Here is a 144,179-nt window from a genome sequence, read left to right as displayed (position 1 = left end):
AAAGTGTGATGAACCATATTTATCCCACAGAGTGCGCCATTCTGATAAATTGTCGCAGTTGCTCTTCTCTGCACCTTGCAGCATGTAGTTAGCCAAAAACTATAGCATCCATGACCTGAATACGGTGGTGTTTTTAGTTACCCTCTGCATGACTGCTCACTGAATTGGGCATGCTAAAAGTAAAGCCAGAACTAAAAGTCCTTATTTATATCTGTATTGGGTTCCTTCTTCCTACGTACCTTCAATCAAATCCTGAAAACGCAGGACTGATTGCAGGTAAGGCTTCATTCACACATAATTCCATGTTGGCACTGTTGGTCTGCAAAATGGGCCTGTATTGAAGACGATGTGTTGCTGTGGGGCACCTCTACAACTCCAAGGAGCGATGTAGCATGCTACAATTTATTTTCTGTGATGTTTTTTTTTTTTTGTATTTCAAATTTTTATTTTCAACAAAGAAAGTAAGGATACAGAAGGAAAAAAGGGTGACGAGGGTACAAAGAATCTGACCACAATGCAACATAACTACAATTAATGCACAATAACTCAACACATATATCCTGCATTTCCCAAACCCCCCTTGCCACCCTACAGAAGTAAACTATCTGTTTAGATAGTCAGAGGACAAACTACAAAAAAAAAAAAAAAAGTGCGATAAAAAGGAGAGAAAAAAAAAGAAAACAGAAAAGATTGAAAGATATGAGGGAAGAGGGGAGTCATCTCTCCCAGCTCTCCCCCCCCCGCAGCACGCCCCAGAGAACCAGATAATCTAAGAGCTCCCAACATCATTCCCATTCTGTTCGCCCATAACCCCTTTGTATCTGTATGATCCACAGAATTCGAGCCAGTAGAACCATGTTCTCCGGAATCTACCTGATTGTTCCGAAGAGGAATGAAGCAGTTCCTCCATCCTCCGAATGTCTTGTACCCGCTTCAACCATTGTCTAATCAATGGAGGCTCAGAGGACTGCCATTTCGCTGGAATACATGCCTTAGCCGCATTAAATAAGTGTCTCACCAACAACTTCTTATATGTCCTTATAGAGATGTCATGATGGTGCAATAGAATCCACGCCGGGTCATCTCCTAGGGTGAGTCCCGTAATCTCAAATATGACGTCTTGGACTTCTGACCAAAAGGGGCGAAGACATTCACAACCCCAAAATATGTGTAGTAGCGTACCTTCTTCCCTGCCGCATCTCCAACAGAGATGGGAAACATCCGGGAACATTTTGTGAAGCACATGTGGGACTCTGTACCAACGGGATAGTATTTTATAATTTATTTCTTGATAAGCATTACTAATAGATGCTTTATGTGAAAGGAGCATGATCTTCTCTTTCTGTTCTTGCGTTAGGGAGATCTGGAGATCTCTCCCATTTTGCGATAAACGGTGGCGTGAAATCTTCTGTAGGAGAAAACAGTAAACCATAATTTTTAGACAATGCTCGTTTCACATGTCCCGTCTGGGAACACAGCATTTAAAACTGGGTGAGTCTGCGATCATAAGTAGCAGGGGCAGGTATATGAGCCAAGTAGTGAGTTAGCTGTAAAGTCTGCCAATGCGAAGCCACGGGCAAGCCCTCGGGCCCGGATAGTTCCCTCTCGCGTAGCCAACCATCATCCCTACGAAAGTGACTAATTCTAAAATGGCCCTGTCGGAGCCAGTTCTTAAATGTCACTTCCGATAATCCTGGTCCAAACTCTGGCGTACCCAGGACCGGCGTGAGTGGCGAAGGGATCGATGAAACCCCTTCCCGTCTCCGCATATTTCTAAACACCTGTAGTGTTGGGTATATAGTAGGGTGATCTCTCAGGGATTTCCAATGAGTCATAGGCATCCATGGCAAACATTTCAATGGGAGATCGGTAAAGCCTTGTTCCACAGCTATCCAATCTTTAAAAGAAGCATAGCGGCACCGGTCAACTACTCTAGTCAAGTGTATGGCATGATAATATTGCTCTACATCAGGCAGCCCAACCCCTCCCCGACGCTTGGCGAGCACCAGAATTCTCCTCTGTAGTCTCGGAGGTTTATCAGCCCACACAAAGGAAGTGATGTACTGATATACAGTTTTAAAAAAGGACGGAGGTAATTTAATTGGCAATGCCTGCATCTGGTATAGAAATCTGGGTAAAACGTTCATCTTGATGATACTCACTCTCCCAAACCAAGAGATTGTCCCCTTTGTCCATCGAGCCAAATCATTCCTCAATGTTTGTAACAGAGGTAGGAAGTTTAGTTGAAATGTCCGCTCTATACCGGCCGGCAATTGGATACCCAGGTATCCGATCGAGTCACGCGCCCATCTAAAGGAAAAACTAGCACGTAAGGAACTCTCCAGGTCATGTGGAATATGTAACATCATCGCTTCCGACTTCTGAAAGTTGATTTTCAGGTTGGACAATAAGCCATACTCTCGAAATTCCTTCATGAGATTGGGCATAGAGATGTGAGGAGAGGTCACAAAAATTAGCAAATCATCTGCATAAGCCGCCACCTTGAAAGCTTTACCCTTCAAAGTTAAGCCACTCACGTTAACATTGCCTCTGATGATACACAAAAAACATTCCAGAGCTAAGGCGCAAAGCAGGGGCGAAAGGGGACATCCCTGTCTTGTACCGTTATGGATCATAAACGGGGAAGAGTAAGTACCATTCACCCTCACCGAAGCCGAAGGCGACGAATAGAGTGCCCCAACCCAGGAGCGCATGTTAGGTCCTAAACCCAGATGTTCCAGAATTTCAAATAAAAATGGCCACCCGACTCGATCAAAGGCCTTTTCCGCATCTGTGGATAAAATGACGGCAGGGCTCCTCTGTGAGTTGGCCCAATGGACAAGATTGAGAGCCTTAGTTGTATTATCTCTCGTTTCCCTAGACGGAATGAAGCCTGTTTGGTCTCTGTGGATTACAGTGGTCATCAATGGGGCTAGCCGATTCGCCAGTATTTTAGAAAACAATTTCAGGTCTACATTGAGCAGAGAAATCGGCCTATAACTAGCACAGGAAGAAGGATCTTTGCCATCCTTCGGAATAACCACTATGGTAGCCCTCAATGAATCTGAAGGAACTGAGCTGCCCGATGATATCGCATTAAGAGCCCCCAAAAAGCCATCTGCTAACTGATCCAAAAACATTTTATAGTAACCAACCATCAGTCCATCTGGGCCCGGGGCCCTACCCTTTTTTGTATCCAGCAGTGCCCCTGAAAGTTCGTCAAGAGTGATTGGGTGATCCAATGTGTTACATGCGTCATCAGGTAGTTGTGGGAAACCTGAGGAAGATATATATTCCTGTATAGCTACCTTAGTGGGAGGAGAATGAGGTGCTAATTGATATAGGGAGGAGTAGAACTCCCGAAAGGATCGGGCAATCTCCCTTGGAGAAGTTACCTTTACCCCTGTGTGGGAAGTAATATGAGGAACATATGCTGAAGCTCTCTGGGTTCTCAAAGCATTTGCCAGTGTTTTCCCCGGTTTATTTCCATACTCGTAAAATATTCTCCGGCACCTAACTAATGTGGCTTTAGCCTTAACTTCATAAAGTGCTCTAAGTTCTTCCCGAAGGGACAGCAAGACTCCCCTAGTTTCTGATGTCTGATACTGTTTATGTTTGACCTCTACTTCGCTAATCTAAGTTAACAGGTCACTAGTTTTTGCCACTCTCTCTCTCTTGAGCCGCGCCCCCCACTTGATGAAAAAACCTCTTATGTAGCATTTATGGGCTTCGCATAAGGTGAGCGGGTTTGCTACTGAGCCTGTATTGGTAGAAAAGTAAAGCTCCAGCTTGTGGCGAATTTCAGATTGAGCCTCAGGATGCTGAAGTAAAAACTCGTTAAGTTTCCACTGGCCTTGTGTCTGTGAGGTCGGAGCGAAAGAGAGAGAAATCGCAATTGGCGAATGATCTGACAAAGGAGATTAATGAATGTCCGCCCTCTCTACTCTATCCAGATGGAAGTGACTGATGAAAAAATAGTCTATTCTGGAAAACATATCATGAGTTGCTGAGTAATACGAGTAATCTCGAGTTCCCGGGTACAGAGTCCTCCATACGTCCACTAGTTGGTGGTCATGAATAATTTTTGTAATGATGCTGAGTTGAGAGTAAGGAAGATGAGAGGCACCCCTTGAGACATCCAGATGAGACATCCAGATGAGGTTCCATTGCTACATTAAAATCTCCTCCCACTACAATCATACCTTCCCCAAAAGACTGGAGCTGTTCAAGGTATGCAGCTATAGCAGCTGATTGTCCCGTGTTCGGTAAGTATAAATTAGCTAGTGTGACTACCTGTGAGAATAGAGTGCCCTTGACAAACAGAAATCTACCCTGAGGGTCAGCTTGAGAATCAATGAAGGTCCATGGTACATTTTGTGCAATGAGAATACTCACACCCCTAGATCTGGAGTCCTCTGAGCAACCATGATAGCAATATGGAAAGTGTCTATTGGAGAGCTTAGGTACCTTATCTTTCCTGAAGTGCGTTTCCTGGAGAAACGCCACCTGGGTTTTAAGTCTCCACAATTCAGCAAGAATCATGGAGCGCTCAGACCTCGGATGTTATAGGAGAGCATTTTCATGTCCGTGTTCATGGTTCCTGAGTGCTGCGAGGGGAGAAACCGAAGGGAGGGAAGAAGAAAAGGGAAAGAAAAGAAAACAAAGAGATAAATCGAAAACAGGTAAGTATATAGAGAAGAACAGGGAAATCTCTAAGGAAGGTTAAAGAAACCGAGGATACTCAGCCAGCGAGGTACCTCGGAGGGAATTCCTAAAGGGGAGAGTTAGTAAGGAATCCAAGGAAGTGGAGGCCACCGCCCGTGTAGTTATTTGTAAATAGTACACTTTCAGCGATCACAAACACCCACCCCAGAGTACCATCAAAAATCTACTAGGTAAATCGGATAGGTGATACTAATTCAAAACTTATAGCTATAAAGGTATAGCACTGACCCGTATGGATCCTAGACCAATCCCCCAGCCCTGGTTAGACCGCTCGTGCAAATAGGCCTATAAACTCCATAAGGAGCCCTACACTATGTACGAACCCTTGTAGCGACACTCGTGATAATATAAAGCCCCGCCACCCCTCCCCATGGAATACTTCAAATTCCCTTGCCCCCAAAGGGTGTTATGAAGCGCGATCCGCAACCTAGAGACATCATATCACTACTCAATGAGTCCCAACTAACAAGTCCTAACTAAACTGTTTGGAATAGTCTTGCGTATATCCCATCAAATGTCTACAAAAAGGCAAACCCCACCCTTGCCCCAAGCTCCGTATCTCTCAGACTCCGACGTAACCTGTGTAACAATATCAGAGGAATACACTGAAAAACACAGTTAAATCCCCCTCTCGATCACAAGGCCTGGAGCAAGTAGTACAATGAAATTGATATCCTTAACTTGTGAACTAAGCACCATTAAGCCCACATTATCCAGCTGTGTGTTGGTCTATCTCTTTTTCCTTAAACACAAGTGGCCCATCTCGTGACTCGTTCTAAAAGAAATATCTAACCACCAGAAAACATTTTTAGGAGACAATTACTCAGCACTTCAGTGTGGCTCAATTTATAAGGATACGTTATCTGACCATCTGGTCACCAGGTCAGGAAACCCTATATATGAACCAGGGTAAGCAGGGAGTCCAGTGTCATATGTAATCCTGACTCCACATCAAGGCAAGATTCTCACAGTTCCTGGGTTCCCGTCTATGGCAGTTGTTGCCTCGCCGGTCTGATGCGCTGCGGTCTGGGTTGAAGAGGCTCCATAGGGCGGGTCCTGCTGCATCTAGCTGGGTGATAACTCAAGGATGCTGCAATCCAGTCCGGAATGGCACTCGGGGGGACTTCCAGGAAATCAAAAAAGGCGGGTAAATCCTGTGGCGAATGTATAGCAATCACTGAGCCTTGTTTCTTGACAATAAGGTGGAACGGAAACCCCCACATATAAGTCGCCTCAGCCTCTCTGATGATATCCAGTAATGGCCGCATCACCCGTCTAATATGCAATGTACGAGCTGATAGATCAGGCAAGATATGAATTTCAGCCCCTCTAAATTTCACGTGGCCCATGGTGCGCATTTTACGCATTAAATTTTCCTTCACTGTAAAGTAGTGAATCCTACATACAATGTCCCGTGGACGATCCGGATCTGCAGACACCGGGCCCAACGCTCTGTGCACTCGATCCAATTCGATATGATTGCTCAGTGGATCCCCCAAAATACAGTTAAACAGCTCTATAACTATAGCGCGGAGATTATGACCCTCCTTATCTTCTGGTAATCCCCTGATACGGACATTATTGCGCCTGTTGCGGTTCTCTAGATCATCATGGTCAAGGGTCATAGCTTGTATTAATGTATGTTGTGAGCGCAGTTGGTCCTCCAAACTATCTAGTCTGTCGCCATGAGAAGATGTCTGTTGCTCAATGGCTGAGACCATAGAGCACATCTGCTCCACAGTGCGGTTCACCTCCTCCAAACACGTGCGCTGCATTTTCTCCATTCTATCCAACATGGTGTCAAAAAAGTTCTGTGACGGGAGATGCTTAAGGGCCTCCACCAGATCTAATCGAGTTAGTGGAGTTAATGGAGTCTCAGTGAAGGGCGGGGAGACAGGGCCCGGGGACCAGGAACCTCCATCATGGGATCTCTCTGGGCTTGGGCTGATAGCTGGGGCGTTCTCCAGAGGTTTAGGAGTAGACACACCTGATAGAGTGCTGGAACAAGCTGATGTCGTCGCTCCCGGTCGTTGAGGAGTTCCACATTGAGCTGCAGTCGCCATGTTGGCTTCTTCCTGCCTCTGTGAGATGCGTGGCCGTAGGAAGCAAGACAGTGAGGATGCAGGAATATTTTTGTCTGAGGTCTTCAAAGGCTTCCCTCGGGGCATAACGAGAGGTGGCGGGGTGTTTGCAAGTCGCTGTCAGCGTAAATGTCACAGATTAAGACACAGTCGGCGGGAGCTCCTAAGACTGCGTCCTTCTTCCTTACATGCCGAGACCACGCCCCTATTTTCTGTGTTTTACACTTTGAAATAAAGAATACACAGAGGTTCAGTACGGTCCATTAGCAGGCTATGGGCGCCATATTCAGAATTCTAGGTACTCCTAGCATCTTCATTTTGAATACACTAAGGACCTGGTTTACAATTTATAATATATTAATGTTATACAAATTAGATCTTGTCAAGAGGCACCATGCACAGGAAAATGAACCTTTGAACATTGTAAGACTGTGTTCACACATAGTGTAATTTCTGCAGATTTTCCATCCTGATTTGCGGGCAGAAAATATGCAACATATCACAATAGCAGCAAAGTTGATAAGATTTCACAAAACTCATCCACACGCTGCAGAAAATTGGAATGCAGAAATTGACCTTTTGTGCAGGTTTTTGTAATCTCCATCATGTCAAATTTGTTGCAGATCTTCCCCATTGAGTTCAGTGAGAAAGGGAAAATCGGCAACAAATGGCAAATTATGCATTTTTTTGCTGCAGAATAACTGCATTTTCGCAGCAAAAATTACAACTAAAAGGGAAAAAATATATACCATACTCACATCCTTTGGCACTTCCGAAGCATTGCATCCCTGCTCGCCGGGCTGGTCTGCGACAATTCGGCCTCCTGGGATGATGTTTTCTCCCATGTGACTGCTGCAGCCAATCACATGGGACGAGACATCATCCTGTTGTGATAGTATCTTTATAACACATTCCTCACTCATTTAATGTTGCATATATGAATTCACTATGTACCTTTTGGCAACCTTATATGTGTTGTTGCATTTTATTGGCACTACTTTTTTATAATATTGGTTCTCCTATAAATGTGTGGTCATGACATGAATCTGTTCACTTGAAAAAGGCTCCTGTGTTGAGCTGAAACGTCGTGTGTATATGGACCAATAAAGCACCTTTTTCTACCTTGCTTATACCTTAGAGTGCTGCCTGATTTTTGGATTCTACTACAGCAGGTCTGTTAGCCCTGACCTGGGCAGGTCGGCACCCACCTACGATTTACAAGGCTGTGCGGCTGACATTGTATTTGGACTTTTATATATATGGACGCCGCCATTGCGGTTTTATGATCTGACATCCCCAGGTGATATCCTTTTTAGATTTCACATTACCTTGATTACACGATTGTTCACATATGTGCTTATATCATAATATACACGTACTGGATGTATTATTCTGTTTGTGTATTCTGTAACACGTCTGTATTGCTATATTTTGTACACATGTATACTGACATATCACTAATGGAGGTATTTTGCACATTGTGTGTACATTTTCGATTATACCTATATTTGTATTTTGATTGCTGTCATTAATTTGTTAATCAGTGTTCTGATTTATACCACGGTTGTTTCACTTGTCATTTGCTTGAGAAAGGCTCTAGTGGATAGAGCTGAAACGTCGCACTTGGGGCTAATAAAGTACCCTCTTTTTTTCACTTTATCTATGGTGTGCTGCCTATTTTTGCATTGCTGTTGATATTGAGAGCTTGGTCGGCTCCCTGGGACCTGCACCCACATCTTCTTATTCACCGGTGCTGCTGGATTTTGTTTTTTTGTATATATATATATATATATATATATATATATATATACACTAGGATATATATATAATCCAAACAAAATGTCAGACACACAGCCTTTCCAATCGTATGTGGATGCCAGCCCGCCCAGGTCAGTGCTAACAGACCTGTTGTAGTAAGATCCAAAAATCAGGCAGCACTCCAAGATATAAGCAAAGTAGAAAAAGGTGCTTTATTGATCCATAGAACACACAATGTTTCAGCTCAACGCAGGAGCCTTTATGGTGCAACTTATTGGTGCAACTTCCTAAATACATTTTAATAAAATTTATTTTTACTTTTTGAGATACAGCTGCTTTGTTGTTCAGTGATGACGGGTTCTGCGTGTCTCTAACATGCGGTGTTTGCGTTCCAAAAGCAACACAACCATGACACGCAATTACCATCAACAAATCAGCTGTCCCAGCCCACAAAGCATATATATGACAGCGCGCTCTTTTCAAAACTCACCACAGCCAAGTCTAAGGACGCAGTTGTCGTCCGAAACGCGTAGGCCTAAGAGGACACCATCCCTCCACTTCGTACACACCCAGGACCTAATACTACTGGACTTCCTTTTAAATCTACATCATTAAACTTGGAAAACAGTCTTCCATTTTAACGCTATCCAGCGCTGGATCCTACCTCCGTTCCTTGTCTCTACAAAGCACTTGATACTTATGGACTATAAAAATGTGGTCTTTAAAAGGTTATCTCGGGACCATGGCAGCATGGGAGAGATATGTCTTTTAGAAGGCTGTGCTTCCAAATCTGGACACAGACAGGAGATAGCCTCTATGCAAGAACAGTATATGGGCACCTAGCTTTGTAGCGGCTATTTTTATTAGATTGAGGTGCTCCTACCCTAGGGTTCTCTATAAAAATTGGGTAAAACTAAACCTGTGACAAATAGTATTGGAGACTGGAGAAGAATGTAGAGCTCAAGAATCTTTCAAAACAAATCATTAAGGTTACTTATGAACCCTGAGATGGCTAAGGAATCCAATCACTTTACTACACAAGGAGTATATGTGGTTTATTTTTTTTATTCTCTGCTTTTCTTTCCTTATTAACATCTGCTAGCCCAATTGGGAAGGGGTCGTTGGTTTCAAAATGGGTAGCCACTTCCAAGTTACCAATGTTAATGGGACCTATTTCAAAACAGGCGTTAGGCTGCTCTCACACTGCAGTGTCCGTCTGCCATATGTGCTCAGCAGTCAAAGATATTTATAGGCCCCATTAAACCAAAGGAATCCAAAAGATTGTTCTGTTGTACACCATCTGGCTGATAGCTTTTTCTACTGTATGGAATAGGGAAGTCTGAGGCATCAAGTAAAAAATGCATGCCGCGCAGAATACGTTGACCATCATGTGCCTATATAGTGGCATCTGTCGAAGGTATACATCGGAAAATCCTTCCTATGTATATCTGATGGATACTGCAAACAGTGTGAAAGCAGCCTTAAGGATTCCTCTGAAAGACTTGTTCTGGCCACTTATTTTCTCTGTCCTGGTTTAGCCAAATGTATAGAAATTGTATGGTTGGTCAAAATTCAGGTGTTATGGTAAAATGATTTATCTAACATAAAATGTTTCAGAAAAATCATGACTTTGACACCAATGATCAATACTGCCACAGAAGAGGCATGTCAGTGACTAAATCAAAGCGGGGTCCCGTCCCTCTTTCCCTTAAAATGGCGCGATCAGCATTGATCGCTGCATTCGAAGGGTTAACGGCAGAGATCAGAGGTTTCTCTGGTCCCTGACACTAGAGAAGCCTGCAGCTGTGTATTACAGCCGTTGTGCTGCTCCTGATTTTACGGGCACACTTACTATGCCTGCGTGATCAGCAGGGCGAGTATTCTTGCCTGGTGCATGAAGGCCCTGCCGCTCATGATGAGCATAGTCCTCATTATATGGCAACCGTTTAAACTCATTGTTATACATAGCTTCTTATTGATCACCCTCTGATCTATGTGTCAGTATGTTTTCTTTTTAACCTTTATTCATAAACAAACTATAGGCTACAGTATATGGTGGTAAAAAAGGTTGATAAAAGTCAAATCATACAGAAAGTGAACAACCTAAAAGGGGTTGTCCTGGTTAGAAATTATTTTTTCAAATTCCCTTTTAGACCATTTCAAATTAATAGCGGGGAGTCACTTATTCGGAAGCTTCATCAATTAGCTGCAGAAGAGATGGAAACCAAAGAGTTACATGGACAGCCCCCATGGATTTCAGTGTCTACGTAATAATGCCTTAATTTCCTTGTGGTGCTTCAGGAAAAATTAACCCTTGCTTCTAGATTTCCCTGCTAATTATAGCTGATTGCTGGGGGTCCAATCAACAGGACACCCTTTGATCCTCTTAATTTCTGAGGTGCATTCAATTAAAAAGGGATTGTCCAAATTAGACAATCCCTTTAAAGAAGCACTCTGGCAAAAAAATAAAATAATTGCACATATCATGCTAACTCATCAGCAATATTCTAGTACTGTTATTTTATTTCTTCCCAGCTCCGTTACATCCATATATATTTTGAGCCCTTTCATTATTAGCAGCCTTGTCATGTGACCAAAGTCTGACCACAAAAATAGGCCATGCCCTTAGGTCTAGACAGAAGGAAATTTTTTCTTGTGTGGCTGACTTCCTGTGAACTACAGGATTACATTATCACCTATCAAATCAGTCCTGGCAGCTCTTAAACTTCCCACTTAGCTTCACCCTCCTTGTTTCTCTGATTGTCCCCTCATGCATACAGTGCTGCTGAAGAGATAAATCTTGCCGTATCTAATGGACCAGGAGTGCAGTGATATAATAGGTGAGTCCTTATAAAGATTAGCTGCAGAGTTTAAACTCCCCTGACTTACTCTATCTGTCTATACTATTTGTGAGTGCTGTGTGTAGAGAGTCCAGTGTATTTCTATGAGATGCTGCTCCTCCCTGCCTCCTGTGTAAAAACTGACACAGAGAAATCTATTGCAAGAAGGAAACAGGGAAAACAGTGTGAAGCTGCATCAAATAGGAATAGACCTCAACTCTGCAGAGTGAGTACAAAAGTTCTATGTCACTGACCTATCCCAAGCAGAAGGCAGGGAGAGCAGTGTGACACTGCATCACATAGAAATACACCTCAACTCTGCAGTGTGAGTACAAAAGTTCTATATCACTGATCTATCACAAGCAGGGGGAGGGATAGCAGTGTGAAGCTGCATCACATAGGAATAAACTGACACTCTGCAGTTAGGGGACAGAAGTTCTAGGTCACTGATCTATCACCTGCTGTACTTAGATAGGACTGAGAGCCGAGCAAGTGCAGTGTGATGAGACTCTGGCCCTTCTAGCTCTGCAAAGTTAGAAGCATAATGGAAAAGGTAGGCTGCATTAGGGGAGCCATACCAGAGGGGAAAAAGGAACCAAGATGGCAGACAATCCAAAAATGGCACATCAACTAAAACACGCATGCACAAGAGCCTCTATATTTTTATTTTATAGCCTATGCTGCACTATATAGGCAAAGTGACCTAATGAGAGGCATTTTGTCCACCACTTACAGCTGCACAAGCGCAATCAGCTGTCTGGGCAAAAAATGTAACTTTAATCTTACCGACTTATAAAGTTAAGGTAACATGCTATTTACGCCGCACAGTGAATGGTGTAAATTTAAAACACAAAAAACAATGGCTGAATTGCTATTTTTTTTCTATTTCCCCCAGAAAGACTTAATAAAAGTTAATTAACAAGCTATATCTACCCCAAAATGGTTGCAATTAAAAATACAGCTCATCCCGCAAAAACAAGCCCCGACACTGCTATGGTGATGGTAAAATAAACAGTAATGGCTCTCTGAATATGGCGCTGCAAAAACGAAAACATTTCTGCAGGTGTTAGGTCTTTTTCTATTTATTTGATTTGTGTAAAAAAACAAACAAAAAAAAACAGCTATACATCAATATTTACTGACATAAAAGGAAAACGAAAAAAATGTACAAGAGAAAGTGAGAGTTTTATTCAATGTTTACGTGTCTATAGATTTCTATTTTTACATTAAGGCCTCATGCACACGACCGTAAGGGTTTTTACTGTCAATACTGAAAATACAGATAGCAAATACAAATGCATATCCGTAGCTGTCTGCAATTGCAGAACCCCCCGTAGACTTCTATGGACCAGTCTGTGACGCAATTGCGGACAAGAATAGGACATGTTCTATATTTTGCGGATCATTTCTACGGCCTGGACACACATCCGTAACTATAGGTGTCCGTGACCTATAGAAATTAATGGCTCCGCAATTTCATCCGTAATTACCTTATCTGTAATTACGGATGAAAACTACGGTCGTGTGCATGGGGCCAGAGACATACTTGAGCTGTATGAGCTATACGAGCCTTAGATGCTTTGTATCCCATCACTGGGGATCATAATCCTATTCTCCAGAATCATTTTCCCTCTTGAGAACAGCCTAATTTACTGTAATCTTTTCCTTCTAATCTCGTTAACTTTAATTATATTTATTCATACTTCTCTAGCCTTTTCACTTTGGATATCATCCTCCTCATTAGTTTTCCCTGGGTGGTTTAACTTAAGTAGATTTTTGTAAGCTAACTATTTTACCATATCCATGCAAATCATATGCTAAATAATTTTAAATTGCAGGTTTTAATAAAAACAAATATATATAAAATTACTTTTGAACAACATTTTTCCTAACAGAATTCTTTCTCTTCTGCAATAAAAAGCAATATCTTAAATCTTTGGTACAGTAGAAGATTTTGATAATGATGAGCACATTAAGATGTGTAAAGTCATCTTTCAGCTACAGTTCGGGCATGACCAGACGTGGCGGAATTAGCTCTGGAATTCCGCTGCGGACAGTCCGCAGTGGAAATCCGCAGCGTACACGTTTCTCCATTGCCTTCCACAGCTTTTTAGCAGGGTTCGTTTACACGTTGCATATATGAATTCACTATGTACCTTTTGGCAACCTTATATGTGTTGTTGCATTTTATTGGCACTACTTTTTTATAATATTGGTTCTCCTATAAATGTGTGGTCATGACATGAATCTGTTCACTTGAAAAAGGCTCCTGTGTTGAGCTGAAACGTCGTGTGTATATGGACCAATAAAGCACCTTTTTCTACCTTGCTTATACCTTGGAGTGCTGCCTTATTTTTGGATTCTTATATATATATATATATATAGCACACAAGAAAATGGCGACAGCACACTGTGAACACTAATGCCACCTAAGCCACTAAATAGAAATGAATATGCATTACTGCTAAATCTACTTACAATAGGGATTTTCTTAGTGCACATTTTGATCAACTAGTGTGAGCCCACCTGCCATGAAAAGGCGACCTCTATGAGGTGGGAACCTACGCCGCACATACACCCAGGACTGGGGCTAAACCTACATATTCTTGGGGATGGTAGGAACCATCATTAAACTTCACTAATCAAAATCACCCTGGGCAGAATGGGAGTGCAAGAACAAAAATGGAGGAAGTCACTAACCCCACATATATGAATCACATAAACAACACAAAAATTTGAACGCCAACGCCATGACAATGCCTGAGCGGTTAGTATAAATGTTTTATTTTCTTTCCCTGCAGTATTTCTGCAGCGGACATTGCGCTCGAAGCACTGCGTTTTTTTTTTAGCGCAATTCCCTGTGGTTTCTAGGACGTATATGCTGTGTACTGGGGTTAGCTACGGTCAGTCCTGAATTTTGAGGTATTGAGTAAATTTAGGCTCTAGAAAGGACTTGTCTCTAGATGCACAAATATGAGAAAGAATGTTTTGGGAACAACGGCGCTCCTCCGAGACTATTTTGGGAATGGACGATGTCTTTGCCGGCTGCCACCCACTGCAGTCCCTCGGTGGATGAATCCTCCTTGCAGGGAACAAATGTGTGATAAAGAGATGAATAAAAGATGCAGTATAATATTGGAACGACTTTCCAATAAAGAGTACCTTGAAAAATACCTTACGGAACCCGTTTTTTTTACTTCAAAGCCTGGCGCCGGAACCACATAAGATACTGCATCTTTTACTTATCTCTTTGTCTCTAAATGGCCATCTTTTATGTACTAAATTTCCCTCTTGGGGTTCTCCTGAGAAGAAATACCTGATTTAAAAAACCCGATGCTGGTGAGCCAGTCAGATGATCCCTCTCGACCAATAATTTAGGGGGATGTGCTATTATGTATACAGCACATGCTTCCTGACAAGCGTGGTGCTTGAAACTATTGTGTCTGTAATTTACACAATACTGAGTATGATGGGGGCAGCACATTACATGCGCCCCTGATTTCTGCTCGGAGTGGCTCTTTAAAAAGATGGTGGACTAGGCCACATGAAGCAGAGACTACCACAGGATTGAAGAGGAGCCATCGACTGGATAAGAAGGGGGTAACCCTTTAAAATAAAGAACACGTGTTTTTGTGACAGATTAAGAAACTATAGTTGGTTGTTACAAGGATCTGTATATATTTGATTGCATGACTTCCCATAATATTTACTAGAAACGTATTAAAAAATAATTAGTACTTGAAAATCTAGAGTCTATTTTTATTTCCTGAATTAATCTTGTATTTGGAAACACCTACGGATATATTCAGTCACAGTAAAACATGTGGTTTCACACCAGAATTTATTTTTATGAGTCAGCACAGCAGAAATTATTGCAATGTGGTTTCTGATGCATGGCCTAGAGATATGTCATCAGCCAAAGACTACTTAAAAACTAATATATCACCGCAAACATATATCACATGGTTGAAAATATAATGTGTTATGTAACTTGCTAGCATTTATACTTCACCTGCCTGGGGTTCTAAGAATGCTGTTGGAAATTATGTGTTTTCCTGAAGGCAATTATTACATTAAGACAAGTAAAGTAAATCAAAATTTTGGATTTTCATTAATTTTACAAAAGTTAAAAAAAAAAAAAAAAAAAAAAAAAATGTTGGGTCTAAAGCTGGACATACATATCAGATAAATGTTAACTGCTATCAATGGGATTGGCCAACCATTAGACGCAAACCGAGTGTGCCTATATGCCTATAACTATGTCTATGTCTGCTGTAGGTGAAACAATTTTGCATGTCTGACATTTTGTTCCTTCTGAATATGTTTTTTCACCTGAAGATAAGCGCTTCCAGAATAGCCTGGGAGCAGCTTATCCCCCACCCTCTTTTAAAATAAACATACATGCTCAGCTGATGCAAGTGGCCAGCATAAAACGTGTAATCCTGGCTTTTGTAATGTTATATAAAAGGGCTGCTCAGCTTCATCTTTCAAGTTCTGCCCTCTTATACTTTATTGAAGATTCCTGGCCAACCTAACGTTACAGAGATAGTTTCTATATGATGGAAAAATCATAAACGTTGCATGGTACAATAAGGCTGGGTTCACACGACCTATTTTCAGACATAAACGAGGCGTATTATGCCTCGTTTTACGTCTGAAAATAGGGCTGCAATACGTCGGCAAACATCTGCCCATTCAGTTGAATTGGTTTGCCGACGTATTGTGCAGACGACCTGTAATTTATGCGTCGTGGTTTGACAGCTGTCAAACGACGATGCTTAAATTGACTGCCTCGGCAAAGAAGTGCAGGGCACTTCTTTGCAACGTAATTTGAGCTGTTCTTCATTGAACTCAATGAAGAGCAGCTCAAGATATACGAGCGTCACAGACGCCTCGTATATTACGAGGAGCTGCATTTACGGCTGAAACGAGGCAGCTGTTTTCTTCTGAAAACAGGCTGTCATTTCAGCCGTAAATCACAGCTAGCGCGTGAACATACCCTAATAATGCAGTCATAACACAAGTCCCATTTTAATCTAAATGATAAAGTACTACTAGACAAAAGTCTTTATCTTGTAACCTCCAGTATTTGCGTTCCAGATTTCTAATTTCTTTAGTTTCTTGGACAGGAAATAGCTGTCTGACATCAGCCAATTTATATCATTAAAAAAATTTCTGTCACCAACCAAAGGGTTTCCCCATTGCTCTTTTTCACTTCCAGAGATGTGACAAAACTTCAGTCTAGCTTGCCCATTGATTACAATGGGAAAACGGCGTTCTGTTCCGAGGGAGCGTTCTTCGCGGCGTTTGTTTTACACGTAAAAAAAACGGCCGCAAAAAAGAAGTGCAAGACACTTCTTGGGACGTTTTTGGAGCCGTTTTCTATAGACTCTATTGAAAATTGCTCCAAAAACTGAAGTAAAAAACGCTGCGAAAGACACCGCAAAAATCGCGAGTGGCTTCAAAAACTTCTGAAAATCAGGAGCTGTTTTCCCTTGAAAACAGCTCCGTATTTTGAGACGTTTTTAGTCTAGCGTGTGAACATACCCTGTTCACATATTACATAAAAACTGTGGATTTTCTTCAGCCTTTTACAGTAGCAACAGAGTGGATGAAGTTTGAACAAATCTCATCCACACGTTGCAGAAAAAATTAGCCAAAAAAAGTTCACAAATTTACCTGCGGTGTGGTTTTTTAATCCGAAATTTGTCAATTTAAACTTCGGAATCACTGCTTTTCTGTTGCCGGTTTTCCCCATTAAATTCAATGGGGACGTAAAGCCAGTAACAAATAGCAAATGTTGCAATTTTTGCAGAAGAAAAGCTGTGATTCCGTCGCAAAAATCACAAATCAGAAATAAAAAAATATTTTTGTGGTTTAAAAGGAATAAAAAGATGTATACTTACCACCCGGGTGTTGTCGTAGCGATGCTTTCTTCTGTTCTCCGTCCAGGCCGGCCTCCTGGGATGACATTTCATCCCATATGACTGCTGCAGCCATTCACATGCTATAGTGGTCACATGGGCTGCAGCGTCATTCCCAGGACTGCACGGACAACAGTGGAATGTGTCGCCATGACAACGGAGAATAGGGTAAGTATAAACTTTTTTTTCAACCATTGTTTTTCGCAGCGGCCATTCCGCCCAAAAAGCTGCATCCCAGTTTGGTGCAGTTTTTCCTGACAGAGTATGGCCTAAAGGTATAAGATCTTCTATTTCTACTTTTCATTATATATAATGGTTTAGGGTGATGGCAAAACCACAGTAGAAAGCACATGTAGGAACATTACGTTTTTGCCTAAGCCTTTATGGCATAGTAGTGGTGCAGCTTTGTCCAACACCACTACCATCTATTGTGCTCTAAATATGTTTTACAACTGCTCTCTAATATTTCACTTCACTGCTCTCTACTCCGCTACCTGGTATTTACATGTGAGCAGTCAATAAGTTTAAGGGGTTATCCCAGAATGTTCCATTTTTACAGAACCCCATGTATCCTCCAAAGTATCGAAAACATATTGTACCATGGCCTCAGAAACTTAATGTAATGACAGGGTAGGGAGACAGACAGGTGAGCCCTAATCTACCCGCCACTCAGTCCCTGCCTACTTGCACGACCCATCCTAGGCGACGGCGTACAACTGGGCGACGGTCCCTACGCTCAGTCGGTGCACGACAGACAAACAGACAAGGGTACACAGAAGCTAAGGGAAATGGGGCAGTTGCCCACGGCAACACCGTGAGCAACAAGAGTAGTGAACAAGCCGAGTCAAACCAGGAGTGTACGAGGTACCAAACGCAGAGCAGGAGCGTAGTCAGTAAAGCCAGGGTCAATATGAAGCAGAGGTCAATAGTAATAGCTGCAACAGCAGAGCCAGGAAACAAGAGAGAATCACAGGCAAAGACAAGAAGCAAATGAAGGTATAAATAGACCGAGGGCGGGAGCTAGCTCCGTCTGGCCAGGCTGTGATAGGTTCTCCCACTCCTCAGCCTACCAGCCTGAGTGGTAGCAGATCGAGTCACTCTATCAGACCTAGGAGCAGATGCAGACTGATTAACCACGGGCGTCGATACAGAAGCTGTGTCTGGCAGATTCTTTATACTTAATATGTATTTTCTTCCTTTTCTTTTGGCCTCCGGTTCCTCCATACAACTTGTTCCATTCAAAGTATAAACAGGGCGTTCCTGCTGAGTCTTTCACGTAACTACATCATGGCCTGAGGAAGACACTAGTTCAGTGTTGAAACGCGTAGCCATCTATTGTTCAATAAATAATTATTATATAATTATTATATATCTTCTATTTTTTCATTGACTTTCCACCACAACCACGCAGCAGCGCCCTATAGGATCCTCCTTTTTTCTTCCTTCGTTTGCTTCAATTAGCGGTGACCATTCGTTTTCACCGGTTTTGGATCCTGGCAGCAGCACAGTGGAGTTATATATTGCCTTTACCTACTACCACGTGGTGAGCATATTAACTACGTTCTACATTTATTTTTAGTCTGATTGACCTGCACTATGTGGCGCCGTGCCTTTTGCTTCTTTATTTACTTAAATGTTATAAGCAAATTTGATTTGTTTAGGTTAAAGTAGACGATGCAAAAGCGTAATGTAAAATCTGTAAGAGAGCCCCCTACCTACCATGAACCATTTATAATACCGGTGTCTAATTTGGTCCGCTCAAGCTCCAGGACCTAGGTGCAACTGTTACCTCTGCACCCCATAAAGCTACGCTGCTGATACTATGATTTCAAGGTTGTTTCTATGCCTTCCTCACGATTAATTGTGGTTTCTATGTATAAAAGTTTAGCATGGATATTTGACTACTAACTAAACAATTATGTAACCAGGAGCAAGCTATTAAGAGAACATAGAAATTCCATAAAATTGTTTCCATAGTTGGATAAAGCCAAAATGATCAAATGGCATGTATCTCTTAAATCTGTGTAATTCTCTTTAATGCAACATATATTCTTTCATAGGTCGGGGTGGGGGTACAAGAGCAGGTTGAAACATGAGATAATGAGGAAAGCAGAATAAATGCTTTATGTTTTAGTTTGTGTATTAGCAAATCTTGAAAGAGGGTAACAATAGATAAAAACTACAAATGCCACATATTTACAGCATTACTAAATTGATTCTTCAAGGCTTTACAAACTGCGTCACAGAACGGCAATGTGGATTAAAGAATTTTCAGCTATCAAGTGACTCTATCATTGTACATTAATGCTAGTAAATAAGGTAATATGTGATTATATCACCTCATGGATAAGCATTAACTTCACCAAGTACTGTATGTACATGAACAACTTGTAGTGTGTTAACAGACAGTTTTGGCAATGCCATTGTAAATAAGAACATCATGAAATAAAATGTCCGTAGCAGGAATTTGTTTACTTAGTTTGAGATAAAGTACTGTATAAACATGTGTTGAAAATAGAAGTTCTTTCTGTATTTTATAGAATTATTAAAATCATGACAATATTATATTATGAAATGTAATATGGATTTGGCCTTTTTAACAAATTATGAAGTTCATCATTAAATTTACATATACGTCTAATATAGAGGCTATTAAGATTAAAATTGGTGCAGTCTTCTTGTAGAACTGAGCACAATGCCTATACAGTATAATTTTAGAATATAAGTTGCCTATATTAAACATCCACATCATATGGCAGGGCTGGCCACAGTGTGACTCTGCAGCCATATGCCCTATATACAGAATTTATTGAAGCTGTCAAGGATTCCTGGCACTGTCCTTTAATACCATACTTGATAAAAGACATCAATCATTGTGCCCAATGGACTTCTACAGTTTCTGACAGTACAGATTGACACAAAAAGAGATAGCTACATTCGAAATGCTGCTGACTGGCTGATCAAATGTAAGTTTCTGTTAGAAGAGTGTTGTATTATAGGGGCACTCTGTCTGGCATATTTGTATGGGCACTGCTATAGCGGTATCTACTCTGTGTAGACTTTTTGATATTACTTTTCTTCCTGCACTACTGTATAAACATTTGCAGTTGTTAGGTGTCCCTAGTGTGCAGACTGTGAACACTACAATTTGGAAAAATGTAGGGGTCCTTGGGTCTAGTTCTAGAGGCACTGCTATTGTTAGGAAAACGCCTGTTTCCTTAAGATCACCATGACTACTGTTCTAGCTTCTTGGCAGTTCTGGTTTTACTTTGAGCCTATTTCTTTTCTCTGACCGTCTGCCTATCAGGTGTAGGGTTAGTATCTATACCTGACTTCCTCCACCTGTTCTTTGCTTCTGATTTTCCCTACTGCATGTGTTTTGATCAAGCTACTTACCTACACCCTTTATCTCTGACTTCTGGACTTCTTGGAAATTAACCTCGACGTGTTTTTGGATAACCCTTTGTTTACTGATTTTACTGATTTTGATTATCTGCTCCCGGCTGGTTCTGACCTCTGCTTTACCTGATATCCACTTGCTTACTGTTTTGGACATTCTGTTTACCCTCTGGCTGTCTGGATCGTGTTCAGGTTTGCCTGCATTGCACCTCTTATCCAAGACTGAACTCTGCTAAGACAACCTGGGTTCTTTGCAGCAAAAACCATCCTGCCCTGCGGTCGGCTCTGGCGAAACCTTAGAGTAGCCTTAGACTCTGTTGATCAGAGTTTTGACAGATTTTGAGGTTGTGGATTTATTTGCACACTTTCTCTCAGCAGTCTTCAGCAGCCTTTGGGTAAATGCTCAACTTGCAATTCCACAACAACTATATTGAGATTACAATCAGGATTGGTTTTGGATAGGTGAAGCTTACATTTGCTGTGTTTCTATACTTACATGATTGAGGCCATTAAATAGCAGCTAGTCCTTATTGTGGCTCCAGAAGTGCATTTACATGTCATATGGTGTCGCTGAAAAACATTAAACAACAGCTTAGCAACAGTTCAGGTGAAAGCTAATGCACGATAATAAACTTTTCCTATTCGAGACATTTTACAAATGCATGAGAAATATGAATGATAGTAGAGAATGTAAACTTTTTGTTTTTTCAATGTAGTTCCTGGTTAGTAAAGCAGAATATTTAACAGGCCTCTAATAATATTTTATATTCTATATTGTATGTGCTTTACTGTACACTGTATATACAAGTATTTAACCCTTGGACGTTTCGTGTTTTCAACAAATTGTTTTCTTCACTGGGAAGACTGCAGGGATAGCATTCTCCGAGGAGCATAACTGTAATCAGTCATCAACTTCCTCTTAAGACTTGGTACATACTTCCTGTTTTTGGTTTAGCAATGGTTTTAGGTATGCCTGATCTGAGGCATCTTCCTGCATGTAAATAATGAAGTGGAAGCGTGTCTTGGAGCTATTTGCACAATAAACTGCATAGGACAGAAATAAAATATAAGATCCGATGACTGGTCCATTTTAAGAAATATATTCAATAGCATTAATAACTCAATAAAATAGATCCCGGGTCATCAAAAAGCCTCTATTACTTGATCCCAATAAGTACAAGCCTAATTTACTGCTTATACAGTGCCCTCTATGTAACTTTAGAATGGTACTTAGCCAATTCAAGCTTCAAGTGTCCCTTTCTAGTGTCACTGTTCATAGAGAGGTTCATGGCACTTCTACGCATCTGTGATAAATGCAGCACTTCTATAGCTGTTAGTGTCTCAAATAATGACATGGATTTGAAAAGATATGAGATCAAAGTAATATCATACACAAAAACTTTGCAGTGTTTTTGTATTGCTGGGTCATTCTACAAGAATGCTTTTACTGAAGAACAAAACATGCTGAAAAAGCACTTTAGGCAACAAATAGTTTGTATTGAATTTACATGATTTTGTTTACAAATAAATGATTACAGTATATTATAAACACACAAGATCATGGAGTACAGTTCTTAACTGGGTGATATAATGCCAACAGTCTATACCTAAGAGAACCTAACCCTGTATTCAGATCATGCATATCCTGAAAATTAGAGATGAGCAAATTAATCCACCTTTTAAGGTTTTTATTGACTAGCATGCACTTGTAGGCGAAAAAAAAGTAAAAAAAAGAGATTGTGTGTAAGGGACTGCAGCATGAAAATAACTAGTGTGTCTCAGGAAGTTCTTCCGGTCACCCTGTATATTCCCATGCTGCAGAACACAGCGAGGGGCACTGGGCACAAGTGACTGCAACAGGTGAATTACATTGCTGTCATTGTTTTAATCACAACTCCCAAATTTGTCAACTGCCAAGAAACGAATTAAAGGGTTTATATATATACACTACCGTTCAAAAGTTTAGGGTCACTTAGAAATTTCCTTATTTTTGCAAGAAAAGCACAGTTTTTTTCAATGAAGATAACATACACTCTATACATTGTTAATGTGCTAAATGACTATTCTAGCTGCAAACGTCTGTTTTTTAATGCAATATCTACAAAGGTGTATAGAGGCCCATTTCCAGCAACCATCACTCCAGTGTTCTAATGGAACATTGTGTTTGCTAACTGTGTTATAAGGCTAATGGATGATTAGAAAACACTTGAAAACCCTTGTGCAATTATGTTAGCACCGCTGTAAACAGTTTTGCTGTTTAGAGGAGCTATAAAACTGACCTTCCTTTGAGCTAGTTGAGAATCTGGAGCATCCGGGATGCTGGCCTTCATGGCAGAGTGGCAAAGAAAAAGCCATATCTGAGACTGGCTAATAAAAATAAAAGATTAATATGGGCAAAAGCGCACAGACATTGGACAGAGGAAGATTGGAAAAAAGTGTTATGGACAGACGAATCGAAGTTTGAGGTGTTTGGATCACACAGAAGAACATTTGTGAGACGCAGAACAACTGAAAAGATGCTGGAAGAGTGCCTGATGCCATCTGTCAAGCATGGTGGAGGTAATGTGATGTTTTGGGGTTGCTTTGGTGCTGGTAAAGTGGGAGATTTGTACAAGGTAAAAGGGTTTTTGAATAAGGAAGGCTATCACTCCATTTTGCAACGCCATGCCATACCCTGTGGATAGCGCTTGATTGGAGCCAATTTCATCCTACAACAGGACAATGACACAAAGCACACCTCCAAATTATGCAAGAACTATTTAGGGAAGAAGCAGGCAGCTGATATTTTATCTGTAATGGAGTGGCCAGCGCAGTCACCAGATCTCAACCCCATAGAGCTGTTGTGGGAGCAGCTTGACCGTATGGTATGCAAGAAGTGCCCATCAAGCCAATCCAACTTGTAGAAGGGGCCTCTGGAAGCATGGGGTGAAATTTCTCCCGATTACCTCAGCAAATTAACAGCTAGAATGCCAAAGGTCTGCAATGCTGCAATTGCTGCAAATGGAGCATTCTTTGACGAAAGCAAAGTTTGAAGGAGAAAATTATTATTTCAAATAAAAATCATTATTTCTAAACTTGTCAATGTCTTGACTATATTTTCTAGTCATTCTGCAACTCATTTGATAAATATAAGTGTGAGTTTTCATGAAAAACACAAAATTGTCTGGGTGACCCCAAACTTTTGAACGGTGGTGTATATATATATATATATATATATATATATATATATATATATATATATATATTCAACAGAGTGAATTTTAATACACTCACTTATCACAACAGATGCTGGTAAAGCATGTGCTACCTTGTAGGTGCACATAATATTTAGGTATGCATGTGCTCCTGCTCTATAATGCAAATGTCTAATCAGCCAATTGTATAACAGCAACTCAATTAATAAAATAATGTGACATGAACAAGGGGCTAAGAAGTTGTTTAGACCAGACACACAGAAACCACACAGAATGGGGAACAAATGAGTGAAAAAACTGTAATGCTTGGTATAAGATGGGATGGTTTGTGTCTCAGAAACTGGTGACCCCCGAGGATTTTTACATATAAGAGTTTACAGTGCCAGTTCCGCTAGACTGGTTCAAGCTGACAGGAAGGTGACAGTAACTCAGAAAATTATACAGAGTATCTCTGATCACACAGTATGTTGACCCTTAAGTGGATACGCTTCATCAGGAGAAGACCACACCAATATTAGAAAGGTGTACCTAATAAAGTGGCCAGAGTCTATACAATTAGTATCCAGAAATAATAATATAAATATAGAAATGTATACATTTTCATATTGCCTCATGCACACGACCGTAGTGGTGTACATGGCCGTGATTGTCACCCGCAAAATACGGCCGTAATAAGACATATACTATTTCTTTGCGGTCCAGGCTCTTGGGCAATGCACGGACCGTGGAAACCACGGTCGTGTGCATGGGCCCATTGAAATTAATGGGGCCACAATTCACCCGCAGATTTGCAGGTTAATTGTGGCCGCAAAAATACGTTCATGTGCATGGTGCCTAAAGAATGTTTCTATTTTTATCCACAACTTAAAAAAGTGTTTGGCATTTTAGTTCCACAGTACAATTCTCCCTTAATTGGGAATAGCTCTATATTGATCATTTTATTTCCAGGAATCAATGGATTAGATCCTTTTCACATGACTGGAAAGAGATGACAGCATACAACCTCTGCAACTTATCTGCCAGTGAAAATAATATAAACGTATGTGTTGAAGGTCAGACACTGGGACACTAGTTGTCAGAATATATTGATAGTATGTGAAGGACACACAGTCTATAACATCCACAAACTTAAGAAAAAATGAAAGGTTGACTAATGCCTTCTTGAGGTATATAGACAGATATGTAGAGTCTAGCAATATGAAAATCCCAAAGGAATTTTAAGCCAGGCACCAATTAAACCAGACTGACGCTGCTTAGGGATTTAGATAAGAGTATTAAATATGTGAACTCACATGCATTCAATGCATTAGTAGACAATGCCAGAGGGGCCTACTGTAAATGTTCCAGGGCCTTTTGAAGAAAAAAGGTTAATAACTGAGTACATTTAAATACTTAAAAGATGATTTCAATCTTATTTTGTAGTGTTAGAGCATGAATAATCTGCTTTTAAATACAAATTTGTATAGTGACGTATATTTGGCTTCTTTAGCGTAACATAAATGCATTATATAAAATTTTCGCAAATCCGCTATTTTAGAAGTAATCACAGTTATATCACACTTCATACATGTGCAAAGAGAGGTCAAGGATCAGAAGCCTACATGTGTCTGTTCACGTGAATGCGAGTAAACCTAAGTTTAACCTTGGGAACAAATATTACCATTATGTATTGTATAGGCTTGCTTTACTTTTATTATTCAAAAATGTGCCAATGTGTAAAATGAGTTTGTTTAGTCCAGTGAGGGTCATTTTGTAGAACTGACTGCTAAAGGATTAGAGAAACAGATATCTAGGAATCTTTTCTACAATAGTGTCTATTATATCTACAGTATTGAATCAACTTCCGTTCTCTATCTACTATTTTGTTTCCAGAGTCACAAAGCCTGTTTGACTTTTAGATGCAACTTTACAGATTTTTATTCATTCATTTGTTAATCTGAAATGAAGAGCATGTAAATAGTGCAAAGTCTAATCTGTCACGTAGGGTTCGTGGACCCACTGGGCCGTACCACCTTGGCGGTATTGCAGCTGGCCAACAGGGCACAGGTCAGAGTCTATAGTTCATATAGGGTACCTGTGGCAGCACGGACAGTAGCAAGGCAGGCTTGGCTGGGACTAGGCAGCAGGTAGACGTCAGGCGTGAGGTAGCAGGACAGGTGTGGTATACAGCACAGCACAGCAACATCTCAACATGGTACTAGATCAGGATACAGGTTACAGAATACAGGAACAGGGAACACTGGGAGCAGGAAACACTAGGGGACCATTTGCAAGACAAACTTAGGATACGACAACAATGCTCAGGCGTGGGTGGAAGAGGCTGAGACCTTCTTATAGCCCAGGCAGCAATCAGCACAATCTCCCACATGCGTGCGCTCTGGCTTCTTTAGTCTGGACTGAGCTCGCGAGCGCACCCTGGTGGTCACTGTGGAACAGGACGGCTGTGTGTGCAAACATCTCTGGAGAGAAGGGCGTCGACTGGATGGAAGGAGTTCGTGGTCAGCGACCACGGGCATTACAGTATCTCCCCTCTTACGCCCCCTCCTCTTGGGACCAGAACGAGAGAGAAACCTCTTAATGAGGGTAGGAGCATTAAGATTCTCTTCTGGCTCCCAGGACCTCTCTTCTGGACCAAACCCCTTCAAATCTACAAAATAAAAGGTTCTTCCTCTTACTTTTTTAATGTCCAGGATCTCCTTAACCTCAAATGTGTCTGAAAGACCGCTGGAGGCAACCGCAGGGCTAGGAGTCTTAGTAAAGCGGTTCAGAACCACCGGCTTCAGGAGGGAGACATGGAAGGAGTTGGGGATCTTGAGGGTAGGAGGCAGCTGAAGCTTGTAGGCGACAGGGTTGATCTGCTGTAGTATCACGAAGGGTCCGAGGAACCTGGGAGCAAATTTGTACGACGGCACCCTCAGTCGAATATTCCTGGAGGACAGCCAGACCTTCGTGCCAGGAAGAAACTGAGGAGGCTCTCTTCTCCTTGTGTCCACCTTCCGTTTCATGCGGTCGACCGCCAGCAGGATGGAGGATCGAGTCTGCTGCCAGATCTGCAGAAAGTCCCTAAAAGCCGTGTCAGCAGCTGGTACCTCTGATGTATCAGGCACCGGCAGAGTAATTCGTGGGTGTTGGTCGTAGACAATGAAGAACGGTGTCTTCTGTGTGGACTCGCTGGTGTGATTGTTGTAAGAGAATTCAGCCCACAGAAGCCACTGCACCAGTCATTATGCTGCCTGGAGATGAAGTGGGTGAGTTGTTCTCCAAGATCTGATTGATCATTTCGACCTGACCATTGGACTGAGGATGGTAGGCCGAGGAAAAGTCCAACTTTACACCTAGGAGTCCGCAGAGGGCTCTCCAGAACTTCGAGGTGAACTAAGCCCCCGATCAGATACAATATACTGCGGTAATGCCGTGCAGGCGGAAGATGTTTTGGATGAACAGCTTGGCCAGTAGAGGAGCAGAAGGATAGAAGCTGACGTGAAGGCACTCTTCAGGCTATTGAATGCAGACGCTGCCTCAGGAGTCCACATCTTGGCGTTCATGCCCTTCTTAGTGAGGTCAGAGATAGGAGACGTCAGTGAGGAGAAGTTTGCAATAAACTGTCTGTAAAATTGGCGAATCCCAGAAAGCGCTGTATGGCCCCCAAGCTTCGAGGGCATGGCCATTCCAGAACGGACTTTACCTTTTCAGGATCCATCTTGAGACCTCTATTCGAGACAATGTAGCCGATGAAGGGCTGAGCATCCCTTTCAAACACGCACTTCTCCAATTTAGCATACAGACAATTCTCTCTTAACCGCAGCAAAACTTGACGGACATGTCTCTCATGAGTCACAGGATCTGGAGAAAAAACAAGACGTCATCAAGACAGACCACAACACAAGCATAGAGAAGGTCACGGAAAATGTAATTAACAAACTCCTGGAAGACCGCGGGAGCATTACACAGGCCGAAGGGCATTACTAGATACTCATAGTGTCCATCACGGGTGTTAAATGCAGTCTTCCATTCATTACCCTGGCCAATTCGGATTAGGTTGTAAGCCCCACGCAGGTCTTGTTTGGAAAAAATGTTGGCATCACGTATATGATCAAATAATTCAGAGATCAGCGGCAACAGATATTTATTCTTCACCGTGATTTGGTTGAGACCCCGGTAGTCAATACAAGGAAGCAGCTCCTGCCAGGAAGGAAGACTTCCATATGAAGCCCCTCTCCAAGTTCTCCTTAATATAGGCAGACATGGACAGAGTCTCTGGCAAGGAGAGAGTATATACCCTACCACGGGGAAGGGATGCACCAGGAATCAGCTTGATAGGACAGTCATACGCCCGGTGTGGGGGCAGTGTCTCCGCCTCTCTTTTGCTAAAGACGTCCGAAAATGCAGCATAATGACCAGGCAATCCTACCAATGATCGAGGCAGAGAAGGCTGGACCAAACTAATCTGCACCAGGCATCGGCTGTGATTCTCGGGGCCCCACTGGAGAACCTCTCCAGAGTTCCAGTCCAGGTCTGGGGCATGTAGTCGGAGCCAAGGCAGACCCAGCAGCACAGGCTCAACGGCCTTGGACAGGACATAAAACTGTAGAAGTTCGGAGTGGAGAGCCCCTACTTGGAGCCTCAGCAGCTTGGTCACAGCTATAACTGGGTCTGGCAGAGGTAGTCCATTTACTGATGCAACCATCAACGGTCTCTCCAGAGGGGTAGTAGGTAATTGGTGAAGGTCCACCAGGTCTCTACAAATTAAATTAGCAGTGGATCCAGAGTCCAAGTACGCAGAGACCTGATGCGTTTTCTCACCGGACACTATGGTCACAGGTATGGACAACTTAGACAGGAGTCCTTCTTTACCCAAGGTTGTCTCTCCTACCAACCCTAGGCTTTGGGGCTTTTGGGAACACAGACGCACAAGATGGCCTCCGAGGCCGAAATAAAGACAGAGTCCCAAAGTGCGTCTGAGTTGTCTCTCCTAGCTTACGTTGGTCCATCCTCACAGACTCCTGAGGAGGATTGGCATCTGAGGACGGCAGGGGTTGCTGCAAGGTTGGAGCCAGACTAGGAAGGCCTCCCTCCCGACTAACTTCTTGGAGCCGTTCTCGGAGCCTTCTATCAATCCGGGCAGCCAGGAGGATGAGGTCATCCAGGGTAGACGGCAGGTCTCGAGCGGCAAGTTCGTCTTTAATCTTAAGAGACAGTCCATGCCAGAATGTAGCCACCAGGGCCTCATTGTTCCACAACAGTTCTCCCGCCAGGTTGCGGAAGTGGATGGCGTACTCGCCCAGAGAGATGTCACCTTGGTGTAGGTTCAGCAAGGAAGCCGCAGCAGAGGAGACTCGTCCAGGCTCCTCAAACACCGAGCAAAATGTCCGGAGGAACCCCTGGAAGTCACGGGTCTCTGGTCCTTGTCTCTCCCAGATGATGAAAGCGACCCTTGCACCATCAGACGAAAATGCCCCTGAATACAGGCTGAAGTGGATCTGGCACTGATTCAAAAATCCACGACAGGAACCTGCGTCTCCATCATAGCGGTCTGGAAGTGGCAAAGAAAAACGAGGATCAACACTGCCTGGAGGTGTAGTAGGAGGATCGGCAGCTCGTGCCTCCTGCCGACGTGTGAGAATGTTCAAGGCCTGGAGGAGTTGGTCCTGTCGAGATCGGAGGTCTAGCATATCCGCCCACATCTCTTGTGACGTCGTCATGATCTTGGATCGACCAGCGGGCTCCATGGCCTGAGCGTTCTGTCACGTAGAGTTCGTGGACCCACAGGGCCATACCAGCTTGGTGGTATGGCAGCTGGCCAACAAGGCGCAGGTCAGAGTCCATAGTTCATATAGATGAATGAAGAAATGGAAAAAAGAGGGATGGATCTTTCGGAGGCACTGCTGCGTGGTTACGATCAGAGAAATAGCAGACAGGTTATTGTGAAATAAAATCTGTTTTATTCGAACAGTAGGTGGCCACCTACTGTTCGAATAAAACAGATTTTATTTCACAATAACCTGTCTGCTATTTCTCTGATCGTAACCACACGGCAGCGCCTCCGAAAGATCCATCCCTCTTTTTTCCATTTCTTCATTCATCTAGTCAAGCGGTTACCTTTATGGTAACCGGTCTGGATCTGGCAGCAGCACTTGTGGATTATCCTTGCGACCCAAACCTTTGTCCTTAGGGGAGCATGGTACATCTTCACTTTTTACCTGCTTAACCTATTGACCTGCACCATGTGGCGCCGTGTTTTTTGCTTTTATTTTCACTATAGTTCATATAGGGTACCTGTGGCATAATGGACAGTAGCAAGGCAGGCTTGGCTGGGACAAGGAAGCAGGTAGACGTCAGGCGTGGAGTAGCAGGACAGGTGTGGCATACAGCACAGCACGGCAACAGCTCAACATGGCACTAGATCAGGATACAGGTTACAGGAACAGGGAACACTGGGAGCAGGAAACACTAGGGGACCATTTGCAAGACAAACTTAGGATACGACAACAACGCTCAGGTGTGGGAGGAAGGGGCTGAGACCTTCTTATAGCCCAGGGGGCTCAGAGAGCAATCAGCACAATCTCCCACATGTGTGCGCTCTGGCTTCTTGAGTCTGGACTGAGCTTGCGAGCACACCTGGTGGTCACTGTTGAACAGGACGGCCGAATGTGCAAATATCTCTGGAGAGAAGGGCGTTGACTGGATGGAAGGAGTTCGTGGTCAGCGACCACGGACGTTACATAATCCAATGCAGGGCACAGTTTTTTGGTTCAGTCTTTACTAAAATCTACAATACAAACAATGCTCTGAGTAGACGTTACTAGATGTAATGGAGTCTGGTCTCTCCGATTTTATAATTTTTATATTCTTCCTGCTTTTGTGCGGATGGAGCTACGTAGAGATTTGTGGGGTAACTTACTTTAGAGATGAGATTATGCCAAAGTTTTGTACTAGACAAAATGAACAAAAATATTTAATTGGGAGAGTGTTTATTTTTACCCCTGTATGTGCCTTCAAATCACAGAGGGGGACAATGGGCAAACCAATTCAGTATATTTTAATTTATGTTGATTTACATATTAGGTAAAATATATATTTTCAAAATAAGAGCAAACTCAAAAGTTCCATTCTGTGAGCATAATACAATGGCTGAATTTAGAGGAGAGGTACCCTATATCAAAAATAGGGCTCCCTTCTAGTGCTGATATTTGACAGCATACCCCGTTCCCCCGAGACAGGCTGTGCACTTATATGTCTGCCCCTCAATTTCAAAAAAGGTTGGTCTGACGGCCGAGCCAGTTGCCTTGTCTCAAATTGACTAATTCTGTGAACCTATCGAGGAGTAGGGAACCCTGTACAGTTTCCTACTGGACACGGATAAAGGGTCAACCTGAGTTGGGCTCCGTCTTTATAGAACTGATAGTAGCAACAAGTGCTGTGTTTATGGCAGTGGTCTTAAACCTGTGACTCTCCAGCTGCTGTGGGACCTAAACTCCCAGCATGCCCTTACAGCGCTGTCAGGGTATGCTGGGAGTTATATTTTTTTTTTGCCTTGTATGTAGCATATATGCTGGCAATGCTCTTAGGATTTCTTTTATTGATCTTACATACACCAAAAGAGTGTACTTTTGGCATACCTTTTTAAAGAATAGTCGACTGGGCGTCATATGTTATTTTACATGAAGTCAAAGGGGGACATTTGCATCTGTATGACATACAGTGGCATATGTTCTGGGTATACAGCAGGAAATTTTTCTGGCATATATGTGGAATATAATTAAAAATCAAGATGTGAGAAGAGCAAGAAAGTACAGTAATGTTGCAAAAATAACATGAAACTTGATTTATGCTGCAACTAAATTACCTAAGAGCTTTATGCACAATGAATGAATATCTCTATAACAATAGCATCTCTTGTGCATCTTACGACGTGGTCCGTGTAAGCGAGCGCCGATCATTGAGACAGCTCATTGATTGGCGCTCGTTTGCTCCTTTCATAAGCAGCTAGTACTTACTCCGATCGCTCGTCCCCATACATTTCTATCATGTCAGCAGCACGTCTCCCTGTTTACACAGGAAGATTTTCTGCCGACAACAATAACGGTATGTTCACAAACTCGAAAACGTCTCAAAATACGGAGCTGTTTTCAAAGGAAAATAGCTCCTGATTTTCAGACATTTTTTAAGCCACTTGCGATTTTCGCAGCATTTTTCGCGGCGTCTTTTACGGCCGTTTTTTAAGCTTTTTTCGACAGAGTCAATGAAAAACGCCTCCAAAAACGTCCCAAGAAGTGACCTGCACTTCTTTTTCGCGGCTGATTTTTTTACGAGTAAAAAACACCGCGAAAAACGTTCCGTCGGAACAACGTCTGCGAAAAACGGCCGAAAATAGGTCGTGTGAGCATACCCTAATAGTTTCAGTATTAAAAATTATACGATCAGCTATTTGCTTGTGCATTGGCTGATCGTTGCCCTGTTTACACAGGGCAATTATAGGGAATGAGCGTTCTGTGAATGGTCATTTGCCTGATAATTGTCCGGTGTAAAAGGGCCTTTATGCTATCTCATTCGGAGACATAATGAAGAAAATGTGACTATTAAAAAAAGGTAACAGCATATTCCAACATAAAATGGAAACATTAGTTCTCGACAATGAAAAAGGTATATCATATGTTTTTCCAAGATAAAAAAAATCTATCTATCTATTCCAAACGAATAAGCAGCACTTCACAGGACTCCAATTCAGTGAAAAAAAGGTATATTCACCCATACGTCAGTGCAACGTTTCAGCCCACATGGGTTTTTCTTAATCTATCTATCTATCTATCTATCTATCTATCTATCTATCTATCTATCTATCTATCTATCTATCTATCTATCTATCTATCTATCTATCTATCTATCTATCTATCTATCATCTATCTATCTATCTGTCTGTCTGTCTGTCTGTCTGTCTGTCTGTCTGTCTGTCTGTCTGTCTGTCTATCTATCTATCTATCTATCTATCTATCTATCTATCTATCTATCTATCTGTCTATCTATTTATATTTTTAGAGCCAAGGAAGGGATTGGTTGTTAGAACAAATTTTTTTTCTCCCAAATACACTCTAAAGCCATTACACTCTAAAGCCATTATAAGATCTATCAACAATAGCTAGTCTGCATGCTGTTGGTTTTCGGAAGCTAGATCTACAAAGCTAGAGCTTCACTTTACTAACTTGTTTAATGCCTCCTACTAAATGTTAGTAACACTCACAAAATAATTATAAATTCAATGAAAATTTTATTGTTGTATATAAATAGATAAAAATACCTGAAAATATAAACATACCCTCGATGAAGAATTAACCCCAAGGTCTATAAACAATCAGATACATTACATATAAAAAATAGAAAGTGCAAATGCTACAATCAATGTAAGTCACATAAGTATACTAGGACTGGAGTTAAATATAAAGTGCAAAATGCATACAATAAGACAATCACCTAGATACAGAAGAAGTGTAACATATAGACCAAGGAGTAACACACCCCGACACGTGTTTTGCCCTGCTTCAGTGGTTGCACACTGTGAAGATGGTATCAAACTATATATACTGCAGGATTTTAGGAATGTTGTGAAGCAATGATCCTATAAAAGAAATTATGTACACCTAAATAAAATGGGAATGTATGGTGATATTAACTTCCTGTTTGTGGCACATTAGTATATGGGAGGGGGGAAACTTTTCAAGCTGGGTGTTGACCATGGTGGCCATTTTGAAGTCGGCCATTTTGTATCCAACTTTAGTTTTTTCAATGGGAAGAGGGTCATGTGACACATCAAACTTATCGAGAATTTCACAAGAAAAACAATGGTGTGCTTGGTTTTAACGTTACTTTATTCTTTCATGAGTTATTTACAAGTTTCTGAAGAAATACCGTAGTCGACTGCGCTATTCATAACGTCTAAATGACTGAACCCTTGCACATTAACGACACATACAGAGATGGAATACGGCAGCTACAGTGCATAGGAGTCAATGAACGGGAGCCATCCCATTGACTTTGCTCTATGACTCTGTCCTGCGCAGATGCAGGTCAGAGTCACACAGAGCAGAGCAGCTGTTTGCAGGGAGAGAGCAGGCGCCATCTTGAAGACCAGCTGCACTGCAGGTAAGATGTGTGTCTCTGCATGTCCCACTCTCTAACTCACAGACCCCCGCTCTCGTGACCCCCGAAACGGCCCCCCACCCACGCCGCCCCCACCCGAAACGGCCCTCCCTCCCTTGTGTGAAGGACACACGATGAAACTGTACTGGGAAAGCCCTGAACGGTAAATCTCTCTAGTTGTGCTGAGACTGTTTGGGGATGTGACTAATGAACCTCTCAGTCTCAGCACAATTAGAGAGATTTATCGTTCAAGGGTCTGGGAAAGCTGGGTGACCACCATTACCCCTCCTACTGGAGTGTGAGAGGTTCATTAGTCACATCCCCAAACACACTCCAGTAGGAGTAATGGTGGTCACCCAGTTTTCCCAGACCCCAGAACGATAAATCTCTCTAGTTGTCCTGAGACTGAGAGGTTCATTAGTCACATTCCCAAACAGTCTCAGCACAACTAGAGAGATTTATCGTTCAGGGGTCTGGGAAAGCTGGGTGACCACCATTACCCCTCCTACTGGAGTGTGAGAGGTTCATTAGTCACATCCCCAAACAGTCTCAGCACAACTAGAGAAATTTACCGTTCAGGGGTCTGGGAAAGCTGGGTGACCACCATAACCCCTCCCACTGGAGTGTGAGAGGTTCATTAGTCACATCCCTAAACACTCCAGTATGAGGGGTAATGGTGGTCACCCAGCTTTCCCAGACGCAGATATAACCAGGAAAGGGCTGGATGGACGGGCTGAGGGTGCACAGGGTTTTTGGTGACACCCTCTGTCATGTGATCGGACCTAGGTTACCGGTTCATCCGACGGGGTTCATGTGACTATAACTCTGTCCATAACAAGAGACAGTGCACTCAGGACAAGCCCTGCCCTCATGCCGTAGTTGTGGTTCTGTCTGCGGTGATGGCGGTGGGTGGCTCTGATACCCCCCTGTCCCGTCGGGTCATCTCAGGACAGAAGGGGTGTCCGGATTGGAGACACTGCGCCGCACCTGTCCTCAGGTTGTGTCTGGTATTTCAGTTCACCTCCATTGAAGTGAATAGGACAGAGCTGTAATACCACACACGACCTGAGGACAGGTGCGGCGCCATGTTTTCCTGGACGACCCCTTTAAGACTTTTCCCGTGTGTGTGTGTGTGTGGCAGAGCGGAGTGTGCACGGGCGCCGCTGATACTTCATAGCCACTTATCAGCTGTTTTGAAGAATCAGCGGCGAGCACACCACACACACACACACATCCCCCAAACACGCAAAATCAAGTGTAATCAAGCGTTTTTTTATGTGTTTTTTTTGTACGTAAAATGTGCAAAAAAAAAAAACATGTCAAATACACGGCGTGTGAACCGGTCAACTGAAAAGTCATTCACTTCACTTTCATCATTCTAAGGCTGGGTTCACACGACCTATTTTCAGGCGTAAACGAGGCATTTTACGCCTCGATTTACGCCTGAAAAGACGGCTCCAATACGTCGGCAAACATCTGCCCATTCATTTGAATGGGTTTGCCAACGTACTGTGCCGACGACCTGTAATTTTACGCGTCGCTGTCAAAAGACGGCGCGTAAAATAACAGCCGTGGCAAAGAAGTGAAGGACACTTCTTGGGACATAATTTGAGCCGTTTTTCATTGAATTCAATGAAGAACAGCTCCAAATTACGGCCGTAATTGACGCCTCGCAAAACGCGAGTACGAGCAATTTCGTCTGAAATGACGGAGCTGTTTTCTTCTGAAAACAGCTCCGTCATTTCAGACGTAAATGCAGTTAGCGTGTGCACATACCCTAGGGGTATGTTCACACACAATGTTTTCAGCTGAAAAATCGGAAGCAGAACGCCTACAAGCATCTGCCCATTGGTTTCAATGGGAAATACGGCATTCTGTTCCGACAGGGCGTTTTTTACGTGGTAGTTTTCCAAAAACGGCACGTAAAAAGACGCCCGACCAAAATGAAGTGCACATCACTTCTTGGGACGTTTTTGGAGCCGTTTTTTATTGACTTTATAGAAAAACAGCTCCAAAAATGGCCGTTAAAAAACGCGAGTTTGATTAAAAAATGACTGAAAATCAGGAGCTGTTTTCCCTTTGTTTAGTGAGCGTGTGAACATACACTTAGCCTTTTGGTGTGTCCTAGAACTTCTTCCAGCTGCAGAATCACACCCAACATGGCTGCCGGACACTGCTTAGCAATTTGAAGACACCTTTACCTGGCTTGTGAGAGGGGGGGTGAGGTTCCCTCCCACATTTACAGCAGCTGTGAGTCAGGTTGCTTTGCCTTATTCACCTTGCTGTAATTCTGGGAAGTGCTCCCCCTGGTGGCCAACATTGGAAAACATGTCAAATTATTATTTAATTTTTTATACTTTCCACCATACGGAAAAAAAAAAAAAATACAGCAAAAAACGTAAAAAATATAATAGAAATAAGTAACGACACTTAAAAAAAAAGGTTTAATTTGCGACACATTCCCTTTAAGGATCTCAAGGCAGCTGGGACCACAGTCACCAAGAAAACCATTGGTAACACATTATGCCGTAATGGATTAAAATCCTGCAGTGCCCGCAAGGTCCCCCTGCTCAAGAAGGCACATGTACAGGCCCGTCTGAAATTTGCAAATGAACATCTGGATGATTCTGAGAGTGATTGGGAGAAGGTGCTGTGGTCAGATGAGACTAAAATTTAGCTCTTTGGCATTAACTCAACTCTGCGTGTTTGGAGGAAGAGAAATGCTGCCTATGACCCAAAGAACACCGTCCCCACTGTCAAGCATGGAGGTGGAAACATTATGTTTTGGGGGTGTTTCTCTGCTAAGGGCACAGGACTACTTCACCGCATCAATGGGAGACTGGATGGAGCCATGTACCGTCAAATCCTGAGTGACAACCTCCTTCCCTCCACCAGGACATTAAAAATGGCTCGTGGCTGGGTCTTCCAGCACGACAATGACCCGAAACATACAGCCAAGGCAACAAAGGAGTGGCTCAAAAAGAAGCACATTAAGGTCATGGAGTGGCCTAGCCAGTCTCCAGACCTTAACCCAATCAAAAACTTATGGAGGGAGCTGAAGATCCGAGTTGTCAAGCGACAGCCTCGAAATCTTAATGATTTACAGATGATCTGCAAAGAGGAGTGGGCCAAAATTCCATCTAACATGTGTGCAAACCTCATCATCAACTACAAAAAGCGTCTGACTGCTGTGCTTGCCAACAAGGGTTTTGCCACCAAGTGTTAAGTCTTGTTTGCCAAAGGGATCAAATACTTATTTCTCTGTGCACAATGCAAATAAATATATCTAATTTTGACAATGTGCTTTTCTGTTTTTTTTTTAAATATAATCTATCTCTCACTGGTAAAATTAAACTAGCCTACAAATTCTAGACTCTTCATGTCTTTGACAGTGGGCAAACGTACAAAATCAGCAAGGGATCAAATACTTATTTCCTTCACTGTAAGTGCCAATCCCTATGGTACTCAGATAACAGTGCCATATATTGGCTAAATAGCACTGCCATATGGTTGCCTAAATAATAATGCTATACACGGTCTCCATCACCATACACTACAAAAACAATATAATGTACAGTACCTAGGTGGCAATGCCACACAATGCCTAAATAAACACCACCATACAGTCATACCTCCCAACATTTGAATTTGGAAAAGAGGGACATTTTAAGCCACTCCCCCTAACCATGCACAATATCCCGCATAAACACATCAAATCAAGGCCAGATCCTTCTTCAAATAACAACCGCACATTCTCACTGCGGAACTCTAGACTGTCTGGATATCACAGATACTATATTTGAGGTTATATCGTCTTTGTGTTACTTTTCCTATCTTGGGTATAACATTTGCTCATCACGGCAGCTGCAGGACAAACCAAAAGGTTGAGAACAATGAAAGTCAAGAGGGAGACCCTGTGGTGGATGACTTTTCAATTGACAGGTAGCAGAGCTACATGATGGGGATTCTATTTTTCCAGTTGTGCAACTGCTACTGGTCAATGGAAAAATCATCCACATGAGCTCCCTTGTAGATCGCTCCACACACAGCCCCCCTGTAGATACCGCCACACACAGCCCCTCTTGTAGATCGCTCCACACACAGCCCCCTGTAGATAGCGCCACACACAGCCTCCTGTAGATAGCACCACACACAGCCCCCTGTAGAACTGACATCACAATAGCGCCACACAACCCCCTTAAACTTTGTGCCACAATGCCGCCAGAGCGGAGTGCGGTAGAGGTAGCCTACTGCTGCCACTCTCTGCTCTGCTTTGATGTCACTCACCGTCAGAAGAAAGCAGGAGTCTTGCAGCGGCGTTCTCACTGGTGTCGATGCCGGCCCGGGAGTGGACCAGTCCAGTCACCTGACCTGTCACCTGACCGGTGAGGTCAGATGACAGGTCAGGTGACTGGACTGGTCCACTCCCGGGCAGGCATTGATCCCAGTCAGAATACCGCTGCAAGACTCCTGCCTTCTTCTGATCGCTGCTGCAGACGTCTGGCATGCAGGGCGCCTGTCAGCAGCGGTACATTTTGCAGACCGCCCGGGACGGCGGGACAGCGGTGAGAAACCGGGACTGTCCCGCCGGATCCGAGACGGTTGGGAGGTATGATACAGTGGTCAAATAATATCAACATATAGTGACAAAATAACAGCTCCATACATAAAGTAACCTAATAATGCAATGCAATGTCTTCTTTAACTAATACTGCTAATAATTCAAATTATATGTGGTGGTCAAAGGCCCTGGGTGCCAGGCCATCTGTGGAACCCTCTTCAGCAGGAGTGGCTGATGGGTCCTGTGTAACTGCAAGGGGAAAGGTATTTGTATCAAGGATCCTTGATCTTTGTATGTGATTAGTTTTATAGTTTTTTCTGTATAGATTTGGCTGGACACAACAAGCAGTTCACTTGGCACCTTCTTCTACATAGCTGGAGTTTTTGTGAATTTATTGAATGATAAATTATGGTTTATAATGAGATTTTAATTTAAATGAACTCTAAAGGATTATTCAATCAACTTGTTTTTTAATGATATGTATCTTTTCACATTGTATAAAAATTAACATGAGTTTCCCAGAATACCTAATAAAGAATTTTTTTTTAATATTCAATGATGACAGATTTTTCTCATGCTGATCAAATAATTTCACTGACTTTTCAGTAACCAAAATTATTTGACAATTTAAAATAAGGCAAAAGAACTACAATACAAAGTTGTCTATGATGTCACTAGGCAGTTTCTAACATACATGGTTTTCTGGGTTTATGTGAATAAAGTAAATATAAATATAATAGCACCAAACACTGCGCCCCTGAATAAAATAGTACAAACACTGTGCCCCTAAATATTATAGCACCATAGACTGCGCCCCTGAATATAATTGTGTCAAACAAAACAACACAGCCCCTTGCAAATAGCGCTACACAGTCCTCCCTCTCTGTAAATAGCGTCACATAGCCCTCCCCCTCTTGTATATAGTGCTACACAGCAATCCTCCTTAGATATAGTGATACACAGTGCTCCCTTCTATATAGTGCTATACAACAATCCCCCCTTGTATATTGTGCTACACAGCGTCTCCCCCGTTGGAGCTGCAGCTCTTGTAATTGCTCAGTATAATGTCCCCTGTAGCTTCCCCCACAGTATATTGCCACCCATAGCTGCCCCCACAGTATAATGCCCTTCATAGCTGCCTCTACACAGTATAATGCCCTTCATAGCTGCCTCTACACAGTATAATGCCTCCATAGCTGCGACACAGTATAATGCCCTCCATAGCTGCGACACAGTATAATGCCCCATAGCTGCGACACAGTATAATGCCTCCATAGCTGCGACACAGTATAATGCCTCCATAGCTGCGACACAGTATAATGCCCCCATAGCTGCCTCTACACAGTATAATGCCTCCATAGCTGTGACACAGTATAATGCCTCCATAGCTGTGACACAGTATAATGCCTCCATAGCTGTGACACAGTATAATGCCCCCATAGCCGCAACACAGTATAATGCCCCCATAGCCGCAACACAGTATAATGCTTCCATAGCTGTGACACAGTATAATGCCCCCATAACCGCAACACAGTATAATGTCCCCATAGCCGCAACACAGTATAATGCCTCCATATCTGTGACACAGTATAATGCCTCCATAGCCATGACACAGTATAATGCCTCCATAGCCGCAACACAGTATAATGCCTCCATAGCTGCTACACAGTATAATGCCCCATAGATGTGACACAGTATAATGCCCCATAGCTGTGACACAGTATAATGCCCCATAGATGTGACACAGTATAATGCCTCCATATGTGCGTACCTAATAAATTAAAAAAACATAATTACTTACCTATCCCGGTTCCCACGACGGTGGGGGATGCTTCTCCTCCTCTGCACTGTCCCGTGAGTGACTCCGTGCAGACAGGCGCGATGACGTCACTACATCGCGCCTGCCTGCACCGAGCCGCTCACGGCAGAGTGAATGCTGGAGCGAGGCTCCAGCATTCAACCCAACTGAATCTGCGTCCTGCGGATGCAGATTCAGTTGGAAGCGGGCAACTAGCAGCGCTGCATAGTTTTTTAAGATTGTGTGCGGTTCGGGCGGTGGGCCCCCTGGCAGCCTCGGGCCCCGGGCGGCCGCCCGAACCGCCCATATTATAATCCGCCATTGTGTGGGTGCCTTCCCTGGCACACAGCAGCAGAATCCACCCCTTAGTTACACCCCTGCAGCTAACAGCTGATTGGTGGATAGAGTTGTGTCCAGTCTACGCAATCCTTTGTGAGCTTAAAATGTTTCCTAAACTTTTATAAAACTTTTAACATGTCATAGTGACATGTCAGAAATTTTGATCAGTGGGGGTCCGAGCACTGAGATCCCGACCCAGGGATGTAACTAGGAAAGACTGGGCTCCATAGCAAACTCTTGACCGGGGCCCCCTCTGGTGCCACAAGCAGCCCCCCTTATAAATAGTGCCCCCTGTAGAATGTGCCATATAGTCCCCCTGTAGACAGTGCTATATAGCCCTGCCTATAGACAGTGTCACACCCCATTTGTAGATAGTGCCCCCACCTCCCCCCTGTAGATATCGCCATAAAGCCCCCACTAGATCCTATGCACTTGACTCCGTTCCTGATCCTCTTCAGCCTGGCGCCGATACCCGTAATTACACTGCATTTTTTTTCTCTTCACCTTCTGACTCTCACCTTGTCCCAGGTACTAAGGATTTAGCACCAAGGGACTGCAGTGGGTGGCAGCCGGCTATCTACACTTCACCACCTCATAAGAGTCTCGGAGGAGCGCCGCCATCCCCTCACATTTTTGCTGTACTAACTCATCTTCAGGATAGCGGCATCGCCGCATGACCCTTTCATGAGTAATTAGCATATAGTGTGCGCCGTTTTAAAAGTGGATTTTAAAGATTTTGCTGAATCTGAAAAAAACATACAAGGGAATGTTTGGAAATACTGTCAGGTCATGTATTCCCGCATGGTGGCGGTTCAAGGGGTTAAAACTACCAGACAGGTTCCCATGAAATATACAATGAATTGAGAACAATTCCATCTGCCATGCAATTTTGTTATTATAAATATATCCTATATAATTACAGATACAGAACCAAGCTCTGACATATATACAGTACCACAACCAAACTCAGTACATAAATACGGCACTAGAACCAAGCTCTAACATATATACAGCACCAGAACCAAGCTCAGTACATATATACAGCACTAGAACCAAGCTCAGCGTCGGTGGTCGCTGACCACGAACTCCTTCCATCCAGTCGACACCAGAGATGTCTGCACATATGGTCGTCCTGTTCCACAGTGACGACCAGGGTGCACTCGCGAGCTCAGTCCAGACTTAAGAAGCCAAAGCGCATGCAGGTGGGGGATTGAGCTGATTGCTCCCAGAGCACCCTGGGCTATAAGAAGGGCCCAGCCCGTTGCTCCCATGCCTGAGCATTGTTTGTCGTATCCTAGTTTTTCTATGCAAATGGTCTCCTAGTGTTTTCCAGTTGCCAGTGTTCCCCGTACCAGTATCCTGTATCCTGTATCCAGTGCTATTCTGGTCAAGTGCAGTGCTGTGCTGTAGTCGTGCTGTGCTGTATTCCATGCCTGTCCTGCTACTCCACGCCTGACATCTACCTGCTGCCTAGTCCCAGCCGAGCCTGTCTTGCTACTGTCCGAGCTGCCACAGGTACCCTATACGAACTATAGACTGGGACCTGCGCCCTGTTGGCCAGCTGCCATACTGTCAAGGCAGTACGGCCCAGTGGGTCCACGAACCCAATGTGACACTCAGTACATAAATACTGCACTAGAACCAAGCCCATAAATATATACAGCACGAGAACCAAGCTCAGTACTTAAATACATCCCCAGAACCAATCTCAGTACATATATACATCCCCAGAACCAAGCTCATGACATATATACAGCACCAAAACCAATCTCATACGTATATACAGCACCAGAAGCAAGCTCAGTACTTACATACAGCATCAGAACCAAGATCAGTACATAAACACACCAGAACAAATACAGCTCAATTTAGTGCAACCCCTGCCATATAGGTTTGTACGGCGTAAAACTACAGCTCCCAGCATGGCCCAAACAATTGTGAGGATATGCTGGAAGATGCTGTTTCACAAAAAAAAAAGCATACCAGCATCATCTCGCTGCAGATCATACAGTGACTATAGTACTGATTAGAGGCAGAATAAACATTTACATTAAGTGACTCACCGGTGATGTCTCAGATTCTAGTTCTTTTCTTCTCCCTCTGGTCCAGACATCTATGATGGATTTCTACTGGCCATGACCCGTTTCTGCAGTTTTCCGCTCAAATGTCTTCAGCTTCTCACTTTTAAAACATTTCTGCACCTATAAACGAAGTTAAAATTCTCAACACCTCTAAATATAATAAAGCGCCATACACTGCACCTCTAATTATAATAGCACCATAAACTATGTCCCTGATTATAATAGTACCATACACTGTGTCCCACACATACACAGACCACCGTACCGCCTGTACATAGTGCCCCCATAGCCCCCTGTAGATAATGACCCCCTTAGAGCCTCTGTAGATAGTGCCCTACATAGAAGCCCCTGTAGATAGTGTCCCACATACAACCCTCTGTAGATAGTGCCCACATATGGACTTCAGAGCTGCAAGGCAATAGTGCTAACCACTGAGCCACCGTGCTGCCCTACATATAGCTTCCCCTATATATAGTGATCCACGTATAGCCCACCTCTGTAGATAGTCTCACATATAGCTCCCCCTGTATATAGTGTCCCACATATAGCCCACCCCTGTAGACAGTGCTCTACATATAGCCCCCCTGTAGCTAGTGTCCCACAGGTAACCCATCCCTGTATATAGTGTCCCACATATAGCCTACCCCGATAAAAAAAATGCCCTATAAATAGCTCCCCTATAGATAGGGCTCTACATATAGCTCCCCAATTATATAGTGCCCCACATATAGACCCCCCTGTAGATAGTGCCCAACATATAGACCCCCCTGTATATAAAAGAAAAAACATTATAGAGGAACCCGGGGAGGCAAAAAGAAAAAGGGAGTAAAAGTCCCCCCTCTTCCACATTTACCTCTTATATCTATTTTTAACCTTTCTGATCATAATTTAAACGAATCTGAAATCTCACTCCTTGAAAAAGGTCTTTCTTTTTGCCCTACTTCTGGAATAAATGGGTTCAATTTATTTATTGATCTACATAGCTTTATTAGGAAACTAACACTAAAGAGACATTTTCAACTAACATCCCATAAGTCACTGGTTGGTAAAGATCAAATTGATCCAAATAACACCCAACAGAATGAATTACCCCCGATTTTTAAACATACTGTTTTAAAAGCACCTTCTAAGTTTTATCCTGTAGCTCATCAGGGCAATTTTATCAACACTTTTTATCATTTGGTGGGTAGAGACTTGGAAGCTCTAGAATCACAATATCTCCCACATAAAACAATTTATCTTTTAGTGAAAAACGAGCTCTTAAAAACCTTAAAGAAAATACATCAATTGTAATAAGATCTGCAGATAAGGGTGGTGGCACAGTAATCCAGAATACCTTGGATTATTTCAATGAAGCTACAAATATTTTGTCAGACACTAATTATTATATCTGTCTTGACTACAATCCTATCGATAACATCAACAAAAACCTTAGACTATTGATAGACCAAGCGTTTTCAGATAAAATTCTTAATACAAATGAAAGAAATTACCTTACTCCAAAAAACACTAATCTACCATTCTATTATCATTTACCGAAAATACATAAGGACCCCAAAAATCCCCCTGGGAGACCTATTATCTCTGGCATCCAGTCACCCACTTGTCATTTGTCTCACTATCTAGATTTAATTATGCAAAAATATGTTGTAACCTTGCCCAGTTTTTTGAGAGATTCGACACATCAATGAACTTCGCCTAATTTCACCTAAAAGTAAAACACTTTTGATTACTTTGGATGTGAGTGCATTATATAGTAATATTGAGCACTCTCTAGGTTTGAGAAAGCTTAAAAATATGTTTGAAAAAGACAATGATCTCCAGCCATTACAAATTAAATTTTATCTTGAGAGTATGGAATTTATCTTAAAAAATAACATCTTTTCTTTTGATAATAATATTTATCACCAAGTGAAAGGCACAGCGATGGGCACCAGGGTAGCACCTAGCTACGCCAATATTTTTATGGGCGCTTTTGAGGATCAATTCATATGGAATCATCCTTGGGCTATGAATCATATTCTTCTATACAAAATATACATAGACGATCTGATCTTTATATGGAATGGTAATTTAGTAAGTGCAATCAATTTTTGCAATTCACTAACTGAAAATCTATGGGGCATCAATTTTACCTTCAATATTCAAGAAAAAGAAATTGATTATCTTGACCTGACAATTACCTCCTCAGGTGATAAGTTAATAACACGCAATTTTTTCAAGAAAGTGGACACTAATAGCTATTTAAACTTTAACAGTGGTCATTACTCAAAATGGCTCAAGAATATTCCATACAGCCAATATAAGAGGATTAGGAAAAACTGTACCCTTGGATGTGATTTTAAGAAACAAAGTAAAATATTATATAAACGTTTTAAAAACAAAGGGTATCCGGATACATTATTAACCGATGCCTACAAAAAGACCTCTATACTATCCCAAGAGGATTGCTTACCAAAATGTACTAATAATGAATTACAAACTAGAAGAGACCCCCAAGAACATATTAATGAGAATAATACTTTTTGGTTTTAATTTTATTACACAGTATAATATATCACACAAGAAAATAGGAGATATATTGAACAGACATTGGCATGTACTGCAAACTGACCCTTTTCTACAAAAAATTCTACCTTTCAAACCGAAAGTTACGTTCAAAAGAGCTAGAACTATAAAAAATATTCTGGCTCCAAGTCGTGTGAATCTGTCGAAATTAAAAAGTGATTCGGTACAAAAAATACAACTACGTAACCCACTGCCTAAAAAGGGGAGTTTTAAATGTGGACAAAGTAGGTGTCTATGCTGTAAATCAATTACGGACGAAACCTATACATTTAGATCACAGCAAACAGAAAAAATATTTTATATTGAAGCAAGTTTAAATTGCCTATCCAGCTTTGTGATATATTTAATAAATTGTATTTGTGGTGTCCAATATGTAGGTAGGACAATTCAGCCACTACATTGTAGACTGAATAAACATAGGTTTAACTGTAAAAAGAAATTTCTGCTCCATAGTGTCTCTAGACATTGTACTGTAGCACATGAGGGTAACTTTGCATGTTTTACTATTACCCCAATTGATCAAATTTTAGAAAGCCATCCAGATCGTTTTAATGTTCTCTGTAAAAAAGAAATATTTTGGATCTACAAATTAAAAATACTAAAACCGGTAGGTCTGAATGAACTAAACGAGACTATCATTTAACGCGTCTCGTAGTACATATATTCTTATGACAAACAGATGAATATAATCAACCTTTTTTAATATATAATATATAAAATAGAATATACGTCATTTTTTAAATACATTTTTATAACCCCTCTTATGTACTCATATTCATTATTATATATTTTTTTGAACGATTTACAGTAGTTTCTTTCTCTTTTTGATCTCCCCTGTTCCTCTTTTTATGGCCCTAATAAGCGGTATGTCTCTATGACAACAACATACAAATACAAAAATACAAGAACGACAATATAATGTTTTTTGATTAAGTATGACCACAATTTAAGTTAATCATGTTTTTAGATATATATACAGTGTCTTCAGACATGGGATGTGATCCTCTAAGTGAGCTATTTTATAGGAATATCTCTCCTTATGATTTTCTTCTATGTTTCAGTTAGCGTAAATAAGGAGTATCTTATTAACATCTTTTTGAATGGTCTTTTTCTTATGTTCTTTTTTAGTTTGGACCAACTAATGTCTTTTAGGTATAACTAATTTATTTTTTAACACATCCTCTGTATTTTTATGTATTTTAAATCTTTTTGTATGTTTATTGTGATCACAGTGTTTTGCCGAAACCCGTCCCCTGCTCTGACCTTTGACCTTTAACCTGACCCGGTAGTTATCCGGTTTCTCTGGGTTATATAAACAGTGAATCTTCTCTGAATAATCACTTCTACTCTGACCTGACGAAGAGGCCGGTACGGCTTCGAAACACAGTATTTTGTTGTTGTTACATGTACAATTACAGTATCTCATCCTTATACAGCTGCGCCCTTGGATTTCTCCGACCTTTTTTCCTTTTTACTGGATTCGTTCAGCGGATTTTGTGTACTCCAAATCTCCGGATCGGGAACTGTGGCTGCAACCGGCTCTGATAAGGGCACCTTTGAATACACCTTTTGGGATGTTGTGCTCCTAGCATAACATCACCAGGTCAGTATATTTGACCCCTTTTCTTTTTCCTCCACACCTATACAGATTCAGGCACGATGTGCGCTTTGTTTTTACTTTTATCTCCATAGCGTGACCCCTGTATATAGTGGCCCACATATAGACCTTCCTGTAGATAGTGGCCCACATCCCCACATACAGTGGAGGAAATAAGTATTTGATCCCTTGCTGATTTTGTAAGTTTGCCCACTGTCAAAGTCATGAACAGCCTAGAATTTTTAGGCTAGGTTAATTTTACCAGTGAGAGATAGATTATATATAAAAAAAAAAAAGAAAATCACATTGTCAAAATTATATATATTTATTTGCATTGTGCACAGAGAAATAAGTATTTGATCCCCTACCAACCATTAATAGTTCAGCCTCCTCCAGACCAGTTACACGCTCCAAATCAACTTGGTGCCTGCATTAAAGACAGCTGTCTTACATGGTCACCTGTATAAAAGACTCCTGTCCACAGACTCAATTAATCAGTCTGACTCTAACCTCTACAACATGGGCAAGACCAAAGAGCTTTCTAAGGATGTCAGGGACAAGATCATAGACCTGCACAAGGCTGGAATGGGCTACAAAACCATAAGTAAGACGCTGGGTGAGAAGGAGACAACTGTTGGTGCAATAGTAAGAAAATGGAAGACATAGAAAATGACTGTCAATCGACATCGATCTGGGGCTCCATCCAAAATCTCACCTCGTGGGGTATCCTTGATCCTGAGGAAGGTGAGAGCTCAGCCGAAAACTACACGGGGGGAACTTGTTAATGATCTCAAGACAGCTGGGACCACAGTCACCAAGAAAACCATTGGTAACATATTACGCCGTAATGGATTAAAATCCTGCAGTGCCCGCAAGGTCCCCCTGCTCAAGATGTACATGTACAGGCCCGTCTGAAGTTTGCAAATGAACATTTGGATGATTCTGAGAGTGATTGGGAGAAGGTGCTGTGGTCAGATGAGACTAAAATTGAGCTCTTTGGCATTAACTCAACTCGCCGTTTTTGGAGGAAGAGAAATGCTGCCTATGATCCAAAGAACACCATCCCCACTGTCAAGCATGGTGGTGGAAACATTATGTTTTGGGGGTGTTTCTCTGCTAAGGGCACAGGACTACTTCACCGCATCAATGGGAGAATGGATGGAGCCATGTAACGTCAAATCCTGAGTGACAACCTCCTTCCCTCCACCAGGACATTAAAAATGGCTCGTGGCTGGGTCTTCCAGCACGACAATTACCCGAAACATACAGCCAAGGCAACAAAGGAGTGGCTCAAAAAGAAGCACATTAAGGTCATGGAGTGGCCTAGCCAGTCTCCAGACCTTAATCCCATCGAAAACTTATGGAGGGAGCTGAAGATCCGAGTTGCCAAGCGACAGCCTCGAAATCTTAATGATTTACAGATGATCTGCAAAGAGGAGTGGGCCAAAATTCCATCTAACATGTGTGCAAACCTCATCATCAACTACTAAAAATGTCTGACTGCTGTGCTTGCCAACAAGGGTTTTGGCATCAAGTATTAAGTCTTGTTTGCCAAAGGGATCAAATACTTATTTCTCTGTGCACAATGCAAATAAATATATATAATTTTGACAATGTTATTTTTTTTTATTTTTTTTATATAATCTATCTCTCACTGGTAAAATTAACCTAGCCTAAAAATTCTAGACTGTTCATGACTTTGACAGTGGGCAAACTTACAAAATCAGCAAGGGATCAAATACTTATTTCCTCCACTGTATAGACCCCCACTGTATATAGTGGCCCTCATCCCCACATATAGACCCCCCCCCCTGTAGATAGTGTCCCACATCCCCAGATATAGACCCCCTGTATATAGTGGCCCACATATAGACACCCCTGTAGATAGTGTCCCACATCCCCACATATAGACCCCCCTGTATATAGTGGCCCTCATATAGACCCCCATGTATTTAGTGGCCCACATATAGACCAACCCTGTATATAGTGGCCCACATATAGACCCCCTGTTTATAGTGGCCAACATCCCCAAATATAGAACCCCATGTATATAGTGGCCCACATCCCCATATATAGACCCCCCCTGTAGATAGTGCCCCACATATAGACCCCCCTGTATATAGTGGCCCACATCCCCACATATAGACAACCCCCCTGTAGATAGAGCCCCCAATATAGATAATGCCACTCACAGTTTTATTAGAAAAAAACTAAAAACTTTATATACGCACATGATCCCGTTCCCGCGCCTTACGATGGCAATGCAGACCTGCTCTCTTCTGGTTGGCAGGGCAGAATGACTTGCCCCATCAATCAGCGCCTTTCAAGCACGGAAGCGGCGCGATGAAGTCATTGCGCCCCTAGTATCATTGAAAGACGCTGATTGGCGGGGAAAGTTATTTTGCCCCGCCAATCAGCGTCATTGTAAGGCGCTTAATGGTCGGAACATGCCCGGCCATTCAGCGCTAATGCATGTATTTGTACCTGCATGCTATAGACGCAGGTACAATTACTGCAAGACGACGTGCCTGTGTCACCCTGCCCATGCTTGCTGGGCCCGTAGTAGCTGCGCTACGGCTGTAGCATCCATAACGGCTGCTAGCAGCGTCACCGGGCATATGGGGGGGGTGTCGGCTCACGGCCTCCACTACAGCTGCTACCGCGGTAGTTACACCACTGTCCTGACCGATCAGTACTCTCCTGCTTTGTTCCCTCATAAAACCAAGTGAGCATGTGTACGAATTCATAATTCTAACGTGCCCATACCCTGCTCGTGCAACTTTCCGTCAAAAGTCGATCAAAAACGAAGTGGCACAGTGCTTACCCGAGGGCTTCTGCCACTTAATTTTAGCAATTGGCGGGGGTCTCTGTGCTCGGACCCCCACTGATCAAAACTTCTGACATGTCAATATGACATGTTAAAGTTTTATAAAAGTTTCGTTATGCTTTAACAGCCTGGTTTCTAGCTTTTTCCTATAGAGTGCTGATATAATGTAGCAAACTATCAAGACAGGAAAGAGATTTAAACTGTAAATAGATTCAGCTTGCAAGGGATTGTTTAAAAAGGAAAGAATCTCAAATATTACAAGTATTAAATCTGTATGACTTTTCAGCTTCTGGATATTTCCATTCACCCCCGCGTCATTTAAAAAAATAAAAATAATTGGAAAGAACGATGTGGGGTCCCCCCCAATTCTCATAACCAGCCAGATACAACACAGCTGCAGCCTAGCATTACAAGGGTGGGGAGGGGCGCTGTTTTTGGCCTTCCCCAGCCTTATAATACCAGCCTGCGGCCGCCCCGGTGACGGCCATCGCTACAGATAGTCGGGTACTGGATCGTACCCGGCTCTTCCCTACAACCCTGGTGGCAGTGGGTACTGGGGTAATAATGGGGGTTAGTGTTAGCCTCTGCATCGGCATAACATTAAGCCCCGCCTTAGTAATGGAGGTTGTCAATCAGCCAGCGGCTATTACTAAGGCGGTAATAATAAAGTTTAAAAAAATACAAGGACATAGAAAAAATATTTTATTGAAATAAAAAAACCCACACAACCCTCAATAACCATTTTATTGAGAATAAAAAAACGCTGTCATTGAAGTAGTCCTCGAATCCGACGTAGTCCAACGATCGAACCTGTAAAAAAACACTACAAAATAATTAGTAACACATAAAAAAGCAAAACAATTATTATTCTTACCTTTCCTGGGTCCAGCGCTGGAGCCGCAATGTTAGTGTATTGGGGCTATTTCCCCTGACATTTTAAGTTCTTAGTGACGCCCCTGGCTGCTAGTGCTGCATTGTTGGGCCACTTAGGAGACCCAGTGATGCAACTCAAAGCTGTGCGCCGTCGGCCATGAGAAGTTTGCAGGGGGGGGGGGGCCCAATAAGAACTTTTTCATCAGGGCCCATGAGCCTTTAGCTACACCCCTTCCTTTATGGTTACCATGTTTTTACCTATGATGTAGACTGACATAGTGGATTGTACCTGTCCGTAGTCCACAACAGCGTGGAAGTATGGGTAATTTGTCATGTGATGCTTTTTAGCCAATCATACAAAAAAATAAGCAATCTTGAGCCCAAGTTTACACAGGAGAAACTCTTTCATGCACTAGCCAGTGGATAGAGAATTTCCTATGCAGACTCCAACATGGCACATGAGTTAAGGCATTCATGTCTGAAGAAACAAGCTGCTGCAGGCAGGGCCGCCATCAGGAATTTCTGTGCCCCATACAGCCAAGATGCCTGGGCCCCCTCCATTACCAGGGGTGGACAACGGAAAGTGTGGCGCTCATGTTTGTACGTTATACGTGTTAACCAATTTTGGTGCTAATGTCAATTAGGCTTGGTTCACTCGACCTATTTTCAGATGTAATGGAGGCGTTTTACGCCTCGAAATACGTCTGAAAACAAGCCTCGAATACGTCGGCAAACATCTGCCCATTCATTTCAATGGGTTTGCCAATGTACTGTGTTGACGACCTGTAATTTTACGCGGCGCTGTCAAAAGACGGCGCGTAAAATAACAGCCTCGTCAAAGAAGTGCAGGACACTTCTTGGGACATAATTGGAGCCGTTTGTCATTGAATCCAATGAAGAACAGCTCCAAATTACGTCCGTAATTGATGCCTTGCAAAACGCGAGTACGAGCAATTACGTCTGAAATGCAGGAGAAAACAGCTCCGTAATTTCAGCCATAATTGACTTTATCGTGTGCACATACCCTAACAGTAAACAAAACCATGGAGCAGGCAGTGACCAGTTAATGCTCTGGATTTTATTCAATTTAGCCAAAACGTATCCGACTGTATGGCATATAGTGGAATATAGGTTAGGCTTCGTTCACATCTGCATCGGGACTCCGTTCATGGGTTCCGTCTGACTTTTCCGTCAGGGGAACCCATGAATGGAAACCAAACTGAAACAATCGGAAACCATAGCTTTCCATTTGCATTACCATTGATTTGAATGGTAACGCATTTGTTGCAAATGAAGTTTCCGGTTGTCTCTGTTCTATAAGGTTTCCGTTGTTTGGACGGAATCAATTCAATAGCGCAGTTGACTGCGCGGTTTTGATGCATTTTTTTTAACTGCACTTCAAACGCTACATGTGAATATACCCTCCCCCACACAAAAACTATAAGGCCCCATGCACGCGAACGTGCTTTTGCGGCCGCAATTCCCCCGAAAATCCACGAGAGAATTGAGGCCCCATTCATTTCTATAGGGCCATGCACACGACCGTAGTTTTTACGATCCGTGCACGACCCGGGAGCCCGCACCGCAGAAAGAACGGACCTGTCTTATTACGGCCGTCTTCTGCGGTCCGGGCTCATTGAAAATAATGGGCGCGGCCATGTGCATGTCCCGCGATTTGCGGGCGGCTCGCGGCTGACAGTCCGCAGCCGGCCCACCCGAAAATCACGGCCGTGCACATGGCTATGGTCGTGTGCATGAGCCCTAACTAAACTTTTCCCTCACATAACATCTACAGCAAAGCCCCCCTACCCTACACAAATGAACTACAAGGGTCCCTTCACACGTCGAGGTCAAATCACATTTTTTGCAACAGTTTTTGTAAAATTGCTTTATAACCATGTCATTTGACATGGTTTTGTGAATGTCTCTGCAAAAAAACAAAAGCGCAATATGACCGTAACTTGTGAATATATGCTAAATAATTTTCAATACACATGGCATTTGCAGTCAAATCCCCCCTCCCTCCACAAAAAATTATTTAAAGGCTACAGTCGCTGCACCTTTGAAAGCTTTTTTAAAAAAAAATGTGTATCAGTGCGTTTTGTGCAACTTTGCAATTACATTTTATTCGAAACAATTTTCACTATTTGAGATACAACTGCTTTATATCCGGTATACAGAGCAGCTGTTTTGTGCGCTGAAACCTGAATCTGTCAGGTCAGGCAGTGACAGCGGATCCTGCGTGTCTCTGGCACGCAGGATTGAGCTGTTAGGCTGGGTCGAATCTGCTGCATAAAAATCACGCAGCGTCTCCGACCTGGAACCTGCAGGACATTCCATCCGAAAAATTGCACCACATTGCAGTGCGGTTTTTCGGACGGAAATTCCTCTGCGCAAAAATGCGCTCATACTTACCCCCTCCTCTGACGTCCGCTCCGGCCTCCCAGGATGACGTTGCAGGCCATGTGACGCTGCAGCCTGTGATTGGCTGCAGCGATCACATGGGATGCAACGTCATCCCAGGATGCCGGACTGCAGGATGAAGGACGGCCTTCTGGGTAATTCTGGGTAAGTATGATTTTTTTTTCCAGAGTTGCAATTTTTGCGGCGTAAATGCTGCGATTACGCCACAAACGTCGCAACACTTGGCTTTCTGTTGCGGGTTTTGCATCCCCATTGAATTCAAAGGGGAAAACCCGCAGCAGAAAATCAACAAAAACGCAGCATAAATTTTCATGATTTAAATTCTGCACCGCAGGTCAATTTATTAATGTTTATGCTGCATTTTTTTTTCCGCAACGTGGGCATGAGATTTACAAAATCCTCTTAGCTGCTACTGTAAATTCTGCGGAATTTCCGCACTGAATTACATTGCTGAAATTCCCCAGCGTTTAGCTACGTGGGAACCCAGCCTTACCAATCACATCTAAGTTATAAACAAAAGATGTGATCGATAACAGCTTGATCCGACCGATGTCACTGAACCGTCAGTCCTGCTGACATGACAGATTCAGGTCTCAGAACTGGATACAGCTGCTCCGTATACAGGATATAAAGCCGCTGTATCTGAAATAAAAATAATATGTAATTCCCCAGTTGCACCAAACACACTGATGGACATTTTTATTTAAAAAAAAAGTTTTCAAAGGATTACATAGCCTTTAAACAGAATCCCCTGATATGTCAAACTGCATGTCGGCCGCATTTCCCAGACCGAACATAGTGCAGGGAGTCGGGCTCCTATCATCATAGTTATGTACGATGCCAGGTGTCCCTGCCTCGCTGTAATCGTGTTTTCAGCACGGGACAGGGGAGGCAGGGACACCTGGCATCGTACATAACTATGATGCTAGGAGCCCGGCTCCCTGCACTATGTTCGGTGCGGGAAATGCGGCCGACATGTGGTCCGTATATCACGGACCGAACACGGTCGTGTGAATTAGGCCTTAGGGTCAGTTCACACGTAGCGTAAATACTGCAGTTTTTCTGCAATGGAATTCGTTGCAAAAAATCTGCAGCAAATACAGTAGCAGCAGAGTGGATGAGATAGAACAAATGTCATCCACACGCTGCGTAAATACTAAGTGGCAAAAACGCTGACTTGCGGTGCGTGATTTTATTCTGGATGTCAATTGTATTTGCGGAATCGCTGCTTATTTGTTGCGGGTTTTCTCCATTGAATTCAAAAAATGCAACTCATAAAAAAAATACTAAATCTTATAGTTACACAGGAGTCTGGGTTTCTTCCTCCCTCCAGCGCGGCCTCCTGGGATTATGTTTCATCCCATGTGACTGCTAGCAGGCCGGCTAAATGCTGCAGTTTCCGCAGCAGACATTCCGGGCAAAAAACTGCACCAGTTTGGTGTGGATTTTCAGTCGGAATTCACTGCGGCGCACAGGGTGGATACGCTGCATGCTTTTACACAGCGTATCCGCCCCGGGTGAACTCAGCCTAGCAGTTAAGTTCCGCCTCCCCCAAGAAAATAATGAATCCCTTCCCCCACACATAGCATTCACAGCCAAGTCACACATAGCATTTTACACAAAATCCCCTCCCCCACATATAGAATGCACAGCCAAGTCCCACCATCCCCCACATATAGCATTTTACACAAAATCCCCTCGACCACATATAGCATTCATAGCCAAGTCCTACCCTCCCCCACAAAAACATTTTACACAAAATCCCCTCGCCCACATATAGCATTCATAGCCAAGTCCCATTCTCCCCCACATATAGCATTTGACACAAAATCCCCTCCCCCCCATATAGCATTCACAGCCAAGTCCCACCCTCCCCACAAAAAAGTTTTACACAAAATCCCCTTCCCCACATATAGCATTTACAGTTAGGTCTCCCTCCCCCACAAAAACATCTTACACAACATCCCATCCCCCACGTATAGCATTTACAGTTAGGTCCCCCTCAAAAAGTTTTACACAAAATTCCCTCCCCCACATATAGCATTTACAATTAAGTCCCCCCTCCCCCACAAAAACGATTTGTAAAGAATCCCCCACACATAACATTACAGCTCCCTCTTACCTGTCCTGGAGGAATCTTCCTCAGCAGTTACAAGTTGCAGACAGGTGGTGGGGAGCTGCATGGCACTGCTCCTTTCCAGCTCTTCCATTTTCCTCCGTCCTCCCTCTCTGGGGGGGTGGCTCCCTCCACACGTGACACGGAGCTTCTGTTTCCTGCTCAGGCAGCATCTTCCTCTCAGGGCCCCAGCATAAGTTACTTCAGAGTAAAGAATGGCCCGTTACATTGCAGGGCCCATTCCTTTCTCAAAGTAACTAATGCTGAGGCCCTCAATGAAGTGTTTAAAGTAGCAGACGGGCCCCTTCTTTTCATCCTTGTTGCCAGGCCCCTGACACGAGTCCCAGCAGTACTGCCCTGATGGTGGCCATGGCTGCAGGTACTAATGTTAATGAGCCAGACCACAGGGGGAATTAGGCTTTTAATAAACCTGGCAGACACACAACCATTCAGAACAGTACTTCCTTGTGCACTCAAAGTACTAAATAGAGAAATAAGCCAAAAATAGGGTGATACCTTTCCTGTAGTGCAGTGGGCACATTTTGTCGCGGCCTTCTGTAAGCACAACATGTGTCCGGCGATCTACCTTAGTTCCAAATTGTGTCGGGGTGCCATTTCCCTTTTTCACCTCAGGCAGCAAAATGGATTCCTTACCACATGGCTGATAATATGCTTAAGAGCATGGACGGGCTTCAAGTAAATAAAGATAAATACACAACAATCATAAAAGTATAAAAAATACCTCTGACATCTTTTTCCACACATTCAGAGGATGTAAACAAACATTGTAGTTTTCCGGTATACAAAAGAAATGTATGACTAGGGAGGGCAGGCCGACAAGTTCTTTATTCTATTGTATCTAACTCTTCACCCCCTGCTGCTAGTATAAGCTGGGTCCTTAATACAACACGGAGTGCCTATGGTAATACGAGACATTTTAGGAATGTTTTTGTTTTAACTCGTATTTGAAAAGTTTATTTCACTAGCTTTTGTAGCTATGTATGAAAAATACACAGCAATAAAATCTAGGGAAATAAATACAATTTTCATATTCTGGTTAAAACAAAAACATTCATAAAATGTCTCGTATTACCATAGGCACTCCATGTGCTGCCATATGGTGCCCCAGAGAGGCAGTGTATTCTACCCTAGAGGTTAGGCTTCTTGCGAAGAAAAACTATGTAATATGGCTTACTATGTTTTCTCACAGATTCTGTATAAATCAGTGAGAGAATAAACCTTGTGTGCTGCCTTATAAAATCAGAGGCACACGTTGGTATAGTACAAGCCTATATGAGTCTATGAATGGCATATTATGGATCAGTGCAATCGCATGTGTAATACTGGCATGTGCATGGGCTATAAAAGTTACGTTTTTATTGTTACAATCTGAAAATACATTTAGATTTTTCTTAAGGACAAAACATATTGTAGTACACTAAGTTACAAAAACATCAAGGTTCATTTGGAAACAAAAATAATGCAGTAGTAAAGATAAATAATAATAATAATAATAACAACAAGAATAAGAATGTATTGTTTATATCCCTATCCCATGAGAACCTAGAACTAAAGATCGCCCTACTGTTTAAATAGAGAGGTGCAAAAATGGAACGCACTACCATACACATGTAATCCTTGACAAAATATTGGTATGTAACACATATTTGGGCTTAAAATAACCAGATTTCTGATGTTGGTAAAAAACTTATAAATATCTTAAATTTATCATGAACTTGAAAATGCACTTGACCTGCTATAATGCTTAGTCATCAGTTACCTATACTAACTGTTCTTCATAGCATGTAGTTATTTGACAGCAGCGCTAAACATCTGGTTCTATTCATTTATGTCCAGTCAGAATAGGGAGCTGTGATCATTTGACATTGAGGTAAAGAGAGCGATTGTATTACAGCATTTTAGTGTCTGGATCGCTTTTATGGCATTACATAAATAAAGGTTTTGCTGGCATGTAGCAGTATAGAGAGGTAGCTCCATCCAGCATGAGTACAGTATTACATTACCATTCTTATCCCAAAACCACATGTTCTCTAAAATCATGATTGACCCTCTAGATAAACTGCTTAGACTAGTAAGGCGCATTCTGTTGTGAATGGACATCAATATAACTTGCATTTCTCCTGAGGAACTCCTAGTTTCCACACTGCAGTTAGTGCATAGAGAAGTTATTATAAGATATAAGTTATGGCTATTGGTAATAGGAAAACATTATACCTTATAGAAAGACTATGTGAGAAACTACATTTTTGTGTCATAAAGGATTTTTTTTTATTTTTGTACGTGTACAGTACTTTTATTGCATAATGTGTACAAGTACAAGTCACTATTGTTTCCTACATTTGTGAATGGTAGATCCTCTAACAGAGTGAAAGAAACATGTAAAACCTTGTGACCCAAGATCAAGGACCATGTGATAGAAAATATATTAGAGATGTAGGATAGCCAATGGATACCTCAAGACCCCTTACTACTTCAATTGTGTAGAGGAATTGGACTGGGAGAACATAGATTAATAAAAGACTCTTAAAAGTGTGTTCACTTTTATTAACTATTAGAAATACTTCAGCATTGTAATGTTTCCTCTGGCAGACAGCAAAAACACTTTAGTAGCAGTCACAGGTAATATGAAGTACATTTTTCTTTCTCTCTCTCTCTCCTGTCTCTCTCCCCTCCCTCTCTCTTTCTCTCTCCTCACTCTCCTGTCTCTCTCCTCTCCCTCTCTCCTTCTCTCTCCTCACTCTCCTGTCTCTCTCCTCTCCCTCTCTCCTGTCTCTCTCCTCTCACTTTCTCTCTCTCTCTTTCTCATTCCAGATTGTTAGGAACTCAGGGAATACAACCCATATTAGAATATATATATATATATTTTTTTTTCTCATTTGTTCTACAACATATGGAAGTGGAGGTAACACTGTATAATGAGAATATGAACCTAATTATGTCAATTATACTGTCTGGTTGTTAAATACCCTATTAAGGAATTCTGGTTAATAGAGGGTCTATAACCCTATCAAGACTCATCTATTAGTCAGAGTGAAGATGAGCTAAAATAGAGTGTGTCTCCCTCTGGAGGAACCTGCACATCCCTGCATTACACATACAGCCTTTTGATTTTGATCAAAATTGTTGTACTACTTCATGTCACCTGCGCTTGGGCTGCAGGGAAAATGAATACTTGCTGCTAAGTTCCCCCACAGATTACAGTTGATCCCTGGGGTCTACGAGGAGAAAGACCTAGTAATCAGCGTTTTGTCAGCCTCTTGTACAGTTCTACAACCCCATTGTGGACAACCCCATTAAGACATACCTCAACAATGTTTTAAAGGCTTTTAAAGATTAAACGTTAATTGTCATTTCAGAAAACTTCTGACATGTCATAAGCGCTCTTCTGTGTGAAGTGTTCCTTTGGTACCCATCAATATTATAATTCTCTCCTAGGAGGGCCATGTATAGGCTTTTTATTTTCTATGTAATTTCTATGAGAAAAGCTGGAAACAAAGGAGCATGGCCACTGAGCACATCTGTTTTCTAAAATGACAGTTAAAGGGGCTGTTCAGGATTTAAAAAAAAAATATGGCTATTTTCTTCCTAAAAAAGCATCACACCTGTCCACAGGTTGAGTGTGGTATCGCAGTTCAGTGCTATTTAACCCGTTTGTGACCGGCCCATCGTGTTTCTACGTCGGTCACTAACGGACCTTATTCCGATGCCATGGACTTTTTACGTCGCGGCATCGGAATAAGTAAACAGAGCAGGGAGCTGTCAAATCTCCCTGCTCTCAGCTGCCAGAGGCAGCTGAGGGCTGGGAGCGTCCCTGCTCTGCCGGGTGAGATCGATATTAGTATCGATCTCACCCGTTTAACCCTTCAGATGCGGTGCACAATAGCGTGCACCGCATCTGAGTGGTTTTGGAGAGAGGGAGGGAGCTCCCTCTCTCTCCCACCGACACCCGGCGATACGATCGCCGAGTGTCTGTGTCTCCAATGGCAGCCGGGGGCCTAATAAAGGCCCCCAGGTCTGCCTGGAGTGAATGCCTGCTAGATCATGCCGCAGGCATGACCTAGCAGATGCCTGTCCGTGTTAAACGGACAGGTAGTAATACACTGCAATACAAAAGTATTGCAGTGTATTATAAATGTGATCGCAGAATCGCATATTATAGTCCCCTAGTGAGACTAGTAAAAAAGTGAAAAAAAGTTTAATAAAGTTAATTTTAAAAAAAATGTGAAAAAAAATGAAAAACCCAGCTTTTCCCCTTACAAAATGCTTTACTATTAAAAAAACAAAATAAAGTTAAAAAGTTACACATATTTGGTATCGCCGCGTCCGTAACGACCCCGACTATAAATCTATTACATTATTTAACCCGCACGGTGAACGCCGTAATTTTTGTTTATAAAAAACTATGGAAAAATTGCTGTTTTCTGTGAATACTGACTTTAAAAAAATGTGATAAAAAGTGTTCAAAAAGTCGCATCTACTCCAAAATGGTACCAATAAAAACTACAAGTCTTCCCGCAAAAAAAAAGCCCTCATACAACCACATCGGCGATAAAATAAAAACGTTACGGCTCTTCAAATATGGAGACACAAAAACAAATAATTTTGAAAAAAAAGCGTTTTTACTGTGTAAAAGTAGTAAAACATACAAAAACTATACAAATTTGGTATCGTTGCAATCGTAACAACCTGCTGAATAAAGTTATTGTGTTATTTACATCACACGTTAAACGGCGTAGATTTAAGACGCGAAAAAGAGTGGCAAAATTTCCGTTTTTTTTCTATTTCCCCCCCAAATAAAAGTTAACAAAAGTTAATCAATAAATAATATGTCCCCCAAAATGGTGCTATTGAAAAATACAACTTGTCCCGCAAAAAACAAGACCTTATACAGCTATGTCGACGCAAAAATAAAAAAAGGTTATAGCTCTTGGAATGCGACGATGGAAAAACTTAAAAAATGGCTTGGTCATTAAGGTTTAAAATAGGCTGGTCATTAAGGGGTTAAGTCAATATAGTTCTATACACAACACCAGAATTAAGCTCATAACATATATACAGCACCAGAACCAAGCTCAGTACATGAATACAACACCAGAACAAAGCTCAGTACAAATACATTTCAGTACAGAGATTTGCAAAGTCAGGTTAGCAGCTTCCAGTGTCACCTGAATAATGGTAATCATATACCGGGAGTTGCTTATACCCCACAAAATAGTGCCCTCCACCATCTGTAAAGATCATACAGTAATAATTAGGATTCGTTATCACCAGCGTCGTGGTTCCGTTCATGGGTTCCGTCTGACCTATCCGTCAGGGGAACCCACGAGCCAAAACCAAACGGAAAACAAAGCTTTCTGTTATCATTTCAATGGTAACGCTTCCGTTGCTAATGGTTTCTATTTGTCTCCGTTTCACAAGGTTTCCGTTTTATAGAGTAGTTGAATGTATCCACCTGTATTCTATCACATCTAACTTAGATGTAATGTATTACAGGTGGATCCAGCGCGTCAGAGACACACACGACACGCTGACACTGAACCCATCAGTCCCACAGACCTGACAAGTTCAGTATTCAGCGTAAGGGTATGTGCACACGATAGCAGGCATTTACGTCTGAAAAGACAGACTGTTTTCAGGAGAAAACAGCTGCCTCGTTTCAGACGTAAATGCTCCTCCTCGCATTTTGCGAGGCTTCTCTGACAGCCGTAAATTTTGAGCTGTGCTTCATTGAGTTCAATGAAGAACGGCTCAAATTACGTCTGAAAGAAGTATCCTGCACTTCTTTTGAGGAGGCTGTATTTTTACGCGTCGTCGTTTGACAGCTGTCAAACGACGACGCGTAAGTGATAGGTCGTCTGCACAGTACGTCGGCAAACCCATTCAAATGAATGGGCAGATGTTTGCCGACGTATTGTAGCCCTATTTTCAGACGTAAAACGAGGCATAATACGCCTCGTTTACGTCTGAAAATAGGTCGTGTGAACCCAGCCTAAGATACAGCTGCTCTGTATACAGGACACAGAGCAGCTGTATTTCAAAAAGTAAAAATATTTTTTAATAAAAACGAATTATAAAGTTGCACAAAACACACTGACTGACATTTAAAAAACAAAAACCCTTTCAAAGGTTTACATAACCTTTAATGCAAACAATCAGATCGTAACAACCATTGTCCTGTACAACACGTAGCACATGCAGTTTTACCAAAAGTCGGTGCAGTTTTTAAATGATTGTTAATGTCTGCAAAAAACTCCATGGACATTAACAATCATTGGAAAACTGCGCTGACTCGTGGGAGTGCAGCATGTTGACGTGGTTTGCAGCTGTATCATTGTAAGACAGCAGCTACTATATGTATATACTGTACGGGTATGTTCACACAGGGCAGATACGCTGTGTAAAAGGACTGTCCTGTGGTGCAGGTTTTCGGCCAGGAATGTCCGCTGCGGAAAACGGAGCAGAAAAAAAAAAATGGATACTTACCATGGCGACGCTGCCCTCCTACATCCTGCAGCCCTGGGATGATGTTTCATCCCATGTGACCGCTGCAGCCTGCGATTGACTGCAGCGGTCACATGGGATGAAACATCGTCCCAGGAGGCCGGCCCGGAAAAAGAATCAGAATTCTAGGTAAGTATAAGATTACAATTTTTCCTGAGCTGCGTTTCTTGCAGCGAAATCGCTGCATTTCCACCGCAAAAAAACACTACATCTGCTATTTGTTGCGAGTTTTACTTCCCCATTGAATTAAATGGGGAAAACCCAAAACAAATAAGCAGCATTTACGCAAATAAAATTACCATGCTGCTTATTAAAAAAAAAAACTGACCGCAGGTCAATTACTGAGCCTTTCCCGCTCATCGTGTGGGTGAGATTTGTTCAAATCTCACCCGCTCTGTTGCTACTGCATTTGGGCTTGTCCACACATAACGGAATTGCTGCGTATTTAAATACGCAGCAAAATACAGTAGCAGCAAAGTGGGTGATAATTATCAAATCCCATCCACACACTGCATAAAATTTCTGACCAGAAATTGACCTGCGGTACGTATTTTTCGTACCGCAGCAAGTCAATTCCTTCTGCGGAAAGTGGACTGAATTGCTGCGTTTTTCAGAGATGTCACCATCCCCCAGCATTGTGAAAAACGCAGCAAAATCTGCACCATTTTATACAGCAAAAAAAACACAAGAAATGGTGCTGTTTTTCCACAGCAGAATTTCCGCTAGTTGCTGCAGAAATTATCTGTAGCAATTCCAATACGTGTGGAGAAGCCCTTATACTGTGGATTTAGGGTTTGTCCACACACACAACAGAATTGCTGCAGAAAATTTCTGCAGCAATTCCGTTGAAAGTCATAGGCACACATGAACCTAGACAGATCACACACTATATGTACACACATGAACACATCACACACTATATATACACACATGAACACATCACACACACTATATATACACACATGAACACATCACACACTATATATACACATCACACACTATATATACACATGTACACATCACATACACTATATATACACACATGAACACATCACACACTATATATATATATATACACACACACATCACATACACTATATATACACATCACACACTATATATACACATGTACACATCACAGACACACAAATATGCACATTGCATGCACACATTATACACATATAAAGTACACATTGTAAACACACATGCACTTACCTTTTATGTAGGATAATTGTGAAGGGAGTTCTGCTGTTTGATGGCCCGACACAGTGCTGCACAGTCTCCCCTCTCCATCCTTTAAGTCCCGAATGATAACAGAAACCCGAGGAGAGATGTAAAGAGTAGGGAGGGGGGCTCGAGGGGGAGATTTGTTAGCACAGACTACAGCTGCTGTTACAGTCGGGCGGCAGTTCTTAGCTGCTGTGCCATGCGCCTGAGACCAGAAGCTCATCTAGAAGGCAGGCCGTTGACACTGATCGTTGGCATCCCCCTCTAAGTTGCGCCCGGGGCACATGCCCCGCCTGCCCCCCTAGCTACGCCCCTGGGCTATGAGCCAGACGTCCAGCTACAGGTGTGCCACACGCCACCGCTCTCGAAGGCTATCATGGCGCACAGCAAGAAGGTAATGCACAAAGGAATGGAGGTCTATCCTCTTCAGCGATGAGTCCCGCTTTTGTTTTGCACGTAATGATAGCCGGAGATTGGTCTGGAGACCATGTGGGCAACACCATGAAGAGCCCTTCACAAGGAAACGTCACACTGCTCCTCTTCCTAGGATTATGGTATGGGCTGGCATAATTTTCATCTAGCCAAACTCCTCTAGTCTTCATTTCAGGTACACTAACAGCTCGGCGTTACATTGATTTTATCAAAGGGGAGAGAAAAGACATGGACCGCACATCCACTGTATACTATGATCAATGCGGCTAGGCAAAATATTTAAATATGAACGAGAGGTTCTTTGTAACATTTTGATCAAATTGTATGCAAGCCCACTTGCCACTTCACAGCGACCTCTAAAAGTGGGTCCCTACTCTAGCGGTTGCAGCACCGCATGGCGGCTACCGCCACCGCAGCATCGCTCCTGCAGAGGGAGCAACTCAGGGGCCCAAAAGCACCCATGCCTTCAGACCGTGCCAAACCTCCTTGGCTCTGGGCCACGTCCCCCCACAAGTGCAGCACTACAGCAACAGACACCACCACACCATGTGAACAGATGGAATGAGCTCACCTTGCCATGCGCCCCCAGTGGCCGACTGAGAGTACAAGCAGGAGCAGGAGCACTTATGAGGTCATTCCTAAATTAAAATCAGCTGGGCCAAAAGTGTGGAGTGCTGGTACCAAGTAAAACAAAACAACAGAGGGGATAGACTCTGTATCATATCAAAGGGGAGAGAAAAGACATGGACCGCACATCCACTGTATACTATGATCAATGCGGCTAGGCAAAATATTTAAATATGAACGAGAGGTTCTTTGTAACATTTTGATCAAATTGTATGCAAGCCCACTTGCCACTTCACGGCGACCTCTAAAAGTGGGTCCCTACTCTACCGGTTGCAGCACCGCATGGCGGCTACCGCCACCGCAGCATCGCTCCTGCAGAGGGAGCAACCCAGGGGCCCAAAAGCACCCATGCCTTCAGACCGTGCCAAGCCTCCTTGGCTCTGGGCCACGTCCCCCCACAAGTGCAGCACTACAGCAACAGACACCACCACATGTGAACAGATGGAATGAGCTCACCTTGCCATGCACCCCCAGTGGCCGACTGAGAGTACAAGCAGGAGCAGGAACACTTATGAGGTCATTCCTAAATTAAATTCAGCTGGGCCAAAAGTGTGGAGTGCTGGTACCAAGTAAAACAAAACAACAGAGGGGATAGACTCTGTATCATATCAAAGGGGAGAGAAAAGACATGGACCGCACATCCACTGTATACTATGATCAATGCGGCTAGGCAAAATATTTAAATATGAACGAGAGGTTCTTTGTAACATTTTGATCAAATTGTATGCAAGCCCACATTGATTTGGTCGTGGAACCAGTGGTACGACCATTTCCCCAAAGTGTCCCAGAAGCAGTTTTGCAACAGGACAATGCCGGAGCCGCATGTTGCTCATGCTTCTGTGAACACCCTGCGTGGCCTAAACATGCTACCATGACCTACAGCATCTCCGGACTTGTCTCCCATCGACCACATCTGGGACGTCATTGGTCGGCAATTGCAAAGCCAGCAGCCAATCTTGATTATTTGCATGCCCAAGTGCATTCAGCGTGGCGTGACTTTCCTCAGAAACGATTAATAACCTTATTGATAGCATGCCAAGGCATGCAAGTGCGTGTATTTCTGCGCGTGACGCTCATACTCGATACTGAATAAATCAAGATGTTCGGAATATTTTGTTTCCATTTTTTTATCATTTGCATAACATTATATAAAATGTCTATCCATCCTGTGATTTCCACAATTCCAAAACTTTTCCTTCTTGGTGTTGCAATTTCAATGTTGAGGAGTGTACCTATCTATCTATCTATCTATCTATCTATCTATCTATCTATCTATCTATCTATCTATCTATCTATCTATCTATCTATCTATCTATCTATCTATCTATCTAAATCCCAAAAATCAGGCAGAAACTCCAGAGATATAGCAAAAAAAGGTATAAGTGCTTTATTGATCCATCAGTCAGGTGCAACGTTTCAGCTCTACAATAGAGCCTTTCTCAGCTTGATCAGGTCCTGCTTGAGAAAGGTCCAGATTGGGACTGAAACGTAGCAATCTTACATATGGGTGAATAAACGTTTTTCACTTTTTTGACTACTATGCTGTGGAGTGCTGCCTATTTTTTGAATTCCTAATTTTGGACTATTGGTCGTGGTGTGGAGGCTTGCACACACGAAACCCCTGATAGAGGTGATTATTTCAAGATTTGTGGTGCGGTTCTTCTTTGTATTGTATTGTCCGTCCGTCCATCTATCTATCTATCTATCTATCTATCTATCTATCTATCTATCTATCTATCTATCTATCTATCATCTATCTATCTATCTATCTATCTATCTATCTATCTATCTATCTATCTATCTATCTATCTATCTATCTATCTATCTATCTATCTATCTATCTCATTATCTATCTATCTCATTATCTATCTATCTATCTATCTATCTATCTATCTATCTATCTATCTATCTATCTATCTATCTATCTATCTATCTATCTATCTATCTATCTATCTATCTATCTATCTATCTATCATCTATCTATCTATCTATCTATCTATCTATCTATCTATCTATCTATCACAGTTACCTTATACATGTTGCTCTGATCATTATAAATAGATCCCTCTTGTTACAAAGATGTGGCTGTTCGAACTTTTCACACGTAAGGACATATCTAACAGAAATGAAAATTAAACTGGTGGTGGCTGTTCACACATTTATTTATTCATTAATTACAATTTTACTTTGTTTATGAGGACCTGGGATACATGTAATTTATTTTTAATGTTATTGTGTATACTAAAAAGAGGATGTATGGAGTCATAATAAACAGCAGCGTAAACATACACAATACACAACCAAACAGAAACAGCTTATCTCAGTTCTAATTGTTTTAGCAGTAATATTACCTATTACAATATAATAACATATTAGGCTTTACTTTGTATTTGGATAAATATTATATTTTGCAATGAATTATTAGCCCAGGCCTAAGAGATAATTTAGGGTGAGCTAAGACTACTCTGATGCTCGGTGGATGGACCACTCCCTGGGACCAGGATGATGCATGCAGCTTGCTACAGCTTGTACGAGGTGGATTTATTTCAGACACTCAGACTACAGTCTCCTCCTACTCTTTCCTCCTCTTAACCCAGCTCTGATGGAACATGTGCAGATCCGTCATCATCACACAGTGTACACACAGCAGGCGTGCTCTCTGACCACATCACCCATCATCCTCATCTTCTTTTCTTAGGGAGGTAAGGTGTATCAATTTTATAACTATTATTTTATTGATGTTCAACGAATATATGTGGAGGGGGGATGAAGATATTTCATTTGAAACAGCGATGCTGCTTACGGATCCGTACAAAGCATTGGAGGCCTGTTTGATGCTGATGGGATTTTATTTCTAACCAGACCCTACCACAGGATGCAGAGTGTGTGCCCAACACATGTGTGCGGCTTGTGCCTCTGCCTCATGTCAGTCTGCCAGCATAGCACGCTTCTTCTCCGCTGCTTTGTATGTGATATCATCTAACCATAAAGCATAAGAAGCCAAAAACCGCTTTACAGGAAACCACTTTATTGCATTAGATAGATAATGAGGGCTGGCACCTATTGTATTGTGGTGGTGTACACAGAAATATAGGTTTTATATTACAGAATTGTTAGCAAATGAATAGACTGCCAGATTGAGATTTCGTCTTGTAAATGCTACGTCAAATGATTGCTACTTATCATTACATTTCATAGATTTATTGTACCGGCTGCATAAAGAAATCCTTTACCACTACGCAATGTGAATGAATCATTTTCTACTGATATTAGCCTTAGGCGATTGTGAAGGTCGAAATGCAGAATTGTGGTTAAATCTTGATGTCATTACCCTTTTTGATGGCCTTACTAAATCTCATTAGGACGAGGCAGGTCCTAATCATATAAGCTGACAGGGCGGATGAAGGGATATAGGTGGTGCTACTGCTATGGAACATCCCTAGTATATATCTCACGGACACGAGGGCATTATACCTATGAGTAAATATTATTGATTTATGTGTACGATGTGTAAGTATGGTTTGAACACTGCTTAGTCCATGCTCAGAGGTAGTGCATTGCCTTTCAAGGGCACCCTCCATTGCCCCCCTTCCTCCATGTAAACTATGGTAGAGTAAACCCTGGCCTGCTGCTGCCTGATGCACTGAAGCTGTGTGGTTTGCATTGCTGGCAGAGAAGCGCCCGCCTCCTCCAATTCCTCTTATGTCTATTCTCCTCAATGACAAGGGTAGGCCCCTTTCATCTGAGTGGAACGCCCCGGATCATTGTATTCTTGTCATCTTTAAAACATGAACTCCCTAGAAGTACTCCAGCATGGGAACGGTTGCTTTAAAAAAAGAATTTTAAGTAATACATCCAAGAATGTTCAATCTTTTACATAGTTATATGCTTAGCATTAGTAACATTCATTTTTGACTGTTTTACATAACTCAATTACATTTATGCACAAACCCTACATGTTTGTATTAATCATTTTATAAATTCCGAACGGCTTCATTGCTAGTATGCATTAGAGGGTTTTGGTCAATTGACCTTTGCACACATAGTAAATACATCTTGTGTGAACTCCTGACACAGTATGACATTGCAACGTAGATTATTTAGTTACATTTCAAATATGTGCAAATCTGCTTTAAAACCATAGCAACCACTTAAACATTTGCTTTCATTGTCTAACTTTCACGAGACAGATGATTGGTTACTATGGTTTTACTGACCTTTAACCAAGGTGAGTGAGAAAGTTTTACTGAATTACATATTTTCCCCACATTTTATTCCGGTTACTCTGTAATTACGATATATAAGACATACTTTTTGGATAAGTGGATAAATTGTAACAATGTAAAGTATGGCCAAATATTGCTTTCCATTATATATATATATATATATATATATATATATATATACCCTCGGTAGGTACAAGGATACCTACATATAAATGTAGTCATGGGAGACCAGGTAGTTTAACTTTGGTTATGCGATTGGAAGCAGCCGAAGCTGCAGAAACCCTTTAATAGAATGTAGCCTATAAAAAGGTAAGATCACCGTCTGGGCTGTGCCTTGAAAATAACATTTTCTAGGGTATATATAGGTGAAACTAAGAAACAGTTGATATACCTAGTTCCTTTACTCGGGATTGAAGTTATGTTTGGGTATAGATCCTAGATATATGCCCTGCTGTGCTTTTAGCTGTGTTTTATGCCGAGTAAAGCGTTAAAGATCATTGATTTCTTTAGTGTCCTTACACACGAAAATCCATTTGCTTGTTGATGCAATAGAGCCATTCTATTGCATCAAAACTTTTACATGGTATTTGTCAGTTTTCTGAAAAATAAAGAAATAACAGGACAAATATAAAAAAAATATAAAGGGGACTGCACTACCTTTTATCAAGCACTCATAAATCAGCACAAAAAAGTTGTCTCTGTATTTTACATTATGCTGCATTACCAAGATCTTGGGGGCCGTGGCTCTAAAGTATGCACAGTAGCTGCTATATATATACTTATTTTTATAGAAAAAAATATATATTTTTTTACTGTGCATTTTCTTTTAATAAACTTTAATTGACTTTATTTAATATTTTTTTTAGTCCCACTAGTGGACTTCACAATGCTCCGGCATATGCAGTATAAAAAAGCCTTACAGTCAGTATAAGGTCGGATTCCCACGTAATTAATCTGTAGTCGTATGGATTTAAAAAAAAAAAATTATAAATTCTTTATTTGGCTATTTCTCATAACAGTGAAAGCATAGATAGAAGGGAAATTAAAGCAAAATAGAGAGGAAAAAAATGGGTTCGGAATTACACAAACAATATATACGTATACAAAAATTTACTATTTGTAACAAATTGTAACTTCTATGTCTATATTGTATAGGAGTTAACGTCACCTATCCTGAGTTTAATATACATTATTGTACAGAAGATAAGTATTAATGCCCCCATAAAAAAAAAAGATGGGGAGAATGGGGGGGGGGGGCAAAAACCCACCCTCACTTCGTGATTAACGCGATGGCACCTAGGCAGACGGATCCGGGCAGGGGAGCTCTTCGTCAGGTCTCTCGAAGGAGATTCCTATAAGAATCTGAGTGTTGGAACTCTATCCACTTGTACCATGTTTAATATTACCTGTTATACCTGCCCTTTATCGTAGAGGTCAGATATTCCATCACCATTATGTCATTAATCCTAACAATGCAATGGGATAAAGTCGGAGCTATATCTTTCTTCCACAGCGGTGCAATACATTGACGTGCTGCCGTTATAAGAAAGCAAAGTAGTGAGCATTTATATGCTTGGATTGAAACATCACAGTGATGGAGAAGGAACAATGCCGGATCCAAGTAAATAGTTGTTCCCGTTACCTCCTTAATCACACGGCCTATCCCTCCCAAAAAGAGGATAACTTTGGACAAGATCAGAATATATGTAGATCCATGCCCTCCGCCCCATTACATCTCCAACAATTGGAAGGTATTTCTGGGAAAATAGATTGCAGCTGGGAGGGAACACTATACCATCTGGTCAGCAATTTGTAATTCGTTTTCTGATATCGGGAACAGATATAGGTCTTATGTACCAATGTAAGACCGAATTTGTTGTATAGGAGACAAAGAAAGCCCTAAATCTGCTTCCCATTTAAGTAAATATGATGGAGTAGGTTGATATGGAGGATTCTGTAGAAGCGTATATACTGTGGACAAAGTATGTCTTAATGGGCCCAGGCCAATACAGAGGATCTCAAATAGTGTCTCTGTATCTCTAAATAGAGAGCTTGGATTTAAGAGAAACAGAAATGACGAAGTTGAAGTGCTCTCCAAGGCCCCAATGGGCTCGGGTCCATTATAGTAATTAATTCTGGAATCCTAAGCCAATCCGTGCTTGATAAAAAACTTAATGCACAGAATTTTTGATTACAAATACATCCTCGGGAAAATCGGGTCTTCAAATCCTGGCATGAAGCATGGGTTCCACAGAATTGGATAAAGAGAGAAATATATGGGGAGACATATTGCCCTGACCATTGACAGTGAGCAACAGCACAGGGTTGGCCCTATAGTTGGATGAGGACGGAGATTCTTTAAATATTTATGTTCATTCCACGGAGAAGCCTTTAATGGGATGGATGTAAAGGATTGTTCTACAGCAACCAAGGCTTTTTCCTTCGTGTATCTGCACTAGTCAATGACCCATGATAGATGTGTAGCTAAATAGTAGAATTTAATGTCTGGGAGGGCAAGTCCCCCTCTCTCCTTTGATCTGCAAAGCATAGTTCACCTTAAGCGTGGAGATTTCTGGGCTATAAATAAAGTTCATTTGTATAGAGTTAATCATGCTAAAAAATGAAGTAGGAATTTTAATCGGAAGTGTCTGAAACAAATATAAAATCAGAGGTAATATATTTATCTTAAAGATGGTACAGCTTCCCGACCATGTGAACGCACTTTAGTCAATCTTATTCAATTGACTTGAATTTATATAGTAGGGGGACAAAATTTAGTCTATATATATCTATTGTGTTGGGGGGGATAGATACTACCAGATATTTCAGGACCTTATTGTGCCATTTGAAATGGAATGATTGCTCCATTTGAAAATGGAATAAATGACTGTTTTAATCCCCCACCACAATAGGTGAGAGATTAAAATTCATTGCCTCAGATTAAATAAAATGTATTTTAAAATTAGATAATTGGGAAAACAAATTAAATTCTTGGATTAAGTTACGAATTGAGATGATTGGATTGGTCAAGAAAAATAACAGCTCATCGGCATAAACTGCTGCCTTATCTTCTCGTGACCCAACCCTTACCCCCGCTATATCAGGATGTGCTCGTATACGTTTAAGGAAAGGTTCAAGAGTCAAAATCAAAGGGGAGAGAGGACATCCCTGTCTGGTATCATTTCATATAGTGAATGACTCAGATAGGATGCCATTCACCCAGACTATGCCTGATGGGTTAGTATACAGTGACTTTATCCAACGAAGCATATTCTCTTTGAGTGCCAGATGTTGCAAAGTCTTCTCCATAAACACCCAACTTACTCTATCAAAGGCTTTCTCTGCATCGGTCTATAAAAGCATAAGTTGTGTATTCATGGACCTTGCCTTGTATATAAGATTAATAGCCTCCATATTATTATCTCGGGCTTCCCTCACTACCATAAAGCCTGCCTGGTCCGGGTGAATGACATCCTGCAATAACGGTATCAGTCTAAAAGTTAACATTTTTGCTAATAACTTGATATCGACATTTAGGAGCGATAGGCTTTTTATACTACGTAAATGTGAAAATGACATTGCCGACGACCCTGTTGACACATCAAGAGTTGGTTCTAGAGGGGTATTAAAATCCACCCCAGAACTATAGTACCTTCTCCAACATGCTCCAGAGACTCCAAACATGTCGCCAAGACCTTGCCCTGCCCGACATTGGGCAAATAAATTGAAGCAAAAGTATACAACTGGGAAGAAATAGAACCCTTTAGAAGCAGCATTCGACCGTCTCCATCACTGCGTGAATCAAGGTATTCCCAAGGGAGAGAGTGTGAAATGAGAATACTAGTTCCCCAAGATTTTGAATCTGGTGTATAACTATGATATGCTTTGGGGTACCATGAATTTGTATGTTTAAATGGTTTTCGTTCACATAAGTGGGTTTCTTGCAGGAAAGCCACTTGTCATTTTTTACCTTTCAGTAAATTCAATAAGATCGAGCGCTTCTCAGGGCTATGAAGGCCCTTGACATTAAGTGATCCCACCACTAAGTAGGAATATTTTGGCTTCCGAACTTAAGCACAGTATCAGTGTACAAAGCGGGGGACTCTATGTGTTGAAACATCGTAGGTGCATTACAAGAATCTATTTAGTGAAAAATATTCTAAAATGTTATCTAATACAATGTCTATAACAATTACATATGTAAAAAGTGTCATTTCACTATAAAGTGGCATACATAAACAATGTTTGGGGTATACATAGGGAAACTTTACTAACATATACATCTAATGTGCCCATAAACTTATCATTTTCAAAACAAATGCCAAAACAGTGCCTCATCTCTATTGGACAGTGTGGTCAACTGCGCTTTTCAATATGTCTTTTTCAATGAGAGTCAATGGCAAAAATATTCAACTGTATAGGCATATAATTGCATATGTGTGGGGATACATTCAATGGGACATTTCAAATGATCTTACCAAACGCAGTGTGAAGCTAGCCCTAAGAGGTTGAACAATACGAGATGTCTCACCGACCAAAGAGATCAGTGAGAAATACCATGGTGTATGGCAGGTTTAAAAAGGTTGACCGGTCTTGTCAATAATATAAGAATGGGGTAAAGAAAATTTCTGCAGCTTTCTTATTCACTTTGTGTTTCAATTCCCTTCCCATTTTCTTCATCATTAGTAAGGGTTTGCTAGTATTATATGACGTAAAGGCAATTCTCTGAGGGTGATTTATTGGACTCCAGGCAAATACAGATTACCTACACTGATAAACGGCATGAAAACGAGAGAGATCTGTGCTGTCTCTGTATTTACTCTGACTACGTACAATTGTAGGAAAAACCTTCACCCTCAAATGTCTGTGTTACATTCCAGGTCCACACAGAATGGAAATGCTGTGGATTTTCCGTACAGAATATCCGCAGCAGATTACTCTACCAGCCTTGTGGATTCGATAAATAGAAAGAATACAGACTGTAGCTGTAAAGGATCTGCCAGGCACAGCTTCGGGGTTAACTCCCATAGGTAATCAGTCTACACCTGAATCTACGTCTCTGAGACTGACTCCATCTTCCACCACTCAGGATGGCAGGTTTAGGAGTGGGAGAGCCTATCGCAGCTTGGCCAGACGGAGCTAGCTCCCGCCCTCTGTCTATTTATACCTGCCTTTCCTGTTCCTCCTTTGCTTGTGATTCTTCTCGTTTGGTTTCCTGGCCTAGCTACAGCTCCTAACTATTTGATCCTGCTCCATACTGACCCTGGCTTACTGACTACTCTCCTGCTCTGCGTTTGGTACCTCGTGCTCTCCTGGTTTGTTCAGCACTCTGGTTGCTCACGGTGTTGCCGTGGGCAACTGCCCCTTTCCCTTTGCTTTGTATTCCCTTGTATGTTTGTCTCGTGCACTTACTGAGCGTAGGGACCGCCGCCCAGTTGTACCCCGTCACCTAGGGCGGGTCATTGCAAGTAGGCAGGGACAGAGTGGCGGGTAGATTACGGCTCACTTTTTAGTTTCCCTACCCCCGTCGTTACAGTAGCTCTATATTAACATTGTTTCCTATGCTATAGTTAAAATGTAATTTGGTTGTCTCATGATAAATAACGCCTTTCATGTGGGAGCCGCCACGGTGATCAGCTGATAACTACGGTATGGCTCCTGAGACTCCCGGTAAACAGCTTGACATAGATGGCTCGAGCTGCTCAACCAGAAGCTCCTCCTCCTTGATGTCCTTATGTCCTAGTAGCATATGGACAGGGGTTGTCTTTATGGGACAATCCCTTTAAAACCCAATAATAAAAGGTTAAAAAAGCCAAAAAGGAAAATTAATGACAAAGTCTCAGTATAAACAAGGTCAAGGAAAACACTACACCGATTTCTGTAAATTTCTATCGAAATCCATATTTAGAGCCCATGTGATTTCTATTTTGGGAATGCTGTTATCCTTCATGAAAGACGATGTACAGTGGTGTTCTTAAAATTATATGTAAGTCAGTCTCTTTGCCTAATGCTTACCTATTATTTATTGTATTCATCCTAGGCTGTGTTTTAGTTCTGTATCCTCTAAAATGAAATCTGAAATTCATGTCCCATATTACCACATACTCAAGCTGCTGTTCTGTCCCCCATGCTGTACACTGCTGCTCAGTTTGTTCAGATTGGCTACTGCATTTAGACACGAGCCTACCACAATCTCACTAGAAAGATGATATATGGACAGCTTATTTCCATAACAAGGACAGAATTATTATATATAGTGGGCAACTAGATCAGCAAAGAAATAATAGAGATTGTTGGGTAACAACCATGGAAATAATAAAGGAAAATACCCTATACAGGGTGGGCCATTTATATGGATACACCTAAATAAAATGGGAATGGTTGGTGATATTAACTTCCTGTTTGTGGCACATTAGTATATGGAAGGGGGGAAACTTTTCAAGCTGGGTGTTGACCATGGCGGCCATTTTGAAGTCGGCCATTTTGTATCCAACTTTAGTTTTTTAAATGGGAAGAGGTTCATGTGACACATCAAACTCATTGAGAATTTCACAAGAAAAACAATGGTGTGCTTGGTTTTAACGTTACTTTATTCTTTCATGAGTTATTTACACGTTTCTGACCACTTATAAAATGTGTTCAAAGTGCTGCCCATTGTGTTGGATTGTCAATGCAACCCTCTTCTCCCACTCTTCACACACTGATAGCAACACCGCAGAAGAAATGCTAGCACAGGCTTCCGGTATCCGTAGTTTCAGTTGCTGCACATCTCGTATCTTCACAGCATAGACAATTGCCTTCAGATGACCCCGAAGATAAAAGTCTAAGGGGGTCAGATCGGGAGGCATTTCTTCTGCGGTGTTGCTATCAGTGTGTGAAGAGTGGGAGAAGAGGGTTGCATTGACAATCCAACACAATGGGCAGCACTTTGAACGCATTTTATAAGTGGTCAGAAACTTGTAAATAACTCATGAAAGAATAAAGTAACGTTAAAACCAAGCACACCATTGTTTTTCTTGTGAAATTCTCGATAAGTTTGATGTGTCACATGAACCTCTTCCCATTGAAAAAACGAAAGTTGGATACAAAATGGCCGACTTAAAAATGGCCGCCATGGTCAACACCCAGCTTGAAAAGTTTTCCCCCTCCCATATACTAATGTGCCACAAACAGGAAGTTAATATCACCAACCATTCCCATTTTATTTAGGTGAATCCATATAAATGGCCCACCCTGTAGAAGGGGAAGCAGAAGAGTAGCTGTAAAATAAATTTTACAGCTGGTAACACATTTTGTTTTGAAAATGGAAGAATCATTGCAGGAAGATATTCCAGAAGTGCCTTCCGAACCTTTATTGCCTGATTCTTCTCTCTTGTTGTTTTGCATCATACAATTCTTATAAAATTCGTAAACAATTGTATGACCAGATTTACGCTCATTTATCTTGAGTCTTGTAAGACAGAGTAATTGCTAGAGGTATGCTACAACCCCAGTTTTATTTAAAGAGGTATTCCCAAGATCAAAAGTTTTACTTTATGAAAATTAACAAGTCTTAACGTAGTAGTGCTGGTCTATAAAGTATTATATAAAATAATACAAAAATATGTAGTAAAGTATATTGAGCAATACAATATTAAGAGTTCTAAGGCTGGGTTCACACAACCTATTTTCAGACGTAAACGAGGCGTATTATGCCTCGTTTTACGTCTGAAAATACGGCTCCAATACGTCGGCAAACATCTGCCCATTCATTTGAATGGGTTTGCCGACGTACTGTGCCGACGACCTGTCATTTACGCGTCGTCGTTTGACAGCTGTCTCGTCAAAGAAGTGCAGGACACTTCTTTGAAACTTAATTTGAGCCGTTTTTCATTGAATTCAATGAAGAACAGCTCAAGATTATGGGCGTCAATGACGCCTCGCAAAATGCGAGGAGGAGCATTTACTTCTGAAATGACGCAGCTGTTTTCTCCTGAAAACAGTCTGTAATTTCAGACGTAAAAGCCAGTTATCATGTGCACATACCCTAAGAGTGGTCTAGTACCATATTGGTAAACATAAATGGCTGAACTACCTGGTAACCTATCTTAGTGACTCTGTAGACACAGATCAGTTTATATAGGGAAATCTTTAAAATCCTTAAAATTATCCGGTACTGGTCATAGGTTCAAAAGTTATGTTAAATTATTTGTGCTTTGAACTTGGTGTAGTCAATGTATTTCTACTATGTGCAGTTTTCATTCAAATGTAGACCCAAACTTATGAGATTAATGGCTCGAGCATATGGTCAGCTCCACGCTGGAGCAGTATATTTAGTTCCAAGGATCCTGGACGAACAGGAAAATCTTTTCCAAAGAACGTTATTGCAATCCGGCCATGTGCATGAGAAATTACAGATGAATTTGGGTCTAAAGAGGACAGTAGATTTTATACAGTAGTTTGATGCCGTCGAACTCCATTGTGTCTTATAAGGGTGATGTGTGCTATGCAGCATACCGGCAACAGTCATAACTGCAGGTCACTTTCATAATGAAGAATAAAGTTCCACTCAATTTATATTATTTCTTATTAAAATACATGACAATAACCCAAGGTTCATAGTGTTACAATTTTGACAAAACCACATGTCTGTGTGTAGTCTGTGAGTGGGAAGAGCTGGAAACTGCTCATTCTGGTGGAGTTTTTTTTTACTGAATACACATGCTCGGTACATACACTTGTCTTTCTTGGAAATAAGACGCTTATCAGAAAAATACCCTAAATATGTCATTTGATTAAACTATACTATTCAATGTATCTGCGTCGTCGCTGATGCTCTGGTAAATTACTATGGCTACTGTACAAACCATAGGAAATAATTAAGACATTTTTGTTTTAATCCTGAAAGGATTGCAATCACATGATGGAAACTCTGGTGCTATTTTTTTTTTGGCAGACTTTTCAGACATTTATATTGATAGCTTTGAAGTTTCTTTGAGTATGTCATGTGAGTAAGATATTTATGATTATTCAGAATACTTTGTCTTCCCAAATTACATTTTCTTTTAAATCATATTTGGAGCAGAAAATATGAGATTTGTTCTCTTGTCAAGAGAAAAGTTGCATTAAAAAAATATTAGGTTAATTTTCTGTCAAGATTTGTGAGAATGGTATAAAGAGAGACTTATTGCAGAAAAAAAGGCCTTCTATCTATGAATGTACATCCATGTACCGTCTCTGGGAATAAACTCTTGTTACTGCTGCATCCTAGCCTCTTTCAGTACTATGGGGTCATATATTAAAGGCTATGTAAATCTTTGAAAACTATTTTTTTTAATAAAAAGTCAGTTTTTGGAGCAACTTTATAATTCGTTTTTATTAAAAATAATTTTTACTTTTTGAGATACAGCTGCTTTATATTCTGTATACAGAGCAGATGTATTGTGCCCTGAATCCTGTAACAGTCGGGTCCTTCGTGTGATCGAGCTGTCACCGAGCACATCTAAGTTCATAACTTAGATGTGATCGATAACAGGTGGATCACGCAGGACCCGCAGACACTAACCCATTAGTCCCGTGGATACAGAATACAAAGCAGCTGTATCTCAAAAGTAAAACTATTTTTTAATAAAAAGTAATTATAAAGTTGCACAAAACACAGTGATTGGCCTTTGTATAAAGAAAAATCTCTCTGCGCGATTTTTTTTGTAATACAAAGGTCAATAATTGTGTTTTGTGCAACTTTATAATTCGTTTTTATATAAAAATAAATAAATAAAATCTTTTGATCTTCATCACGAACCCACTCAGGCTTTCCCAAAACTTCTGGAAATATTCTGAGAATTTGGGAGTATATCTAATTTTAAATTAAATCTTGAAAAATGTGAGGCACTCAATATTACGGTTCCCAAGAGAACTATCGATTAAATTAAATTGTCGGTACCTTTTAAATGGCCCCCAATAAACAATTAAATACTTACATAAAATCTCCACACAACTCTCGCAGTTATACCTTATGTATCTTGGTTAGGACGAATAAACTTAATTAGACATATTTTGCCACAAATACTATATACCTTGTCAACTATCCCTATTAAATTACCACAGAGCCTCTTTAGACAAATAAATAGCATCTTCACCAGGTTTGTTTGGAACGATAAACGAGCTAGAATATCTTTTTCGCAGCTGAAATAGAATAAATTAAAAGGTGGATGCGACCTGCCAGACATATCAACTTATTATAGAAAAAACTACTTAGCTGGATGGCTTTCTTTAGTACGCACACAAGATAAAGCACCACACCTCCAAATTGAGAGACATATGCTGGGTGAAGATGGTCTTCTCTACATGTGGTCGAGTATTACAGCCTAACTACTCAGGGCACTATTGCAGTTTATCAGGAATACCTTTGCTATAATCGTCTAAATAATGGTCCTTCCCCGCTAATGCCTATGAGCTTAAAGAGGCTCTGTCACCACATTATAAGTGCCCTATCTCCTACATAAGGAGATCGGCGCTATAATGTAGGTGACAGTAATGCTTTTTATTTAGAAAAACAATCTATTTTTACCACGTTAGGAGCGCTTTTAGCTTTATGCTAATTAGTTTCTTAATGCCCAAGTGGGCGTGTTTTTTACTTTAGACCAAGTGGGCGTTGTACAGAGGAGTGTATGACGCTGACAAATCAGTGACCAATCAGCGTCATGCTCTTCTCTCCATTCATTTACTCCGCGCATAGTGACACTGCGTTGTTCACGATGTGCTGTCTTATAGTGAAATATTAACGTTACTGAAGTGTTTAGACTGTGACTAGACATTCCTTCCAGACAGGACGGATGTCTATTCACAGTCCCGATACTTCGTTAACGTTTGTTTGGTATTTACAGCAGAGCAAGCGTAATGTTAATATCACATGTGTTTTGCATCCCTTGTATTGCACTGTAATTCTTTTTGCTTTGTTGTTACTAAAATACATTGTGATGTTTGATTGACACCTTCAGTGTTTACAATAAAAACAGATTTGGGAAAAAAAATCACTTTGAAAGGTTTACATAGCCCTTAACCGTTAGTGACCGCCCCATAGTGTTTTTACGGCGGCCACTAACTGGCTTAATTCCATTGCATAGGCATTTTTACAGCGCTGCATCGGAATAAATAAACAGAGCAGGGAGCGGTACAATCTCCCTGCTCTCAGCTACCAGACGTAGCTGAGGGCTGGGGGCGTCCCTGCTCAAACGTGTGAGATCGATATCAGTATCGATCTCACCCGTTTAACCCCTCAGATGCGGCTCTCAATAGCGAGCACCGCATCTGAGTGGTTTTGGAGAGAGGGAGGGAGCTCCCTCTCATCCCACCGACACCCGGCGATAATGTTTTCACTGTGTAAAAGTAGTAAAACATACAAAATCTATATAAATTTGGTATTGTTGCAATTACAACAACCCACTGAATAAAGTTATTGTGTTATTTATACCACATGGTAAATGGCGTATATTTAGGACGCAAAAAAAGTGTGGCGAAATTACAGTTTTTTTTCTATCCCCCCCCCCCAAAAAAAGTTAATAAACGTTAATCAATAAATTCTATGTACCCCAAAATGGTGCTATTAAAAATTACAACTTGTCCTGCAAAAAACAAGACCTTATACAGCTATGTCGACGCAAAAATAAAACAGTTATAGCTCTTTGAATGAGACGATGGAAAAACGTAAAAAATGGCTTGGTCATTAATGTCTAAAATAGGCTGGTCATTAAGGGGTTAATGCAAATATGCCAGTTCTCTGGCATAATTGTATTGACAAATACGGTGTCTCAACTTTTTCATGTACGTCTATTATGACCTTCAAGTTGCACCAATTTGACTGATGTGCAAGCTTTGAGAAGTGGTTGCAAACATCAGCTTGTTGTTCAGTAGGATGAGCTGCAATTCTCAACAGTTGTGCGTGTGTTGGGGAATACAATACATAATACGCCCCCTTCTCAGACTGGTGTAACGCTCAGCTGGTGTGCCAGTCTTCATGCATGCTGTTGCAGGAATACAAGGATACAGAATCGAGTATAGATTTGCTGCGTGCATTTATCAGCTTAGACTTGAATGCACTGAAGTCACTGTGAGTGGTAAAGGGGGAAATTTGGTTAAATTAGTGTGCCCCAAATAAAATTTCAATAAGATTGCTACAATTTCTACATTCTCTAATTTGTATTGTCGTTGGTACTTTACTTTAACCCCTTCCCGCTGCAGCCATCTTTCAGATTTTCATTTTCGTTTTTTTCTCTGCACATTCCAGAAGCCATAACTTTTTTTATTTTTCCGTCTATATAGTCCTATGAGGGCTTGATTTTTGCGGGACAAGTTGTAGTTTTTCGTAGCACCATTTATTGTAGCATATAATGTACAAGTAAACGGGAAAAAAAATATTTGTGGGGTAGAAAATGAAAAAAACAGCGATTTCTCCATTGTTTTTTGAGCTTCGTTTTTACGGAATTCACTGTGCAATTAAAACAACATGTTATCTTTATTCTGTGGGTCAATACGATTACGGCAATACCAATTATATATAGTTTTTTCTATATTTTAGTACTTTTACAAATAAAAACCTAAGTGTAAAAAGTAAAATTTATTTTGTGTCGCCAAATTCTGAGAACCATAACTTTTTTACTTTTCCGTCGATTAAGTGGTATGAGGGCTTATTTTTTGCGGGATAAGCTGTAGTTTTTAATTATACCATTTTGGGGTACATGCGACGTTTTTATCACTTTTTATTTAATTTTTTATCAGAGATGAGGTGACCAAAAAATAGAGATTCTGGCGTTTACATATTTATTTTTTTTACGGCGAACAACGTGCGGGTTAAACAATGATATATTGTAATAGTTCAGACTTTTACGGATGCGGCGATACTAACTATGTTTATTTGTATTTTTTTTTACTATGCTCTAGGGGGAAAATGGGAAAAGGTTTTTTTTTTAAACTTTTAATATATTTTTTTTTTTTACCTAAAAAAAACCCTTTATTTTACAAATTTTTACTTTTTTTATTAGTCCCCCTAGGTGACTTCAACCAGCGATCATTAGATCGCTTGCACTATATACTGCAATACTAATGTATTGCAATATATCGTGATTCTGACAGTCTTCTATTAAGCCCTGCCGTGGGCAGTGCTTAATAGCAGCACAAAGATGGAAGACTTAGGGGCCTTCATTAGGCCCCCAGGCACCCGTAGCAACCATCGCCACCCCGCGATTGCATTGTGGGGGCACGATGAGCTGTGAAGGGGGTCGCCCCCTCTTTTTAACGTTTTAAATGCCGCGCTTGCTATTGACCGCGGCATTTAACGAGTTAAACGAGCGGGATCGCACTCGAGCGCGATCCCGCTCATTACTCTGAAGTGTCGGCTGTAACATACAGCCGACACCCGCATTGTATGGAGCGGGTTCACTCCGTGAGCCCGTTCCATACTTCCCCTACCCGACTTTGGCGTATGGATACTTCAAATGTCGGGAAGGGGTTAAACACTGCTGGATAATGCATCCAAACGAAATATTTTTTATTCTATTTTTAACTACATATTTTTATTTAAGCTGGATTTTCCTTTTAATAAAATATTGGCCACATTTTCCAAGTTTCCTAAGAATTACTTTTTCCAAAAAAGAGATTGAGCACCTAAATTAGGGCCAAATTGAGTCAAATTCACATAATTTACATAATACATTTGACACTTTTCTTTCTTATGCCACCTCATGGTTGCTGCACATGTACGCTAGTAGATTGTGTCACAAACTTATGGAAGTCCATTATAAATTTGATGCAACCATTGTAAGTTGTTTTGCTTTGCCCTGTGTGTTTTCATTCAATAGTTACTTTAATCGTATTTACACCAGTTTTTCTTTTGTCGCTGAAGTAAAATACATTTGAACATGCATTTAGTACTAGAATAGAATTGTCTGACAAGGTTTGTTTTTGTTTTGATCTTCAATTGGTTTGATAAGCAACAGCATGGTGGAACCCCAACAGAGTATCACATCTCAAATACACTGATTCGCACTAAGACCGATTTCAGTGGAAGCCCAAAAAAATTCTATCAGTATGCTTTTAGAACATGGGAGGAAACTGAACAACCCAGAGTGAACCCACACAAACACCGGGAGAACATACAAACCCCATGCAGATGTTGCCTTAGGTCAACTTTGAATGTAGGACTCCAGTGATAACTACTGAGTCACCATGATTTGTCTATACAGGTGAATGTTCAATCGCTGCTTAAAATATAGAATAAGGCTATGTTCACACGGAGTATTTTGGGGGAGGAATATCTGCCTCAAAATTCCGTTTGGAACTTTGAGGCAGATTTTCCTCTCCCTGCACGCCGATTTTCGCGGCGATTTTCGTGCCGTTTTTTGCCCGCGGCCATTGAGCGCCGTGGGCATAAAACAGCGCGAAATACGCTTTCTCTGCCTCCCATTGAAGTCAATGGGAGGTCAGAGGCGGAAGCGCCCGAAGATAGGGCATGTCGCTTCTTTTTCCCGCGAGGCAGTTTTACTGCTCGCGGGAAAAAGACGCCGACGCCTCCCATTGAAATCAATGGGAGGCGTTCTCGGGCCGTTTTTGCCGAGTTTTGCGATGCGGTTTCCGCGTCAAAAAACTCGGCAAAATACTTCGTGTGAACATAGCCTAAGAAGGATTTTAATAAATGCCTCTAGATGTTTCTTCATGTTCTTTGATTTGGGTCCATAATGCAACTTGAAAAAGTGTTACATTTAACATCTGCTAACCTGGAGAGATCTTCCACCCAGGTTAGGAGACTTGCCATCCCTTTCCATCCTGAATGGAGAAAGTGACCTTCTCTTGGCTCAATGGAATGGTGATGCTGTAGTATTACGCTTTAAAGAAAAATGTTTGGTATTCCAGTCAAATACACCTAAAAGGGGATTCTAAGTATGGAAAATACATGTCCCATAAACCTATAGTGGAACAATTCACGATAGTCCTGCTACTGTAGGCATGTTCTAAGATGGTTTGAATAAAAAATGCTTGACTATACGAATTCTCCATTTGTCTCGTGTGGCTAATAATTCTAAAATCTAGAAGAGTCATATAAAAGTTATATTATATAGAATGGAAATGTAAAATGAATACAATTTCTACAATCTATGAATGATAAGGTGGACTGTTGTCTTAGAAGGTTCTATAACTTTCTTCATGCTGTGGGAAAAATTCTGTATATTCCGGTGCTAGCGATGCTCCTTAGTGAAGGGGGTACATTGAATAAAGCCATTATGCCTCACACAATGAGTTGTGAGTGTAAAATAATCCCTCATAACTAATATTGCAGTCTTTTTAATCCCGTGCTTGGCTTTTCGCCAGCAGTTAATAAATATTCTGTACAGTAAATTTTACGGATTTCTTTTGAAAATGAAACAATGAAGTATGTGTTAAAATAAGCAGACCGATTACCTTCATATGTTAAAGCATTATGGTATAATTTTGTTTTCAGGAAATAAAAATGTATATATTCTATTTGCTTTATAGATATCAACCACGATGAATCTTTGAAGGAGGTTGCCAATAATACCTCAACGATAAAGCTAATACGAAATAATATTTTATCAGAATCAACTTTGCTGACAAAATACAATACGTGAGGACATTTATCTTTATATCTTGAGCCAATATAGAGATTGTATCATACTTTCAGATGCCTAAGAACAGTAAGGTAACTAAAAGGGAACTGGACGATGATGTTGTGGATTCTGTTAAGGATCTGCTGTCCAATGAAGATTCATGTGAGGATAGCTTTAAGAAGAGTGAGTTGATGGTCGAGGATGAGTTAGACAAAGACAGAGATATTGAGGATGGATCTGATATTGACGATGAAAGACCAGCCTGGAACAGCAAACTTCAGTATATTTTAGCGCAAGTTGGATTTTCTGTTGGCTTGGGAAATGTGTGGAGATTCCCATACTTATGCCAGAAAAATGGAGGAGGTAAGAAATAAATCAGCTTCTACAGGTATATCAATCAATAAAACATTTTTTTGTCATTCACATAGGATATGTTTAAAGAGTACAACTCATCATTGCTGGTGAAAGAAGAAAAGAACAGAATGCAACATGCACAGAATAGGAACAAAATATTGCTTTCCCAATTAATTTTTCATGTCACATATGACAGTGACAGACATAAAGTAAAATCAAATTTGTTTTTAAATAAAGTGCATCTGTTACTGTGAATCCTCTACTTTATTCAATAGCATATCATGCTTGCTTTTTCAGGCTCAGTTCAGACTAGTTGTAGGTAGGTCAGTTCTCCGTTTTTCAAATAAATGGTGATAGATTTAAGCTATTTTACAATCTGGAATTACTCCATAAAACATAATAAATGCATAGTCCATACATCCAATTCTATTCAGTGATCTATTGCTGCTAAGTTAAGTTTTTAGGAAAATGACGTTTTTAGTAAACATTTTAATCAAACTGTATAAGCCCACCGACCTCTTTTAAGTGGGTCCCTACTCAAACAGTGGTGCAGGTAAAAAGATGGACACCATGATAGAAACCCGAAGTCAATGGGGTTCACCGGGCGCTGTTGTTTTCTGTCACGTGATGGTTTCGTGACAGCATTGAATTCCCATTTTTCTGCTCTTATGACGCAACAGAAACACTGAATTCTTAGTGCAGATGTGAACCTTCTAACATAAATTATGTATATTATTTTATATCTCTATTTTTCTATTGGCATACTTTATTCTTTATTTTTTTGGGGTGCTTTTTTTGGGTGCTGATCTGTGAATACGTTCTATATGCTTTTAATCAATGGGCTAAACAGCCCAATTCTGGTAGGTGCACTCCCCGCATCAGGTATAGTCTGTGTAGTAGAGGCATATTTATTATACTAAAGACAAATTATAAACACAGTTTCCTAAAAAGTTAACCATAGTTTTAAAAAAAATGAATGCCTTTTTGTGCTTATTTTGTGTTTATATCTATGCAGTTTGTTTTGTTATTGACAATGTATACCATGTCAAATGATGAAAGCATAGGTGTGATCTCATCTACATGTCTACAAGATTTCCTAAGCCATTGGTGTTTTTACACTCCTTATAGGTGCTTATCTGGTGCCATATTTAATACTGCTACTTGTAATTGGAATTCCGCTTTTCTTCCTGGAGCTTTCTGTGGGACAGAGAATACGTAGAGGAAGTATTGGGGTTTGGAATTACATTAGTCCTAAAATGGGCGGAATTGGATATTCAAGCTGTATTGTAAGTATTTACATTTGTGTTAACTTTGAAAAATTTCAATGCAATTTCCACACAGTTAACAGAAGAATGTTATTATAGAAGGAAAGAAACGTAGCAGCACAAAACTAGGATCCAACCAGCAGTAGTGTAGCTAGGGGAGTCTGGAAGTGGATATGCCCTGGGTGCTGGGGATGGGGTGGTACCAACCAACCTTGGCCAATATATTTAAATTTATGGCTTGGGTAAAAAGCTAATTTATTGCTCCTGGGTGAAAGAAAGCCTAGCTATGACTCTGTAAACAGTAATCAATACTAACTTTATTCAGACCTTAAAAAGATTCCCCAATTTCAGAATTTTCTGGTACGGTACGTATGTGAATTAGGCATGTCAGTAGATTATGGTGAGGGTCAGGAAGCTAATACTCTGCACAATAGGGCCCAGTACTCCGTAAGCAGCAAGTTCAAAGGTGATCATCTCGGACCCATGCATATGAAAAGGCTGTGTACTCATTGATTTCAATAGAGTGATCATAAAGCATTCCCGAGTCAGAACCAATAAGAGCAAAAGGACTCCTGCATTTGTCCGAGTGTCAGGACACCTTTGTTTAGTGCATTGGTGACAAGGCCCTTAAAACATAAGGTTACCCTACTCTTTTTCAGGGAAGAGACCATTTGAGTATTGAAGAACCGGTGCAATTATATTTATTTCCCATTATACCAGGGTTTGTTCTGTTGAATAGTGCAGCACCCTTTCTTCAGAACATACTAAAGGTGTCGTCCAGGAAGGGTCACAGTGTGACTCTACTGCTGCTTTAAAATCATTGATACAAATATCTATACAACAATGTCTGAAGTATTTAGGAAATAAGACCTTTAGAACCTTTGGGACAACCTTACAAAGTTCATCTGCCTCTGCTATTTTTAGTATAACCAAAACTGGTAAAAAAAAAATTCACTGCAGTTTTTCACGTCCGAGGTGCATCCGTGCTCTACGCTGCGGGATGCGATATCACACGTCCCCCATAGACTAGAGTCTATGTAGGGATGCATGAAAAAATAGGACATGTCCTATTTTCTCACGGAACCTTCACACGGTACGTTGAAACCATGGCTGTGTGAACGGCCACATTGAATGATATAGGTCCGTGTGATGGCTGTTGTTTCAACGGCCGTCACATGGAGGTTTAACAAGTTCGTGTGAATAAGGTCTAATGAAGTAAAGATATAGCATATAAACTGGTGGGAATTTATTTGGAATTATCTATGTCAGTAGTTCTCATGGTTATCCCAAGAAACCCTAACTCAGATGGAATCGCCATTCCACAGCTGTATAAGTAACCTCCTAATAGTGTTTTATTATCTCCATGCCCCCATCTTTACAGCATGCTGTGCCCACTGTTGATTGAAGAATTTACAGCACAATGTTACTCCATGAGCCCTTCCTGTTCATGCCCCCACCTATTGATTGTTGTTTCAGGGAACCCCTATCTGAGACCTTGTCAAAGAAGTGGTCTGCAATGGTGTGCATACAACCCCCATCTTTGTAGTGCCACTTCACGACTTTATTGTCAGAGAAGACCACAAGTTCTGCAGGTCCCAGTTTGAGAGCCAATGTAATATATTCTAGTGGTATCTTTCAATAAGGGTATAAACATTAGGACATCCCCTGCAACTGTTTCTTTATGTTAAATTTGAATCAATGTCATGTTAATTAAACTGACTATAGATTTTAAATGCCACACATATGCTAAGGATCTAAGCTACAAAATGAACACAGAAGTATGAGATATGATTAGGGTTTACATTTAAAATCATGGCATTTGAGCTATAGATGACTTTGAGCATGATATTTTCACAGTCAGTATAAAAGACATCATGCACACGACCGTGTCCGTGTGCACGTTCCATGAGTACAGCACGGACAGGCCGCGGAGTATAATCCGCGGGCCGTCCGCAATCACGGACCGTGCACACAAAAGATGTGCATTGATTTCAATGAGCCTGGACCGCAATTGCGGGCCGTTAAATGACATGTTCTATTTTTTTGCGGTCCGGGCGATGCCCTGACCAGGGAAACCACGACCGTATGCATTGGCCCATAGGATAGAATGTGTTTTATACTATCCACAATTGCACGGTTGTGTGCATGAGGCCTAACAGTATAAGATTCGTATTTTACAGTGTGTGGGTGATAGAGGAGCTCTGTATTGTACAATGGCCTCAACAAGAACACTGCTCTCTATAATATAGAGCTCTTTTGCCATACTGGATGCATTTTCTTACACCTTATAGTACAATTTCCTGGGCGTAAGATAATATAATTTTTTAGTGTGACAAACTAAATAATCTTTATCCATATTGAGCTGGATTTATATACCAAAGCCCCCAAGCTTTTTTCTAATTAAAATGGATAGTAATGAATAATGCGATACGTATTCATCTTTCTTCTATGAAGTTTGCATATCAGGGCATGTCTTCTTCAGTGTATTTCTAACATATACAATAGGATGTCCTAGCGCCCAGTGGTATGTTCATACTGTGCCCTGTAGCAAGCCACAGTTTAATTGAGTACTGGTGTATATACAGTTATACAGATGGCTGTTTGTCACACATGGGACTGCTTTGTCTACTTCTATTCTAGTCCCCATCAGTTTCATCTGTCCTTATACTGATACTTCTTCCAATATTTCTATACCTTCATTGTCTGAATTTACATGACCCGCTGATATGGAGTCAGTAGAAAGAACATTTTGTAGCTTTGTTAAATTATCTTGCTAAGCTTTACACAAAGAAATGTGTAGGTTATATCATTTCAATTCATTAAATTGTTCGTAGGGTTTTCCCACTGAAGCTAAGCCACGTAGCAAAATAGTTTTTAGAGGGTGAAATAGATATCTCCTATAGTGACCGTAGCATTATTATTATTATTATTATAATTATTACAACTAACTAGTGGAGAGAATGTTGTCTGTGAATCCCCATTATATATATATATATATATATATATATATATACATATATATATATATATATATATATATACATATATATATATATATATATATATATATATATATATATATATGATATACACACATATATATTTTTTGGTCAGATGGTACTATATTTAAAAGGGCAACAATAAAATCATGACACAATGTTGCTATAATCAGTGCTTTGTTTAATGTCCATATAAAATAGCTTTATTCATATGAAACTTTACAACTCCATTGAATTCTTTTCCGGAGCCTCTCACTAAGAGGCAAAAAAGGAGCGACACATTGTAGATTATGACTATCCCTCTTGTTGTGACTGCATAAAACTATTACAGGCCATGTATAATAAAACATTCCTTTGTCAAATAAAATAGCACTATTTTCCCTTTTGCCTTACTTTAACTTATTGTCGTTTTTCTTTAAAGTTTCTATATGTTAATACTCAAACACTTGTATTACTTTACAGGTCTGCTTGTTTGTGGCTCTGTACTACAATGTGATCATTGGATGGAGTCTCTTCTATTTCTCACAGTCCTTCCAGCACCCTCTGCCTTGGGACCAATGCCCTTTGGTGAAAAATGCTTCTTATACCTGTGAGCTATATTTTCTTGTTATTTTATTACATTCTGCTTTATTACAAATTTATTTTGCCTTTGACAATCTTAGTGTTTTTAATAGGTTAAAGGAAATTAAGTATGAGACAAAATGTTTATCCGATTACTCACTATTGACAGTTTTCTAAGGACTGATGGCAATTTCTTATTCATCATACTAAAATTGAGGATAAATTTAACACATGTAGGGTAAGTTCACACATAGCGTAAATACTGCAGATTTTTCGCAACGGAATTCGTTGCAGAAAATCCACAGCATAATATAGTAGCCGCAAATTGGATGACATTTGAACAAATCTCATCCACGCGCAGTGTAAACGCTGAGCAGAAAAAACGCTCAGAAATTCCACAGCATATCAATTGTATTTGCATGAATACTGCATATTTATTGCAGGTTTTCACCATTTAATTCAATGAGGAGGTAACATCCGCAACAAATAGCAGAATTTGCATTTTTTGCGGCGGAAAAACAGCGGTTTCGTCGCAAAAAACGCAATTCGGAAAAAAATAATGATATACTTACCCAGAATTGTGTGTTTCTTCATCCAGGCCGGCCTCCTGGGCTGACATTTTATCCCATGGGACGGCTGAAGCCAATCACAGGCTGCAGAGGTCACATGGGATGAAACATCATCCCAGGAGATCGGCCTGCAGGATGGCGGAGGGACGTGTTGCTATTGCTACGTAAGTAAGAATCTTTATTTATTTTTTTAGGTGCACTGTTCCGCAGCGGACATTCCGGCCGAAAAAACTGCACCACAGTTTGGTGCAGTTTTTCGTCCGGAATTCCCTGCGGCGCACAGGGTGGATACGCTGTGTGATTTTACGCAGCGTAATGCCCGGTGTGAACATACCCAAATTGGTAATAATAAGGGAACCGCTTCACTTTTGATATTTTGGTATACAATAAGCTTATTTAAGGGGAGTTTATTTATATAGTCAAATGAATCACTATTAACAGGGAAAGAAGGATGTAGAATTGAACTGAAGGGAGAGGGCAGCTGATTTGGAGGAAAAATAGATGAAAGATCCAACGGATTCAAATGATGAGACATGGTAGGCAGCAAAGAAGATGCAGGAATCCTTTTTACTTGAAAAAGCACAAGAGTTGTTACACATCAGCAGCTATAACTATTGCTTTAAAGCAAATGTGCCTGATAAAACCTTGGCAAACATTGTCTGGAATCGACAGAAACAGGATATGTATGGGCTATTAGGGGATCGGATGGTGGTGATAAAAGAAATTTAAAAAAATACAAATAAGCTATTACCAAATTCTCTATTCTACTTGGAAAAACATAAACTAGGGTAAACATACTTGGTGTAAGAATAAACCCGTAGAAACCTAGGAAAGTTCTGCTTTATAGCCAATGTGCCTGAATATTGCTCTAATTGTTACATTTTGTTACACAATTAATTGTGTATCAAATTGTTAACTGTTGCATAGTGTAAATACGTACTGTCATCGCTTCAAGATAATGCTGGATTCATAGCTGCGTCGGTGCTTCCATTGTTCTGCTCCGTCAGAGGAGCAGAAGAACAGAAATACCGGAAACGTCGCTTCCAATGTATGATGGACACCACCGGCGGGCCAAAGGATACCCATGACTTTAATGGGTTCTGTTGGGTTTCCGTCGGGATGTCTGCAGTTTTACCAGAAACAATAGCGCAGCATGTTGCACTATTGTTTCCAGTATTTTTGCAAACAATTTCTCCTAACGGAGCCTCCAACGCAGATGTGAACGAGGCTTAAACTGTATCTGTTTGTACCAGGAGCCCCTTTAGTCGCACAGTTCATTACACTAATACTTGCTAAAAGTTATGAATATGTGCATATAGCAAAAGTCCACCTTTGAACACCATTATATTTTTACATCTATAATTCCGTGTTCATTGATTTAATGGTATATCTTTATAGATGTAAGAGCACCATTTTTCGATTACAGAGCTCCAAATATCATGCTTCTCTTCGCACAGTCATGGAGCTAAATTACAAAACTCTGACACCACTAGGGGGAGCTGTACTGCATACAGATTAAATATTTAGTTCAAGGAGAGTTGTATAAATCTGTGTACAATAAACTCCCTGTAGTGGCAATATTTTATGAGGGTTGTGTGAAGGGTGGGGATTTGAAGGTCTAAAAATGGAGCTTCAACCGCTATATAGATATATTAGAAAATTATAATTTTTATTCTATTTAAATAATAATAATAATAATAATAATAATAATAAAAAAACAGTGACATCCACTTTAACACTTATTGTGTTAAAGTTTATTGTGTGTTACAATTCTAGGAGGAATCATACCATTTGTACTACAGTTTTATTGTGTTTCAGATATTGAACCTGAATGTGAGAAAAGTTCTGCAACTACATATTACTGGTACAGAGAAGCTTTAAATATTTCTGACTCCATCACAGAAGGTGGAGGGCTGAACTGGAAGATGACACTATGCTTACTAGCTGCTTGGATTATGGTGTGTCTTGCTATGATCAAAGGCATTCAGTCTTCTGGCAAAGTGAGTACATATAAGCATTCCTTTAACATCCTCAATATATTGACGACAGGTTTATCAGTCCATAAAAAGGGGCAGAAAAATCATTCTAATTCTATATTATTATAATTGTATTTAGATTTACTATATGTAATTACAATAAAAAGTATGTAGCAATTTGTGTTACATACCATTCTTCTGTGTATATAGCTTCGGCGTATCGATTTTCACCTGGTCAAGTTATTTATTATATTCCATTACAATATGCATATATAAGCGCAAAAAAGAAATTACAAATACACTCCGATCAGCTGATCTACTACATAGTAGCACCCCCATTAAAGAAGGGGTTTGTTTCTAAGGTTTATAAAGCCCTGATGAGATAGTGGTCAAAATTGTTGTGTTTACTACACAGCCTAAATGGGTTTCAGACGTTGATGTTTTTGCTAGCGGAGAATTTTCCTAGATTTATAGCAAACTTTCGTATTTCGAGATTTATATCTTCTATCATTGCATAATTACAAAGTAACACAAACAAACAAGCAAAAATAAAACATAGAATTCTTATTCAATACACGTACAGAATACACATTACAAATAAAAATGTAATCTCCATGCTTGATTCTGTCCCAACAGCACAGAATGTGGTTGAGGCATATTTCATGGGGGCAAAGGGAAACAGAATTTTACCAAAGCCCATTGGCGCAAATAATACGATTTACAAACTGCTTGTACTAAGAACTTAACACGATTTTTTTTCGGGATGTTGCACATCTTAGCTGAACTATTTTGTTAAGAGAGGGCTCCTGTTTCTAAGAGGGAGGGGTTGAGAGTTAGTCTATCCAATGTAGGCAGTCTACCTGGTTTACTTGCACAGAGCAGACTAAAACAGAGATCTTAGAAATGCGGACCTGTTTAAAAAAAAAAACCTAGGATAGGACTTTGACATTGAATGATATCTTCTGTATTTTCTGCTTCCCAGGTCATGTATTTCAGTTCCCTTTTTCCATATGGGGTTCTTACATGTTTCCTTGTGCGAGCTTTGCTCTTAAATGGCTCAGTTGATGGCATCCGTCACATGTTTACTCCAAAGGTAAGAGTTTATACCCAGATAAATATAGTTAGTAGTCCTTGATTTTGACTCTTCCCTCACCTGTTAAAATTATATTTAGCCATTTATTTATTTATTTATTATATCTGTTTCTTCCAGCTGCAATAGTTATTTCAGAAAATTACTGCTACAAAAGCTTCCATAGGTGTTGACACCAAGCCTTATTAACCTCCTGGGTGGCAAATTTTCCATTTGCTATTTGCAAATCTAGAAAATCTGGGGTATAACACCTGTGGAAGCTGTAACAGTGGTATTACTGGATGCCAGCCAGATTTCCCAGCATTAGATATAGCTTAGAAACGGATGAATAGTATAAAAATGTACCTTTTTAGGTTTAATTAACTGAAATATTATTAACTTGTAAACATGCAGTGTTTACTAAATTCAGGATTTTGGGTTATTTCCAATCTGCATCTTACTCAGTAATGTTCTATTTATGTTAGGTCTCATCCATATGGCCATATTACCGCTTCGTACAACCTTTGAATCATACGTCACATGTAAGCCCCCTACTGTACCTCCGTGTGCCTCCGATTTTAATTTCAAAGGTGTTGTAGAATGAATTTTACATTTCTTCTTTAGATCATGCAAAATATAGATATTATTTTTCAATTGGAATCCTTTTTTTAAAAAAGTGCTCCTGTGGCTAGATATTTCTGTTACATTCTTGTTACGTTGGTCCCGGTTATTCTTTTGATTCACATTTTGAAGGTGCACATAATTGTGCCCAGTGCCGGTGGTCACACGCTAAATAGCTCAGTCTCAGTGACCGGATACTCTTGTGCATGGGCCAAAAAGTGAGTCCTGCAATTGCGCGCACTACTCTGTGCAATAGAAGCAGCTTCTTCTTACTAGCGCTGAATACATAAGGTGGATGTTTTGAGAAGGAATCAATCGAACAGCAGTGGCACCATAACAAGTATGTATAAGATATCTAGACACAGGAGCATTTTTTTTAAAATTATTCCAATTGAATTTTTTTTATGTTTTGCGTAATTCTACAGAGAACAATTCCTTTAACCCCTTCCCATCATGGCCGAGAAGGGGGAGTATGAAGAGGGCTTACAGGGTGAGCCCACTCCTTATCCAGCAGGTGTGGGCTGTATGTTACAGTCACTGCCAACAACCAGGATAGGAGATAACTCTGATCCCGGCTGTTTAACCATTAACATGCCGTTGTCAATAGCAACTGTGACATCTAATCCGTTAGAAAGAGGGGAGGTGTCCCTTCCTCATCTCGTTTCCCCCCCCAGAGATGCAACCTAATTTAGACCCCAAGGTCTGCCATCGTTGTGCAGGGCTTAATAGGAGAGCTGTAAAAGTATCATACACTCTAATACATTGCAATGTATTTTACAAGCAAACGTCCCCTAGTGGAACTAAACATTTTTTAAAAAGAGTTTAAAAACGTTCTTACTAATATAGGAAGAAAATAAATAAAAATAAAAACCTTATACTATTTCTCCCCTAAAGTACTGTGAACATTTATAAAATAAACATAATTGGTATGGCCACTTCCATAGAAGTCTGAACTCTTGCAATAGAACATTATTTGCACAGTGAACGACTGAAAAAAACAAAAACACAATTGCTATTTTTGATCATATAACCTCCCCAAAAAATTGGAATAAAAAGTGATAAAAAGTTGTATGTACACCAATTGGTACCAATTAAAAGTGCAGCTTGCCCGGAAAAAAAACAGGACCTCACACAGCTCCATCTGCGAAAACGTAAAAAAGTTATGGGTCTCAAAATATGGAGACGCAAAACAAATATTATTTTTCAAAAATTGTTTTTATTTTGTAAAAGTGGTGAAACATAAAACAACTATATACATTTGGTATCGCTGTAATCGTATCAAACCGCAGAAAAAAGTTAACATTTTATTTTTACTGCACGTTGAACCCCTTTTGAGCAAAATCCCAAAAACTGTGGAGGAATTTATATTTTATTTTTCATTCCACCCCTCATGTGATTATGAAGTGTATTTATGGAGTGTGTATAGTATTCCTTTATTAAAGTTTTATTCTGGATTCAGGTACAGATTGTATCCCTGCATCTGTACTAGAGGCTGTAAGTTATGTGGACCTCTATTATAGGATGAATTATTGTGAAGTAATGGTAAATATGAGACAAAAAGTTAATTGTGAGGCTTGTTGATCTTCATTAATAAAACAAGAAAGAGACTTTGTGATTACAAAATACATATGACAACATTAATAATACAATCATTTCTAATTAATCTTACATCCCAAGTTATCTTCATGTATAGTGGCAAAAAGTCTGGAACATACTCCACTTGATATGCCCTAAATGCTAATGACCTGTACAAATAATATTGTGAATAACAATAGCACGACTTCATTTTTTTTTTTACAATTGTACTGGTACGTATGCAAGTATTTCTAGTTGTACTAAAAGAACAACACTGTGCCAAACATTGTTTGGCATATTATTTTCTGTATCTTTCCCCTTTTACTCGTAGATCATAAGCTCTTATGGGCAGGGCCCATCTCTCCTTCGGTGCCAGTCTGGCACTCAGCAAGCTCATCTTTACTGTACTTATTGTATTTTATTTTCTCATGTTATGCATTTAAACCCCTCTGTATTTCATACATGTACAGCACCCTCGAATAAATAGTGCTTTCAAATAAATAATTAAAGTAATAATATTAATACAGCTACATAGTCTGATAATAGTAAATAAAACTTTATGACTTCTAGAAGGAAGCATTTCATAGTGTTCATTGAAATACAGTAAATGGGCTCTCTGTGTGATGTATGGAAGTGCAGGGTCGTCCAAGAGAGAGGCTCTTTATGGACACTCTCTGCTCTTGCTTATTGATGGAGGTTTTGAATAAGGGACTTTTCCTCTATTAAATCAGATTGCCCTTATAGGAAGGGTTGGTATAAGCACCACTTCTCTTGGGGGGGGGGGCAATCAGCCGCCGGGAGCTTTACGCAGCTGCAATTTCAATTTACAGGACGGTGGCCATGGCGGCAGACTGGCCCACTGGAGGACTAGAGGATCCTCCGATTGGCCCAGGTGGCGTACTGCATCGGTCACGTCGCTTACTAATGTATAGCGGATAGCCACTGGCTCTCTGCCCCATCACACACGGACGCAAGGGACATCAGCGTCCCGGCGCAAGTGACATGATTTCACAGAATGGGACACAAAGGGGGACTAACTTCTCTATGGGGGCACAAGGGGGGACTAACTAATAATTATGGGCACAAAGGGGTCCTAACTAATGCATAGGGGCACAAAGGTGGGCCTAACTTCTATATAAGGCCATAATGGGGGCTTAACTTCTAGGTCTAACTAATGTATGGGGGCACGAAGGGTGCCTAACGAATACATAGGGGCACAAAGAGGGCCTAACTTCTATATAGGGGCACAAAGGGGCGTAATGTCTCTATGGGGCACAAAGGGGGCCTAACTACTATATGGGGGCATAAAGGGGACCTAACTAATATGTAAGCGCCCAATGGCCCGTTTTACTTCTTCCGCGTTGTGTGTGGCACTGCAAAAGAGTCAACTAAGACTCAGTGGTCTAAGGGCCCAAATAAACCTGTAGCCGGCCCTTCTTTTAAAGTCTTAAAAAAAGCATTAACCATGAAAACAGTAGAGATATCTAGTACTAATCCCTTTAAATTTCCAGATTATTTTATTATTAGTACAGTCTCATTCTTGCATTTTGTAGTGTTCATTACATTGATTTCAAAATGTAAGCAAACTAAACAAAAGGGTGGAATCTATGAATGCCAGGAAATGTATTACATTGGTATGAATCCTAGTTTTTTATGTTTGTAGATCAATCATCATGCATACCAGATAGGAACAATGTATGTGACATACTAGGAACTGCTCTTTTTTATGCTGGTGATGTACTGTAGCAACCATTTTTGATTGTGTTATGTGTAATAATTATTACTTCTCCCATACAAAGAAATGTATGCATATTTGGCACATGGTTTGTATCTTTGTTACTTTTCAATTAAGTCACAAGGCTAAGTCCATTTTTTTAATACTTTTTTAAATCATTATGTTCGAGGATATGCAGTAATCTCAAGGGCACAGTTAGTCCAAACATTTTTTCTAAGTTTCTTATTTTCTCATTTCAGCTTGAAATAATGCTAGAGCCCAAGGTCTGGAGAGAAGCAGCAACACAAGTGTTCTTTGCTCTGGGTTTGGGATTTGGAGGAGTTATTGCCTTTTCAAGCTATAACAAACGAGACAACAATTGCCACTTTGATGCCGTCTTGGTGTCACTTATCAACTTCTTTACATCAGTTTTGGCAACATTGGTCGTATTTGCGGTATTAGGATTCAAAGCAAATATTATAATTGAGGGCTGCATCTCTGAGTAAGATTCCAAATTCTTTCATGTATAATTCATGAATAATAACATGTAACATCTCCATATAAAATTTTCTTCTTTCATACATTTATAATTACAGGAATGCAGGGAAGATCGTGAGACTATTGCAAGCTGGCAATCTCAGCCACAGTGTTATCCCGCATCATGTGAATTTCTCCAGTATCACAACAGAGGATTACCAGTTGGTGTATGATATTATTAAAAAGGTTAAAGAAGAAGAATTTGATGGTCTTGGGTTGGCTGCTTGCCAAATAGAAGATGAACTTGACAAGGTAAACCTTTACCTGCATCACTTTTTAATATTTATGTACCTGTTTTTTCTAGTCTTTTCAAACTAATCTTCATTGGAAAAAACTTCACAGTCCTCTTATATATCCTCATGTGCAGTACCTTTGTGGAGTTTTTCCCTCCAAAGCTCAGCAATTTGTGCTGCTGGTCTCTTGTTTTCCCCCTTAACTGACTAACAGGACATTGCTATCATTGTCTGCCATATTACAGATACAGTGGAACTGCAGACCAGTCATGGTCACTATCTCTACAAGCTTGCTTGCCCACATAACACTTAGCACTCCTTCTCTATCCAGTTAGTACACTCCTACACACTGCTTGGATCAGTACCTATGTTGCTGTAATCACAGGACTAGCTAGCAAGTTATTTACATACACACAAACAGCTTGAAATTCTGTTTGGGTAAGATATTTAGGTACTTTAGGTATTAAATTTACACACTGAAGTGTATATCCTAAGAGGTTTTGGGTTGATCAATGGAGGTACACCTTAAAGAGAAACTTCAGTCCTTAAAAATGTATAATTTTGTCTGAATGTGTTTGAGAAGTTTCTTTATTACCAGATGCCACAGATACTGAATATCATAGTGAGATGTCCACACTTTTATGGAAATGCAAATGCACCTCCCACTATATTGGAGATGGGTTGATATTGAAGTCAAGCACCAACATGTCCTGTCCAAGCTTTTTTCAAAATGCAAGCTTAAAAGGAGTCTGAACTGGGCGGACTAACAGGGAACTTGTCTCTCTGCTGGAGTACCTCTTTAAGTGTTAAAGAGTGCGCTCAAGTCTGATATCAAATGTGAATGTAAGCATGCAGATCTAGTAGGAGTCATTAGAACACATGATGCCTGCTGATTCTGGCTATAAGTCGTTGGTTCTGCAGAACCAGATGGTGGCGCATCATGTTAATATGTGCCATCTGGAATTGGGAACATTAAATGCAATGTGTTTTAAAGCAAAACATTACATTGCAATATTTTACTTTAAGGCATTGAAAATATATTAAAAGCAAGTAGTTTACAGGAATTGGGTGATGTTTAATAGATTTTTAAAGTTACCTTAAAATTGAGGTTTTAGCTACCTTTCCAAAATAACTGAAGAAAGACATCTGGACTCACAATTACATCCCTTCATTGGCTCATCATCTGCCTAAAATTAATAGGTTGACAAGTTTCTATTCTGTTAATTAAGGATTTTCAAAACTGACAGCATTGTATACAAGATCTGCTCTATGACACTCTCTGATAAAAGTTTTTAAGTAAAATTGGGTCAAAAGATTGGAATTTTATTTTCATGCCATGAGACAGGTGCACATTAAACTGTGATGTATGTCAGATGTTTATTAAGGACTAACCTAATAGTCACTGGGAGTCCCCACTATACATTGCTCCAAACCAAAGATTGGGAGATTTACTCTCTTCTGGCTGAAATGTTGGTCAATGGGATTAAAGAAGCGATCATTGGATCGCTTGCATGATATACTAATGCATTGCAGTATAGCATGATATGGCCAGACTCCTTTGAAGCCATGCCGGGGGCCACACGAAGGAGTGTTTGAGTGCGCCCTCCCTGATTTTAACAATTTAAATATCGCGGTCGCGATTGACTGCGGCATTTAGGATGTTAAACGAGCAGCTTAAGTTTGCTGTGTTTGGAGAAATATCATCTTCGGTTTTAACCCCTTGGCGACATACGACGTACTATTACTGAAATGTCGCCAAGGGAAAGTATAAAGCGCGCTCACAGCCGACACCTCACTCCAGCCGGCGGAATCAAAGTTCACTTTGATTCTGCTCGTTTAACACCCTAAATGCCGCAGTCAATCGTGACCGCGACTTTTAAATTGTTAAAATCAGGGGGGGGGGCACACTCAAACACGCCTTCGTGCCCCCCCCACGGCACGATCGGCCATTTACAATGGTTGTTATGGCAGCCTGGGGGCCAAATAAAGCCCCCAGGTCTGCCATCTTTGTACTCCTTTGAAGCTCTGCCTCCGGCATGGCTTCAAAGGAGACTGGCCGTATCACACTATACTGCAATACATTAGTATTGCAGTATATCATGCAAGCGATCCAATGATCGCTGGTTTAAGTCTCCTATTGGGACTAATAAAAAAGTAAAAAACAGTTAAATAAAGTTTTTTTTATGTTTCAAAAAACCCCTTTTCCCATTTTTCCCCTAATGTAATATTAAATAAAAGTTAACATAACTGGTATCGCCGCATCCATAAAAGTCCGAACTATCACAATATAGTGTTTAACCCACTCGGTGAACGCCGTAAAAAAATAAATAATTATAATACACGCAAAATTATGTTTTTTGGTCATCTTACGTCTCAAAAAAAATAAAATAAAAAGTGATCAAAAAGTCGCATATACCCCAAAGTGGTATCGGTGAAAACTACAGTTCGCCTTGCAAAAATTAAGCCCTCACATTGCTAAATTGACGGAAAAATAAAAAAGTTATGGCTCTCAGAACATGGTGACACAAAACATTTTTTCTTTTAGCAAATAGTTTGGGTTTTTTAAAGGTGGTAAAACATAAAACAAAACATATAAATTTGGTATCGCCGTAATCGATACAATCTGTAGAATAATGTAGTTTTTAACGCCTGATCGACCCCATAAAAACAAAACCCCCCAGAAAATGGCGTAATCGCAGTTTTTTTCCCATTTTACCCCACAAATAATTTATTTTTCAGCTTCCCAATACATTATGTGGTGCCATGAGAATCTACAACTTGTACCACAAAAAACAAGCCCTCATACGGCTGTTGACGAACAAATAAAAAAGTTATGGCTTTTTGAAGTCAGGGAGGAAAAAACGAAAATTAAAAAACTGAAATTGTCCGTGTCTTCAAGGGGTTAAAAAGATAAATCTCATTTATTTTTTAATGAAAAGTTCTGTAACTTTCTAATATATGTTATGTTTCAGTTCTTCACCATTTTCAATCTCTACTTGCGGTCAATGAATGGTATCATCAGTATGCTGACAATCTGTGAACAAAATACATCAGCAGCAGCACTAATCTCTCCTTGTCCTGATTTCTACAAAATATCAGTGTAGGTAAAAAATATGAGCCACAAGTCCTCAGTGAGATGTGGATACAATTGTAATCAGTCTATACAATCCTCTGTGAGATATATACATATACATGTATCCAAGCTGTTCCGCCCTCCAGTGGGGGATTGCTAAGACTGAATCATAGCAAATTTTCAGCGGTCGGAAAATTAGGTCTGTAAAAGTTTTCAGCCTTTGTATGCAAACAAAAAACTGCTCTATCATTGACACTAAACAAAAAAACTAAAAGGATGGAACATTATGGCAAATTGGTTTATGCAATTCACTTGAAGAACGTAGGTCTTTTTTCAACCTACTAACTATGTAAAGTAGTACTAGTACTAGTAGTATTTTAGAAATAACTTTTAATTTCACAATGATTACGTTTTATTTACATAAAACAAGAATACTTTTACTTCATTACTTACTGTAATCTTAACCCCTTTAGGACACAGCCTGTTTTGGCCTTGTGGACACAGATGATTTTTTCAAATCTGACATATGTCACTTTATGTGGTAATAACTCCGGAACGCTTTTACCTATCCAAGCGATTCTGAGATGTTTTCTCGTGACATATTGTACTTTATGTTAGTGAAAAAATTTGGTCGATAAATTATATATTTATTTATGAAAAATTTCACATTTTAGCAAAAATGTACAAAAATTAAAATTTTTCTACATTTAAATGTGTTTGCTTGTAAAACAGATAGTAATACCACACAAAATAGTTACTAGTTAATATCCCCCATATGTCTACTTTATGTTTGCATCATTTTTTTTCACGTACTTTTATTTTTCTAGGACGTTACAAGGCTTAAAACTTTAGCAGCAATTTCTCATATTTTCAAGAAAATTTCAATAAGCCATTTTTTCAGGGACCAGTTCAGTTCTGAATTGGCTTTGAGGGCCTTCTATATTAGAAAGTCCCCATAATTCACCCCATTTTGAAAACTGCACCCCTCAAGGTATTCAAAACCACATTCAGAAAGTATTTTAACCCCTTAGGCGTTTCACAGGAATTAAGGCAAAGTAGAGGTGAAATTGACAAATTTCATTTTTTTTGCCGAAATTCATTTGTAATAAATAAAAATCTGTAACACAGAAGGTTTTACCAGAGAAACGCAACTCAATATTTATTGCCCAGATTCTGCAGATTTTAGAAATATCCCACATGTGGCCCTAGTGTCCTAATGGACTGAAGCACAGATCTCAGAAGCAAAGGAGCACCTGGTGGATTTTGGGGCCTCCTTTTTTTAGGAATATATTTTAGGCACCATGTCAAGTTTGAGGAGGTCTTGTGGTACCTAAACAGTTGAAACCCCCCAAAAGTGACCCCATTTTGGAAACTACACACCTCAAGGCATTTTTCTAGGGGTACAGTTTTTTTTGCAGAATTTAGTGGAATTAGTCTGTGAAGATGAAAATCACCTATTTTTCTGTGGAAACATAGAATTTTTTCATTTTTACAAGGAATAAAGTAGAAAAAGCACCCCAACATTTGTAAAGCAATTTCTCCAGATTACGGCAATACCCCATATGTGGTCGTAAACTGATGTTTGGACCCACAGCAGGGCTCAGGAGCTAAGGAGCGCCTTTTAGATTTTGGAGCGCAGATTTTGCTGGATTGGTTTTCAGTGCCATGTCGGGTTTGCAACGTCCCGGAGGGACCAAAACAGTGGAAACCCCCCAAAAGTGACCCTATTTTGGAAACTACACCCCTCAAGGAATTTTTCTAGGGGTATAGTGAGCATTTTGACCCCACAGGATCTTTTTTAGAGCTAAGGTGACCAAACAACAACGATTTTGGCGCTTTAAATTCTTTATTTTTTACAGCGTTCACCGTGCGCAATAAATGTACGTTTTACTGTATTCTGCGGGTCGGTACAATTACGCCGATACCATATGTGTATTGTTTTTTTTACGTTTTGCAGCATTTGCACAATAAAATTAAGTTTCTATAAAATAATTTATTTTCTGAGACACGCTATTCTGAGCCGTAACTTTTTTATTTTTTCGTCAAAAAAGCTGTGGCAGGTCTTGTTTTTTGCGGGACGGGTTGTAGTTTTTATTGGTACTATTTTGGGGTAAATGCGACTTTTTGGTGACCAAAAAATAGCAATGCTGACATAGTTTTCCGTTTATTTTGTTTGCGGCGTTCACCGTGCGGAAAAATTAACATTATAGTTTCATAGTTTGGGTCGTTACGAACACGGTGATACCAAATATGTGTACTTTTTTTTAACGTTTTCATTTTTTCCCTATAATAAATGACTTATTATAGGAAAACAAAAACTTATTTTTACACTTTTATAAAACATTTTTATTAACTTTTTTTTACTTTTTACACTTTATTTTTTTGTTTATTAACTTTTCTTTTACTTTTTACACTTTATCTTTTTGACCTGCAGCTCTGATCGCTGCTAGAATACATTACACTACCTTGGTAGTGTAATGTATTCCAACTGTCAGTGTGACGTCACAGTCACTCTTACAGTTGGTCTACGAGGATCAGCAGAGGCTGATTCTCATAGGCTGACATACATGGCAGACCCGGGGGCCGTTGTCTGGCCCCCGGGTGCCATCACAAGCATCAGCAGCCCCCACGATTGCATGGGGGCTGCTGATGTGCTACAAACCCCCTACATGCGGAGATCGCAATTGAGCCCCGCATGTAACGGGTTAATTGCCGAAATCAGCGGCGATGAGCCGCTGATCGGCAACACTGGAGTGTCAGCTGTCGGGGACAGCTGATCTCAAAGTTCCCGATGCACACCTTGTCGCCGACAGTGTGCATCGGGAATGACACAGTGACTTCCTGTCACTCTGACAGGAAGCCTATCAGGACCAGCCGAAGGTTGGTCCTGATGGGCTTCCGTCCATGGCAGACACGGAAGCCATTGTTTGGCTTCCGTTTGCCATACTAACTATCGGCAAACCCCGCGATTTCGGACCGGGGTCTGCCGATATGTTGGAAACCCCCAAAATTCGGCGATTGCAACCGATCGCCGAATTTAAGTGGTTAATTCGCCTAAATCAGCGGCAAAGGACCGCTGGTCGGCGAGAGTGGAGTGTCAGCTGTTGGCGACAGCTGACCTCCCGGGTTCCCGGTGCACACTGTCGCCGACAGTGTGCAGCGGGAAAAACTCTGTAACTGTACGTCGTCGTGTGGGAAGTAACCTCCCCCAACGACGTACAGTTACTTCCTCGTGCGGATAGGGGTTAAAGGTGTATTCCAAGCTTAGAAAAAAAAAAACCCTGAAAAGTACATGTGTGTCTGAATGCTCACCAGATGGTGACATAGCTCAGAAGTAGTTGTTTTCATTTTCATTATGTTGCCAAATTCTTTATAGCATCTTTATTTTAATACTGTCAGTGCTTTCTGTGTAGGCAAGATTGCACAGTATTACAGTTTCCATGATCTGTCTCCCCTGTCGCAGAACTTTAACTCTATTTACAGCTACCTGCATGCCCTTATATAAGGTAGTACTACAGGGTGGGCCATTTATATGGATACATCTAAATAAAATGGGAATGGTTGGTGATATTAACTTCCTGTTTGTGGCACATTAGTATATGGGAGGGGGGAAACTTTTGTCAATGCAACCCTCTTCTCCCACTCTTCACACACTGATAGCAACACCGCAGAAGAAATGCTAGCACAGGCTTCCAGTATCCGTAGTTTCAGTTGCTGCACATCTTGTATCTTCACAGCATAGACAATTGCCTTCAGATGACCCCAAAGATAAAAGTCTAAGGGGGTCAGATCGGGAGGCATTTCTTCTGCGGTGTTGCTATCAGTGTGAAGAGTGGGAGAAGAGGGTTGCATTGACAATCCAACACAATGGGCAGCACTTTGAACACATTTTATAAGTGGTCAGAAACTTGTAAATAACTCATGATAGAATAAAGTAACGTTAAAACCAAGGACATCATTGTTTTTCTTGTGAAATTCTCGATAAGTTTGATGTGTCACATGACCTTCTTCCCATTGAAAAAACTAACGTTGGATACAAAATGGCCGACTTCAAAATGGCCGCCATGGTCAACACCCAGCTCGAAAAGTTTCCCCCCTCCCATATACTAATGTGCCACAAACAGGAAGTTAATATCACCAACCATTCCCATTTTATTTAGGTGTATCCATATAAATGGCCCACCCTGTATAATTAATCACAGTGTATTACTGAGACAGAGCTCTGCTTCTCTCCTGCTAGACTCTGCACTATTTGCTGAGTACACCTTTGAAAACGTTATTTATATATATATATATATATACACATATATATAAATGTGTATCAGTGTGTTTGGTGCCACTTTCTAATGACTTTTTCTTAAAAATAATTTGTACTTTTTGAGATACAGCTGCTTTGTATCCTGTATACAGAGCAGCTGTATCTAGCACTGAATCCTGTATCCGTCAGGTCAGCGGGTCCTGCTTGTCTCTGACACGCAGAATCAAGCTGTTCTCGATGACATCCTCAGATCAACTTAGAAAACTTAGATGTGATCGATAACAGGAGGAAGTCCAGAGTACCTTGGGCCCACAAGAGGAAATAATTCTTGGGGCCCACACGTCAGCTATATAGAAATAATACAACCACTCCTATTTGTGTAGTAAAGCAAAGACCAATATTACCACTACATAGTGACCATATAGTGGTAGACACCAGTCCTACACAATCGCTCTGCAGACCATATAACTTAAAGGAGTTTGCCCATCTTAGATGTTTATGGCATATACACAGGAAGTGCCAAAAATGTCTGATAGATGCGGGTCCCAACTCTGGGACCTGCACCTATATCTAGAACTGGCCAGAATCCAGGTGGAGTCTAGTGGAGAGAGGGCCGTGTGTGCGCATCTTTCTTCATTCTGCTCAATGGGAGTTACGGAAACAGCCGAGCAAGAGCTGTTCAGCTGTTTCCATAGCAAAGATACAACAGAATAAAGAGAGCTGCGCGCACGCGCGACCCTCTCTCCACTAGTCTCCGCTTGGATGCTGCGGTCAGTTCTTATTATAGGTGTAGGTCCCAGAGCTGGGATAGGATCTATCAGACATTTTTGGCATTTCCTGCGGATATGCCATAAAGGTCTAAGATGGGAATACGCCTTTAATACGATAAAGTGAAATCCAGTGACTCACCGGTGACGCCATCTCAGATTGGAGTCGCTCACTTTTCCTTTTCTTCTTCGTCTGGCGCAGATTGCCCTGACACCTTCTCCCGACTACGAATTGCCTCTGCAAAATTTTCTTCTAGAAAAGCTTCTAGCTTTTCTAGCACCTCCCCACCCTCTAAAAAAACCTCACCATTTATAGTGCTCCAGATGGTAATAATGCCCTCCCGGTGCCACATAATATAATAGTACTCCCTTTAGGCCACACAATAATAACAGCTCCCTGTAAATAGTGCCACACACCGCCCCCTGTAGATAGTGCCACACACAGCCCCCTCTTGTAAATAGTGCCACACACAGCCCCCCACTTGTAGACAGTGCCACACACAGCCCCCTCTTGTAGACAGTGCCACACACAGCCCCCTCTTGTAGACAGGGTCACACACAGCACCCTCTTGTAGACAGTGCCACAAACAGCCCCCTCTTGTAGACAGGGCCACACACAGCCCCCCTCTTGTTTATAGTTCCATACACACAGCCCCCCTCTTGTAGATAGTGCCACAGAGCCCCCCTCTTGTAGATAGTGCCACACACAGTCCCCCTCTTTTAGATAGTGCCACACAGCCCGCCCACTGTAGATAGTGCCACACAGAGCCCTCCAATGTAGACAGTGCCAAATAGCCCCCCCACTGTAGACAGTGCCACACACAGCCCCCGACTGTAGACAGTGCCACATAACCCCCACTGTAGTCCCGCAGATACAATTGAATGTGGTAATCGCAAGCACCAGGGCCACACCGTGTTTGCGCTTCCACCGGGCATGAAGGGGCCCATAAATGTTATGTACCAGGCTCCAGTACAGGGCTTCCCCTAACCCAAATCAGTACAGGTGTGCTCACTGGGTTATTTATAGCTGCAGTGAATGGAGTCCAATGTGAGAGCATGGGAAACAACACAATGATCTAAAAAGCCTGATCCAAGGAACAATATACACATGATTAATAATTGGTGAGGAAACCTGCTGTTTAGATAGTGCCCAGATGTGCAAGGTTTGTTTTATTTATATGTTGCATTGTTTGCTGAATAAGCATTTGTTTATTTTTGGACTGCAATAAAGCCAAGCGTGGACTTGCAATAAAGCCAAGCGTGGACTTGCAATAAAGCCAAGCGTGAACTATTTCTATGTTTTCATTGTCAACTGCAAAACCCCTATACTTACAGATCCTAACAGTAGCTATATCTAACTTTTAACCAATGAATGATTGAAACCAATTGTGTGTTCTTACATATTTTCCATACATTATACTTTGTAAAAAAAAAAACTGTAAGGGAGCCTGAAGAGCGGTTCTTTGTTTGATATATGCTAGGATAGACCATTCTTTCAGGGGGTTGAATCAAACCACTGCATTCAGCCGCCATCATTATTTGCATCGTAGATTAACCACTTACATCTATTAGGCTATGTTCACACAGGACAGATACGCTGCGTAAAAGCACACTGGGTGCCGCAGGGAATTCCAGCCGAAAAAGCGCACCAAATGATGCCATAACTGTGCATAAAAAAAGGTTTCAGCCATGGTATGCATCCCTCTGCCGTCCTCCAGCCCGGCATCCTGGAATGACGTTTCATCCCATGTCACCGCTGCAGCCTGTGATTGGCTGCAGCGGTCACATGGGATGAAACTTTATCTCAGGAGGCCGGCCTTGACGAAGACACAGAATTCTGGGTATAAGATTTTTTTTTCTGAGTTGTGTTTTTTGTGAAGGAATCGCTGCTTTTCCGACGCAAAAAACTCAGCATCTGCTATTTGTTGCGGGTTTTACCTCTCTTTGAATTCGATGGGGAAAACCTTGAACATAAAAGAAGCGATTACGCAAATGCAGTTGACGTGCTGCGAATTAAAATCTAGGTCAATTACTGAGTGTTTATTCCGCTAATCATTTACGCAGTGTGTGGATGACCTCCACTTTGCTGTTACTGTATTATGCTGCGGCAACAAATTCCATTGTGGAAAATCTGCAGTATTTACGCTGCGTGTGAACTTACCGATAGGGTTTATTCAGATGAGCGTAATAATGTCCATGTGCAGTCCATTAAAAAAAAAACGGACAGCACATGGACCTATGAGGGCTATTCACACATCTGTGTTATTTCACGCAGCGTATGTCGGTTGCATGTCCTATTTTAGTTCATTTTTGCAGACCACATCACCCATTGAATTCAATGGGTGCGTGAAAAACACAGACAGCACATGGACAACATCTGTGTGCTGCCTGTGCTTTTCACGCACCAGGTGCTAAAGAAATTATCATAAAAAAAATTAAAAAAACAGGAGCACTGATATCACATGGAAAGCACACGGAACGGAAATGCATGAAACACGGTCCGTTTTTTTTGTGGACGCAAAACGCTTGTCTAAATAAGTCCTTAAAGTAACTAATCCTACTGCAGTTAAACCACCTGCTCACAATGTTTGAAGACCAGAAAACTCCTTTAATTACTTCATTACTTTGACTTTAATAAAACCTGATATCGTATTTTTTGTACTATGCTTTTTTTTTAATGTAACCTTTGCACACTACTATTTTTAGTGTACTTTTGAAAATATATATAACAAAATATACATAAGGTATGCCATTGTATTCTATGTCGCCAACATATGCCAAAGTGTGTCATTTTAGCTTACATTTTTTGTGCAATATGTCAAAGAAAACTTTTTCTAAGCATACTTTAGGCAATAGCTTAAAGTCTGTGTACACCTTTGCAAGCATTTTTTTGTTATTAAATTTATATATTTTATGTTTTTAATCAACTTCTAAATACACTTTTATTTTTTAACTTTTTAAGGTACAGATTCTATGTATTCTGTGTATTTAAAAGCTGTATCTTTCTAACTCAGCCAATTCCATCAGTTCAGCTAAACTGACAGTTCGGCTGAGAGCGGGTCCTGGGTGTCTCTAACGCACAGGATCCAGCTAATATTGATCACATCTAAGTTAGAAATTTAGATGTAATCGATAATAGCTGGTTATTAATCTTTGGTTTCCATATGTTTTTAGTTAACTTAGTGCAGACGTTGTGGAAAAATATTGAGCGGAAAATAACTTGCCGTGCGGAATTTACATTCCACAGCATGCTCAGTCTGTTGTGGAGAAGCAAGGGATTTTCACTGCAGCTTTCAGCCTTTGCAATGCAAAGGCTTAAACCTGCGGCAAGTCCGCTCTGAAATCCGCCACGTCTGGATGAACCCTCACATATGCAAATTTGCAGCAAAATTTCAGCGGAAAAGTGTTCTTTAAATTGACATGAAAAAATCCTTCACCCATCTATGAACACTTTAAAGATGAAAGAGAAAAAAAAGTTTTTTGTGTCACACGTGCACAAACTTATATGTTTGGTGTATTACCCTTTGGTGTGCAAGGGGCCTAAGCTGGCACAACGAGGACACAATCCACCCTCTCTAATGCTAGCTTGGTACATTGGTTAAATTCAAAAGCATTTTACTATTATTGCTACTATTACTACTAATAAAGTTTTTTTTCTGTTTTGCAGTCTGTCCAGGGCACGGGTTTGGCTTTCATTGCTTTCACTGAAGCTATGACACATTTTCCTGCATCCCCTTTTTGGTCTGTGATGTTTTTCCTCATGTTGGTAAACTTGGGCCTTGGCAGCATGTTTGGAACCATTGAAGGGATCACCACACCCATAGTTGATACATTTAAAGTAAGAAAGGAACCTCTAACCGGTAAGTCCAAGCGTCTAAACACATTTTTCCTGCACTTAAAAAATGCAACAGAAAGATTTCTCTTTTCAAAAATCCCATTAGGTTAATTTCCCACTCAGCAGTCAAATTAAAGTTTACTGTTGCAGTAACAGAAAAATTGCCACAAAAAGCAAAGTTTTGCAAATCGCAATTTGACCGCACCAAGTAAATAAACACTTAGGCCATGTTCGCATCGCATATGTTCAGGCTAAAAAATATGAAGCTGATTTCAAATCCAGGCATTTTTGCTGATTTTGAAAGCGTTTTTTTTTTTTACAAGCGTTTTTGAGGTGCGCGCTTCATATGGAAAAAGTAGCGACTGCATTCTTACTCAAAAAGGTTTCTTTATTGTGCTAAAAATTGCATCCAGACAAACAACAATAATGTTTCACCCCAGAATTGTAGCACGGTCTTTGTCTAGCTCAAGTAACTGTTACAAACTCTCCATATATAAATGTATCAGACCCAATCAGTGTGGGCCATTAATTAACCAATAGGTTCAAACAATTCATCAAATGCATAATAAACATCACAAACATTATATAATAAACATATTGTGAACAGTGATTGTGACTTTAATGCATTATATTAACTTCTTCACACACCAGGACGTGCCGGTACATCCTGGTGTGATGGAAGAAGTATGGAGCGGGCTCACATGCTGAGCCCTCTCCATACGCTGCGGGTGTCAGCTGTGTATTACAGCTAACACCCTGCACTAACGGCCAGGAACAGCAATTAAGCTGTTACTGGCTGTTTAACTACTTAGATGCCGCGGTCAATAGCGAACGTGGAATCTAAGCCGTTAGAAAGAGAGGGGCAGACCCCTCCGACAGCCAATCAACCTGGGCAGGAGATCGCTAAAAAAATGGGATACAAATTGATCAAAAGTCACATGTACCCCAATAAAATAGGTACGAATAAAAACTACAGCTCACCCCATAAAAAATAAGCCCTCACACCGCTCAGTCAACAGAAAAATAAAAAAGTTGTGGCTCTCAGAATATGGTGACACAAAACATTTATTTTTTTTATTTATAAAAGTGGTAAAACATTGAAAAAACATATCAATTTGGTATCGCCATAATCATATCAACCCATAGAATACAGTGAATATGTAGTTTTAATCTCACAATGAACGTCGTAAATAAGAAACCCCCAAAATATGGCGTGATCATTTTTTTTCTTCGTTTTCCAGTACATTATATGTTACATTAAATGATGCCATGAAAAACTACAACTTGTTCCGTAAAAGCCCTCATACGGCTATGTCAATGAAACATAAAAACGTTATGAATTTGGGAAGACGGAAGGAAAAAGCGAAAATTAATCAACAAAATTGGCCGTGTCATTAAGGGGTTAATCATATAAAGTATAGTGTAACAAGAACAACCAAAGACACATAGTGTTGCTATGACCTGTTGTTCCACAAGCATTTAGTGCATTGCACCTATCAAACCTGTCTCCACCCATTAGTTGTTTCACATTTACCTCTCTCTGGTATAGGAAAACCCATTACATTGCAGCAGCTGATCAGGGTTTGTAAACACTGTCAGTGAGCATGCTCACAACCTGGTCATCTGATTGGACGTCCTTCGAATCCGTCTCTGTTGGTTGCAGTCCAACACCATGAGGGCATATTCAGACGTGGCGGAAATTTACTGCTGTGGATTTTTCCACAAGTTTGTGCCAATTACTCTACAAATCTGCAGCAAATCTTGCATATTTGACAGTTTATTGAGACGTGGCGGATTTTGCAGCGGACTTGCTGCAGTTTTCAGTCCTTGCATTGCAAAGGCTGAAATCTGCAGTGAAAATCTGCGGCTTCTCTGCAACAGATTTTGTATGCTGCGGAATGTAAATTCCGCACCGCAAGCTAGTTTCTGCGCTGTTATTTTCTGCAACATCTGCAGTAAGTTACCTAAAAATCAATAGAATCCGAAAAACAAAAAGTCTTTTGCAGATTTCTACAGATGCCCGTCCGCAGCGGAATTCCGCCGCAAATCTGCCACGTCTGAATATGCCCAGAAGGTGCTGTCAGCTAATAAGGTAAATAGAAAAGTATCACTACTTCGAAAGTGATCGTGATCCCTACCTTAAATATATAATTCCCTACCCAACGATCATTAAAATAAGAGGTTTCGACCAATATGTTCAAGTTGCAAGCAAATATATTTGTACACACACTAACCGTACTGTGTAGGTATAAAAAAAATATTGCACGCACTATAATAATTAAACCACCCTATTCCATACGGCTGTACGTAAACCTCATCATCAGAATTGGTAAAACCCATGTCCATCCTGCGTCATTATGTCACGGCTACTCAGACTGAGTAAATGTTGCATACAAAAGACAAGTGCAGGGATGAGGACACCCGATTTATAATCAAGCAGTCACAACCCACACTCAGCCCCCTAGTTCACACATCTCACACACAGGGCCGGCCTTAGGATAGATGGCACCCCGTGCGAAATTATATTTCAGCACCCCACATCCATCATAAAGAAAAGGCCTCATAGAAAAGTATAATGCCCCCCACAGTATAATGCGCCTATAGTGTCCCCATACAGTATAATAATAATATTTAATAATGTCATATATTATAACCCCTTCAAGGACACAGTATTTTGCCCTCTAATTGTTCCCATACAGTATTATGCCCCCTAAGTGCCACACACAGTGTATTGCCACCTATAGTGCCCCTACACAGTATAATGTCCGCTTAGTGGTCTCCACACAATATAATGCCCCCCTCCCCTGCCTGCCACAAACAGCCCCCCTTGTAGATAGTGCCCTCCTGTAGATTGTGCCATACAGCCTCCCTGTAGACAGTGCCATAACCCCCCACTTCCTCCCTGTAGACAGTGCCTTACAGCCCCCACATCCCCCATATAGACAGTGCCATACAGCCCCCACCTCCTCCTTGTAGACAGTGCCCCCCAAACAAAAAAAATTTGGTCGGCGTGATCCTTTAGCCTAGTACAGTGTTTTCCAATCCTACATTCATTGGTTGTTTCCCCAACGTATAGTAATCTACACGGGCACATAAGAACGTAGATGACCAAATCCGACCTACAAGTCAGGTAATGTCTGATTTTATAGATCCTGCCTGTAGTAGGATGCGTAAAGGAATCACCATTACACATCAGACCACAATTGGCACAACCCAAACACGGATAACATCCACTACGAGTAACCGAACTCTGCCTACTGGACCTACCACTACACTTATGTCAGTCTTCACCAACTTGTCCTTCAAATTAAATGACCTCCTTTAAGAAAACAGAAGGGGATTCTTAAATGAAGGGATATCATAAAAATTTCCCAACATGGGCCGATGTCTACGTATCACCTGCATAACATGTGTACTATGCATGTCATAAGTAGTAACACAGGGAATACGTGTTTCCTTTCTAGGAGTGGGAATAATCCCCCCTCGACCCTCACCGTTCTTGACTCTAGCCATATGAGATCTAATCAATTTATCAGGATTACCACGTGAACAAAATTTTTCCCCCATCTCACTCAAACGATCGATCATAGTGGACTCATCCTCCACAATCCTCTTAATCCTCAACATTTGACTGAAGGGGAGGGATCTGACCATCCTTCTAGAATGCTTGCTCTCATACCTTAATAGACTATTACGGTCCGTATTTTTTACAAAGAGATCCGTCACTAGACGGTCATCCCTAATAAGGACAGTAGTGTCTAAGAATTGTATGGACTCAGTGGAACTGACCATGGTAAATGTAATATTTTGGTCCATTCCATTCAGGTCAACAAAGAATGTTTCTAACGAGTCCTGCGTATCGATCCAAATGAGCAATATTTCATCTATGTATCGCCACCACCCCAAAACCTTGGAGAAGTGGTGGGATACATAGACGACAGATTCCTCAAGGTCCGCCATATAAATGTTGGCGTAGGTGGGAGCCACATTCGATCCCATTGCGGTACCTTTCAACTGCACAAAAAAGTCATCACCAAATAAAAAGTAATTACAAGTCAAAATGGTTTCTAATAGGCTCAGGGCAAACTCCTTGCATTCAGGAGAATAATCTGTGTGATCCAAAGCTTTTTTTACACTAAGTAATCCCTTCTCATGGTTAATAGAGGTGTATAATGAGGTCACATCAAATGAGACAAAAATTGCTCCCATAGGTATATTAAGATCATGAATCTTAGACAAAAAATCAGCAGTATCCCTGACATAGGACCTAGCTGTCGTAGCTGAACTCCTTAAAAGCTTGTCCAGAAAAATGGCTGAGGGGCTAAAGATGGAATTCCTCCCGGACACAATTGGGCGCCCTGGTGGGTTATGTAAATTCTTATGGATCTTTGGAAGGCAATATATGAGGGGAGTAACTGGATGTTTAGGTAGTAAAAAATCATAAAACTCCTTATCCACCAAATCTAGTGTGTATGCGTTATCCACTAAAAGTTTAAGCTTCCTCGTAAATGCAAACTTTGGATCTCTGTTGATTTTTCTATAAACATTAGGATCATACAGCTGTTTCTCCAATTCATTGACATAGAGTTGGTGGTCCATAACAAGCACCCCCTCGCCTTTATCAGCCGGTTTAATAACGAGATCGTCATTATGGACCAACTCCTGCAGTGCCACAAATTGTTCACGCGTTAAGTTAGGCCAAATCAAAGGTTCCCCCTCACTCAACACATTTGATTTTAATGTACCAATATCTTTCTTAACAGAAGCTATAAAGGCATCGATTATATCAGAATTAACCATCCGTATAAAATCGCTCTTATTAAAGAGCCCAAAGTTCTTTAAACAAAGATCGGGCACTGGTAAAGACATTAAACTTGGGGGAGACTGTCTCTCATGGAACCATCATTTCAATTTTAGTGATCTAAAAAAAGAATGTAAGTCAATGTCCAGTTGACACCAGTCCGTGGTTGAAACTGGACAAAAGGAGAGTCCTTTACCCAATAGGGATATTTGTGTAGGTGACAACGTGCACGAAGATATATTTACCACCAATGATTGTTGCATAATATCTATCTCTTCTGTGCTCCCACAAATTTCGTGGACCTTCCACTCCTTATTTTTTGACTTTCGATGATGGCGTCTACCACCTCTTCTGGTGCGGCGCTTCTCTCCAACACAGCCATCTCTGGTACAGTGAAGGAAATAAGTATTTGATCCCTTGCTGATTTTGTAAGTTTGCCCACTGTCAAAGACATGAACAGTCTAGAATTTTTAGGCTAGGTTAATTTTACCAGTGAGAGATAGATTATATTTAAAAAAAACCAGAAAATCACATAGTCAAAATTATATATATTTATTTGCATTGTGCACAGAGAAATAAGTATTTGATCCCCTACCAACCATTAAGAGTTCAGCCTCCTCCAGATCAGTTACACGCTCCAAATCAACTTGGTGCCTGCATTAAAGACAGCTGTCTTACATGGTCACCTGTAAAAAAGACTCCTGTCCACAGACTCAATTAATCAGTCTGACTCAGTGGCGTAACTACCGATGTAGCAGCCGTAGCGGCTGCTACGAGGCCCGCAGCATGAGCCGCTATGGCTGCTACAGTGCGACGCCACTGAAGGGCAACAAGAGAAACTGTCATGTGATCGCGCATCACTGACAGCTGAGAACCTCTCACACTACGAGAGGCTCTGGATCACGTCAGCGGCTCATATCACTCACACAGCCCGGGAACTTCATTATCCTGCTGCCTGTCGCTCCTCCCGTCCTCGGCAGTGTGGAGGATTTGACACTCAGTGGCTGCAGCACGGCGACGGCACTGATAACCAAGTCAGTGCGTTCTTCGTGCTCACAGCTGCTCCAGCTCTTATACAAGGGAGCAGGCAGCTTAATGTGACATGACCTAAAACTCTATAACTCAATGTCACTTTGTGTCTATAATAACATAGACACAAATAAGGGTCTAAGCAGGTTTCAACTAATATAAAAGGGAGACATTCAGACATTGATATTATCTTCCCTTGCAACCTGCACTGATAATCTTGGCAGAAATATTTATTGGTTGTTTTACACTAATTCACTGCCAGATAGCAACATTGAATAACATACAATTTATGAGGCAAATTGTGTCCTTTAATAGTGTAGGATTGGGGGTCATCTGCACTACAATACAATTGGACCTGCATTGGATAATTTTAAATATTCATAATATTTGTTTCCAATTGTTCAATTGAACCACAAGTCTTTCCCTTCTTTCCCCTTTCACAATTAATACTTGTTCCTACAAAAGACATGCATCCCCTATCCACAGGATAGGGGATACATGTGGGATCGCTGGGACGCCCAGCGATAAGGAGAACAGGGGACCGAAAGTCCCTTGAAGTTCTCCATGACAGACCTCGGATTTCCGGAGTCTGTCGGCAGCTCCATAGAAATGACTTGTGCACCGGTCACGCTTGTGCGCATGCATGCATGCAAAGGAGCTTTCATTTTTATTGAACTGCGCAGACCCCGGAAGTCCGAGGTTTGTCATGGAAGAACTTCGGGGGACTTTCGGTCCCCCGGTCTCCTTATCGCTGCCAGCGATCACACATGTATCCCCTATCCTGTGGATAGGGAGTGCATGTCTTTTGTATGACAAACTATAGGCCCTTTTTTTTGGGGGGGGGGGGGGGTTGGGGACTGCATGGCGCTACCTACAGAGGAGTTTAGGGCTGTATGGTGTTATCTGCAGGGGGGGGGCTGTATGGCATTATCTACAGGGGAGGGCTGTATGGCGTTATCTACAAGGGGGCTGTATGATGTTATCTACAAGGGGCTGTATGGTGCTATCTATAGGGGGCGCTGTGTGGCGGAATCTATAGGGAGGCACTATCTACAAGGGGGGGTTGTGTGATACCCAGGGGAGGGGGGGCCCCAGTCAAAAGTTTGCTATGGGGCCAAGTCTTTCCTAGTTACGCCCCTGGTCTGACTCTAACCTCTACAACATGGGCAAGACCAAAGAGCTTTCTAAGGATGTCAGGGACAAGATCATAGACCTGCACAAGGCTGGAATGGGCTACAAAACCATAAGTAAGACGCTGGGTGAGAAGGAGACAACTGTTGGGGCAATAGTAAGAAAATGGAAGACATACAAAATGACTGTCAATCGACATCGATCTGGGGCTCCATGCAAAATCTCACCTCGTGGGGTATCCTTGATCCTGAGGAAGGTGAGAGCTCAGCCGAAAACTACACGGAGGGAACTTGTTAATGATCTCAAGGCAGCTGGGACCACAGTCACCAAGAAAACCATTGGTAACACATTACGCCGTAATGGATTAAAATCCTGCAGTGCCCGCAAGGTCCCCCTGCTCAAGAAGGCACATGTACAGGCCCGTCTGAAGTTTGCAAATGAACATCTGGATGATTCTGAGAGTGATTGGGAGAAGGTGCTGTGGTCAGATGAGACTAAAATTGAGCTCTTTGGCATTAACTCAACTCGCCGTGTTTGGAGGAAGAGAAATGCTGCCTATGACCCAAAGAACCCCGTCCCCACTGTCAAGCATGGAGGTGGAAACATTATGTTTTGGGGGTGTTTCTCTGCTAAGGGCACAGGACTACTTCACCGCATCAATGGGAGAATGGATGGAGCCATGTACCGTCAAATCCTGAGTGACAACCTCCTTCCCTCCACCAGGATATTAAAAATGGCTTGTGGCTGGGTCTTCCAGCACGACAATGACCCCAAACATACAGCCAAGGCAGCAAAGGAGTGGCTCAAAAAGAAGCACATTAAGGTCATGGAGTGGCCTAGCCAGTCTCCAGACCTTAATCCCATTGAAAACTTATGGAGGGAGCTGAAGATCCGAGTTGCCAAGCGACAGCCTCGAAATCTTAATGATTTACAGATGATCTGCAAAGAGGAGTGGGCCAAAATTCCATCTAATATGTGTGCAAACCTCATCATCAACTACAAAAAACGTCTGACTGCTGTGCTTGCCAACAAAGGTTTTGCCACCAATTATTAAGTCTTATTTGCCAAAGGGATCAAATACTTATTTCTCTGTGCAAAATGCAAATAAATATATATAATTTTGACAATGTGATTTTCAGTTTTTTTTTAATATAATCTATCTCTCACTGGTAAAATAAACCTAGAATAAAAATTCTAGACTGTTCATGTCTTTGACATTGGGCAAACTTACAAAATCAGGAAGGGATCAAATACTTATTTTCTTCACTGTATCTCTAAAAACTCAACCGTTGTTGACTGAGTACTATTTTTAGTAGATCTTTTATTCCCATCGTTATTAATTTTCATACTTGTATTATCATTGGCTTGCCAGCCATATACATGTCCCGAGTTGTAATCCACTTGGTCCGGATGCCATTTATGCATTTTTGCCACCTCCTGTTCGGATTGAAATTTGGTCATCTGTTGTGATACTCGAAATTTAGAAAATCTCATGCACATGCTGCAGAAAAAAAAAACTGCAGAGTAAACATTAATAAATTGTTCTGCGGTCCGGAATTTAATTCCTCATCATGTCAACTTATGCTGCGTTTTTGTTGATTTTCTGTAGCGGGTTTTCCCCATTGAGTTCAATGGGGATGCAGAACCCGCAACAGAAAGCCAAGTGTTGCGACTTTTGCGGCATAATCACAACGATTACGCCGCAAAAATTGCAACTCTGGAAAAATAAATAAATCATACTTACCCAGAACGCTCTCCTTCTTCCTGCAGTCCAGCCTCCTGGGATGACGTTGAATCCCATGTGACCGCTGCAGCCAATCAAAGGCTGCAGCAGTCACATGGCCTGCAATGTCATCCCAGGAGGCTGGACTACGCGCAGAGAAGAGGGAGGGGGTAAGTATGATAGTTATTTTTTCTCCCCAGCGCTTTGTTCCCCAGTGGAAATTCCGTCAGGATGGAAGGTGCTGCGGGTTCCAGGTCGGATACGCTGCACAGTTTTTACCCAACGTATCCGACCCCGTGGGAAACCAGTCTTACAGTGTTTTTTTGTGCATTGTTCCATTAAAGTCTATAGTCAAATATAAAACTCAATGCATGCATTGTGTTTTGTTTTGTGGCGTTTTTGTGGTCAGTGGCGTTTTTTTTTTTGTTGTTTTTTTTAAACACAACATGCTTTCTGAGTGTGGCTTTTTTTTCTGTCTTTCTTTCCCTTAGGCTCCTCTATAGGACTTCAAAAACACCAGAAAAAAAGCATGTACAAAATAGCACATAATAAAAAACGCCACCAAAAATGCCACTAAAACTAGGCATTTTAAAATTCATTCTTTCAAGTCAGAAAAAAATATCTGTGTGAAGGAGGAAAGGCTAGAAAACTGCCAGAAAACTATGACAAACCTTTTCCTTACTTCCCCATAGGCTACAGATCAAGTGTATTAACAAGAATGTATGAAATGAGAGACTGCCGCTTGTACTACATAATTATATTTCTAAATAGTTTGATGTAATCAATTTGTCTTATATATAATTGCTGTTTACCAGCCTTCTATAAGATAAACAAAATTATTATTCAATGAAAATATCTACAAATGTCTAATATAGTTTGCCTTTCTATTTCTCACCATGTTCAAGATCTCTGCTTGTTGTCAGTAAAAGGAAATATTGTTTAAATCAAGATGCTGAAATCTCATATAGATTTAATTTGTCTCACAGCTGAGGCTATGCTTGAATGTATTCAGCCCAGGAAATCTTCAGCAGCACAAAACTCTCTCCTGTCCTGAAAGTTTGCTACACTGTATCAGAGCAGATAAAAATGTATCAGCCTGTAGGTTTTTTTTTGTTTACCTTACAGAAGATTTGCTTAGACTTTAACCAGTTTTGTAAACCATCTTATGCTAGGTCTTTACCAGTTTACATCTTCTTGATGTAAACAAGAGTGTTCTTTGCCACCGACAGCAAGCAGATTTCTTGAAAGTACAGTAGTATGAAAAAAAGCCACAAAGTATATGAGAAATTTGCACAACTTTGTATCCCCTTCAATCAGTGTTCTTAGTATCTTCTGTTGTCATAATAGCGATCTTTTTTTTGTATATAGCACACCATATATTTCATTTGTATTGCTGTTTGCTGTGTACAGTATTTAATTCAGAGTATTTTTTTTTTGTAAACTTTAGTTGGATGTTGCCTGCTGGCATTCTGCATTGGCTTACTCTTTGTGCAGAGATCTGGAAATTATTTTGTTACTATGTTTGATGACTACTCTGCAACATTACCCCTTCTTGTTGTGGTCATCCTGGAGAATGTCACTATCTCTTGGATATACGGGATTGACAAGTAAGTTGTAATTATTTGTAGCAGTGCATTCAGGGGAGACTACGTCTGTAATAACACATTTTATAGTACATGGCACGATTTATTTCTGCCAATTTTATATGGAACCAGACAGAAAAAACCTTTGTATATCGCCATACGACATAGGCTACATAAAGAGGTACAGAATCCCCCATAGACTTCTGTGAGCACTGTATTATGGGTCACTAGAGATTCTACAATACCATAATATGGTTGTGTGCATGAGACCTTAAAGTATGTTTTTATTCTTGTAAAAAACGTATATTCCTTTAAACACCAGATCTTGTATAATCTGTCCGCAGTCGATATCTATTTCTATTTTTTCATATTCTGACTGTTTTCCTTTTAGATTCATGGATGACTTAAAGGACATGCTTGGATTTACCCCCTACAAATACTATTATTATATGTGGAAATACATCTCTCCTATACTTTTAACAATTTTGCTTATAGCAAGTGTTGTTCAAATGGGCATCACTCCACCTGGTTATTATGCATGGGTCGCTGAAAAGGTGAGTGATGGGAATAAGTGTCTCTCTTACACACTGAAAAAGTAAGGAACCATTTCAAGTGTAACCAACCTTTCAGAAAAATTCTGACATGTCATAGTGACATGTCAGAAGTTTTGATGTGATCAATGGGGGTCCGAGCACTGAGACCCCCACCAATCGCTAAAACGAAGTGGCAGTAGCACTCTGGTGAGCGCTGTGCTGCTTAGTTTCTGATCGGCTTTTCTCGGAAAGCCGAGCAGTTGGTGTATGGGCCCATAGACTTTATATTGAGTGCGTACACCAACTGCTTGGCATACCGAGAAAAGCCGATCAGAAACTAAGCGGCTGAGTCCTCACCAGAGTTCTTCTGCTGCTTTGTTCTAGCGATCGGTGGAGGTCTCAGTGCTCAGACCCCCACCGATCAAAACTTCTGACATGTCTCTATGACATGTCAGAAGTTTTCTGACAGTTTAGTTACCCTTTAAAAGATCTGCCACTTTGGACTTTCCTTCCTCAAAGCCTACCTCCAGTGATCAATATCTATATAACTTATCCAAACTTGGACTTGCAAACTCTTTGTCTGCCTGTAGAGGGAACTTGCTACTTCATAAAGTCCTGTGATTACAAAGCATTAGTGCGGCCTCATCTAGATTATGCAGTTCTGGGCTCCAGTTCATAGAAAGGATGCCCTGGAGTTGGAAAAAATACAAAGAAGAGCAACAAAGCTAATAAGGGACATGGAGAATCTAAGTTATGATGAAAGATTAAAAGAATGAAACCTGTTTAGCCTAGAAAAAAGACGACTAAGGGGCGGGGGCATAATTAATTTATATAAATATATGAATGGCCCATACAAGAAATGTAGTGGAATAAAAGGTTCAATCTGCAGAAGCGACAAGCCTTCTTTACTGTGAGAACTTGGAATCTATGGAATAATCTACTGCAGGAGCTGGTCACAGTAGCTACAGTAGATGGCTTTAAAAAAAGCTCTGATTATTTCTTAGAACAAAATAATATCAGCTCCTGTGTCAATGTGTAGAATTCGTTTGAATGTTAATCCATTCTGATCGCCATTTGGGATCAGGAGAGAAAATGTTTCCTTTTTAGGGAGGCACAAAAGAACAAAAACCACGGCGCCACATAGTGCAGGTTACCCAGGTAATAAGTAGTAAGATGAGAAAAGATACTACTAACCTGGTAAAGGGTAATAACGGGCAATTGGAAATATATGTGCTGCTGCTGCCAGGACTCAAGCCGGTGATCCAAGGGAAGACCGCAAATAGTATGCTGGGATGCAGGAAAAGAGAGAGTCCCCACGGTCGCTGCTGCACTGAGTAGGATGTTTCAATACATGAATTGAATAAACTCACGTAAGAGTAGGAGTAATAAAAGATTAGTTTATTGATAATAGGGCTACACGTTTCAATGCCGCATCGGCATCTTCATCAGGCCATAAAAAAGTACAAAAACTCCACTGCTTAAATAACCATACTATTGGAAAAAAAAACCCGCCAATGTGACCGGGGTCAAAGAACTTCAATGACGTCATAGGTCAAAGTTTAAACTTAGAATATCAATGTTAGTAAAAACAATAAGCGGTTTATACATACGAGTGTAAAAGAAAAACAATGACTAACAATGGTAAGAGATAAAAACATGAGATATTAATAAAAAATGGCATAATAGTATAAAAACTCACTTACAATTGTAGCACGGCACACTAAACATCCAAAAGGATGTTAAAAACAAAAACATCGATTTGGATGTCAAAGTAACATCCATTAGGATGCTAAAAGACACATGCATCCATTTGGATGCATAGATAAATATAAATATACGACATCCATGTTAAACCAAACCATCCATTTGGATGCATAAAGAACATCCATTTGGATGCTAAGAGACCAAAGCATTCATTTCGATGCATAAATTAAATATAAGACATCCGTTTGGATGCTAAAGTAACATCCATTTGGATGCTAAAACCAAACATCCATTTGGATGCATAAGAGACATCCATTTGGATGCTAAAATATAAGCAATCTCTTTTTAGGGGAGATTGGTTCATGCCTTATGGTTTGTTTTTTTAAACCTTCTTCTGGATCAATAGGGGAGAAACAACATTCTATAATTTACCCATGTGCCTTTCTTTTCTCCCAGGCCTTGGTTGAACTTGGTGGACATGTGTCTTTTTTCAACCGTACTAACTATGTAACTATGTAATTACAGGAGCCTCAGCACTTATTCAAGCAATGTGTAGGAGTATCCTAACAAGGGGGAGCAGGGGGAGCGGTGGAAAGGGAGCTAGTAGGCTTGTAAAAATAGTAACTCTTTCCAGGCTGTCGCTCCACTGTATATTTAGCATGGCAGACAACGATGTAATCACTAGGTAACATAGGATGTGTACATACAGCATATTCCGGTGGAAGTCTCCCTTTTCACTAGCTATGCCCCTTGATATCTATGCTCCAGGGCAAAATTTTGATTGATAGGTATTCATTGGGCATCGTAGACTTTTACATTATTTCCCCCCACGGCAGTTATTCACATCCACATAAGGCTGGATTCACACGAGCATGTTCGGTCCGTAAAGGACAGAACGTATTTCGGCCGCAAGTCCCGGACCGAACACACTGCAGGGAGCCGGGCTCCTAGCATCATAGTTATGTACGACGCTAGGAGTCCCTGCCTCTCCGTGGAACTACTGTCACGTACTGAAAACATGATTACAGTACGGGACAGTTGTCTGGGTCTAGATGATTCATTTCATACATTTTATGAAAATAAACTATGCCAATATCCATCCCATTCTGGAGTTTTATATATTCTTTTTCTCCCTTTAGGCTGCTGAAGAGCGTCTAAGTTATCCAACCTGGGGTCTATTTGTATGTGTTTTCCTCATAGTACTAGCTTTACTGCCCGTTCCCTTGGTCTTTATTGTTCGCTTCTTCAATCTCATTGATGATAGCAGTGGGAGCCTGGCTTCAGTCTCTTATAAAAGAGGGCGTATTATAAAGGAAATATCCAACCCTGAAGAAGACGATGCTAGTCTGATCCATGAGAAGATTCAAAGTGAAATGCCATCTCCAAATATTGGAAATAGCATCTACAGGAAGCAAAGTGGATCTTCAATCCTAAAAGTAGATACTGCCCCCAATGGACGTTATGGCATTGGGTACCTAATGGCAGATATGCCTGACATGCCTGAATCAGACTTGTAAATGAAATGGCAAGATGCAACTTTTTCCTTCTTGGCACTGTACACAAGCTCTTCTGAAGTGAAGAGGTTGGCTTTAATGCTTGTGAAGCACTGATAACTATATAATGTTCTCAGGACTGAGAACACATTTTCGAGAAGGGTATTGTGGGTTGGTACCAAAAGGCATGACACTATTGTGTTCTGGATATGGCTTTAGCTCTTAGCACTTTCTAGGACCTTAAGTACTGTATGTGTCTTACCTCTCTGTGCCTAATATGTCCTAACATCAAATGGCAAATGAATTACTGACATCTGTCTTCTTTACATGCATAGAAACGTCCTACGTCTTAACATAGTATCAATACAATCAACAATAAGGGCAATGAAATAAAAAGTGTCGGAAATGAAAATTTTTATATATGGGAATAAGTTGCGGGTTCCTAAACTCCCTGTAAGCCATATGAGTGTTTGGTTTGTGGGCTGCAGTATTATCACGTATTATGGACACTTCTCAGTATTTCATTAGCACGGAACCTTTTCCGCTGTCTTGGTCAGTTAAAGCTCAGGACTATCAAGCAACTGATCAATTTTAATGTTGTTTAACAAAAAAGTTTCATTTTATGTGATGTTATTTTAGTTCATTTCCAGGTTCTTTCTTCAGTATTATTTTCATGTCAGAATGTCAGGGTCACTCAGTGGTTTCAATTTAACAAAATGCTTTTCTCCTCAATTTTGAATGTTTTTTTGACCAAAACTGGCATCAGTCATAAAGGCATATGACACAAGAATAGCAAAAATATATGTCTATAGTTAATTGTGAATGTATTCCATATAGAGGAGCATTATTAGGAATATTAAAACAAGACAAAACTATTTGTGCCAAAATGGCTTACTTCTTTAAACGTGGATATGAGCACTTATATACCAACATGATCCAAAGTGAATCTGTACAGTTAGGTTTCATTAATATTACACAATGTCCGCTCACTAAGGCCACATGCACACAATGTGTATCTCGTGCGAATCTGCAGCGCAGTTCTTCCTGCGGCAAGTCCGCAGCATAACACAGTACCAGCAATGTAAATGAGATTTCAGGTAATTTCATCTACACTTTGCAGAATGTTTCCGCACCTACAGTGGAGGAAATAAGTATTTGATCCCTTGCTGATTTTGTAAGTTTGCCCACTGTCAAAGACATGAACAGTCTAGAATTTTTAGGCTAGGTTAATTTTACCAGTGAGAGATAGATTATATAAAAAAAAAAAAAAAATCACATTGTCAAAATGATATATATTTATTTGCATTGTGCACAGAGAAATAAGTATTTGATCCCCTACCAACCATTAAGAGTTCAGCCTCCTCCAGACCAGTTACACGCTCCAAATCAACTTGGTGCCTGCATTAAAGACAGCTGTCTTACATGGTCACCTGTATAAAAGACTCCTGTCCACAGACTCAATGAATCAGTCTGACTCCAACCTCTACAACATGGGCAAGACCAAAGAGAGTCTAAGGATGTCAGGGACAAGATCATAGACCTGCACAAGGCTGGAATGGGCTACAAAACCATAAGTAAGATGCTGGGTGAGACAAGGAGACAACTGTTGGTGCAATAGTAAGAAAATGGAAGACATACAAAATGACTGTCAATCGACATCGATCTGGGGCTCCATGCAAAATCTCACCTCGTGGGGTATCCTTGATCCTGGGAAAGGTGAGAGCTCAGCCGAAAACTACACGGGGGAACTTGTTAATGATCTCAAGGCAGCTGGGACCAGAGTCTCAAAGAAAACCATTGGTAACACATTACGCCGTAATGAATTAAAATCCTGCAGTGCCCGCAAGGTCCCCCTGCTCAAGAAGGCACATGTACAGGCCCGTCTGAAGTTTGGAAATGAACATCTGGATGATTCTGAGAGTGATTGGGAGAAGGTGCTGTGGTCAGATGAGACTAAAATTGAGCTCTTTGGCATGAACTCAACTCGCCGTGTTTGGAGGAAGAGAAATGCTGCCTATGACCCAAAGAACACCGTCCCCACTGTCAAGCATGGAGGTGGAAACATTATGTTTTGGGGGTGTTTCTCTGCTAAGGGCACAGGACTACTTCACCGCATCAATGGGAGAATGGATGGAGCCATGTACCGTCAAATCCTGAGTGACAACCTCCTTCCCTCCACCAGGACATTAAAAATGGCTCGTGGCTGGGTCTTCCAGCACGACAATGACCCGAAACATACAGCCAAGGCAACAAAGGAGTGGCTCAAAAAGAAGCACATTAAGGTCATGGAGTGGCCTAGCCAGTCTCCAGACCTTAATCCCATCGAAAACTTATGGAGGGAGCTGAAGATCCGAGTTGCCAAGCGACAGCCTCGAAATCTTAATGATTTACAGATGATCTGCAAAGAGGAGTGGGCCAAAATTCCATCTAACATGTGTGCAAACCTCATCATCAACTACTAAAAATGTCTGACTGCTGTGCTTGCCAACAAGGGTTTTGCCACCAAGTATTAAGTCTTGTTTGCCAAAGGGATCAAATACTTATTTCTCTGTGCACAATGCAAATAAATATATATAATTTTGACAATGTGATTTTTTTTTATTTTTTTTATATAATCTATCTCTCACTGGTAAAATTAACCTAGCCTAAAAATTCTAGACTGTTCATGTCTTTGACAGTGGGCAAACTTACAAAATCAGCAAGGGATCAAATACTTATTTCCTTCACTGTAAATTCTCTTCCGGTGCGTATTTTAAAATCTGCAACATGTCAATTTATCTTGCGTTTCTGTCTCAGAATTGTATCTGACAAGTTTATAAAAAAATGCACCAAAATGCACATCATTAAAACCACACCTATTTCCACATCAAAATGTAAAAAAACATGCACATAAAAATCCTGTGTTTACCGGCGGTTTTGATGCATATTTTTGGCATCACATGACGCAACATGTGCATTTAGCCTAATGGTAACATACAAGAAGTTAACTGTAGCTCCACATTGTTAGTAATCGACATCAAAATCAAAATAGACTTCTCTATTTTTACATGCAGGGCAAAGGATTTTATATTTTTATGTAAATTTCAGTACCTCGCATTACGGCGCCATGCAATATTTAATATAATTTGCACAATGACAAAGATTGTACAACTTTTCGGTGCATAACATTTTCTGAAGATACAGAATGTTTCATTGACCAACTAACACACTACTGCTTTTTGATTTTAAAAGAACATTGGTCAGTTTGCATGGTTCAAGAACACCAAACCACGTACATTTGCATAAGACACTTGCTGTCTCGTATATGGCACTTACACTTAGATCAAATTTATTCAATTGCTGGAGATGCAATCGCTGTTGAGTTTGTTGCAGGAGTTCACTCAAAGTTATCACATTGAAGATACATAAACCGGCTGCGATTCACTCTATAGACCCATTTGTTTATGTGGTAGGCTGATCTCAGTTTCAAACATTATTTTTCATAACCTACTGTTGGAGAATATTCCTGTTTATATTCTGTAGCACAATCTATAGCAGAATTTATTATTCAGTAATTATTGGAGTGATTGTCCTGTCATAATACTTAAAATCGTAAACTATATGAACCCTGCTTCAGCAGATGCCACAAGTACAGGGGCGTAGCTATAGGGGATGCAGAGGGAGCAGTCGCACCTGGGCCCTCGAGCCCAAAAGCCCCACAGCCGCATAGGAAGACACCAATATTATAAATGATATATGGTAGGTGAGGGCCCTGTTATAGAATTTGCATTGGGGCCCAGGAGCCTCATGTTACGCCTCTGCACAAGTAGATCAATACATGCTTATCAACTCATATTGACCTCAAATACAGTTAAAGCCTTTATATGTATCTATAACTGATATTGTTTTGATTGTAATAGTGAATAGATGAAAAAAAATTAAAATAAAGCATACTGACCTCTGCGCAGGTGTAGTCTGCTTTATTGTTCTTTATGATGCTAGCTTCTTAGGCTATGTTCCTACTATCATTAAAATAACATTCTAGTAAATGCCATAGCTGGGTCTCTGTGTATCAGTTATGTCTTTCATCCCCAATAGAGGACAATGGCTAACAAAAAAAATGCCAAAACTATTAGTAAAAGCTAGATTCCATGATGAGAAGAATAGCCCAATGTTGGGTTATAATGACTCCCATCCTTTGTAGAGGGTAAAGGTAAAAATACTGAAACTGTCATTTTTAATACTGTGTTTTATGAAGGATGAAAGACAAAAGTAATATATAAAGTTTAAATGAACCTGTCACGTCGACCATGCTGTTCTATCTGCTGGTATTATGTTATAGAGCAGGAGAAGCTGACAGTTTTGTTGGCAAAAATTTAGCTTTAACCTGTATTTCAAAGATGTAAAGGGTTTGTCCAGTTCTAGTTCTGTCCATGGTCATGCATTGGTCACATAGCTCTGATACAGACAGAAATGTATAATGTGTAATAAAGAAAGACTATTTGAAAATTGTATAACTTTGAATTATACAAAAAAGTAATTTACATTTGCTGAAACCGGACAACCCTTTAAAGGGGTTGGCCGGATATTTTTTATTGGTGGCCTGTCCTTAGGATATGTCATCAATATGAGATCATTGCAGATTGACTCCAGACACCCTCGCCCATCAGCAGACTAAGGGGGCTGCGGCGTTTGTCGAAACGGCCTCTTCAGTGTTTACCAGGCCCAGTGTCATACACATTGGTATCGGCTGTACCTGGGATTGCAGCTCAGTCCCATTCACTTAAATGGGATCGGAACTGCAATCCCAGCCACAGCCGCTCCGGATGTGTTCGGCGCTGTGCCTGTAAACTGTGGAAAGGCAGTGGTGACGAGTGCCATGGCCCCTTCAGTCAGCTGATCGGTGGTGGTGCCGGGAGTAAACCCTCACCGACCTCATATTGATGACCTGTCCTAAGGAATGGCCATCAACAAAATATGTTCGGACAACCCCTTTAATTCCTTGCTCACTGTTGGCTTATGTGTCCAGGGGCGGTCTCACTGAATGATTGACAGCTTTCCCCTTGTGAGCATGCATAAAGAGCTAGTGGTTAATCCCTGAGAAGGACCACTCCCTGGACCCAGAATGAACAGAGATTTTAATGAATAAAGTACAATTTATTCTGAATCTAATCCCACAAGACTATATATCTGCTGAGCTCCTCTAGCTATATGGCATGCTAGATAGGAAAACACGTTTAACGTGGCAGGTTCCCTTAAAGTGTAGCTAAACGTTTGACAAACTTCTCACATGTTATAGTGACATGTTAGAAGTTTGGATTGGTAGGGGTCCGAGCACTGAGACCCCCCACCAATCGCTAGAACAAAGCAGCAGAAGCGTTCGTGTGAGCGTTCAGCCGCTTCGTGTCTGTTCGGCTTTTTCCGGAAATAAATGTATCGGTGTACGAACTCAATAGAAAGTCTATGAGCCCATACTCCGATACATCGGCTTTCCGGAAAAAGACGAGCATACACGAAGCGGCTGAGCGCTCACACGAGGGCTTCAGCTGCTTCGTTCTAGAGATTGGTGGGGGTCTCAGTGCTCGGACACCACCAATACAAACTTATGACATGTCTCTATGACATGTCAGAAGTTTGTCAAACGTTTAGCTACACTTTAATTCAGTCATAGCATTCACTACAATTAATTTACTTAATGGCGTCATGAACAGGTCTGACTACATAAAAAGCATAATAAAGTCAACTAAATCTGTACTGTCTGTTTCCTGCTAAAGAGTATGTACATCTGCCTTCCCCCTGAGAAACGATTGATACTTATACATATACCTGCACTTGATTGTACTGTAACATATAAAGCCTATAGGGTGCACTTATGGTATTAGCCCTGTCAGTTCAGCTTTATAGCAGTATGCTTATTCTTTTTTCTTATGTATTAGCTGTATAGATTATTAGCAGTAAGAAGTTAAAACTATAGCACTTACTGACTGTGTGGTATAACCTGTCCCCTTCTCTGCTGTGGATGTGTGACATAAAGCTGTATATTTTGAGTAAAGAATCACAAAATGGTATGATCTTTTATCAGGTTATAGTAAGTTACAGTGAGAATTAAAGGTTTTTACCTGTCGTGTTCCTAACAGAGCCTTTGATTGCTATTTATTGTGGTTACATCATGTCCAATATGCCGTATATTTATACAATGTACTTGTATTGTAAATATGTATATTACTATACACTGAACTACGTTTCATGTTTTGAGCTAGCTGCAGATGCAAATCTTCTCTTTTATTGAAAGAAGACATATTTTGGAGTTCTTGTGAAAACATATACAGTGTGATATGCATAAAGTAAAAAAACAAACAATATTTTTTGTACTTTTTTTTTTCTAACTTAAGATATAAAACTAGTGACTCTGGTATTTGTCTTCAGCCATACATTTAATACCTTTTCAGTTTTTCGCAAGTACCTGTATGCCAGGTCCATTACACCATTCCTAATTTGTATTATAATGTGTGTGTTATTAAAACATTAACAAAAAGTGTGATGTGTCTGATTATCATTATTATTAGAATTTGTGATTACATTTATCATATAAGATGATAGTCAGCATTTATATCAGTGTCACAATTTCTGATTCTATAAACAATTATTGTGTTGTGTTTTATGCAGTATTAACACATTGCCACACCATGATGAGAATGCCCCTCATTGGATAGAATCAGGTCCCATGCCATACTCGTCATATTGATCACTGCCACTATGCCCACGCGATCAAGAGTAGACAATAGCTAATACCCAGCCACAGTCCCGCACTAATGGTGCGAAAACACACAGCGTAAACGAATTAATTGCAAAAAATCAGCAGCATATTACAGTAGCAGCAGTGTGGGTGAGATTTCAACAAATCTCGTCCCCACACTGAAGAAAACTGCAGCCGAAAAAAACGCACATACATTGACCTGCAGTGCGGTTTTCTAGACTGCAGCATGTTAATTAATGCTGCAGAATGGCAGCTCTTCTGTTGCTGGTTTTCCCCATTGAATTCAATGGGGTGCTTAAACCCGCAACAAAGTGGTGTGTGTGTTGCGACATTTTCGGCGGAATCACATAGATTCCGGAGCAAAAATGGCAAGTAAAAAAAACAATGCTTACCCAGAATATGACCGAAAAGCACAGCATGGATCTAAAATGGTTCAAAATAAAGTAAAAATGCGGCTGTCAGCAAACATATATTCAAATATGAACCAGATCCGGGGGTGTATACCCCTAAGGCATCCAAAGCATTATATATGACCGAGAAGAGAAGAAATGCCAACAAACAAGAACATATAGGAAAATAGAAAAATTGCTTTATTGAAAATGACACATGAATACATAATGATAAAAAGAATCCATAAACCAACAGGTTAAAAAAGACTAACACGCCATGCAATATACAAGAAAGGTAACGTCTGAAATAGACGAGCAATGGTGACAACCAAAATGGTATAATCTAGTGATCAGGGTACGTAAATACATAAATACAAGTAAATGTAACTGACTACAAATGTGTGTCAGGTGAAGTAGTTAGAGAGTAGGTATATACTCCAAGGTACAGAGCATAGTACTATAAATGAGTACCATTAGTGGATGAATACTAAAAAATTGTATAGGAATGAAACACATACCCATTGATCAGCCAGATAAATGCACGGCGATATGTCTGCCCCAACGCGCGTTTCGGCGCAACTGCCTTCGTCTGGGGGTAGCATTTGAATGATGTGTATACCACTATATATAGGGATGGGCCAGCCAATCCAAGAATAATGGGGGAAAACCCAGGTATAAACATGTAATAATACATGTATCGCTACATATTTACCGGTCGCTTACCTCGTGGTGGAGGTGGTGGCCGCACCTACCAGAAACGCCAATCACGAGAGGCCAGGACCGGATGCACGTCATCGCGTCAGAAGACGCGGTCACGTGGATCCGGAACCCGGCGCATCATGAGGGCGGAACGGAGGCCGGGCACCCATTCACCAATCAAAGGGAGCGACGTAGCGAGGAGGTAAGTAACCCAGGATACGCCAGTGTATACAAAGTTGGCCGTGAAGTCAGATGATTCAAAGCATCAGTAAATACCATATATGTCAATATAAAACACATGTGAACAGACAAATTTGGATAAGATATAATGCTGTAACAAGAGACAGCATAAAGAAGCGTGAATAGAGTGAAGTAGTAGTATAATCAGAAAGATTGTACTAAATAAATTATAATAAATCGTGAGAGAGAACAGATGCACTGAACAACAGTGCCTGAATAATGGAAGCAAAGAAATAAATGCTGTTGGTTTATGGATTCTTTTTATCATTATGTATTCATGTGTCATTTTCAATAAAGCAATTTTTCTATTTTCCTATATGTTTATGCTTACCCAGAGTTCCCTGCTTCTTCTCCCGTCCGGCCTCCTGGGATGACGTTTCATCCCATGTGACCGCTGCATCCAATCACAGGCTGCAGCGGTCACATGGCCTGCAACGTTAACCCAGGAGGCCGGACTGCGTGCAGAGAAGTGGGAGGGGGTAAGTATGAAATTTTTTTAAAAAAAAATGTGGTGTAATTTTTCGATGCATTCCCTGCGGTGTTCAGGGCGGATACGCTGCACACCTTGTCACAGCATATCCATCCTGAAAACGCTGTGTATGTTCGTAAGCTAAAGGTGGAAACTAGAAAAACCTCTGATTTTCATTGTTTACCTCTTGTATGTCGCAATCAAAGCTGATTGCGACCTATTAGGGCATAGACAAAGGTACCTTTGATCGCATCATAGGGAATTCCTGTATAGTGATTAATGCAAATGATCAAGCTCGTCAATATACCATGCACCTAGGTGATTTAGTGCATGGCAAGTCACCTCAAGAACTATATTATAAAATAAGCAAAGGTAGCTACTTAAAAATGTACTTCTAATCATTACCATTAAAAAGTGTATATGGTCTAACAGGACAAACAATACGTAAAAACATCAGCGTTGTATATTGTCCATATATATGTACAACCGTGATGTATTTTATGTATTGTTTGTCCTGTTAGACCATATACACTTTTTAATGGTAATGATTAAAAGTTAATTTTTAAGTAGCTACCTTTGCTGATTTGGTTAAAGTGATAAGTGCCCATAACAACTATGGTCCATTAAAGGATCCCAGCAGTGGCGTAACTACCGCCGTAGCAGCCGTAGCGGCTGCTACGGGGCCTGCGGCATGAGGGGGCCCGTGTCGCCCGCCGGCACGAGCCCCCACCATGGCCGTAGGCTCCGCTAGCTGCCGCTATGGCTGCTACAGCGCGACGCCACTGAACACTACGGCAGAGCAGGGAGGTATCTCCCCGCTCTGCCATTAAACAAAATACATGTATCCCCTATCCACAGGACAGGGGATACATGTGTGATCGCTTGCAGCGATAGGGAGAACGGGGGACTGAAAGTCCCCTGAAGTTCTCCCTCACAAACCTCGGACTTCCGGGGTCTGTGTCGGCAGCTCCGTAGAAATGAATGGAGCGCCGGTCGCGCTTGTGCGCATGCGTGACCAGCGCTCCTTTCATTTTTATTGAGCTGCGCAGACGCCGGAAGTCCGAGGTTAGTCATGGAGAACTTCAGGGGACTTTCGGTCCCCCGTTCTCCCTATCAGTTCCAGCGATCACACATGTATCCCCTATCCTGTGGATAGGGGATGCATGGTGTTACCTACAGGGGGGGACTCTGCATGCCGTTACCTACAGGGGGGGGACTCTGTATGGCGTTACCTACAGGGGGGGGACTCTGTATGGCGTTACCTACAGGGGGTACTCTGTATGGCGTTACCTACAGGGGGGGACTCTGTATGGCGTTCTCTACAGAAGGGGCTGTATGGCGTTATCTACAGGGGGGCTGTATGGCGTTATCTACAGGGGGGGCTGTAAATAAGGCACTATCTACAAGGGGGGGGGTTGTGTGACACCCATGGGAGGGGGGGCCACAGTCAAAAGTTTGCTATGGGGCCCAGTCTTTCCTAGTTACGCCCCTGGATCCCAGGGTTGTGTGGCCAAATGTAATTGCATTACGATCGCGGTCACAAGGGGTGTGACTGTGACTAGACCAAGAGGGGAAGGGGGCCCGCAGGGGGCCCACGCTGAATCCCACTTAGGTAGCCAAATCAGGCTCCAGAATACCTTGTATGTGACACAACACACAACACAATGTTCAGCTTCAGGACAGATGTGTGCTGTGTTGCATATAACGTACTGACACTGCCGGGCGTCTGGACCTTGCATGAGCCGCGGTGCAGACTTTTGCCGGCACCTGATGTGGCAGCCTGAGGGAACCAGGACGGAAACCTGTGGAGAAGAGAAGAACAATAAGTGAATAATAATAATAATTTTTTTAATATGTATGATCTAGAGGGGGTCTGATCGGGTAGGGGAGGTGTTGGGCTCGGCACAGTAGCCGTAGTTGGGGCCTAGATCTATATTGTTGTGCCCCAAGATTGCTTGTTGATAGGGCATACTCCGATAGTTACCGTAACATTGCCTGTGTACTTATAGTACCACAAGATAATGTACCGGCATATAGATATATGCTAGTGTACTAGAGTAAAAAAATTAGGATCATAAATTAAAATACCCTTTTGGGATTCTAAAAAAAGCTAAAACAAAAATCACAATAAATAAAATATATGAAATATGTCCCAAGCCATCACATTTGTTATCCGCTGTATTATAAATGTTTAACATATTTTATGGTAATACGGTAGGTGTATATGTAGAGAAAAAGACTGCTGGATTTGTTTTTTCTGTTTATATTTCTCATAAAATGCCAATTAGAGAAAGTAAAACTGGCCCTGCAAAACGCATCTACGTTAACCTAAAAGTAATAACATAAAAACTGCGGGAATGCAAAGCCGAAAAATTATTCATGTCCTCAAGTCCAAAACTCTCCTGATTCTTAAAAGGTTGGATGAAAAGAAATATAACAAGAAATTTAATTTCAGCAAGCGATAATGATATCCCATATAGACTTCACTGCACATATTTATTGCACTGAGTTATCACTAGATGGTGCTGTAATCCACCCTTTTCTCTTTTTTTTCCCTCAAAGGGCTTTATCGTGTGACCAAACATAAGCGTTACTCAATGTTTTATAAACTTTGATTCACTGTTTGATTTTTTTAAGAAGAATGAAAATATTATATATCATATGGATTTATTATATAAAATATGGATTTATTTTCTGAAAAAAAATTGAGCATGGTATCACAAATATATTACTAAATGGGTATTACAGTTTCAGCAAATAAAGATTCTCCACTGTGAAATGAATAGTTTTACATTTTTACTTTGAGACGAGTACAATTTCAAATGAGTTAAACCAACCATTAAAGGCAGAACTACTGTTAAAGAGAAGATGAAGTGTATATATTTTATATCACCTTCATTTTAATGAAAAAAAAAAAAAATACAACTATATCTTATCTTATAACTTTTAATTGATTAAAAGTTATAGCTACTTAGAGCATGGATTTATTTCTTTTGTTTTTTTCTTTTAGGTGGGGACTGTATAGCAGCACTACAGTACAGTAGTAGGTGTAGATATGAATTCCTGACATTTTACTGTGTCACCTGACAGCAACAAGCCTTAATGAATGCATTAATTCTGCCATACAGAGTGAGATTCCCATTGACATCCTTGGTTGGATAGAAATCTCCTAGTTTTTGATTCCCCCATGGCTTTGCTTGCAGCCTCCTGACGGCTAAGGTAGCTGGAGAAAGGAAGCCTATTAAGAAGATTATTTAATTACTTAATAAATATCTTATATATTATATTAATATTCATTTTTATCTATAAGGAGGTAATAGACATGAGATTTTGACTGGCTCATTTGATCAGTAACATTTTATTCCTGTAAATTACAATGACGGACAAACTAATGAAGTTTAGATCTGCCATGTTGGATTTTTAAGGGCAGTAATTTGTCTTAATCCGTAGTTTATGATATGATGGCAAATGGAATATTATAATAGGGTAGATGGTGATAAATGATTTGTAAAAAATACAAAATAATACAGCTGAATGAATGATGACAGCCGGTTTAAATTTCATCTTTATTATAGTGAAGCTTCATATGATTTACAAAAAAAAAAAAGAAGCTTTTACATACTGTAGCTCTTAATACATTCTGGTGCAGTCATTTTACCATCCTCTTCAGAGCTAGGGGCATAGCTGGAGGCAGTGTCGGATTAAGTAGACCATAGGCCCTGGGCTGTTACCCAAACTCGGGCCCCTCTTCTCCACCGCTGCCCTGCCGTGCCATAAATATTGCTAACACTATCTTTTTGTGCAAGCATTAACAAATGGGTGTTACGATTCCCCTTTCACAGGGCTGTGTCCCTACATACTGACAGTATCACACTGTGCAGAGACACATCCTCCTGACAAGGGGATTGGTAACACCAATTTTTCTATCAGTCCTGGACGGCACTAAGATGTTATGTGGAATACAATGATTTCCTATAATATAATATACAGGTGACGACGTCTGAGCCACCGTGCTGCCCATAGATAGATAGATAGATAGATGGATAGATAGATAGATAGATAGATAGATAGATAGATAGATAGATAGATAGATAGATAGATAGATAGATAGATAGATAGATAGATATGAGATAGATAGATAGATAGATAGATAGATAGATAGATAGATAGATAGATAGATAGATGATATATTTTTTTTTATATTATTTATTTATTTATTTATTTTTGCTGGTAGCCCAAAAGTCCAGTTGTCAGTAAATGTTGGTTTTCAACACCTCTGAATATATAAGCTTCCATTAGACATTATTTCAGAGAACATACAATATTGGGTTTATCTAAGGTGAGTTGTATGGTAATTTAGTAATAGTATAAGATACTTGACTTCTTGAATTTAGATCAGACATATTGCAATTATTCTATCCCCTCTGTTTCTATTTCCCTTACATATTTCCACAGGATAATTATTATTCTGAATACAGGACGTTCAAAAGAACAATCTGTCGTTAACCTGTAAATCTAGCTTTCTGACAGCGTTTTACATAAAACATGATGCATAAATTGCTATCTTAGTATATCCTGTTGGCTATTTTCCATTAATACTTTAATATGACTTCATTATAACTTCTGGCCTATTTCAATATTTAAAATATTTCCTAAATTATCTTGCATTGTTTTAATTCATTTCCTGTATCATATTCCAATTTCTCTATAGGGAATGGGAATGTGTTTTATGAATTTTTGTTTCAGTTAAAAGTATTTCTTGACTTGATGCTTGTCTGTTATTTCATTGTTCCTGACCAAAATGATGAGAACTTAGCATAGAACTATGGCAATAGTTTAGAGCCAGCAAATGGAAATTATATGCATCACTTTTTTGCAACCGTGGCATTTTGCCAAGGTTTAATATGACTTGTATTTTATTCATTTAAATCCCTGCACATTCTGAGTTTAGGAGTCCAGGGGGCGGTCCTCCTCAGTGATTAACAGCTATCTCTTTATGCACACTCATACAGTGGAGGTTGTCAATTTCTGAGTAGGACCGCCCACTGGACTCCTAAACTCAGAATGGATTTAAATCAATAAAGTGCAAGTAATATAGTTTTGAGTAATAAAGTGCAAGTAATATAGATTTGTGCGTAAAGACCATTATTTTATTGAACGAGCATTACACTCAGACCCGCCAGCTCTAAACATGCTGTCCGCACATCAGCCTGCATGTTCACCGTGATAGGTTCCCTTTAATCATAAAAGTAAAAAGGATTCTCAACACACTATATATAGTGATGCAAATAGTTCCACTTTATTAATCACATGTGAAAAAACAAGTGCATACATATATATATATATATATATATATATATATATATATATATATATATTTATACATATACTCAACCAGATAGGTTTTTATATATATATATATGTATAGTTTTGCTGCGGTCAATCTATGATATTTGTCAAGTGGAATCTGGCAAGGGCTCTGTAATGTATTAAGGTTGCATGCCACCAAAAGAAAAGATGGACTCCTTCGGCGGCGTGCTATGTTTTAATAGGACACCTCTCAGTGATTGGTAGATTACAGAAAGATGGTTTTACTATTAGAATTAGGCTTTGAGGTGACTTGTTACCTCAAGGAGATGTTACAAATACTTATTTCTATATTTTGTTTACAAAATGCACTCATGAAAAAAATGTGGAGAAACTAATATTAAATAAATGGAATAATCGAGAAAATGGCCTGAAGGAAAGAACCGCTCAGAACACACAAATGGCAACAGCTGGTTGTCTCTGAAAATATGTATTTCTGGCAAATGTCAAAGTTATCCACAGAGTACACAATGTGCGCACTATTAATTCCTGGACAAGCGTTGTGTTTTATACTTATGTGCACAGATAATTCAGTACGACATGTTCACAGAGCAGCAGGCCGCAGAAGACCTCACCAAGTACAGGAGTTCTACTCTGAGTACCACACATGCCTCAGGAATCAGTTCTAATATGTTTTTGCTTGTTTTATTATGCAGCTGTAATGTTATACTGATATTTGGTACACATTTCCCTGTCACATTGTCTTTTTCACTTACAATAATCTCCACTTTACCTGCTTTTCTTTGCCACTGCGTTCCCAATGATAAAACATCACTGACTGAAAACCATTTAATGGCACCAGTCTCCTACCCATGTGCTTAAAGAGGCTCTGTCACCAGATTTTGCAACCCCTATCTGCTATTACAGCAGATCGGCGCTGCAATGTAGATTACAGTAACGTTTTTATTTTTAAAAAACGAGCATTTTTGGCCAAATTATGACCATTTTTGTAGTTATGCAAATGAGGCTTGCAAAAGTCCAAGTGGGCGTGTTTAAAGTAAAAGTCCAAGTGGGCGTGTATTATGTGCGTACATCGGGGCGTTTTTAATACTTTTACTAGCTGGGCGTTCTGATGAGAAGTATCATCCACTTCTCTTCAGAACGCCCAGCTTCTGGCAGTGCAGATCTGTGACGTCACTCACAGGTCCTGCATCGTGTCGGACACATCGGCACCAGAGGCTACAGCTGATTCTGCAGCAGCATCGGCGTTAGCAGGTAAGTCAATGTAGCTACTTACCTGCAAACGCTGATGCTGCTGCAGAATCATCTGTAGCCTCTGGTGCCGATGTGTCCTCGCTCGTCTGACACGATGCAGGACCTGTGAGTGACGTCACAGCGTGATCAGGCAGAAGCTGGGCGTTCTGAAGAGAAGTGGATGATACTTCTCATCAGAACGCCCAGCTAGTAAAAGTATTAAAAACGCCCCGATGTACGCACATAATACACGCCCACTTGGACTTTTACTTTTAAACACACCCACTTGGACTTTTGCAAGCCTCATTTGCATAACTACAAAAATGGTCATAACTTGGCCAAAAATGCTCGTTTTAAAAAAAATGAAAACGTTACTGTAATCTACATTGCAGCGCCGATCTGCTGCAATAGCAGATAGGGGTTGCAAAATCTGGTGACAGAGCCTCTTTAAAGGAGAAATACAATCAAAATGATCTTCTGATGTCATAGATACAATGGTAAAGTTTGTTGTCCTGGACTGGCACAGAATTATTATTTTTTTAGAAAAAAGCGCTATTTATGATGGTTAAACCCCTTTGATACTGCACAGAGATTTCTGTTACTGGAAATCTGACACAGCATTCTAAGAAAAGATCCATTCAGATCAATGCCAATGCACTAGAATGTGATACATTTTCTGTAAGGCTGGGTTCACACGAGCATGTTACGTCCGTAATGGACGGAACGTATTTCGGCCGCAAGTCCCGGACCGAACACAGTGCAGGGAGCCGGGCTCCTAGATTCATCGTTATGTACGATATTAGGAGTCCCTGCCTCTCCATGGAACTACTGTGTCATACTGAAAACATGATTACAGTACGGGACAGTTGTCCCGCAGCGAGGCAGGGACTCCTAGCGTCGTACATAACTATGATGCTCGGAGCCCGGCTCCCTGCAGCGTGTTCGGTCCGGGACTTGCGGCCGAAATAAGTTCCGTCCTTTACGGACGTAATGTGCTCGTGTGAACCCAGCCTTACAGTCATCTCTGAGCAGTGTCAAATGGGTTTTAGTGCTGTATAGTTCATTCTTGAAAAAAAAATGGTAGTGCCAGATCACAATGAGCTCTTATTACATATATATGTGACATGTCAAAAGATCAATTTGCCTAGATTTCCCCTTTAAGAAGTTATAGACGTTTTAGGGAAATAATGCAAGTTTTTTCATGACCAAACACCAACTCAGGAGCTTCATGATCATATGCAAATCAGAATATACCCAATTCATACTGTTCCCTTTACATTTTCTGTACCTTCCAGGTTGCATGATACAGAGCCAGTTGTTCCTTTATTATGTATCCAGAAGGTTTCTGTCTATACCAGCTCAGTTATTAAACTATTTATGCTTTGAACCTCCAAATAATAATATCTCTAAATATTTTAACATAATCAACAAATATACTTTTAAGAAAAAATCTGCCCCAAAATTCCTTTCAGATTTTTGAGGCAAAATTTGAAATGCCAGCTTTTGAGTCTTTCTCAAACGTTTTGTAAAATCAATCCAATGCAAAAACCGCAGACCGTTTTTGGTCAAAAACCGCAGCAAAAAAAATGCCTCAAAACGAGTGGGGTGTTTTTTTTTTTCGCCTCCCCTTATTTCAATGGAAGGCCAAAGGCAGAAACTGCTCCAAGAGGATGCTGCTTTTTTTTCCACGGGCAGTCAAAAGACGCCTGGGGAAAAAAACCCCTCTACCTTCCATTGAAATAAAAAAACGCTGTGTGAACTGGCCCTAACATCGCTTGTATGCATAACGATCCGTTTCTATAAGGTACAACAGATAGTCAGTCAAACAGAGAAAATAAAAATTATAAAATGACTTGACATGGATTGGTGTCACTTAAGTCTTTAAACCCTTACAGATACAGCAGAGCTGAATGTATTATTTGAATTAGGGTATGTGCACACGCTAGCTTCCTTTTACGTCTGAAATTACAGACTGTTTTCAGGAGAAAACAGCTGCGTCGTTTCAGACTTAAAAGCTCCTCCTCGCATTTTGCGAGGCGTCATTGACGCCCGTAATCTTGAGCTGTTCTTCATTGAATTCAATGAAAAACGGCTCAAATTACGTTTCAAAGAAGTGTCCTGCACTACAGCTGTCAAACGACGACGCGTAAATGACAGCTCGTTGGCACAGTACGTCGGCAAACCCATTCAAATGAATGGGCAGATGTTTGCCAACGTATTGTAGCCCTATTTTCAGATGTAAAATGAGGCATAATACGCCTAGTTTACGTCTGAAAATAGGTTGTGTGAACCCAGCCTTAGTGGTTCACGCTGTCTCTGTTAGATGATGTAGTTGGAAATGCTGTAGTTTACATTCAGTTCTCTGAATAACATCTGATCACATTGAGTTGTTTCAAACTTAACATCAGCTCTTAGGTTAGGGGAGAGCATTTCATTTGTTTTATATATATATCAACAACATAAGAGCCGGTTGCTTGACATTCACAGTCAGTCATTATTTTATTTCCAATTTAAATTAAAAAAACAAAACAAAATGTCGCTGATAATTAGGGTCGATTATGCTCTTTAGACTTTTGAGTATATTTCTTGCTATTGACGGGGGGCTGAGACTGAGTTTTTATCTCTATTGTCTTCCCGCTCCTCTCTGTAAATGTGATTATTTTTGCCTTTACATACATCCTGTATTGCTTTGTTGATTGCTTTGCATTGCATAATACTTTAATAAAAAGAGTTTTGGAAAGAAATAATCTTTTTTTTTTTTGGGGAAAGTGTGCCATCCTACAGTTGTGTTCTCCATCAAGTAGTGTAATTAGAAGCAATACCATTGGCTCCAGATAGATGGCACCAGTGTTACACAAAATATTAATATCTGTAACTACAGATTCTATTTGACTTCATATAGCAGGTAGAGTAAGCGCCAATATCCAGTTACAAGAATGCTACTAGATTTAATGAACACTACAGGTAATCCCATTTATTGAACAAACTGTGAGGGGATTGCAAACATTTGATTTAGTTACAGGAGAACCTTCCATAGGTAGTCTGTTTATTTCTGTTTCTGATCTGGACTAAAAGAAAAACAATTTTATTTGTAAAGAATAATATTAACACTCACTTTTCTAATATATGTGCTAGGCTTCCTTCACATCTGCGTTCAGTGTTTCCGTTCCTCTGCTCTATCATTGGAGCAAAACAACGAAAATACTGAAAGGGCCGTATCTGTTGCATGATGGACACCATCGGCGCCCGACGAAACCCATTGTCTTGAATGGGTTCCGTTGCGCTTCCGCCATGGTGTCTGTCATTTAACTGGACAAAATAGCGCAGCATGCTGCGCTATTTTGTCTTGCACTTTTGACAGAATCTGTGATGGAGGATCCTGACGGAGCCTGACGCAGATGTGAACAAAGCCATAACATTATTATTATGGTGCAATAAATGTTAACCACTAAGCTTAAATCAACACCCCAAAACCAAATGGTCTTCTTTATGCATCATTTCATGGCCCCACGAGTATGTCATAGATCAATTCAACTCTGCTTTATATGCTTTAAAGTCACCGGATGGCAATGCAAATAGCAGCTGGTCTACAGTTTAGTGAGGGGGTTAAATGATCAGCACCGTATTTTGCAGTTTATCTTTTCCCAGCAGTTTGCACAAGTGCATATATACACATTAGATTAAAAAAAACCACTCAGTTAGGTCCAGGCATTAAAAAAGGTTAGCCTAAAATTCTGAGGTTATTATTAATTCAGAGTTCATGGTTTGTGATTATGTTCAGATTTTGTCAAATGAAGGCAATATGAGTAGCTGGTAGATGATTTCTAAATTGGTATTTCTAACAGAACACAACATGTTAGTATGATAAAGATTAGATCACCTTACCCAATACCTGTACTAGGGCTGGGAAATTAATCTAAAAATAATCAAAATCGAAATTCTGCCCAATTAATCGACGTCATCTTGCGAATTTCGGTTTTACCAATTATTTTCTCCCAGTCTAAACTTTCTGCATCTTCAGGACGCAGATACAGTTGAATCGAATGGTAGAGCAGGAGACCATAAGGTCTCTGCTCTACCATTCACTATGTATCGCTGGACGCGAGGCAGTGGTCGAGCTGCACAGACCAGAGGAGCAGAGGGATCTCCTCCACTCGTCATTGGAATGGGGTTAGGTGAGTATGTATAATATTATTTTTATCAGGCACTAATGGGGGCAGCTGTGGGGGCATTATACTGTGTGGGGTGCAGACAGTCAGTGATTTTCACGCAGCGTATGTCCGCTGCGTGAAATACACAACATGTCCTATATTTGTGCGTTGTTCGCACATCACGCACCCATTGAAGTCAATGGGTGTGTGAAAATCATGCGCACCACATGGAAGCACTTCCGTGTGACGCGCATGATTCGCGCAACAGCAGTCAAAACTATGATTGAAAACAGAAAAGCACCACGTGTTTTTCTGTTTACAAACATACAAACAGAGTGTCATAATGATAGCGGCTGCGCGAAAATCACGCAGCCGCACATCATATGGTGATGACACACGGAGCTGTTAAGTGCCTTTTGCGCACGCAAAACGCTGCGTTATTTGCACGCGCAAAAGGCACACATTCGTGTAAATCTGGCCTAATAATTATATAAAAATATTTTATTGAGTTCTAAATAAATTTTAGAATATGAACATATAGAAAAGGGGAGAGGGGGGGAGGGATTTGGGTGGAATTACTTTTTCCAAACAGGAAGTACACATATATTTAAAATATCTCCTGGCCAGGAAACAAGCACATAACTAATTATGACATAACTCCCATAAATATATCCCCCTTCATGCAGGATGAGTTCCATATAATTTAACAAAATTAATTTTGTGTCAGTAACCGCTGGGATCCATTCACACTTGCGTTGTTCTCTGTTTTTTAGATTTGAATCAAAACCTGGCACAACCATTTCATCAAACATAGTGGTAATACGAATAAGAGACAGATTTTCTGTTTTATGCTCATTCCCATCTATTTGCAATCCCGGGTTTAAGAAAAAGATGCAACTGCGGTGCGCTATTGGCCCTTTTTTTTTCGGTTATTTCATATTTTAAAGATCATGGGTAAAGGGCAGTCTATTTTTAGACCATTGCGGTCAAAGTTTATCCCCTAGATCTCCAAATAAATCTCCATGACCACTTCAAAGTTACTTCCATTGATCGACTCTGTCTCGGCTTTTATATGTAAAATCCCCACTTCCAAACACTCATAGGCAGCCGGGAAACCACACGGGAAGAGGCATAATCCAATTGGAGGCACAAATCACCAAGGAGGCGAATTTGAATTATATGGCACCATCATCCTTTTTAACTTTCAAATCTGCCAAGGGTAAATAGGAAAGATCTTACTTTCAGGTGCTCAGTCGGTCAGAAGGGCACACGGAGAAACTCAAGGACCAGAGGAGAGCGCACACCACCAGGAAGGTAAAATTGTATGGTGCTCTTTTCATGTGGTGCTTTCCACACCGGCGGAGATTGCAAGGCATGGTTTGACGTCACCACCTGCCAAGCTGTTTTGATCAGCTGACGCGTTTCATCCCTGATCAGGATTTCCTTAGAGCCATTTAGTAAATGCAATAGAGTGTGATGTATTTATAGTGTCAAGCTTGATAGGAACAAATCAGTTCACTAATTCACTCTATTACTAAGATGAAGTACCGGGACGCAAGGTCCTATATATATTTCCCAATTTAAGTAATTTATCACAATTATTTTATCCTGCTAGTATATAAAGGAAAATACATTACAATAAAAGTTGAAAATGTATAC

The 144,179-nt window shown here is 40.7% G+C and overlaps 1 protein-coding gene across 1 annotated transcript; it reads left to right on the top strand.

Moving 5' to 3' along the window:
* The first annotated feature begins 66,636 nt into the window (after nt 1–66,636).
* On the top strand, nt 66,637–124,454 carry SLC6A15 (solute carrier family 6 member 15). The gene is made up of 12 exons (XM_075856799.1): nt 66,637–66,749; nt 83,781–84,235; nt 85,355–85,512; nt 88,953–89,079; nt 91,439–91,620; nt 92,579–92,689; nt 96,836–97,077; nt 97,172–97,364; nt 109,111–109,303; nt 119,410–119,569; nt 119,937–120,099; nt 122,922–124,454. The coding sequence occupies exons 2-12, from the start codon at nt 83,947–83,949 to the stop codon at nt 123,297–123,299; spliced, it is 2,196 nt and encodes a 731-aa protein (XP_075712914.1). The 5' UTR covers nt 66,637–66,749; nt 83,781–83,946; the 3' UTR covers nt 123,300–124,454.
* The last annotated feature ends 19,725 nt before the right edge of the window (nt 124,455–144,179 follow it).

This window comes from Rhinoderma darwinii, chromosome 3 (genome assembly GCF_050947455.1).
Source record: "Rhinoderma darwinii isolate aRhiDar2 chromosome 3, aRhiDar2.hap1, whole genome shotgun sequence".
Lineage (NCBI taxonomy): Eukaryota > Metazoa > Chordata > Amphibia > Anura > Rhinodermatidae > Rhinoderma > Rhinoderma darwinii.
This window is presented reverse-complemented; position numbering and strand designations above follow the sequence as displayed.

What these genes read in the sequence shown, in the direction of transcription:
- SLC6A15 (XM_075856799.1), top strand. Translation starts at nt 83,947, where the DNA reads ATGCCTAAGAACAGTAAGGTAACTAAAAGGGAACTGGACGATGATGTT. An exon ending in ATGCCAGAAAAATGGAGGAG is followed by an intron (nt 84,236 to 85,354) that starts GTAAGAAATAAA and finishes CACTCCTTATAG; the next exon opens with GTGCTTATCTGGTGCCATAT. An exon ending in AAGAAAGGAACCTCTAACCG is followed by an intron (nt 109,304 to 119,409) that starts GTAAGTCCAAGC and finishes TGTAAACTTTAG; the next exon opens with TTGGATGTTGCCTGCTGGCA.